Below are 144,179 nucleotides of genomic sequence, written 5' to 3'. Positions count from 1 at the left end.
TTTAATGAGGCTAACACACAGCTTTCGCTGTTTGTGGAACTTTCCATATAAGTTCTTCTAAATTCTAACATAAGCCTGCACTTATGTTCTTTCTATATATGAAGGTGAAGAACTGGTGAGAGGGTGACTTCTAAGGTCACTTCCAGGGTCTATTCATTTACAGTTTTCACCTGGTTGCTTGGGGCTGGTTCTAAGAGAGGGGAGGGAGAGGAACACAAAGACTCCACCGCCCTCATTCACGAAAACCACTCATTCTCCACCACTGTTTTCTCCAGTTACTACTATGACTGGAGAATCTCCAGCACGTCCATCTGCAGTTTATTATATCCTGTCTGTTGTGGACCTGCCTGTTAGTGTCCCCCCCAAATTCATGCCGAAATCCAAACCTTAAGGTGGAGGTGCCGGGAGGCGGCATCTTTGAGAGGTGACTGGCCACAAAGGTAGGATTAGGGCCCTTATATGAAAAAGCAAGAGAGGAAGATTGTTCCTACCACTTTCTGTATACACATGACCATATGTTTACCAGTTCATCTCACAGCATGAGCCCGGGAGAGTGGGGCCTAAAAATGAGGCAGACTAAAGTCTCCTGCAGTAGTCAACTTTATTCAGAGCATCCGACAACTTATGCTCTGAGGGCTAGGAAGAGTCACCCAAGTACAGTATACAATCACGAGGACAAGCCACACGTGGCAAAACAGGTTTTTGCACTAGAGGCATATGAATAGAAGCTTACGTAAACTCGCTCTTATCTGCTACACCTGGGAAGAGCACAAACCCACATTCCATGAAAAATTCTGTGTTTTGAAGAAACTGAGGTCGGTCACAAGACTCTTATCTTGTATTCTTGGAGTTTTCTCACAAGCACTCAGAATTCTCACATGACTCCATTCTTGGACCTGTGTTCCAACGCCTGTATGAATTAATTTTACAAACAACCATGCTTCATTATGACATTTTCGTACACATATATAATGCTTTGATGATGTTCGCCCTACCGTGCCCCTCTAACTGGCCTCCTTCTCCCCCCAAAACAGCTTCCTTCCTATTTACATGTCTTTTGTTATTGTTGTTGTTGTCATTGTTGTTGCTAAGTCCAGCTTAGTCATATGAGAGAAAACATGTAATTTTTTTCTTTCTGAATCGGGCTTATTTTGCTTAACACGATGTTCTCCAGTTTATTCACTTTCCTGCAAATGGTGTACTTTCATTCTTCCTTATGGTGGACTAAAACTGCATTGTGCACCTAGAGCACATTTTCTTTATCCCTTCATGTGCTGATGGGCACCAGGCCGACTCCTATCTTGGCTGTTGTGAACAGTGCTGCAATAAACATGGGTGTGTAGCCATCTCTGTTGTTTGCTCACTTTGATTTCTTTCGGCATATACCCAAGCACGGGTATTTGCTCCCTCTCTCTGTGCTGTGTAGTTGGCATTCTCAAAACAAAACAACCCTCAGCAGACACTGGGCTGGCGACCTCTCCGCTTGTGTGAACTTCCCAGCGTACGGGTTATTTTGCTATTGTGACCTGTGTTGAGATGGAACGTGGTAGTGAGATGGTTGTGTGCCTATACTTAATGATGCCAAAGGACCTTTGCAATTGTGGGTAGAGGGCGGTCTAGGGGAGAATGGCTCAGCAGCCCAGATTGTCAAGCCGGGACTTTAAAGTCAAGTCTCCTGGTGCCTCTGAAAGGAAAGAAAAAGCTGCCAAGTGTCTTCTTAGAGAGTTATAACCAGAACAGCTGGTAAACACGTGGGCGGTAACCCCATCGTGACCAGAGCCCCAACGGAAGGGAACGAGTTATTGAACACTAAGGAAAAGACAATTCCTGCCAAGCTGAGAGCCCGTGTTTATGTTCTAGTGTTTTTGGGGAGGCGGAGAAGAGGGGAAATTGGCCATTTAGCTGGATACATTGCTAATCCAAGTGTTGAAAAGGGGCTCAGGTCCTAATGGTAAAACATGAGAAGGAAGCAATCTTTTGAAGTCAGAATTGCTGAGCAAAGGGAACTAGAACGTAGAAGATTTAGAAAATTCTCACCCTCCCCACCCTGTGAGAACTGAGAAAGCAGGCTCATGGGAAGTCAGTCATCTCCGTGTGTGGCCAACCAACAAAAGCCTAAGTTCTGTGGATATTTGTGTGACGGTGAGCTGTGCAACCTGAACAGAATGCCACCAGTGTGAAGAGAAGGGGGAAGGAGAGGGCCAAAATAAAGAATGGCTGTCATGCGAGGTGTGGTAGTTTATTCCTGCAATCCTAGAACTTGGAAGGCTGAGGCAGGAAGATAGTTCAAAGTCATCCTGGGTTACATAGTATAATAAGCCCTGTCTCAAAAAAGGCACATTTCTGATCCCTAACTTGTGAGGTGGAGGCAGGAAAATTGTTGCACGTTTGAGGTGGGCCTGGTCTATCTTGTAAGCTTCAGATCAGCCAGGGCTACAAAGCAAGACATGGTCTCAAAAAAGAAATCAAAGGAGGAGAAGGAGAAGGTTGGAAAGGAGGAAGAGAGAGAGAAAGTGGAAGAAGGCATCAGTTTTATTGGTGAGATCATGGAGCTATTGGAAGGCAGAAATGCACTATTTTCAGAGTGTGGGGGTTCAAGCCCTCCTTACTAAAACTTCAGGCGCAGAACCTCAGCTTTGTGGGCTGCAGTTGAGAGACTGCAATTCCAGCTGATTTAGGAGATTGGAATGATACCCCAGTAGGCAGGATCAATGGAGAAGACAGTGACTTCAACCGCTGCATCTCGGTCACACCAAGACCAAGGAAAAACAAGGGGAAAGAGAGGGTTTACCTGTGTCTGTTTAAAAGATTAATCTGAGCAAGCACTCAAGAGGCAGCAGTGAGATGGTCCTGCCTGCTTCACATTGACTGTCTTTACAACAAACAGAAAGGACCAAGGGCTTGACCCAGAGGTTGTACGTACCACGTCTGCCTAAACTGCAGTGGCCAGCGCCTCATCCGGAGTGTATCCGATCTCTGTGTGGTCATGTGTCTAGCAAAAACTATCTTCTACAAGAAGGGGGAAGTGATGTCACAGGCACAGCAAGCAGACTCAGCCTGCCTCAGATTGAGACAGTGGGTTACTAGGGAGTAGCCATCAAGCAGACTCAGAGAAAAAGCAGCAGCAGGAGGTGGGACCTCCGGAAAGTAAGAACGGCCTCAGGCCACCTGCTGGCACCAGGTGCTTGGCTCCATGATCTCCAGCAGCTTTCCTTCCTCAGCTTACAGTAACCTGGCATAAGCCAGTCCCAGCAGCCTTGACATCAAAGAGCACTGAGGTACACACCCAGAACACTTGCTCCTGGTGGACTGGGGCGTACACTTTTCTCTTCCATTCCTGACACCGGGTGAAGGCCTAGGGAGCAGCGCCCATGCTCAGGAGGTAAATATTGGTTTGACTTACTGTGCTGCTTCCTGTTGCAGCTGGATGCACTTATTATCTGTCTCCGTTGTTTCTGCAGATTATAGAAGGGAGGTTTCAGATCGCCTCAGAAAAACAGTCTTGAGGACTTCAGGGAACCTCTCAGTTCAGAACTTGAAGAGGAAAATAGTAACAGTTTTAGCCCAGCCCTTCCTTGAAACCTGTCAGCACTCAAAGAGCAGGGGCCGTCAGCAGCAGCGGTAATGCAAACAAACCACACTGTTATGAGAACCAGAAGGGCTACGGAGGGCTGGAGGGCTCAGTTCCCTCCAGAGCAGACAAATGCTCGCAGACCTATGAGTGACATACCAAAACGATCAGATCACCCTCGAAAGAATATGCTCATGCCCAGATTTAAAGAGCCTTGCATGAAGCTGTTTATTTTCTTTTTTCCAGTGTTTTACATTTAACCAGCTGGAGAGAAGTACCATTTTGGGCATGGGTAGCGCGTGGCTATAATCCCCAGGCTGGAGCAGGTCAGCCTGAGCTCCATGGTGAGTTCTCAAAAAAAGTACCATTTTATTAAACTTTTGTAAAACGAAGGTTTACACCTGCAACTGGCACATTGGATACAAAGCAACATCGCCCAAAAACGCATGGTTTGTTGATTCTCTTCCACAGAGGAGAAAGCGGGGGTTTCAGAGGCTTCCCTAACAAGGGCTTCTACGCTTCAGGATTCATGTTCAACCAAAGAAGTTCACAAGTCTGCTTGGCATAAGGAAGGTATTCAACTAATTCTTGTTGCTTGAGTATATTTCAAACAGATGCAGAAATGACAGAACATTCATAGCCCAACACTTCGGCACAGAACTCACACAACATACAGGATTGCATATACAATTTCCCTTCGCTTATGTACAAAAGCAAGCCAAGCCTGTGCAGCAGAGCTGGGGGTCTAGCCCAGTGGTGTGACTTGGTTAGCACACCTGATGCCCTAGGTCCAGTCCCTAGCTAGCAGAGTGAAAACTAAACAAAAGAAAGAACTCCAGACAAACCAGGCGGTTGTCTGAGCCAGGTGGTGTGCACCTATAATCCCAGGAGGTCAGCTATGAAGCCAGTGTGGTCTACATATGAGGTCCAGGCCAGCCAGGGCTACATTGTGAGACCCTGTCTCAAGGAACAGTCTATTGAGGAGGGGGCAGAAGCAGAAAGCTTTTAGTGTATAATAACCTCAGTGATTTAAATGATAGCGCTGCTACTTTCTGTTTCAGTGTGGATAAGGCGGTTAAATGCTAAGGTCCTGAAGGCTCTTGATGACTTTATCATTTTAGAGAAAGCTCACCGGTGACAGAACGGCTATTTGGTGGCATTTGTAGCCTTTATTCATTTAGGGATAGAGCTGGGGATGGAACTTTGTGGTAGAGCACTTACTTAGCATACATAAGACCCAGGGATTTGATTCCCTGATCCCTAGCACCCCCCAACACACACACCTAAAAAATATTTTGTTTTCAGACCCTATTTTTTTTTTTTTTATGAAAACCTGTTTATTTATCCACATTAAATTAGATAATGTGGTGTTTTTCCCTGGAAACATGCTTTCAGAGGTGACAAGTTTAGCATTTCGTGGAGAGGTTCCAGGGCACACATGCAATCCCAGTCAGGATGGGGACTCACTACAAGGAGACAAATGTCTACGCAGCAATGAGAAAGAGAATGGAGGGTGAGCCCTGGGCAAACCTGATACGTGTGCTGTCCCAAGAGGGCCAGGCGCAAAGGAAACCTCAGGCATGGACTTCTCCATGTGGGAACTGTTTGAAATGTTATCACCCAGGAAACTCACTAGAGACCCAACATCCAAGCTTTATTGAGGGGCACAGTCACATAGGCAACATCCTCTTGGCATGGGCACCAATTTGAGACTCCCAGGCAGAAAGCAGGTGTTCAGGCTAAACCATATTGTTTGCATAGTTTAGGCACAGCCAGCTTCTTATCACCAAGGGCGGGAAGGAACCCCAACAAAATTGGAATTCTCAGGCACCAGCAGAGAGGCAACCTTGCAGGCCAGCCTGTCACATGGAGGCATCTAGGGCCTCTTTGCTAATGTCTTTCTGCATGCATACCATCAGGAGAGCTTCTCACCAGAACAGTAAGCTTGAAGGGTTTTTCTTTTATTTGGTATTTGCACACAGTAGCCAAGCAGTTTCCTCTTTGATTTTGTTGTTGTTGTTGTTGTTGTTGTTGTTCCCCACCCCCGTAATGTGATATCTGGTCCTTTTTACTTATATTGTAATTCATATTTATGGATTCTTCATCCTATGCCAGGATACTCTTTAAATGATTTAAATTTGACAAGAAACAAGTCTTGTGTCCTTTCCCTCGTTTTATAGATGAGACTATTTAGACACAGCTAGAGCGCCGTGGAAGTTTGTTCAAAATCTCACTGCTAGAAGCCAGGCATTGTGGTGCACTCCTTTAATCTCAGTACTTGGGGGACAGAGGCAAGCAGATCTCTGTGAATTCTATGCCAGCCTGGTCTCATAGTTCCTGGACAGCCAGAGCTATATAGTAAGACCTTGTTTCACAATAAACAACAAACAACAAACAAAACAAACAACCCCACCTGCCACCGATTTCACAGCTAGGGCCTGCAGAAATGGCTTGGTGGTTAAGATCATTTATTGCTCTTGAATAGGACTGGGATTTGGGTCCCAGTACTCCGATGGGGACTCAAAATTGTTTATAACTCCAGTCCCAAGGGATCCCACATCATCTTTGCTTTTTCTAGCATCAGATACACCCCTGATGCATATATATGTGTATATATATATGCAACTATATGATATATATCACATATGATATATATACATACACATATCACTCATGCACACAAATAATAAAATTAATACATCTTTAAAAAAAATCTCAACAACTAATTGGCAGTGCTTAGGGCTGAACCAGGAGGTACCAACTGTACATTTGGGGCTCTGAAGGCCCAGGATGACACCTTGAGTAATGGGATCCTTGACTGCTTTCTCTTTAGGAGTGTGTCACCAGCTCTTCTGGAGCCACCTTCAAACTCTTGGCCAGTGTACTGACTTTGAAACCTCTGCTGAAATGGGCTTTGTGGAGTCGGGCTGAGGACCTGTCCTGAATGGATTGACCATGCCATTGGTATTGGCTGGAGTTCCCATATCTCAGAACAGAGCCAATACAGTATTGGCTTTATTGGATCGGCTTACGCAATAGAAGACTGAGTAGCCCTGCAATGGCCCCCTGCAGGCTAGTAAGATAGACAATCTGGTAGCCAGTCTGAGAAACCTAAGAAGTAGGAGACACAACAATGCAGTCCCAATCCAAGGCTGAAGGCATCAAAGCTTCCTGCAGAGTTGTCAGTGTGAGTGTTCATTGAGAGGATGAAGAAGCTCGAGGCTGTTGTCCAGGACAATAGCAGCGACATGAGCACAGTGGCTCAGAACGGAGCTGTGTGTACTGGCTGGCTTCATCTCCTTCCACCTTTATCCCATCTGGGCCCCCAGCCCCTTGGATGGCACTACCCACATTCAGGATCTATTTCTACTCCTCACCCCTCTGAATGCCAATCCTCTCTGAAAATGCTCTCATAGGCACACCCAGAAGTATGCGTTGCTGGACTCCTGGGCATCTCTCAATGCAGTCAAGTTGACAATCAAGATCAACATCATACCGTCTATTTAGCAAATGAAACCATGCTAGCTAGCTCTTTCTACTTAAAAAAAAAAATTAAAAACATCTTCTGAACTTAAAGCAAAGGGCCATGAGTAATCAAATGTGTATGAGGCCTGCCTGCCTGGATTTCCCTCATCCTTCTGAAGCTTAACATCTTCCTCAGTCAAGCCCAGACAGTGCTGTCATAAGGCAGGCACAGCCAAACAGATGGGTTTGTCTGCCAGAAAGTCAGGCTGGGGACTCCAGTGCCATCTGAAAAACAAAGTCTGCCTCAGAGACTTGACAGTGGGCATGGGTAAGCCCACATCTGGTTGTGAAGGGAGAGAAGAGGGGAGTTTAGACAGAGAAGAATGGAGAAGCAAGAGGCTGCCAGGAAATTGTAGTTGAAGGTATTCCAGAAAGTATGGAATTTAAAAGGATGGGGAGGACGGTTTCTGCTTTGGAACTGACTGTCTCTAGTGTCTATTCTGGGATGATAGTAATAACGCATCTGTGTGATGTTTTTACACACAGACATCCATGGTACGCATGTACGCATGTGCACGCGCGTGTGCACACACACACACACACACACACACACACATTTATATCAGTTGACACCGTTTTCACAGACAGCCTGGGAAGGAAGACAGATCTGTGTGATTATGGCTGTTTTGTCGATGAAACAGGGGCACAGGATAAGGTTGCTTCTTTTACCTCAGGACCAAGTAGCTCATTCTCTTTTCATCTTGGACAGTGCTTCACAGGCTTCAGTGTGCAGACAGCCACCGTTGGGACCAGCAGGTGCAGTAGATCCGGAGTGGAGTCAGGATTGGTTTCTAACATGCTTCCAGTTATAGGAAAGCTGAGTGCAGAATGCTTTAGAGACTGTTCCTGCCTTCCTGTGGTTGGCCCTGCTTTTTACTCTATGATGATGTGGAAATGGACGCAGATAACCGTGCTATGTATTATTGACTTCCAGTGACACAGGTAAGGAGTTAATGAAATACTCTATTTATGATAGGCTTGTGATGAGTTTGCACAATCGGCTAATCTAGGCACTTTGTTCTGAGTATGTTTAAGGCAGGCAAGGCTAAGCTCTGATGTTTGGTAGGCAAGGCGTTGTATTAGTTACTTTTCTGTTGCTGTGACAAAATCCCATGATCCAAAGCACTTGTGGAAGAAACTGTGTATTTTGGCTTATGGTTCCCGAGGAAAAGAGCCGCCCCCCCACCATGGCCGGGAAGTACTGGAGGAGTGGAGCAAGTGGTAGGCAAGCTGAGAGTTCAAATTCCAACCGCAAGCAGGAAGAGCAGAGAGAACCGGAAGCCAACGAGGCTATGGACTCCCAAAGCCCACACCCAGTGGCATACTTCCTTCAGCAAGACTACACTTCCTAAACCTCCTGAAACACCACTGACAACTGGGGACCCGAGACTTTGGAGGACATTTCTTACTCAAACCACCACAGATGTTTTAAATGAATTTTCATTTTGTAACTTACCATGGGCCATCAGAGCACAGCCCCACTCTAAGTCCGGAGCCTCTTCACATTTAAATCTTCTTCTCCTTCTTCTTCTAGATTTATTTATGTTTTTAAATTTTTGTGTGTTTTGCCTGCATGTATATCTGTGCACCTCGTGTCTTTCATTTGTTTGGGGCATTCTTGTGTTGATTTTCCCCAGGTATACTTCAGCTGTGGATCAGCTGGGCTCGAATGACCTACAAGGTTTCACACACAGAGCTGAGGTCTGGTGCTGTCTATTTAGTCTGAAGTACTTCAGATGTCATCGTTCTTCAATATTTGTCCCAAAGATTTTTATGCTGCTGACTGATCTTCTCCCCCATGGCTTGCTCAGCCTGCTTTCCTATAGAACCCAGGACTCCCAGCCCAGGGATGGCACCACCCACAATGGACTAGGCCCTCCCCCATCAATCACTAATTAAGAAAATGCCCTACAGGCTTGCCTATAACCTATTTTTCAGTTGAGGTTCCCTCCTTTCAGATAACTCTAGTTCGTGTGTCAAGTTGACGAAAGATCAGCCAGCACAATCCCCCCAGGAGCTGGAGTTAGGATGATTGTAATCTCCTGATGTGGGTGCTGGGAACCAAATCAGCCCCCATGCAGAGCGGTATACTTTCTTTGTAAAAAGGATCTCTCTCTCTTCCTCCCCCTTCCTTTCTCCCTCTTCCTCTCTCTCTCCCTCCCTCCCTCTCTCTCTCTCTCTCTCTCTCTCGCTCTTTCTCACTTACATCTGTACAAGCTCATGTTTGCACAGAAGTCAGAGGAAGGAATTGCGTGTCTTGCTCTATCACTCTCCCACAGAACTTGGAGCTAAGGGAGTCAAGCTTTAGCAATCTTCCTGTTTCCCTCTCCACCAGCTCTGGGTTACACATGCAACCACAACCAACTTTTTTTTTTTTTTTTTTTTTAATGTATGTGCTGGGGATTTGAACTCAGGTCCTTATGATTGGACAAGTGTTCATACCCATGAAGCCATTTCCCTATCCCCTGTCCCACAAAATTTTTATAGTCACTAAACCACCAGCAGCTTGGAATTAGCAATGAAAGGAAGCTTGTGCACCTCAAAAAGGAGTAAATGCTATAAATCAGGCCTTATCTCTTACTGAAGTAACATTTGCCGGCATGGCACTGTTTATCATCTGTGTGTGCTTTGCAGAGCTTTGCCTGATGTGGATGCTTGCTTTGTGTGTGTCCATAAAACCAAGTCTTCAATTAGGCAGGGTTATAAACGGTGCAGGAGGCTTATTGTCAGAAACAGCAAAAAATATTGTAAAACTAGGAGACTGTAGATCCAAGATAGCTGAGCTTTGATGTGGGATATCCTAGAATTAACACACATGCATGCAAGCATGCACACACACACACACACACACACACACACCATATATTGCAAACAGCACCAGAAGGTCTGATAATTTAAGCTGGCATGGCTTCTGGATGCAGAGTGTCAGACTGGCTTGAATACTTGATTACATACTTCGGTCCTCGAATGCAAAAGGAGCAATCACCTTCCCTCTCCCCGGGAATATTCTAGAAAGCCGCAGTGTTGGAACTGAGGGAGAAGGGTCTGGAGCAGTGGTCGCTCAGCCACACATGCTTCCTCACCGATGTCCGGGTTCTTGTTTTGCTTTGCCCCTTCCTGCAACTGAATTTATTGCTGTGCCTTCTGGCATTGATTAGACCCGCTATTTTGTTCTTTTGCTCCGAAGTTGTTTGGGTTTTCCCCAGATTGCCATCCTAGGAACAGAGCAGTGTGGGAGTGGCGTGGGGTGGCTGCTTTCCCAACACAGTTTGCAATGCTCCTTAGCTGAGCTTGCCCAGGGCCTGGTAGTTTATCGGTTAACATCTCACCCCTGCCTCACTGTGTTTCCAGGCTCTTTTGCAGTGAAGGTGACTAACTCTGTCCTTGCCTATTACCTACTGTCCCAGGTAATTTCTTGGCTTCTTCTGATATTTTCTCCCTCCTTTTCTTGGCTGGCAATAAGTCATATCCATTTTTATTTGTGTTGCAAAATGTTGTCTCTTTTGCTGGCTTTCCTTCTTTGCCCATCCTGAAATGTTAGTGTTCCCCAGGGTCTTGTCTTCTGGCCTTTGGCTTTTGTATTTTCTTACTCCCTGGGTGGTCCTGGGCAAGTCAGTCCATCCCCAACTGGTGAAATTTATGACTCTATCCAGACAGGCTTGAATGTGTGTATTTTCCTACCCACTGGGCACCTCTACAGGAATGTCCCCAAAGGCTTTAGATGTCTGGCACATCCTTACCAAACTCATTATCAATTCCCATCAACCTCAATGGATGGGAGTCACGTTACACATCTCCTTCACTCCCCCCTTCTTCTTGTTGAGACAGTTCTCCTGCATAGCCCAGGCTGGCCAGGAACTCTCTGTGTAGCCTAGTCTAGCTCGAACTCACAGTCCTCCTGGGAGTACATGCTTGCAGCACCGTGCCGGTTTCTTTCTCTCTTTCCAACAAATCCAGTCGTTCTGTGTTGCAGTTACTCACCCCCGACAACTCATTTCTTTTGACTCTATGGGCTGGCTGAGCACTGGTTTATTAGTTTTTCACAGGCTCATTCATACTCAAGCAAGTATTGAGTTGGGCTAGGATGTCCAGATGCCCTGGCCACTGACAAAGGCTCTGTAAAAAGAGCTTCAGTTCTCCATGTGGTGGCTCATCCTTCGGTAGGCCAGACTGGCTGTCTTACACTGAATCCTCAGGGCATCTTTCCAAGTCATCAAAAGTAGAAGGCACCAGGTTTACTTAACCTCAGCTTTAGAACACATAGGTGACACCTGCTGCAACTTACTTTTTACTTAAATTAATTAATTCAATTTATTTAACCCAGGTTAGCCTCAAATTTGCTATGTAGCTGAAGATGACCCGGAACTTCTGGTTCCCCTGCTTCTACCTCTAGAGTGATGGGCCACAGTTCTGTGCAGCCATGTGTGGTTTATACATGCTGAGGATCCAAACCAAGGCTTTGTTCATGCTAAGCAAGCACGGTAGCAACTGAACTACATCCCTGGCCATGGTTTTGATTTATCTGTCAAGCTAAATTACAAGATCAGTTCAAACTTGTAGGAAAATGGACTCCATGCCAAAATGGAGAAGCAGTGTGGTCATTTGGCAAAGAAGTACAGGTATCATACCTACAAATAAACGGGGACTGGAGGGATTGATTGGTGGTAAGCACATTGCGACATTGCCATGTCAGGGCCTATGGAGCTTGTTCTCTGTCAAGGCCTGTTACGATCTGAGAGCTCTGTTTTAGGGTGAGAACTCTGGTAGTGTGGCCTGCATGGTGCATAGTTGGTCTCTTTAGAAGTAGGCAGCCCAGTGAGGCATTTGCTCAGGAAGGCCAGGCAAGAAGGCAGAGGGCTTGGAGCAGGTGAGAGGTGTGGGAGGCTCATGGAAGGGTGAACACAAGCCGTTTCTGTAGCAGAGTTCGGAGAGTCGTGTCTAATACATGCCTAGTTCCAGTACAGGCAGCAGAGAGAGAGATGTACTCAGCTAACTGCAAAACACCATTTAGCAGCCCAGGATTCGTCCAACAAGGAATTTCTTTCTTTCCCTTTTCTCTCTTGTTTGTTTTGACATACAACTTTTTGTTTTGTTTTGTCTTGTAATCCTGAGTGGCCTGGAACTAACTCACTACATAGCAGAGGCTGGCCTGGTACTCACAGTATCCTCCTTACTTCAGCCTCCTAAATGCTGGGGCCTTAGGTGTGTGTTACTATCCCCTGAAAGCATTTCAAATCTTTTAAGGAAAAAAAAACCAAGTTGGAAAAGAAAAAAGTTATAATGAACTGTTGCAGGATATTTGATCCCATTGTGAACTCCCAAAACTGTAAAACCCTGTTTCTTGTTTGATGTGGTTGAGCCCTATCACACACCTTTAATCCAAGAGCTTTCAGTACATCAGGCTGAATAAAGTTAACCTAGGCCAAGAGGAGGAGCAAGAAACCAGCTGACAGGGATTTAGAGAGGAGGAAGAAGTTTTTACCAGGACAGTAATAGAGAGACTGGTTACAGAGAGAGAACTCAGGTGAAGACCAAACGAGCCAGAAAATGAGAAGGAGCCAGGGGATTAGAGCAGATTGCTGGAGTTAGTTTGAGGCCAAGCAGAGCAATGCAGAGGCTGAGAGAGAAGCCAGGTTGAATAAGTTTACTGGGAGAGAAGTTTGAGCCAGAACAGCTGAGTTGAATCAGCCAGCAGAATTCAGAAGCCTGTCTTTTCCTGTTGGGCTTGAAAGCGAAGGAGGTTGTGAGGTTGGCGATGTCTGTGTGCTCCTGTCACACTGCCGACATTCTAAAAGACTGTGCACAGAGGTATGCACAGCCATGACTACAACGAACGTGTCCCAGAGTTCCTCTTACACGAACCAAGGAATTTTTATTTATTGTATTTTGTGGAGCAGTAAGCAGGGTCTGTCTGTGTAATCCAAACTGGCCTCCAACTTGCTATGCAGGCCAAATGCCTTAGACTGAGATTCCTGTCTCAGCCTAGACTCACAGACCTATCCCACCATGGATAGCCAGGAATTTGCTTTTTGCCTAAGCTAGTTTCAATTGTATTTTCTTCCCATGTAACTTTAAAAGTTTTAAATGAATCAAAATCAACCACAAAGTGAGGTGGTGGCGGCACATGCCTTTAATCCCAGCATTCAGGAGGCAGAGGCAGGAAAATATCTGAGTTCAAGACCAGCCTGGTGTACACAGTGAGTTCCAGGGCAGTCAAGGGCTACACAGAGAAAACAAATAACAAAAAAGAACAACAACAAACCAAAAACCAACCAACCAACCAACCAACCAAACAAACAAACAAACAAATCAACCAGGAGACTGAATGACAGGTCCAGAAGATCCCAGCCTTTTGTTTTCATTATTTCTTCAAACTATTTCCCCAACACTTCTATGAATTCTTCCAAATATTACTGTTGTCATACAAAAAGCTAAGGACTTTTGTTGTTTACACAGTATTTTAATCTGAGTAGAATGAAATCCCCTTACTTTGCCTTAACAAAACAAAACAAAACAAAACAAAAACAGTGTTTTTCTAGTGTCCCCTCTAGCCATGCTCGTTTCTTAACTGAACCGTAAATATTTCTCTCTGCTTTCCTGCTCCTTCTTATTTGCCTACTTTGCAATGGCCTCCTATTCCCCTCTTCCTATTGAAATCACACTCATGTTTACAGGACTGATTCCCATACACTTCTATAAATGTTCACTTAAAAAAAAATCTGAGGACTCAGGCTGGAGAGATGGCTCAGTGGTTAAGAGCACTGTCTGTTTTTCCAGAGGTCCTGAGTTCAATTCCCAGCAACCACATGGTGGCTCACAACCATCTATACCCTCTACTCCCCTCTTCTGGCCTGCAGGTGCACATGCAGATAGAGCACTAATATGCATTAAATAAATAAATAAATAAGTAAATAAATAAATAAATAAATAAAATCTTTTAAAAAACAAAAGAAAAAACCTGACAACTCAAGCCATCTTTTCTCTTCTGAACACCCTGCTTCTAGACCGTGCAGCCTGCTTTCTTCACACATAAGGACATGTCGGCAGCTCGGCAGAGTGGCACACTGCTATAGTCCCAGCAGAGGCAGTTTGAGGGACATCCTGGTCTACAAAGAGTTCAGGACAGCCAAGAGAAACCCTGTCTCAGGGAAAACAAAACAAAACAAACCAACCAACAAAACATGTCAGCTTCTCTATTTACTTAGCTTTCTGTGTTAACTTTGTTTTCCTTGCCACAACTTTACGCCTCTGAAAGACTTAATGGCCTGAAGCCACTCAAGGCCTTAGTCTGTTTGCGCTGCTGTAACACTGCAACACTGCATATTGCTAATAGCAATACCCCAGGCGAGGTAACTTACAGACAAGACAAATTTAGTTGGGTGTGGTGGTGCGTGCCTATCGTCTTGGCTGCTCAGGACGCTGAGGCAGGTGGATCACAAGCCGAAGGCTAGCCTGGGAAGTTTAGTGAGACCGCTGCCACTAAAATAAAATAAAGCAGGAGTGCGTGGCTCAGTGGCAGAACACTTGACAAGATGCACAAGGCTCTTAGGCTTGAGCTCAGTATCACAGAAACAAAAAGAAAAGGAATTTGTTTACTCATAGGTCTGGAGACCTGGTGGGCCAGACTGTGGTACTGACACTTGTGGCAGGTCTTCCTGTGTGGTGTTGATACTTGAGAGGGCAGATGAGTTAACTAAGTCTTCCTGCCCTGTCACAGTAGTGACTGAAAGACAGCAGACGGGAAGAGGGGGCCGAAATGATCACCAACCTGCTCTGCAATCACGACAAAAGCCCACCAGACCCCCCACACAATCTAATACTTCATCATCTAAGACCCAAGCCCCAGGGCTGGAGAGATGGCTAGGTGGTTGAGAGCACTGTTTGCTCTTCTAGAGGACACAGGATTCCTAGCACCAACAGGAAAGGAATTAGAGGCCAATGGAGTAAGACTCCTGAAACACACACACATACATGAAAGTGAATATTTAAGAAGACTGTGTGACTCCTGATGAGACCTAATTGACTAGGACCAGAAGGAAGGAAAAGAAGTCCTCCCCTATCAGTGGACTTGGGGAGGGGCATGCATGCAGAGGGTGGAGGAAGGAAGGGATTGGAATGGGGGGAGGAGGGAGGGAACCACGGGGGGGGGGGATACAAAGTGAGTAAAGTATAATTAATAAAGAAAAATTAAAAAAGAAGAAGAAAAAAAAAAGACTGTGTGAGCTATTGAAGCCTTTCTCTCTCCTGTAGCAAAAGCTGTTTCAGAAACCCATGAAGAACTGACGCTGTGTTCAAACCGAAAAGGCTTCTGCTGGGAGAATTCTCCATAGCCCAGGGTTTGGGAAGACTTCTGTTATTTTCAGATTTTCAACCGATTAGGTGAAGCCGACCCATTTCAAGGTCTTGTTATGTATCCCTTGACGGTCCAGGTACCCACTGCATCGCTCAGACAGGCCTTAACTTGTAGCAAACCCCCAGCCTCTGCACCTGAAGTGCTGAGATTGTACCCTACCAGGCAGGATCTTCAATCTTGAAGGCCACCAGGCCTCTGAGCCTTAAAAAGCAAAACAATCAAAAAACACAACCCACCTTTAAGTTGTAATATGATTATATAATTACCTGTGACAGAGACATGCAAGGATTGAAAACTCATTTGTGCTGTTGGGATGGGCATGTCCAACAGCTCAGTGGTCTGTGTCCCTTGTCCAGTTCCTGAGCATCTCTCCCTGACTGGAGGAGGTGGCTTAGGCAGGAAACCTGTTGCCTTGCTGACTTAGCCAAGAATCTCAGCCAAAGCCAGAGCTCCTTCCTACATTCCCTGTCTACAGGGCAACGCTCCCTCCCTCTCCCCATCCCCCACCCACTTGGTTGGTGTGCTGTAGCTAGACCTTCTTCTGGAGACAGATCCCAGAGGGGGAAAACAGCTGTTTGTAGTGCTCTAGCGCCCCAATATTCCTGAAGCTAGCTGGCTTGCTTGGTCCGAACCATTGTCAACAATGTTGAGCCTATAGCCCACATGCCCCTCAACAGCTGTCCCACCTCAAAGAAGCCTAGAAGGAGACTTCTTGCCCTCAAGTGTATGATGTAGCTCTCGTTCTCCTTATCACACTGGGAAGTTTGTACTGAAGTCTAAAGTCCTTTTTTGTTGGGTTAAAAAAAACCCTGCTCTGGCTAAGCTGCAACCCCAACCTCCAAACTTAGCCGTCCTGGCTCCCAAATTTGACATTCTCCCCCTCACTGGCAGAACCTCAAAGGCTCGGCTGGGGGAGGATGGGATTTCCATTCCTGTTACATAAACAAGGAGGTAAAGGAGGCCTCTGTGCTCCAAAGACTCTGAGCATGAAGGCTAAGCGTTTAAATCGCTTGGCTGGGGTGAAGTGTGAAAAGCTTGCTTTTTCTTGCCCACTGGGTCTGAGCTGCCGGGTGCGGGTGCGTTTTGGGACTTGGGTTTATCACTGTAACTACACCAATTCATGCGCGAGATTTCCCAAAGGCGCTCGCTAGTAAACAACAATAATAGCAGCTCACGTTTCTGCCTGTGCTTCTGGCACTTTATGAGGGGCTTCGGTGGGCATCTGTAATTAGAGGGGATTGCTCTAGTTCTACTGCAGAGAACGCTGAGACACAGCTTTAAAATATACACACACACACTCTGACCGACAGACTCCACAAGAAGCAGAGGAGGCAGGGATGGTTACATCCTGGGCTTTACCTCAGCACCTCATAAGGAAAGTGAAGGAAATCAAACCTCCTTTAAACCTCTGGAGATGTGTGCTGCAAGGGAACCTGGTAAATCCTTCATCAAGTGAAACATAGTTTGTATATAAATTCAGGTTTTATACACACCCACATAGACCTAGTTGTTAGCATGCTTAACAAGAGTTACACTATTTTGATTTGGGAAAGTAAAAGTGTTTCAGGGCAAATTAAAGAGGCCCTTGTTCATGCCTTTGATAGGTATTTCTTGAGTGTGCTTCTGGGATCCCAGTGAGGAAAGAAGCCTCATCCGGTGTGCCATTTTCATCCATTCTTTATGACTCTTGCTTAGAGAGAGACCGTCTATTTTATTAGTGGCAGTAAGCCATGATAAAGAAAAGTATTTTCTTTTCCTCTCATCACTATGATACAAGCTCACTGTAAAGTGAAATGAACAAAAATTATGAGAATATATAAATCACTGTCCAGTATTGCCAGCCTCATAGAAACAACCACAATTATAGGTGAAATTTTTACGCTTTCCATTCTTCATGCAAAGGCAAGAGGAGGGACCGGCTTGTAATCCATCTGGGTTTCAGCCTCCCTTCAGGACCTGGAGAGATTTTTTTTTTTTAGTGGGCGGCTCATAACCTCAGGGCATGCTGACAGTAAACACAGAGCAAAGCTCTGGCCACAGGTCTGAGAAGGCCTTCTTCTCCTTGCTTGGATAATTTATCCACACTAAAAGACACCGAAGATATTTACAGTGAGGATTGCTCTAGAAAATCCAGAGTAATGGCCGCTGGACATATTCAAGGCACCAGAGCAGCCCCATACTAAGTATTCAATAGATGCTTGCTGAATGAATGAAACCTATATTCAGAAACTCAAGACAGCCCCGACATGCGTGCTGGCCTTCGAAGGTTTTCAGATGACCTTAGTCATCTTTTTTTATACGCAGCAAAGTGGGAAAAAACTAAGACTTTCCTGGCTGGCTCTTTTTTTCCTTTTCCTTTCTGTCATTTCAGTTCCTGCTCTCACGTCTGCTGTGCAATCATCCAAGGCCCCGAGACTGTATGGAAAGCCTTCAACTGTAGCACAGGGTGCACGGGGCGTATTAATAACGCCTGTCAACTCAGCCTGAGCTCAGGAATCCCCAGAAGAGCTGGGCAATGGGAGTCCATTTTAAAAATCCTTCCTGGCCAAATAAATAAATAAAGGGGGCAAGGATTTAACAAGGACTGTGATGAAATGCATTTAAGTTAATAAAGATTTTTATTGAGTGTTTACTGTGTGACTATACGCTTCGTGTCTATTAATTCTCTTCATCTTCAGCAAAACAACCCTGTAAAGAAGTTATAGCCATAATCCCCACCTTCCAAATGAAACAACTGAGGCAGGGGAGCAGCTCAGTAGCTTGGCCAGGGTATATGCGAGGCAGGTTTTAAAGCCTCGCCAGCCTGGCACCAGGGCACAAATGTTCAATAACTCAGTCTGCCGTGTCTGCCTTGGAGAGGACTTGATTATCTCTGGCTTGTAGGATGGTAGGCTGTGTTGGGTGTGTTTTCCTCCCATGCTCCTGCATCCCCAAGAACTGAGCGAAAGGTATCTAAAATGCTAACAACATTTTGAACACGTTGTAGGCTTTGTTCTTACTAAATTCATCGCACATTCACTCTTTTAAGACTCAGACTGTATGTACAGCAACCTGTCATCATCCAGCTGGAAAAGAAAGGTGAATAAAACAATTCTATCTGATGGTGCTTCCACTAAGACCCCCCAAATTTTATCCCTCCAGTAATACCCTCAACACACACACACACACACACACATACACACATACACACACACACACACACACAGACTAGAGGTGAGTCTTAGGTAGCGCTACTCAGGGTCCATCCAATGTGAGGTTTTTGTTTTGTTTTTTTGTTTTGTTTTTTGAGGCAGAGTCTATCTTGACCTGAGGTCCACTGATTTATCTAGGCTGGAAGGGCAGTAAGCTCAAGGGCTTGCTTTTGTTCATCTCCCTAGAGCTGTGATTAGAATTGTGTTACCATCATGCTGCCTTTTTTTTTTTTTTTTTTTTCTGTTCGCTTTGTTTTTCTTTAACACGGATTTGGGTTTACTGACTGAGCTGTTGCCCCAACCTTCTGCTGAGCTTTCTAATCACACGTCCTGTCACACTCTTGTTTGTGTGACAAACAGCCATGGGTTTGTACAAATGTCTTAACTTTTCTGTGTAAGTTTTCTTACACAAAAAATAGGGGGTAGTGACGGCCCTCTGCGAGGGTGTCCACTAGGTTGCTGAAAGCATGTGGCACACAGTAAAGATGTCTGGAGGGAGATGAGACAGAGACAAAACATGTGAGCACTTCTTTCCAGTGCAGCCCCAAAAGCCAATAGGATGAGCCATGTCCAGAAATGCTCCAGTCTGTGGGTTGCTGGACTGAGGACTGAACAGAAGGACTGAGCCCTACAGAAGCCATGCTGCTGCTTTTAGCAGTAGTAGCCCTCAAGTCCCTGAACCTCACACAGCCTGCTTCCTCCGGTATATTAAGTTGTGGGTTTCTAGTTATAAGTCCTACTTTAATCAGCCTTCTGGTCTCTGTTCTTCCATAAGGGAGGTAGGTACAGACAGAAAAAGAAACTGGGTTTTCCCACAAATAAGATGAGGTCATTTTTCTTTCCTTTTGGATTCCACTGATTGGTTAAGCACAGAAACCAGTCATCTGCACGCAGACAAGAACCAACAGGTATCAAACAAAAACACAGGGTGTGGGATTTCCTTAAAATTAGAATCACGGGCCCACAAGATGGTTCATCACCAAGCCGACGACCTGAAGTTCAATCTTGGGGAACCCATATGGCAGAAGAAAATAACTGAGTCCTGTAAATTGTTCTCTGAGTTCCTCTGTATACCATATCAACCACGCGTGCGCGCGCGCACACACACACACATACACAAGTAAATAAATCCATGATAAAATTTAAAAATTTTGAATTACATTAAAAAAAAACAAAAAAACAAATGATTGTCTGACCAAGGGAGGAAATGGAAACACAAAAAAATCTGCCCTTTTAAAAAGCTACACTTCTTCACATTTCTAATTATTTTTCTTCTATAACATAAGTGTAACTTTAAATCAGTTCTCAACCTGTGGGTTATAAACCCTTTCGGGGTTGCATATCCGATATCCTGCATATCAGATATTTACATTACGGTTCATAACAGTTGCAAAATTACAGTTAAGAAGTAGCAAAAAATAAATAAACTTATGGTTGGGGTCAACACAACAGGAGGAACTGTATTAAGGGGCCACAGCGTTCGGAAGGTTGGGAGTCACCGCTTTAAATGAAGAAAATGACTTAATGAAGTCAATTTTAGAAACTGGCTCTTGGAGCTGGAGAGATGCTCAGTGGTTAAGAGCACTTGCTGCTCTTGCAGAGGACCCGAATTGAATTCCCAGCAACCACATGGTGGCTCATAACCATCTGGCACTCGTAGGAGATCTGATACCCCCATTTGACCTCCAAGGGCACCAGGCAAGTACATGCAGGCAAGCATTCATACATGCAAAATAAAACCAACTTATTCTTTCTTTCTCTTTCTTTTCTTCTTTCTTTCTTTCTTTCTTTCTTTCTTTCTTTCTTTCTTTCTTTCTTTCTTTCTGACTGGGTTTCTCGGTGTAACAGCCCTGGCTGATCTGAGATGCAATTTGTAGACCAGGCTGGTCTTGAACTCACAGAGATCCACCTGCCTCTGTCTCCTGAGTACTACGGTTAAAAGTGTGCACCACAATGCCCGGCTAAAAATACATATTTTTAAATTGGCTCTGGGCTTGGGGAGGTAGCTCAGTAGATTAAACATTTGTAATACAAGTATGAGACCGAAAGTTTGGATTCCAGAACCCATGTAAAAGCAGGATGAGTATGTGTACATGCTTGTAATCCCAGTGCTCAGTGCTGGGGAGGCAGAGACTGGGAACTGCCAGACTAAGCTGAACTTGGGGGGAAGGGTGAGAGGGTTCAGTGAGAGACCCTGCCTCAGTAAATAGTGGTCAAGGTGAGAACCTCTGCTCTTTACACACATGTACCCATAGACATGCAAACATGAATACAAACACACACACACAGTGGGGGTAAGGGGGTGGCCTTTGGCTGAGAACCAAAAGGCCAAGGCCAAGTTTAACCTCCGCCAATTCTGCTCTTGTTTCCATTTATTCACTGTTAGGCAGGGTTGTTGTTGTTGTTGTTTGTTTGTTTGCTGTGTTATCTGCATTGCAGGAATGGTGAACGTGTTTTAACAGCGCATTCTTTAATGGCGTTGTACTTTAATCTGCAAGGCAACTGTTCTTGCCGCTGCTTTGAATAAGAGGGTGGGAAGGGAGCCTATTCAAGTCAAAACACTTGAATCAGGGCTTTGGGGTTTTGGTGATCAGAAACTTTGTGTTCTGTTGTGCCTTTGGTCCTCTGTCCTCACCTGTGATTGTACCTGCTTGGAATTCCATGTTTTCAGATCTGAGTTACATCTGTTCATGGCGCTCTTTTTGAGAACAGAAAAATATCCAATTGAAATTATTTTTCTCTCTGAACAGAATTAGCTTCTTTGTGTTTTGGCAAACTGCTGCTTCTATGGGCCTGTCTTTTGTTTCAACCCCCAAATTGTTTATTTTATATCTCAAACTTCTATTGCCGTGATTACATCTGATTTATTTTGTGTGTCAGTCTAACCACTAGGCCTATGTCATCACATCGCTTAATTTACAACAGAACATGAATTTGCTGTGCTGGCTCCTTGAGTTAGAAGAAATCTAGTAATTTACAGCTGCCCGCAAGAAAAAAAAAAAGAAAAGGAAAGAAAAAAGAAAAAAGAAAAGAAAAGAAAAAGAAAAAGAAAAAAATCACAGTGAAGAACAATAAATAACAACGAACAATAGCCAAGAGAGGAGGAAGAAGAGAGGAGAGGAGAGGAGGGGAGGGGAGAGGAGGAAAGGGAAGAGAGGGGAGGGGAGAGAGGGCAGGGGAGGGAAGCAGAGAAAGGAGATGGAGACTCCAAGGTAGATATGTTTATTTTGGGGAGGGGGTTGTTTTGGTTTGTTTTTGTTTTTTTGAGTTTTATTTTGGAACAGGGTTTCTCTGTGTAGCCTTGGCTGTCCTGGACTAACTTTGTAGGCCAGGCTGGCCTCAAACTCACAAAGATCCACCTGCCTCTGCCTTCCTAAGTGCTGGGATCAAAGGCGTGTGCCACAGCACCTGGCTGATTTTTTCTTTTTTTTTAAGATTCATTTATTCTTTCTGTATGTGCTTGCATGAGTTTGTATGTACTACATGCATGTGGCCAGAGGAGGCCAGAGAGAGTGTGGGATCCCTGGAACTGAAGTTACTGATAGCTGTGGGATACCATGGGGTGCTGGGAACCAAACCTGGAGCCTCTGCAAGAGCAGTAGGCACAGCCCTGGGCCATCTCTCCAGCCCCAGACAGCTGTTTTGATTTTGGGTTTTTCTTGTTGTTGTTTGTTTGTTCTTTAAAAATCATTACTATTTTTTTTTCTATTGCTTTTTTTTTTTCTTGGACCATCTCCATCTGACAGTATTGAGAACATACCATCCCCTCCTACACCCCAACCCTTCATTCACTCTGCAGTTTTGGAAAAAGGATGATTGAGTAGACACAGGGAAAGGGATAAGGTTTTCTTTTTCATTCAAGCCCCAGTGTTGGGTGGAGCAAGGAAAAAAGATTAAAAAAAAAAAGATTTGTTTATTTATTTTTGTATAAGAGTGCTCTGGTTTCACACACACCAGAAGAGGGAATCTGATTCCATTACAAATGGTTGTGAGCCACCATGTGGTTGCTGGGAATCGAACTCAGCACCTCTGAAACACTAACCAATGTTCTTAGCTGCTGAGCCATCTCTCCAGCCTGAGGAAAAAAAAGATTTAAAAATAAATAAACATTCTCTTAAAAATTCTTTTTGTATCTTTTCTATCTTGGATGGGGGTGTAAGGAAAGGTTTACAGAGAATCTAATGAATGTCTTTCTGGAAAATTCATAGATATACATTAAGTCCCCAAAGCTGTAGATATCTCTGTGGATTCCATTCCAGTTATGGTGGCACATGCCTTTAACCCCAGCACTCGGGAGGCAGACACAGGCGGATCTCCGTGAGTTAGAGGCTAGCCTGGTCTACAGAGCAAGTTGCAGGACAGTCGAGGATACACAGAGAAACCCTGTCTCAAAAAAAAAAAAAAACAAAAAAACAAAACAAAAAAAAAAAAAAAAACAGAACAAGATTCTTTGTCTTCAATGCCAACAAGAAGGGCTTAACATGCTTACCACACACTTGCTGACCATGTGATACAACTGACTCCCAAACACTTGAAGCAAAATCTGTGTGTGCAGTGAAATGATTCATATTTATAGCATAGTACGCTCACCTTAAAAAAGTCAACAGATTTAGTTAAATAAACATTGACTTCAGGCCATTGTACCTGTCTCCAGAACAGGAGGAGGAAAGCAAGGAAATCCTTCCGTTGTAACGGGCTTGTTTCCTTTCCACCGCCGGAAGTTGCTGAGTAATGCTACTTTACATTTGCACCTATATCCTCCAGGTCTTATGCACCCCAGATTCATGCAACAGCCCTCAGACCCTTTAATTATGTGAACATTTATCTACAAAATGTTAAGCAACAGAAGAGACAGATTAATGGGAATTGTTTCCACTGACATCAAGTCAGGTCGTTCACACACAATCATTGATGCTGGGAAGAATTCGGTATATTCTGTGGCTCAAATAGGATCACCCTAGCCTTGTTGGTAGGTGGAGTGTGCGGGCAGCTCACGAAAGACATGTGGCCACTTATCCGATTGTTTTTCTGGGGAGAAATATAAAACCTATTCTGGTTTTTCAAGAATTCCCCCAGGCGTTCTCGCCAAAGGCAGTCTTAAAGGAAGATTTGTTTACACCTATTCTAACAGACAGGGCGCTGCAGGAATAATGTGAAGCGCAGAGAGAGCTCAGACAGCTAAGAGGCACCATGTTAAGACATTACCAAGCCCAGGACTCTACCACATGTTAAGAGGCCCAAGTTCCTTCTTTAACCAGATTATGAATGGGGCTCTTTCTCCATTGAAGAAAGACGGTGTTATTACTCAACACAGTCAGCAAAACATGGATATAAGAGTTTCCTTTAAAGCTATTTTCTTGTTTTCTTTCTCTTGGTTCATTCTTATTTCCCTCCTAAGTCTCATACAACACGCTTTGCTAAACGGTCAGTTCCTGTTTCTCCTGCTTGATTTGATGAAAAGGGCATTTCTGCCATGGGACTGGGACTCTGCCTTGCTTTCCTAAAAAAATAAAAAATCAATTAACCTGTTTTATTTTTTTATTAACTTTGTAAAATTAAAATATAACTATCATTTCCCTTCATTCTTTTTCCTTCCTTCAACTCCAGCCCTCCTGCCCTCCAACTAAAAAACCAAACCAAAACAAACTAAAACAAAAAACTCCTGGCTTTCTCCTCAATTGTTATTGTTAAGCACACACACACATACACACACTATAGTTATATGTATATACACACACATTATCGTATATAGTATATATACATATAGTGTGTGTTCATATATGTACATACATTTATATACAATCTGCTGACTGTTCAGTGTTGCATGTGCATGATTTCAGGGTTCACTCCTTGATACTGGATAACCAATTAGGGGGCTCCTCCACGAGAGACTGTCCCACTCTCAGCAACTCTCAGTTGCCTGTCGTTCTTTGGTTAGCGGTGGGGACCCCTTGAGTTTTCCCTTCCACTAGCATGTCTGTTGATATCCTTGTTCAGGTCTTGTTTAGGTAGCCATATTGCTGGAATGCCATGTAAAGCCTCTGGTCATTCCTAGAAGTCACAGTCTCACAGCAGACTTCCCGGTGCTCTGGTTCTTACATCCTTCCACCGCCTCTTCTTCAATGTTCCCGGAGTCACAGGTGCAGGAGTTGTTTGTAGGTGTCTGGGAACTCCGCAAGTTTTTCTCTGCATTTGTCCAGTTGTAGTTTTCTATAGCAGTCTCTGTCCATTGTTTGTCCCCACCAGCACCATTTGGACTGATGTTAGGGAAAGCCAACAGGAAACTGGTGAGGGGAGGGAGAGAGAACTGGGAGGACTACAGAAGCAATAAGGTAGATCCTTTTTTTTTTTTTTTTTTGCAAATTTCTGATTTCTTGGTTCCAATCTTCAACTCAAGATTCCTCTTTCCTGGACACCAGTCAGTGAGTAAGTGTGTGCTTCTCTGTATGATCGCTTCCTCCTCTGCTCCATCCACTCACGAAATCACTCTATTGTCAGTGATATAATGGTGGACTATCACAGCAGTGTCTTGGACTGTTTTATGCACATTTCTATTTTCTTCCTTTGACTCCTGTGGGCACTTCCTCCCCTACTCCTTAGTACATCGATGAGGTTATAAATCACACTCCATAATGTTTGGCTCATGGGATCAGCAAACGGAAGGAGGGAAGGGGTCAGGAAAAGAGGGATGAAGGAAAGGAGAGAAGGGTCAAGAGAATGAGGGCATTTTTTCTTTTGGAGTTATTAAATCAGGGAGCTATGAACCTGAAGCTCCTGGTGACATAGAATGAAGTTACCCGAAGGAACAGAAACAATTGAGATCTGAGCCTCTGACCTGAACCTACCTGGCTTTGAACTGGATGGACTCCTAGGCTTTGTTGATAGGAATTTAAATTACTTTCGGTTGTGTTTCCATCATATGACCCTTAAGAATTTTGACATAGACACTGTGTGACACAGAACTGGCTTTGCAGATGCTGCTCTGCAGCCGTGCACAGCCCCGCTATGTCCCTCAACATCGCAGCTGATGTCAAACCTTTGGGCTGCATCTCCTTAGAGCTGTTTGTAGACAAAGTTCCAAGGACAGCAGACAACTTCTGTGCTCTGAGCGCTGGGGAGAAATGATTTGGGAAGAAGGGTTCCTCCCTTTGCAGAATTATTCCAGGATTCATGTGCCAGGGTGGTGACTTCATACACCATACTGGCACTGGTCCATTTATGGGGATAAAGTTCAGGATGAGAATTTCATCCTGAAGCATACAGTTCCTGGCATCTTGTCCATGGCAAATGCTAGATCAAACAAACTGTTCCCAGCTTTTTTTTTTTTTTTTTTTAATGTGCACTGCCAAGAGTGAACAGCTGGATGGCAAGCGTGCGGTCTTTAGGAAGGTGAAAGAAGGCATGAGCATGGTGGAAGCCATAGAGCATTGTAGAAACAGGAATGCAAGACCAGCAAGAAGATCACTGTTGCCCGTTGTGGACAACTCTAATTCTTTTGCCTTGTGGGCATCTTCCCCACCAGACCATTCCTTCTGTAGCTCAGGAGAGCACCCTCACCCCATCTGCTCACAGTATCCTGTAATCTCCACTCTCACTGAAGTTCTTTGGATTCCGTATTTTCCTCACTCCCCTCCAAGTCCAGCTGGATTGCAGCTAAGTTTATGATTATGAATAAAATCTAAATAAAAAGAAGAATTTTGACATAAGAACCATATGGCTATTTATCATGAACCCACAAGCATTGCTCTCGGGCCTGGCACATGACCAGTCCACAGGCGCTGCAGAAGCTCAAGTGATGGATGAGTCGTTCAAGCTAAATCTGATGATGCTCTGGTAGAGGGCAAGAATTTCAAGAGTGGGAAAACAGAGTGTCCTACTGTATATATGGCCACAGGGACCATATAGTGTGTGGGTGATACACAGCATGATGGGATACATGGGGACAGGATATAGCGCACTTAAAAAGCAACCTAAAAGGCAGAGTTTCTAAAGGCAGGAACATTTGGGTTTGTGCCTTCCCTGGCTACCCAGTGGCTGTCTAGCTTTAGACATGCCAAGTTATCTAGGTTCTCCATTGAAGAAGGAGACAGAAATAGTGCCTGCCTCACTATCTTAGCAGGGTTGAATGCAAAGCAGTCAGTACGGTGTTATGGGGCACCATGGAGTCAACATGCTGGCGATAACTACTATCAATATTTTGAAGGAGGTACTGTTATGGATTTAATTTTATAAAACCACAGAATTATTAAAAATAATATCCATGAGGTTTTGTGTGAGCGAGAAGGTTTACCTCTCATTTTATGAGTAACATTCAAAACACCATCGGTGCCAGGCATGGTAGCTCGTGCCTGTAATCAGCCCTCAGGATCACTGTCACAGGCTTGAGACTAGAGGCTAGTTGGTCCTACATTGCAAGTTCCAGGCCAGCAAATACAGTAAGACCCTATCTCAAAAAATGAAAACAACAATAACAACAACAATCTGGGGATATAGTTTGTTTGGTAGAGTGCTTTCTTGGTACAGGGGGCCTTGGTTTGGACCCTCGGCACCAAACACTTTAGGCATGATGGTGATACTTGTAATCCCAGCACTCAGCGTACAGTGGCAAGAGTATCTTTACCTACAGATCATCTTTGGCTGTAGAGCAAATTGGAGCCCATTTCTGACATATGAGAGCTTGTTTCAAAGAAGAAATCATTGGTACTTTGTTTGAGTCCTTGTCTGCTTCCCTGACCTGCCTAAGTCTGGGTTCAAATGTAAGAAGCTGAGCTGGAGGTGTGGCTTCCCTAGTGTGTGCCAGGCCTTGTGTTCAATCCCTAGGGAACACATTTGCAAACTCACAAATGCACAAAAGGGGGAGGGTTGGGTCAGTTGGTAGAGATAGAAGAAAGAGAAGTGTTTTACTAAAGCCTTTATGGACATTTGCTGGTAATACAGTCCACTCTCCAACAAAAATCCTCAGTAAAACATCAGCATTGTTATTCAGAGCATTTGGAATCACAGTGGATTTTGGCATGTGACCATGAAGGCCACTGACCTCCAGGTCAGGCACTGGGCTCCAGCAGCCCGATTGTATTTGTGTTGTATCCAGATGAACAAACAAGAGCTCAGGGAAGTCAAAGGATTAGTCCACAGACTTAGTTCAAGAGCACCAACACAGAGGTTCAGTTCTCCCAACTCTGATTTCACAGGCATGAAGGCATTCTTGGTCTTTTCCACACTCGTCCCCCTTATGAAGAGTCAAGAGGTACTTAACAATTTTAATGATAACAACAAAAATTAGTCCTTCATATTTGGTAGTACTTGGGATGGAAGCCAGGGCCCTGCATTGAGGCAAGAACTCTGCCAATTAACTGAATCACTAGACCTTCATAAAGCTTGCTTCAAGACAGGATCTTGCTAAAATTGGCCAGACTGGTCTTGAACTTCAATTCTCCTGCCTCAGTATCCTGAGTATCTGAATTATACCATCAAACCAGCTTCTTTATTATTACTTTTATTTTTTTTTATAAAAATATGTGTGTGTACGTGTATGAGGATGTGTGATGTGTGGTGCCCTGGAGGCCAGAGAGGGCTGGATCCTATGCATCTGGAATCACGGACAGTTGTGAGCTGCTGGACACGGGCAATTGGAACAAAGGTCCTCTGGAAGAGCAGCAGGCACTCTTCATCCCTGAGCCATCCCTCCAGCCCCCATATCAACTTTCTTAGTGTAAAATCTTCTCTGTGGCCATCAATATTCTTCAGTAAAGTGATTTTTGTTTGTTTTAGATAAGGTCTCTCTACATAGCCCTAGCCATCCTGAAACTCACTTTGTAGACCAGGATGGCCTTGAACTCACTGAGATCCATCTGCCTCTGTCTCCCAAATGTTGGGATTAAACATGTGTGCCATCAGGATGTGTGCCTGATGGTTTTGTTTTTGAGATGGAATCTCATGTTGCTCAGGCTTGTCTTCAGCTCTTGGGCTCAAGTAATGCTACTGTTTAAGGAGTGATGGAGACATAGCTGTGCAGCATAGCATCCATTTAAGAAAATGTCTTCTGTGGTACTGGGAGTTGAAGCCAGGACCTTGCACATTCTAAGTAAGCACTCCACCATGAAACTATACCCGAAGCCCTAAGAACATCCTCTCTCTCTCTCTCTCTCTCTCTCTCTCTCTTAGAAAGAGACTCATTATGTGGCTCAGGCTTCCCTTAAATTTAAATTCAGTCTTCCTGCCTCATGGCTGGGATTGTGTGTGTGAGTGAGTGTGTGTGTATGTGTGTGTGAGAGAGACAGAGAGAGAGAGAGAGAGAGAGAGAGTTTATGTGAGTGAATACAAGTACACATGCACATACAACACACTTGCAGATTTCTTCAATTATTTGACACTTTAGCTTTAAATTTTTAATTAATTAATTAATTAATTAATTAATTAATTAGAGACAAGGTCTTGTTATATATCCCTGGTTGGCTTAAAATTGTGTACCAGCACACCTGACGCCATTTTACTTTTTGAGACAAGGTCTCTCCCTGAACCAGGAACTTGTTGGTTTGGCTAGGATGGCTGGATGATGTGCTCCCAGGGTCCTCCTGTCTCTGCCTCTCCTGTGTCAGGGATACAGGCAGGCATTGCTACGCTCAGCTTTTACATAGGCTCTGGAGATCCAAATTCAGAGCCTCATGCTTACGTAACAAGCGCTTTGTCAATAGAGCCATCATAATGTAATTTTGTTAGTGGTGGCGTAATTATAACGTTGCATGCAATAATTTATTAAATATTTCCATTTGGGGGGTTGTTTCCCATTTTTATTATATCGGACATTTAGAGAAATGCTTTAGTGTGCTATTTTACTTCCAAACTGCTAATCTCTCTACATCTGAGTTTCCCACTGTAAATAAAATGCTATTCCTAAGGGTATTGAGAGAATCCAGTGGATCTGCTGTCTGCGAAAGACCAAAAACTGTGCCTGGCATGTAAACAGTCAACTTCGTTTGCTGTGATTATTATTCCTAACTTCAGGTATTTGTGGTTAGTATCCAAAACAAAATTACACTGACTACTTGCCTATTAAGCACATTAAATGGTGCCCTCTAAAAATATTGTAATATTTTGTGTGGCATTTTTTCCCCAGAAATTTGCTTTTCCAAATTACCCATAATTTTCTGGATGTTTCACTATGAATAAGGATTGAACTCCTGCTTGATTAGATGTTATCTCTTTGCCTCAGGCTGTCCTTGGAGGAAAGGCGAGGACTCTCTGCATATCAGAAGTTGTTTCCAGGTGGTAGGGTTTAAATGAAACAAAGGCCTGCTCCTTTGTTTGGTTGGACATTCACCAGGGTTGCCATCTAGCTAAGTCACCTTCTTGAGAGCCGGTGGTTGGACCAGCAGCTGCAGGTCAGAAGTTCAGAACAGAGAGTGAAATCCCAGGATTAACTGTCATACTCTCAAACCAAATATTTCTCTGTTGAGTCAACTTCCCACGGCAATTTTTCCTAGGGGCTTTGCCACCACTGTTGTCTGTCTACCACATTCTGAGCTGGCACCAAGATAAGATGCAGTAGAAAAGCAATTTACCAGGTAGAAGCTGCTTTTCAGGAGGGTCTCCTGGGAGTACCAGAGGTCTGTGGGGAGTGTGGTTTTCTCGTTTGGCAGCACACTGGGAAAGAGTGTGGAATCATAAGAACTGTCTAAGCTCTGGCTGTGACGATAACGAGCTGTGTACCCAAAGCAAATGACTCAAGTTCTTCTTTTACAAAGTTAAAAACTTCTGTTTTAAGGACCATTCATGGAGATAACCTAGAACCCCTACACAGGAGTAGCCCATGGCAGTTCAGTGTCCAAGAGGGTTCCCCAATAATAGGAATAGGGACTATCTCTGACATGAACTCATGGGCTGGCTCTTTGATCACCTTCCCCTGAGGGGGTAGCAGCCTTGCTAGGCCACAGAGGAAGACAATACAGCCCGTCCTGATGAGACCTGATAGACTAGGGTCAGATGGAAGGGGAGAAGGACCTCCCCTATCATTGGACTCGGGGAGGGGCATAGAAGGAGAAGGGAGAATGGGATTGGGAGGGGTTGGGAGAGGGGGGCTACAGCTGGGATACAAAGTGAATAAACTGTAATTAATAAAAAATACAATTAAAAAAAAACTTCTGTTTTGCTTTGTCCTTCAGATTCCTGTTATATTTTTTTTTCAAAAAGAGGTGCCCAAGCATAGTAACTCATGCCTATAATCTCATCATTTCAGAGCTGGAGTACGAGGATCAGGAATTCAAGGGCTAGCCTTAGCTACACAGTGGGTGCAAGGCGGGCCTGTGTTGCATGAGACTGTCTTAAAAACAAAATGGCAAAAAATAAACCATAATACCTCAGTTAGCCCACTGGTGACATTTACACAACCCAGGCAAGGGTTGAACAAACGTTCCTGTTCCCAGCCACCTCCCTTCTCCTTCTGCCTGACCCCATTCCCTATGGTGAGAATTTGCTTGTGCAGTCTCCGTTGCTTAACTTACAAAGTCGACACCATCTACATTTCCCCACTGTGAGCAACTCTGCCCTCTCTGAGACCCAGGCACGGCTCACTTGTATCCATTCTGTGGACAAGAGACCCATGTAAGCCCTTTGAAGTAGGCTGGGACACAAGACAGGATTCTAGGGTCCCAGAGAAGCAGTTCAACTTCAACGAGAGCGGTGGCCATATTCTATGCCCCCGTGGGGAGATGACTGGGGACCTCAGTCGCCTGGCTGTGAGGAGTAAACGAGTCAAGCATATCCAGTGTCTTGTAGTACCTGGCCTGTTGCTAGTACTCAGTGATGAAGGGTGGTAATATTACGATGGTTGGAAGGATCTCAAAGACTATTGATACCATTCAAAACATTCCTTTTCCTTGGGTTTTTCGAAACAGGGTTTCTCTGTATAGCCTTGGCTGTCCTAGAACTCACTCTATAAACCAGAGCAGCCTTAAACACAACTGAGATCTGCCTGACTCTGCCTCTGGAGCGCTGGGAGTCAAGGTGTATGCCATTACCACCCAATCTCAGTTTATTATTATCATTATTTTAATGGTAAGGAAACCCAGACACTGGAAAATGTAAACTGGCCATGGTTAAATCTATGTAGGTGGTAAAGTTGGCACGCGCACACAGGGCCCCACTGGCCAGCTGCCTTCTCTGGTCCACAATGCAGTTGCTGGGGCAGTAGCAGAAGGGATACTTTGAGGTCAACCCGAACTACAGTGTTCCCGGCTCCTAGAGGTGACCTGAGTTATTACCAAGTTTTGCTCCAGTTTAAAGAGCGTGTCTTTAGAGAAAAGGGAGCCTTCAGTGAGAGTTAAAAGCCTCCAGTAAACATCTGGTCAAGCTGACTCTGGAATGCCTCAAATATTTACCGAGCAATGAGAGGTACAGGCCTTAGGCGCGATAAAGAACATGGTGACATTTTGTGGTTAGTAGCAGTCTGCTGGCTAAGAATATCACGTTAGAAAACCAGATCAGGTTTGCAGGCTGGAACTTTTAAACATGAAATAAAAGTGATGCTTAAACGGCCTTTCTTGCTCTCATTTTAAAACCCAGCTTTATTTTTTATTTTGTCTACAATCAAAATGTACTTTCGGTTTGGAAGGATCTGAAGATTTCTTCTGTGACATATACTCATATGCGGGCAGGTCAGGGGGGGAGTGTGTGGGTGTCTGGCATCTGTATTTATGGGCACTCGCCCCAGGCCACAGAGGAAGACTATGAAAGACAGTCTTGATGAGACCTGATAGGCTAGGGTCAGATGGAAGGGTATTCATTTATATATAAACACACTTGATCCTGCGGGTCCATGTGTATGGCTGTGCAAGGACAGCCAGACGTTGGCATCAGATGTCTTCCTTAATCATTCCCCACTCATCAGGACTGAGTCTCTCTCTGAAGCCAGAGGTCACTGGTATCCCTGTCTTTGCCTCCCAACTGCTGGGATTGCAGGCATACCTGCCTAGCTTTTTCACCTATATCGTGGAGATCTGAATTCCGGCCCTCCCTCATGCTTGCATGACCCGTGACTTCTCCACTGAGCCATCTCCCCAGTGCGGCAGTTTTGTCATTCATCATCAGCACCCCCACCTACGGCTCTGTTTCTACAGAGAACTGCAAACATATTTTATGAAAAACCCACAAGTATGCACAGCATCATTACATATAATAGTCCAAAACCAGAAATTACCCATCAGCTATTAAACGGAGAAACAAGATGCCCCAGGTAGAGACATACAATGGAATATTATCCAGCTGATGAAAGGAATGAAATAGGGGCTCAGGAGATGGCTCAATTAAATCTGCTTGCCAGGCAAGAGTCAGGACTAGAGATCTGTCTCCCAGCACCCATGTGATAAATCAGGCATGGCAGCATGTTCTTTTGATACAGTTCAGACCTGGGGAAGCAGAGAAAGGCTGATCTGTGGCGCTCACTGGCCAGCCAGCTAGCCGAATCAATGAGCTCCCAATTCAGTGAAAAAAAAAAAAAATCCTGTCTCAAGAAACATGTCGTTGCCCTGCATGATGGTGCACACTTGTAATCCCAGCACTTGGGGAGGCGGAGGCGGGCAGCTTTCTGTAAGTTCGAGGCCAGCCTGGTCTACAAAGTGAGTTCAGGACAGCCAAAGCCACACGGAGAAACCTTGTCCCCAAAAAACCAAAACCGAACAAAAAAATAATGTGGAAGGTGAATGAGAAAGATAATGAACTTCAAAATCTATATTCACACGTACTTGTGAATATGTGCATACCCTGCACAATAAAACACAACACACACACACACACACACACACATATACACACACACACAACGCTGTATGACATCAGTGAAACTTGAAAATACTATGCTAAGTGAAAGAAGCTAGTTACAAAAGACCAATAAATTCCAAATGAGTCTCCTTATAAATAACCAATTCATAGGTAGAAAGTGGGTTAGTATCATCCAGGAACAGTGGAAGAGTGAAACGGAGAGTAACCCCTAACACGTGTCATGAAAAGGTCTGGAATGTGTAGCGATGGTCGTAAAATGTGAGTGTACTAAAATCCACTGAATTGCATCTGGGTGGATTTTGGGGTACATGAATTATATCTCAGTAAAAACCACGATGGCCAGCATGAAATAACTTGCTCCCGCATCTCAATAAAGTGGCCTCCTTTTATCACACCAGCATAGTCCCTTCTGTCCCCTTGGACCAGTGTGATTGAAGTTGTATTCTAGTTTTCTTTCTTTTTTTGAGACAGGATCTCACTACATAGCCCAGGCTGTCCCGGAACTCACTATATAGGATAAACAGGCTGGCCTCAAACTCACAAAGACCCCATGCCTCTGCCTCCCAAGAGCCGAGGTTAAAGGCGTGCACCATGTTTGGCGTTATCATTTTCAAATTGGCCTTTTGCATCTCACTTTCTCCCTCCCCTCTGAACTGTCTTTTCCTGAGTCTGTGGTCCTTAGCTACTATAAGACAGATGAAGTGACATTTGGACCCAAAGTCCTGACATGCTCGCTCTCTGGAAGAATGAACCCAGTCACACTGTAGAGGAATTCAATGCACAAGGATGGGCAGGCTGCAGGTAGACACTGTGTTGACAGATCTTAGTACAGACTTGAGTCATAGTGCTCCAGGCCTTGGATCTTCCAGCTGAGCCTGCTGAGTCACTCTGAGCCTTTTCATTCTTTTCCTGCTGAAGCTGAGACACCACAGAGCAGAGAGAAACCTTCCCTTCTGTATCCATGTTGATCCACATAGTCTGTGGGCGTCATTAAATGATACTTGTTTTCCACTATTAATTTGTGGGGTAAATCGATATAAAGCAACAGGCAATTAGGACTGGAAGTATAGCTAAGGCATTTGTGTGTGCAAGGCCGTGGTTTCAAGCTTGGCACTGCAAATAAAATAAAAAAGCTAATTGGAAAAATAACTTTCAGAAGAGGCCAGTTTCTCCCAAGTTTGGTTACTTTGGCTTACTAGTAAAAGAGGAAGCAATTTCTTGCCCCCAAGGCAAAAGGAAGATGTATTCCTATACCAGAATAGGAACAGGATTTTTCTTTTCCCCTCCTCACGCTGGCCTCATGTCACAGTGAAAGAAAAACCAGTGGATACTTGGAAATCTTTTAACCATATGCAGATGAATAAGCAAATGGTTGGACTTGAATCCTAATCTCTTTTCCTTTCCTGCAGAGTTGAGATTTTTTTTTCCACTCTAATAAACTTGAGCCTTTGAAACAGAAGTCATGTGTCTCCTACATGACGATTAGCACCGAGAATGTGAAAATGGAGATAGCTGGGAAGTGTGAAGACTTAATTAATACCCAAGCCATTTGCCAGAAAGCAAGAACAATGTTTCTGGCAGGGAAGTATGAACTAAGCTTCTCTGTCTCACTTGGAATCCTCTACTCACAACCCCCACCCTGCCTTAGTCTTTTAAAATATTGATTTTATGTTTAATGACTTTATAAAGAGAACTTTAACAAGTTTTCAGCCTGGCTCCCATGACTGAAACGGGATCATCTTCTATGACATTTCAGAAGGGCTGCTCTCCCCATTTCTGGGACCCCACATGGCTGTACCCACTCAGAATGTACAAACTATGGCTAGAATAAAACTGAAGAAAAGCCAAGCAACAGCAGGAGGGATAGAAGCATCTGGAATGACACTATTGTCTCTTCTTAAAAAGAAGGGAGAGGGAGCTTCATTATTCAAGAAGGGAAGAAAGTCAAGACATCTATGGAAATACCAGATACGGAGTTGGCAGGGAGACAGTGAGGAATCAAACGCCCAAACCGTTCCTTATCCAGTTCCATCCTAGTAGGCAGATTAAAGCAGGTTCAGTTCTCAAACTGATTTTCTCTGAATTATCCAGACCTAAAAGCATGTAGAACATGTGAAAGGGCCTGTGCCATGGTCCACTGACAGCCCAAGCAAACAAGCTGAGCAAATAGAAGCCAGAGGGAGAGAAAGCCTAAACTGTTCTCCTCTTCAGATCGTCCTCTTACTGAAACCCAGGTATCTGTGGGAGAAACGGTGAAAGTTCTGAATCCCAGGTCTGTCACCAGAGTGGGGAAGGAAAGAGAACACTTAGATGACACAGCATTAGCTATGGCCCATCCTGTGGGTAGGCAGTAAGTAAGTGGGGAATTGCTCCAGAGAGAGAATATGTCATGATTTTTTGCATTTTCATACTATGCGTCTTTCCACAATTAAAAGTGCTAAAAGCAGGGAGAAATGGCTCTGCATTTAAGAGTACCTGCTGGTCTTCCAGAGGACCCAGCCCCAGTGCTCAGTACCCAAATGGTGACTCACAACCACCCGTAACGCCAGCTCCAGGAGGTTTCGTACCCTCTTTTGAGTGTACCAGGCATGTATGTGTGCCCATACACCCATCTATATGTGTGGAAAACATTGTGTAAAATTATATGGGTATGACTGGGTGAAACATTCGTACGCATACAAGTTTAAAAATGAATAAATCATTAAACAATTTTAAGTCCTAAATGCAGGGTTGACACAATGGGCAAAGCGATTATACAAGCAACAAAAATAAATAAATGTTAAAAAAAAGAACTTGTACACTCAGGTAGGAATTTGTGTCTTAGATGCTTTTCTATGGCTGTGATAAAACACCATGACCAAGAAGAAAGGGTTTATTTTGGGGGTATGGTTCCAAGAGGGCTAAGTGTTCTGTCACCATCACAGCAGGGAAGCATGGCAGCTGGAGTAACAGCTGAGAGCTCACATCTCAAACTACAAGCAGGAAACAGAGAGAGCGAATTGAAAATAGCATGGGTCATGAGTGACCTCCAAGCCCACCCTCTGGGACACACTTCCTCCAGCAAGGCCATACCCCCCAGCCCACCTCAAGCAGCCACCAGCTGTGGACAAAATATTCACGTGTATGAGACTTACGGGGGACATCTCATTCAAACCAAAACAGGTAACGATGCTGCCACTGCTGCTGCGGTCATATGAACTCCCGGGTCTGAGGACCTGGCCCGTGTGGGTAAAACGGGAGTGCCCACTCTCCTTGTTGTTAGTGATCTTCTGTTGGGGACACTTTTTTTTCCCCCTAAACAGTTGCATCTGAGGTCTGGGACTGTCATCTCCTCTAGGACTAGATCCCTGTCCAAGCATGGGCTTCAATTTGAAAACCTCTCTCCATTTTCCACCTTCATTTCCCAGGTGTCGGAACCATAGGCAAACACTGCCTGGTATGACTTGAGAAGTTGAAAACACATTTTTTTCAAAACAAAATTCTTAAAGAAAAAAAAAGGAGGGGAGGGGGGCAGGGGAGAAGCAGGTTAACATATGTCCTACAACTACAGAAATTGAATTCTGCCAGCAATTACCTGCATGAGCTTAAAGAAGGAGCCAGGGTTCCACACCAGCTGTCAGCCTTGTGAGACTCTGAGCAATTAACAATTAAGCATTATACCAGTGAGCCCTTGTGTTGGTTTGAATGAGAATGCCCCCATAAGCTCACATATTTGAATACTTGGTCCCCCTTGATGGAACTATTTGGAAAGGATTAGGAGGTGTGTCACTGAGGGTGGACTTGGAGACTTTAAAGGACCAGAGCAGGTGTTCTTTCTCTGCTTGCTTTTTGTGGACCAAGATGTGAGCTCTCAGAGGTTCCTGCCACATGCCTTTGCTCTGTCATCATGGACTCTAGCCCTTTGAAACTGTAAGCCCAATTAAATGTTTTCTTTTAGAATTTGCCTTAGTCATGGTGTTCTTTCACAGCAATAGAACAGTAACTGGCACAGACACCAAATAAGTTTTTCAGGCTACTAACTTTATGGCAATGTTCTAGGTAGCATTAAGTGAATTAAGTGAATCCACAAATCAGCAGGCAACTAAGGCTAGTAGAGGAGAACCTCGTTTAGACATCATTTAGAGCAGCAGTTCTCAAGCTGTGGCTCAGAGGCTCTTGAGGTTGTGACATCAGGGACCCATGAGGTCAAAACTGTCTTCACAGAAATCTTGCCTCTTCCCTCTCCCCATTCTTATTATTGCATAGGAGTTTCCAGATACCACCACGATGACATCTGACAAAAACTGGCAAGTGAAACACACATAGAACCTCACTGGGAGGTTTGACAATTTGGTTTCTCTGTGTAGCCTTGGATGTCCTGGACTTTTTAGACCAGCCTGGCCTAGAACTTGAACTGTGATCTGCATGCCTCTGCCTCTCTCAGTGCTGGGATTAAAGGTGGCTCCACCACACTCGGCTGGATTTTGACAGGATTCTAAAGGTAATGAGTGAGACCAAAAAGCTCCAGAGCCTCTGGTCTGGACAGACTATAACCAGAGCAGGCCTGGACCAGGCCTGGATGTATAGGAACTTATATGTTTAATTAATGTCAATATTTTGTTCAGAACTATGGTATAAGTATTGCCAAGTGCAGAACAAGGAGACCAAATTAGAATGTCATATCATCTCTGAAGCAAAACACTATGAATGAAGTTGTTCATCTGATCCTTCCATGGGTGTTTTTGAGCACATGGCCCACCCACGGTCAAAAGGCAGGAAACAGAGTGGTAATATCATTTGTAGAGGCTGCATCACAAGGTTCTCTGGAGAAGCAACTCAAACTGGGCTCTAGGAGACATGAATGACTATGAAGGTGAAATTTAAGCTTGAAAGAGAAGGAAAATGTGTTGGCTATTGTTGGACGATAACTTGCCTATATCTGAAATGAGCTACAATCCAGAAATGGAGGGCACAGCTGTGACCCGGATTGTGAACTGGGAAGACACAAGCTTTTGGTTTGGATCTTGAGATGGAATGACACACACCTTTCATGCAGATCTTGAGTCAGTAAGGCACACCTTTAATCTGGGCTACACCTTCTGCTGGAAGCCTATAGGAGGACAAGGAAGGTTTTGGGTCTTTCTTGTCTGCCTGTCCTCACTTTGCCGGCACATCCATTCCTTCACTGGCAGCCTGATTCTTTGAGACGATTAGCTGGGACCCTGACCCTTGTGGGACTGAGTAACTGCTGGATTCTTAAACTTTCCATTTTCAGTCAGCCACTGTTGGATTAGTTGAATTGCAGCCTGTAAAGTCATTCCAATACATTCTCTCTCTTATATGTGTGTGTGTGTAGTGAGATTTTGTAATTTTGATTTCTCTAAAAAACATAGAAATGTTATAGGAATGGATTTTTGCTTTAATCCCGGGTGTGGGGATAAGAGGCTGTTTCACAGAAGGTGACTATGATTTGGCTTGTGCTCTGCAGGGGCATGGTTTTGCCAGCTGCAGTGTGTGATGTTGCTGGTTGCTGTTGTTGCAGTTTGTCAAGTGGTTGTATGCAAAGAGACAAGAAGAACTTGAATATCCTGATGCAAATTTCAAACTTGCCCCAAGGAACTCAGTGCCCCTAACCAGCAGGAAGTAGTTTAATGATAATGATGCTCCCTTTCCCCTCTGTCGTTCTTTCTCTCCTACCTAGTGTTGAGTGAATACACACACACACACACATTCATTCCATATGTTCTGTGTCTCTAGAGAACCCTGACTAAGAGAGACAGGTGTGTCAACATGGCCTTTCAAATCTCAGCGAAAATATCCTTTTTGAAGCTTTCTAGAGCAGTGAGGCCACAATCCACTCCTTCCTAGCACCCTGCTTATTTCCTTTCTAGTACTGTGTTAAGGTAAATCTGGGATTGGGAAGATAGCCATATAGCCCTGGATTCAAACCTCAGCACTGATTTAAAAAAAAAAAAAAAAAAAAAAAAAAAGCAAAAGGTGTCTGGCAGATGCTAGAGAAAGTTGGGTCAAATTCAGGCTCTGTTACTTTCTAATTACATAACGTTTTGTTTGGTATTTTTGAGATAAGATATGTAGCCCAGGCTACCCTTGCTGTTTCAGACTGCTAAGCGCTGGGGATATAGGTGCAAATCATGTCTGGCTATGTAACAATTAGTGATTTATTTAGGCTCTCTGTGCTCCATTTCCTTAATAAAATGTGTCAATCAAATCAGGAATTTATGTTGAGCTGCATTTAAGTTATGGCCATGGAGGGCCAGGAGTTAGCTCAGTGGCAGAGCACTTACCCAGTACCTGGGAGTGGGTGTGGAGACCCCGGGACAAAAAAGGAATAAGGTAGGGACTATGTCAATGGCAGAATCAACAGATGAATTGAGCAAAAGAGAAACAGTGAAAGCAATACCAGAGAAAGAAGAAGAAAGGATAAGGGGAAGTCCTGGCAGTACTAATTTCTTTCATGGTCAGTGACAGACCCTGCCCCCAAAGAGAAAGGTGGAGCCCTGAGGAAGAAACCCCATGGCAACCTCTGGTACCCATCAGGATCCCCCCTCCCACTCCCATTCTCTTACCTGTCAGGGCTTTAGAGAAAAGAAATGTGCTGGCCCACTCTAAGACACAGAACACATAGTAAGGAGACAGGCTTCCCAATTTTAACTTGCCGAGTCACTTCAGAGTGTAGTATGTTTAAGTTGCTTTTGTAAAAGGAAGCTTGGTCTTCGTAGAGGGACCTCTTGCAATTCGGTGTAAAATCTACAATGTTCTTGTTGTTGACATGGCTCACAGTGCCCTCCGAACAGGAGTGAGCTTCCTGCCATGACTCTGGACATCCTTTTTGAAACAGACCTTCTGACCTAGAAGGCTGCTGAGACCTTTCGGGATAGTTGAACAGTAGATAAAAATCTCCAGGGAAGTAGGTGTGGGCAGGATGTGTGGTTTCCCTGCCTCTCGTCTGAAGGTTGGTTCAGTTCATTTGGCATGCATGGTGTCTTAGACTAAAAAGGTTCATTCCGGAGTGTTCCAAGAGAAACACAAAAGAACAAGCTACCTATTCATCTTCATTTCAAGTTGAAACTAGAACATTCTTCCTCAACGGTATAACAAGGCCCAGTAGGGAAACCGTGTCCCTTACTATAACCCCAAATCAGCCACCTTTGCCAGTGCAACTGGCATCTGTAAGAGGAACATACGTGGGGCATGCACTTGTTTACCGAATAATCTAGAACAAGCAGGGAGACCTGCTAACAAGCGTCTTACCTTGGCTCTGAGTGTGCCCAGCAGACTGAATGCGGGGAAGAATTTCTTAGCTTTCAGTGATACACCACACAGCACAGACTCTTTCCCTGACACAGCAGGCTAGTCACTAGTAGGCGCTGCAAACATCTGGGACATACATACATTTCTGCAGGGGAGGGGGAATACGATGCCTTTTGTATACTTCTCCCTGGTCTGAAACCCCTTGCAATAGGAATCTGTGGGAAGCTGCTGTACAGTATTGATCAATGAGACTGAATGCAGCCACCTTACCCACAGCCACTTAGAAACCAAGTACCCAGAGAGAAGGATTCTAATATGAAAATGTGCACACTGAAAATTTTCACACTGCTGTCACTGAAGAGTATCATTTTCACTCTAGCACAGTGGAAGCTCATTTCATCTCTGACCCTAGTTAAGCTACAGTTACCTAGTGCTCGATATTCTGGGTCAAGAGGGCAGTGTGAAAAGCAAAGCTAGCGCCTGACATTCAAGGACTAAACTCAAAGCAAGTAAGCCATTGGTTGGCTGCCCCAAGGCCACCAACAGTAGAGAAAAAGGTTACTCACTGTCCAAGGTGGCTTCCAGCAAGTGTGCTTGAGCCAAGCCAAAGAAAAGATACTAGTGACAGCTGTGCCTATACCGTTCAATTCAGGGAAGAAGCCTGCTGGGAGAATAGGAAAGCCCACATCAGCCTCAGCATTGCAGGATTTTTTTTGTTTGTTTGTTTTTGTTTTTGTTTTCAGTAATGGATGGGGACTGCTTAGGATCTCACCCATGCCAGGGAAACACTCTATCATGAAGAGATATCTTCTTTATTTGGATAAAAGAATTTTCTAAGTTTCCCAGGCTAGCCTTGAATTTACTCTCTAGTCAAGGTAGGCCTGGAACTTTTCATCTTCTTGCCTCAGCTTCCTGAAAAGCTTCCATTACAGGCTTTCACCAACAGGTCTGGTCAGCCTTACATCACCAATTTTACACCATCCTGGGTAGTCATCACACCTGTTTTTAATACAACCCAGTATCTTTATTAACAGTTTCCATTTCTCTTGGGGAGAGGTTTCCATTTCCTAATTTGCTTGTACATGGATTGCAAGTTGCTATGGTGTATGTATGGAGGTCAGGAGACAACTCAAAAAAATCAGTTCTCTCCTTTTACCACATGGGTCTTGGGGATTGAACTTGTAGTTAAGATAGTGGCAGGCACCTGCTCAGGCATCTTGTTGGCCATTCCTATTTCTTTATCAAATTTATATCATACTAATACAACAGAATATTAAGACCTCAAGATCCAGTTATACCACTCCTAGGCATATATCCAAAAATTGCTCAAGTACACAAGGACATTTGCTCAACCATGTTTGTAGCAGCTTTATTTGTAATAGCCAGAAGCTGGAAACAACCCAGATGCCCCTCAGTTGAGAAATGGATACAGAAATTGTGGTACATCTACAGAGTGGAATATTACTCAGCAATCAAAAACAAGGAAATCATGAAATTTGCAGGCAAATGGTGGGAACTGGAAAAGATCATCCTGAGGTATCCCAGAAGCAGAAAGACAACACAGGGTATATACTCACTCATAAGTGGATATTAGATATGTAATATAAGATAAACATACTAAAATCTGTACACCTAAAGAAACTAATCAAAAAGGAAGACTCTGGCTAAGTAGCTCAATCCCCATTCTGAAAGGCAAAGAGAATGTACATCAGAAGAGGGAGAAAACATACCTCAGAGGGCCTCTGAATGGCTCTACCCTGCAGGGTATCAGAGCAGAAGCTGAGCCTTATAGCCAACTCTGGGTGGAGTGCAGGGAACCTTATGAAAGAATGGGGACATAGTAAGACCTGGAGAGGACAGGAGCTCCACAAGGAGAGCAACAGAACCAAGAAATCTGGGCACAGGGGTCTTTTCTGAGACTGATACTCCAACCAAGGACCACTCATGGAGATAACCTAGAACCCCTGCACAGATGTAGCCCATGGCAATTCAGTGTCCAAGTGGGTTCCATAGTAATGAGAACAGGGACTGTCTCTGACATGAACTGATTGGCCTGCTCTTTGATCACCTCCCCCTGAGTGGGGAGCAGCCTTACCAGGCCACAGAGGAAGACAATGTAGCCACTCCTGATGAGACCTGATAGACTAGGATGAGAAGGAATGAGAGGAGAAACTCCCCTATCAATGGACTTGGCGAGGGACATGGGTGAAGAAGGAGGAAGGAGGGTGGAATTGGGAGGGGAGAAGGGGATACAAAGTGAATAAACTGTAATTGATTAAAAAAAAACCCCTATAAATTCAAGTACTATACATAAATGCCTTTGCAATTTTTTGTGGCTTTGCTAAGGAAGCAGCACTAAGAGTCAGGAGACCAACATTCCTGGCCATTGAGAAACTTCTTTATCACAGACAATGATCTGTTAGGGGCACAGACTGAAGCAGCACCAGCTATATAATCTGTGAAGTCTAAAGTGTAAGTTCCTGTTTAAATTAAGCAAGATGCTTGAAGGTGGAGCTGAGGCAAGTATTCTAACGAGGTGGGAGATCCTTGATTTAATTTCTAGCACCAGAAAGTAGCAACAGCAGCAGCAACAATAAAAACAAATAATAATAGAAATAAAAATTACACACAAAAAATTAAAGCTTGAAGGCAGAATGTGGAAACCCTCCCAAGTATGGCATGGGCCACCTACTCATGAAATCGGTCTCACTCTCAAGCAGGCCTACTCAGGTTTGGATCTGTCTTTGTCATTTCCTAGTCATGTGATCCTGGACGAGTCATCTACAAGACAGGGACAGTAAGAGTCTCTACCTCATGGAATCCTTCCAGGTTGAATTAGGTATTATCTGAAAAGTGCTTAAAATACCTGGTATACAGCAAGCAGTACCTAAATGTTTATGAATACATTTTCTACTAAGCAGGCATAAAAATTTCAAAAAGGGGGCTGGAGAGATGGCTCAGAGGTTAAGAGCACTGACTCCTCTTTCAGAGGACCTGAGTTCAATTCCCAGCAACCACATGGTGGCTCACAACCAGCTATAATGAGATCTGGTGCCCTCTTCTAGAGTGCAGGTGTATACAAAACACCTGTATACATTGTATACATAATAAATAAAACATTGATACATAATAAATAAATCTTTAAAGAAAAAGAAAAAAAAAGAATTTCAAAAAGGTAGAAACAATTACAGCCATTGGAAATAAATTTATTTCCAACGTTTTTTTTTTTTTTTTGTTTTGTTTTGTTTTTTTTTTTTGTTTTAATGTTTGAGAATTTAGATTCCAAACAGATAGAATCATGCTTTTAATACTATGACACTGGTCACCTTTTAATATATTTTAACTGAACAAATTTTAAAATATATCCTGGATACAGGCCAACAACACAATAAGCAAGACTGAAGACTGAAGAAAGACACTTTTTATGGTCAGTGATCTGGAAGTCTGTGTAGTTTACCAAACTGCTCCCTTTATGCTGAGTTAGCTCAGGCTTCCTTTATGCTGAGATAGTTCACTGGGGACATCCTTGCTTCCACGGAAGGACTAAAGCCTGACATGGCTGAACACAACCAAAGGAATGCCTTGTTCTTTATCTCCCCCTCTTTCCTCACTTCCCTGTCCCTAGCTCCTTATGTAGTCCAGGCTGGCCTCAAACTTGCTAGGTAGCCAAGGATACCTGTAAACTCCTGATCCTCCTCCCTCTACTTCCTGAGTGTGGGATACATACTAGAACGACAATACTTCCCCCAAACCTGCCTTATCCTGTTCTTTTCTTTTTATAATGTAGAACACTTGTTTTATTTAAAGCTGTAAAGCAGGAAGTGTTACTAAACATACACACTCTATATTTAGGTCGGAAAAAAAAAAAAAAAACCAACCAAAAACAAAAGAAACAAAAACCCACGGCTACAAGAGTCTAAAGAAAAGCTGCGAGTAGTGTTATATATTTTTATTTAGAAAAATATTTTGGTGTCCAGACATAGCTATTTGGGTGGCACCATGTGCCATGTTTGTCTTTTTTCATTGAATTATTTGCATACTTTAAATTCTTCACCACTAGTAATTCGTTAGGCTTTTGAAAAACTACAATAAAGATGGTACAGTAAATATAAATCTCAAGACTCAGGGTTGCCATTTGTCAAACAATTCGCCCCAGGTACACAGACTTGGGGTACTTCTCCTTAAGAGCTGGCCACTGAACAATAAAGTAATGGGAGAGATGAAACAGAATCTTTCCAGACAGGGATAAAGTTTCCACTCTGCAGATGCTCTCAACGTAGACAATGATCACTTTCTTTATTCCAAGTATCCCAAGGAGCAGGGCAGACACGCAGATGGGAACACATGTTCCTGGTCCATTACACAGCACCTTAAAAAAAAAAAAAAAAAAAAAAAGGCCAAATTAAAATATAGACTAGTGACTTCAGTGGACCATTCTTGGAGGGAGATTTATTAATCCAGTTGAGCCTTTCTTGTTAAGAACACAGATGTGACAGTGTGTACTGAAGGCAATGTACCCACAAGTCATGTGCAGCTTTGATGTCTTGGCTCTCTTGTTTTCCAGCTGTGTGACTTGGGCGAATCACCTCCCTCCCACCCCACTCTTCTCTGTCTCTGTCTCTCTGTGGGGCGTATGCTCACTTAAAGGTGTGCATATAAAGGCCACAGGCTAGAGGTTGACATTGGGAGTCTTCTTTTATTGCTCTCCACTTTATTTTTTTGAGACAGGATTTTTTTTTTTTAAATCCAGGGCTCACCACTTTGGTTAAGTGGCTGGCTTGCCCTGGAGTCCTGTATCTGTCTTGTTCCACTCAGAAATGCAGGGCTGCAGATTCCTGTGGCTTCTATGTAGGTACTGCGGATCCAAACTCAGGTCTTCATGCTGTGGAGCAGGCACTTACCTACTAAGCCATCTCTCCAGCTCCACCTCCTAACACAGTGGTTAGTGATTACTCAGTACTAACTGTATGGAGGATTTCTACCCTTCTCCAAACCTTACGAACCTTCAGTGTCTCACACTACAGATAAAACAAAAGCAGACAAATTCCTAAGATCCATCAGTTTTCTTTCTTCTACTTATATAAGTAGAAAGAAATCTTCCAATGACCATGATGTAGTATCTCTTGGGGCTCCAGCCTGACAAACAGGACAAACAGACCACGTGAATAAAGGGGTTTTTGTTTGTTTGGTTTTGGTTTTTCCCCCTTAACATAACTGAATTTGTGCTTGTAATACAGGAGAACTTTAGTATTTCTGGGATTCTGCTAATATTTACAGAAAGCCACCAATTTTAGTGGTCTTTGAAGAAATGGGAAGAATCTTATTTCATTGACTTATTAGTAAGATAATTTATTACTATTTAAGAGGGAAAGTGTTATATGAAGTATCTTTCTCATATGCTCATATTGACTGAATTAGAAAAACCCAATAAATCATTTTACTCCACAACTACAAAACAGGAGGCTTGTAGTTGTCTACACATGCCTAGCAGTATGTACAATGTCACGTGATCCTTCCAAACCCAAATCCATGAAGCATCAGACTCTTCCAGTGGGATGGGTCTTCAGACACAGGGTTGAGCTTCTTTGCACACAGGGACTCTCACACAGATGAGCAGCCTGCCATGGGCAAACATGGCAAAGGTTGCAAGAGTTAGATAAAAATCATCTTGCCTAGCTCCATCCTTCCTGCACGTATGAGCATTTAGACACTACTCACAGAGCTCTGCTCTGCCTATTCTCAGATGGGATCCATCTTTTTCGTAGCTTTCTGATGTGTTCTTCCTATAACTTAAATGGGTTGTCCTTCATGGAGAATTTTTCACTTAGGCTACCTCTTAGGTTAGCAGTGACTAAGCGGCACCAGAGTCCAGCCTTTTATCTCCATTAGCTTAAGAGACCCTCAAAACAGTATACTGCAAACAACACAGGCCAGAGCTGGGGTGGAAGAGACACATAGGCTGCGGGCAGACCAAGATGGGCAACTGCAGTGGACCTCATCACCACTATTAGCGACTCACCGTGGCCACAGGCCACTCGGAACATTTAAAGCTATACACATCTAAGTGTAACACATGTAGAATGCTTTAAATATGCTTTAAATATTACTCATAGTGTAATATGAGGGGAGTTTAACTATCCTTTCTTGTAGATAAGAAGTCAATTCGCTTGATCTCAGGGCTAGGGAGTAGAGAGGTTAAATGGCTTCAGGCTACGGTTTTTTTCGTTTATCTTCCTAACTTAAAAACACGAAACGAGGCTAAGTGATTTGCAGGCCCCACGACCCCAGTTTTCCTCTTGTTTGATACCTATAAACTCACTCTGACTCCTTTCCCAGTGTTGGAGTGCCCACCTCCCAGTTGTGGGGCCAGCCCTGGGCATCACAGGGTGGCCAGCTGGATCCTTGGCCTCTGTCCACAAGATTCCTGTAGTCAAGACAACCAAGAAGGACCCCAAGCACTGCCACGTCTGTCTAGGTAACAGCTTCTGTATTAAAATATATCTAATCCTTGGATTGTTTTCCTCAATCTTAAAACTAAAGTTACAGCTTGCTGGAATTTGAGTGGCACAAAACATTCTTTTAAAAAAAGATATAGCCACATGTGTTCACTTCAACGTCTAGCTGACTCTTTATATGAGCGATATACGAATGTAAATGAGCAGATGCTGGTGAGAGATGACTAAACAAGCTGCCATAGACAGGAATGAGAGGCTGGTGAAAGTGGAAACCACAGTGTTTTGTTTGTTTCTCGACAGTCCGTATTGCCGTACGCCAAAGCGCCTTACCGTAAAAGTACAGGTATAGAAAAACTACAAAATCATGAATCAACAAGTTGGAGGGAAGCATGATACAGCCTGTGAAAGGCCCTGGCTTTGATGTCCAGCCCGGGGTAAGGGGGGTAAAGGGAAATTGGGGGGAGGGAAGGCACAATAGTCTCCAGGAAAATCACTTTTAATTAAACTGATTTTAATTCTAGCATCAGCCTAGAATTTTTTTTTTTTTTTACAATGTGGATTATGACTTTATTATTCTAAGAAGCATTCCAGAGAGACTTATTCCACGCATTGAAGAAAAAAAAAAAAAAAAAGCCAGCAAGAAGCTTTGTGTTAAACAAGTTTAATGCAATGACTGAAAACACAAATCCTCAGTGTGTGCTGTATCCCTGGCCTGGCTGTCTCTTGGCTTACTTCAAAGGCAATCTACAGTCTGCAACTGAACAGAGTTGCCTACAAGGAAGAGGAGGCAGGAGCAAGGGCTAAGGAAAGAAAGTGACTTTTCTCTGCTCCCCTCTGGACTGTCCACCTGAGCTTGAATGCTTGAATGTGGTTGGCTAATAGCTGTCACCAATAGGCTTTCTTTTTTTTTTTTTTCTTTTCCTTTCTTTTTTTTTTTAAGTTTTATTTTTCTCATTAGTTACATTTTGTTAATTCTGTATCCCAGCTGTATCCTTCCTTCCCTCCCCAGTCCCACCCTCCCTCCCTCATCTCCTCCCTGCCCCTTTCCAAGTCCACTGATAGGGGAGGACCTCCTCCCCTTTCATATGACTACGTTTTGTCAGGTATTTTCAGGACTGGCTGCAAAGTCCTCCTCTGTGGTCTAACAGTACTGCTCCTCCCTTGGGAGGTGGGAGGTCAAAGAGCCAGTCATTGAGTTCCTGTTAGAAATAGTCCTTGTTCCCTTTACTATGGGAAACCAATTGATTACTGAGCTATCACCAGTCACATCCGAGCAGAGGTTCTAGGTTTTATCCTCTTATGGTCTTTGGTTAAGTGTCCATCTCAGAAAAGACCCTGTGCCCAGATATGTTTGGTCCTTGTGGAGTTCCTATCCTTTCCACATCAAACTCCCCTTCTTTCGTATGATTCCCTGCACTCTGCCGAAATGGGACCTCATGAAACTGAAAAGCTTCTGCAAAGCAAAGGACACCGTCATCAAAACAAAACGACTGCCCACAGATTGGGAAAGAATCTTCACCAACCCTTTATCTGACAGAGGGCTAATATCAAGTATATACAAAGAACTAAAGAAGCTGAAAAGCAACAAACCAAGTAATCCAATTAAAAAATGGGGAGCAGAGCTAAACAGAGAATTCTCTGTAGAGGAATATAGAATGGCAGAGAAACACTTAAATGCTCAACATCATTAGCCATCAGGGAAATGCAAATCAAAACAACCCTGAGATTTCACCTTACACCCATCAGAATGGCCAAGATGAAAAACTCAAGTGACAACACATGCCGGAGAGGTTGTGGAGAAAGGGGAACCCTCCTCCATTGCTGGTGGGAATGTAAACTGGTACAACCACTTTGGAAGTCAATCTGGCGCTTTCTCAGACAACTAGGAATAGTGCTTCCTCAAGACCCAGCTATACCACTGCTAGGCATATACCCAAAATTTGCTCAAGTACATAATAAGGACATCTGCTCAACCATGTTTGTAGCAGCTTTATTTGTAATAGCCAGAACCTGGAAACAACCCAGATGTCCATCAATGGAGGAATGGGTATAGAAATTGTGGTATTTTTACACAATGGAATACTACTCAGCAATCAAAAAGGAGGAAATCATGAAATTTGCAGGCAAATGGTGGGATCTAGAAAAGATCATTCTGAGTGAAGTATCCCAGAAGGAGAAAGACAAACATGGAATATACTCGCTTATATAGACCTAAAAGATATGATAAACATAATGAAATCTATACACCTAAAGAAGATAATCAAGAAAGTGGACATGGGGTATGATGATCAATCCTCATTTAGAAAGACAAATGGGATATGCATTGAATGTATGACAGGAGTCTACCGCAGAAGGCATCTGAAAGACTCTACCTAGCAGTGTATCAAAGTAGATACTAAGACTCATAACCAATAGGCTTTTCATTTTCTTTCACACAATATATTTTGATCATGGTCATCCCTTCCCCTAAGACCTCCCAGACACTCTCCCTACTCACCCAACTTTGTTCTTTCTCTCTCTTTAAAAACAAAAAAAACAAACAACCCCCCCCAAAAAAAACAAAAACCAGAAACAAAAACTTCCCACAAAAATGAATCTCAAAGCAAACTAGCAAACGATAAAACAAACAACAAACAAAAAAGCCAAAACAAAGCAAAAATTTTACAAAAATACCATTGTGTAAGCAGCCTACATCTGCTTACCAGTCTATCCTCTGCTCTCAACTTAAGTATTTGAATGACTCTCCATCCAGCTATAAGGAAGGGACATGTGAATGCAGTCTGACCAGAGCACTGAATTCTTCTGCCAAATCCTTCTGGTTCAAGAGCACTGACAAGCAGAATCCGCCAGACTGGGGCATCTGAGGGGCCTGCTGACTGAGTGTGCCTTTTTCCTTTCCTTTTCTTTTCCCTTCTTCCCTTCCCTTCCTTTCCCTTCTCTTCTCTTCCCTTTTCTCCCTTCCCCCCTCCTTTTCCTTCCATCTTCCCTTCTTTTTTTTTTTTTTTTTTGAGATAGGGTGTTGTTATATAGAACTTATTTTGAGGCCCGGGGTAGCCTCAAATCCATGAGTTACTATGCTGCTGTTATGGGTGAGCTCCACCATGCCTGGTTGGAATAGTCAGTGCTTTCTTTACTGTTCTGGAAGCCACGTTGGGGTGAACTTGGGATTTGACATCTAGTTTGCTGTCATGTTGGGAACCTGAGAATAAAATCACTGCAAAGGCAAGCAGAGCTGAGAGATAAAGACAGGCCATAATCCTTTTGAAAACAAAGGTTAAGATCCATGAATCCAGCATGGTGCGGTGGGGCATGGCTATAATCCCAGCACTCAGAGAGACAGAGGCAGGCAGATCTCTGTGAGTTCAAGGCTAGCCTGGTCTACAAAGTCCAGGACAGCAAAGGCTACACAGAGAAACTCTGTCTGGAAAAACAAAAAAACGGAGTGGGGGCGGGGAGAGAAAAAGATCCATGAATCCAGCTGTGCCTGGAGGGAACCTGATCTTTCCCTAGACTTGCTAGGAATGTGAGGGGATACATTCTACCTTTGCTTAAGCCAGTTTCAATCAAAATTCCTGTCACTGGCAATTAAAAAAAAATTCTAATTGGCCTAATCCTTTATTTTGTCTAACTTTCTAACTAGCCTCTGACTATTGGCAGTGCCAGGCTGTAGGTGTTCCATGTGTAACTGGTGGATGTATTACCATGTCAATACGCCGTGGAAGCAGAGAGTCTGAGGGATGCACAAAAGGTAACACACGCCATGGGTCTAGAAAACAGAGAGGCCAGCCCACTATACACACAGCCATGACGGTAGATGCGCCGGTTAAGGACCAAGAGCAATCTCAACAGGCGTGCTGTTCTGTACATTTGAGTCATACAGGTCAAGTCTCGCTGGCTGAAACATAGCACCTGCATGTATGAAAAGACACCCTTAAGTTCATCAATTTGACCTTAACTCCCAGCCCAGCAGGGGTCCCCTCTCAACACTGAACCTGGAGTTTTGGGGTTCTGTGTTGGTCACAGGCCCGCCATATGCAGTTGAGGCTAATCCAGGACAGGGCATATGAAGGTGAGACTGAGAGACTGCAAAGGCTTCACTCTTGGAAGACGGGACAGCGAAGCAGAACCTGTGAGGATTGCCTCACACTCACTTTCAGAATTTACTTGGTTTTATTTTATGTGCGTTGGAGTTTTGCCTCCATGTATGTCAGAATGAGGGTGTCAGATCCCCTGGAATTGGAGGTACAGACAGTTATGAACTGCCATGTAGGTGCTGGGAATTGAACCCGGGTCCTCAGGGTTAAGAGCCAGTGCTCTTAACCACTGAGCCATCTCTTCAAACCCAAAAGTCTCTTGCTGGTAAAGGAGGATAATAGAGAGATGTCAAAAGCTGTGGGGACACAGATGCAGGGGAAGATTCTGTTGCATTCCTAGAGGCAAGGATAGAGCCAGAGAACTGGAGCCCTCTGTCAAAACTTGAGCTATCGTAGGCAGGAGGCAATTGGAGGTCACAGGCTCTGTCAAATTCTGTTCCACTATGCAGAAAGCTGGGCAGGGAGGTGGGGGGCAGATGTGCTTATGTGGATTCTGAAATCAGCAGACACAGGAAGAAGCTCAACTACAGCGTAACAGGAAGCGACATTGGTCACCATGTTAAGAATGGCTGCAGGGGCCAGGTGTGGTGGCTCAGGCTGAGGCAGGCATAGCATATCCCTGTAAGTTCAAAGCCAGCCTAGCCTACATAGCAAGTTCCAGGACAGCCAGGGCTATATAGTGAGGCCCTGTTTCAACCAACCAACCAACCAACCAACCAACCAACCAACCAACCAACCAACCAACCAACCGATAAAGTTGTATCTTGTTTCTAAAATCTGATTCTGGTAGCAGGCCAAGTTCATTTCTCACACCACAGGAGACGACCCCTTTCTAGGCCCCTTTTACCATTGCTATATAGGCCAGTAAGTTGGCCTGATGTCTGCTTCCATCTGACCAGGATTCAGAAGTACAAAGGAACAAGGTTGGAGGAGAATCTGTTCTAGTGGCAAAGGTGCCACTGGCAGAGGCCAGCACTCATTGTCAGTGTACCAGCCATAGCATCTACTGTCCAGCAGCAGTAGCAGGAAGTGTCCTCAGCAAGCAGCCCAGTGACCATGGGGCTTGGGGCATGGCCCTACCTGCTCAGCTCCAGCTTCACCCCTCTGTTTTCTGTGGCTGTTTCACTAAGTTCCTGACAATTTTAGAGTTCTCAGTAGCATTTCCCGAAATTCTTTTTGTACAGTCAGCCAGGATGGATGGTGCTTTGCTAACTGGTCTGAAAGGAAAAAGGACTATGAGAACGGCAAACGCAGAGTCAAAGCACCAAAACACATTGTAATATTTGGGGTTTCCTCAGGCAGGAGAAGGAAGAAATACCAATGAGACCTCATTGTTAAAAGAGATGTAGCGAGTGTCCCAGGAGTGCAGAGAAAATAAGCAAAAGGCCTTTACAGGAGATGAGAAAGGTAAAAGCAGTCTCACGGATATAGCAGAAAACTGAAACAGATGCATCTGAGATAGTCAGGGAGGAAAAAAGATATCGCTGTAGGGCAGAAGGTCTGGACAAGTGAGCGGCCTGGAAGGCTGGGGAGGAGACTGGGAAGGGCAGCACTGAGTATGCACCATCAGTGATGCAGACAAGCAGGCAGGAAAGGGATGTGTAGCAGACGGGGTGACATATGGATTTGGCTTACATTATGGAAGGTTGTATTTCCTCTCTTTTACATGTAGTCATCTGAGTGATAACAGTTAGACAGAAATACCTAAATATCAGGACCAATGTGAAATAACCAAATAAATCCTAAATACTTGACTCAGTTTACTAACCTCAACGTGTCTTCCAGGTTTGCTGCTAACAGACTGTCCATCGTCACTGTGTTCACTAGACCCCCTATCCGTGCAGAAGTAACCTCCCCACCTGCTTCTGCACTTGACATCTGCTGCTCCACTGCAGCCCATCCCACTACTTTTATTTCTGTTTTGTAATTCATATTTGTTGATCTCTAAAAGTGGAATTGGACAGACAAAGGAGAAACGAAGCAGTGGTTCTAGTTAAAGCCAACCAAATGTCCTAACTGTCGCCCCTTGGTCAATTTTCTATATCTCTTCACACAGACATAATATCTACGTCCTTTCCATGTCAAAAGGGAAGCAAGTCACAAACTTTATCTAAGCTGCTGTACCAATGCTTTGAAGGTATTGGCTCCTCAGCTGATCACGTGCATGTTTTAGTAGGCAATTCAAAAGCACCGTTCACAATTTTACCAGGTTACTGGGAAAAACAGGAAACTTCAGGCCTGTGGGATCTTGCCCAGTTGTTACGTTCTAAAACTGATAACCCATCACTGATTACTCCTGCTCAGACAGAATTCCCTATTCACCGTGTATTCACTTAGTCCATTAAGGGGCTGAATGACAGCCATAAAAAAGGAGGAAATCCTCTAATTTGTGGCAACATGGATGGAACTGGAGGATGTTATGATAAATGATATAAACCAGGTACAGAAAGACAAATACTGCATATTCTCAGTCATGTGTGAAAGCTAAGAAAGTTGATCACATGGAAGCAGAGGTCACTAGGGACTGAGAGAGAGCAGGCAGAGAGTGGGCAATGTGTAACAAAACACAGCTGTATGGGGGAGGGCAGTTCTGAGGGAAAACAGCACAAAAGAATAACAACAGGCGATAACAATTATATGCTTCAAAATAACTACAGGAGAGTATGATTTCTCATTTTCCAGCATACGATAATTATAATAGTCATTACGCGCTGTATATCAAGTTACAATGTTATACTACGTGAAGAAGTAAAAATATCATATATCTAATTGTTTCGAAGGAGTAAAAATATCATATATCTAATTGTTTCAAGAGGACGTCGAATAATATCGTGCTTACAGGCTAGGGTTTGCCAATTATGCTGAGCTGGATTGGCTGCTGAATGGCAATGTGACCTGGGACAATATCTTTACCTATTCCATGTCTCAATTTCTCCATTTACAGATTCTCCCATTCAAGTGATAGTTTATTAAGCAAAGGCAACACGACAGGTTCTCTGGCATTCAGGATGCATATATCAGTGAACCAAAGTCCTGTTCTCACAGGTAGACAAGAAGTAAAAAGATACACACGTGGGACTGGAGGTCATGAGCATGATGACAACATCACCAGATCTAAGGCTATCCTGTTTGGACATCTCATACTTGCTGAAGGCTGTTTTTTCACTTGTAAGTTCAAAGTAGGCAAAGGAGTTGAGAGCCTGTCAGTGCCCACACTAAGTTAGTTTTTAATTTCCTGCAATTGCTGAGCCAAGTACAAGAATGAAATAGACTTAGAATAAACACGCCAAGCTATACCATCAGCCGGTGATGAGCACAGCTCTGGGCCTCCTGCTTCTGCTATCAGTTAAGGAAACACAATCTTGTCTTTTTCCTATTTTCTGCACAAATGGACCAACCAAAAGGACAGCTTCCTTCCTTTTCAATCTTCTTAGTTTTCATTGTACTTTCAACCCACTGAAACATTTTCAACAAGTTCTTTAAAACCTATGGAGCCAGTGTTTGCCCTTATTAGGTAGGACTTTTTGATGCACAGCCAGCCAGAGCTGGAGGTGGCCATATAGAGCACCCACTCTGCTAGGTAGAGCCTAACATAATTATGCATTCTAATGTAATTATGCATCTTGCAAAATAATAGTAGTTCTTCTTTACCTGTGGAATATGATCTATCCTGAGCTGATATTTCATGCCATGAGTATACCAAACCTTACAGAGACTATGTTTTCCTGCACATATCCATGAAGAAGCTTAATTTATAATCAAGGCATAATATGGGATTACCAGTAACCAATGATAAAATAGAATAACTATAAAGACGGATGGGAAAGGGAGCTTGCCTTTTCTGAGGAACAGGCAAGGGAGGAATGGGAAAGGAGAGAGGGTGGGACTGGGAGGGGAGGAGGGATGGAGCTACAGCCAGAATGCAGAGTGAACAAAAAATAAATACATTAATAAAAAAAACTATAAAGATATACTGCAGATTTTAGCAACCTCAGCATATTATTTTTTTCCCCTTTTTAAAATCAAGAACTTTTACCCTTTCATTTACAGGAAGAACTTCATGGTTTTTCTTTGGCATATTCCAATTGCCAACATTACTACTCTTGAGCTTTAAGGTCATTCATTTTTGAGTAAAATAAGGGTTACATGAACATAAGCACAGTGATCCTGTAACTGTCACTGTGATAACAAAGAAGGCTTCTGAGTGACTAATGTAGGTGTAGTATCCATAGAGTGGGTATGTATGCTGGACAAGGGAAAGATTCATGTCCTAGGAGGACAGAGAAGAAAAGACCAGAAACTGAGCAATTTAAACTTACAAATCCTGTACTTTTAGAATTTTCCATTTAATATTTTCAGACTGCAGCTTACCGTGAGCAATTGAAACTGCAAAAAGTAAGACCTTGGATGAAGGGGTGCTACTGAATCTCATTTAAATCTTACCATGCTCTGTGAGGTTATTTTCATGTTGACTGAGAAATTCATGGAAATGTACACAACCACACAGCTTTTCGGTGAGTTAGGCAAGACTCACAACCAAGACATGAAGGCGAGTTCTGGGCTTGTCTCCCCCTCACACTGGCCTGCCTTAGGCCTGTCAATCAAATCCCAAGTTAGCTAGGAACAAAGGTTTAACTAAAGGTGAAAATCTCACAACTGTTATGAAAGTGTTAGAGTTTGGCTAGGGAAATGGGTAGTAGACTGGAGCACGCTATGGAGTGAGATGGACTGGTTGACTGGCTACTTTCACACAGTTGTAACAAACTATCTGCACAACAACTGAAAGGAGGAAGGATTTATTTTCCTCAGGGTTTCAAAGGGTCCACTCCATCAAGCAGAAAAGATATATTCCAAAGTAGAGCACTGCCCAGAAGCAGAGAAAAAGGGAACAAATAGGGGTTGGAGCAGACACTCCTCTCACAGACAAATACAGAGGTATACACTGGCAGGCCCCCGGGTATCTCCCAATCCAAGCCAGCGGACAGTCAAATCAACCACAACAAAGAGTAAAGCCTTCTGCAGATAGAATAACATAACGGTTAACATTTGTACATGCATTCATGTTTTGCTTGCTTCACACATATATGTCTGTGTGAAGGCGTTACAGACAGTTGTGAGCTGCCATGTAGGTGCTGGGAATTGAACCCAGGTCCCCTAGAAGAACATTCAGTGCTCTTAACAGCTGAGCCATCTCTCCATCCCCGAATGGTTACCATTTTTTAAAAAGAAAAGGGAATAACCTTTCTCAACAAGAAGAACTGGCTTGAATTCAAAATAATTATACAACTCCTAGCTTCTGTTGAGGTCCTCTCAGAAGCCGGTACATGATCTCTTCCCCATGATGCTTGCTCTATTTTTCTTTAATTCCTATGCATTAAATTTATATCTTGATGAGATGAAAAATCAGCCTATGGTTTTCTTTAAATATTTTATGTGAAAACTAATTCTGTACTTAAAAATAAGCTTGAAAATTTTTATAGATGAATATCAGATTCCTTAATTCTAAGACAAAAGGATACATAAGAAAACCAGTGACACTCTGTGTCTGAGAGAGTGAGTGAAAGAGAGAAAGAGAGAGATAGTTGAAGATGAAGAAACAGACAAAATGGAATCTGACAGACTGAGTTTTTACATCAGTATGTAAATTTTACAATGATGAATTTTACATCAGTAGCTGTGCTGTTCTGACTCAGACAACTTTGTTTCTCTATGTAGCCCTGGCTATCCTGGAATTCACTCTGTGGACCAGACTGGCCTTGAACTCAGAGATCCACCTGCCTCTTTCATCTTGACTGAACTGCTACAATCTTGTAAAGAACATGTGCTTTACTCTCTGTGTGTTCATGTTCTCCAAACTGCTTTCTTCTCAAGTTGCCCATGAATTTTCCAGCACCCAAGCCACGGTGCACTGATGCAACAAGAGCTTAGCAGAGTAACAGAGTTTCTCTCTGTTACTGACCTCACGCTTATCTGAATGATGCTGTTTGCCCAGCCACACTAATGACTTCTTCCTGCTGCAGATTTAAATTAGGATCTGAGGGACTCAGTGAGTTGATCTCTGCCCTACTCCACTGAAACCACCAAATAGAAAAACAAATCTAGCTGGGTGGTCGTGGCACAGACCTTTGATCCCAGCACTGGGGAGGCAGAAGCAAGCAGATCTCTGAGTTCAAGGCCAGTCTGGTCTGCAGAGTGAGTTCCAGGACAGCCAGGGATACACAGAGAAACAAACAAATAAACAAACAAATGGAATTCTATGCTGTGAGTGGTTCTGAGATCTCCAAACTATATTAATCCAGGGATTCTTATTTAAATGTAGTGTCTCTCTAAATTGTGATCCCTGAGTCTAATGTAAAATGTGGACTCTCTCTAAATTGGAAGCCCTGAGTCTAAGGCCAGGAATATGCGTGTTCAGCCAACGCTGAAATGGATTTGGTGTACATTAGCACTTGGAAATTTCTACTCTACTACAAGAGACACTGCAGGTAGGCAGTTGTCAGGTGTGGCACTGAAGCCTACATTCACTTTTGTAAGAGGGTCTCTGTGTGCTAAAGGGAAAGTAGCAAGAGAAGGAAAGGTGGTGAGTTAATCACTTTCCTATTGCTGTGACCAAGGCAACTTACAGAAGAAAGGGTTTACCCAAAAAGTAGAGTCCATCATGGCAGGCAATCACGGCAGCAGGTGGCAGATATGGTAGTAGAAATAGCTGAGAGCTTACATCCTGAGCCACAAATGGGAAGCAGGAGAGCTAACTCAAATGACCTAAGTCTGTAAGGACTCAAAACCTGCCCCCAAGGACATATTTACTCTTGCAAAGTGACACCCCCTAAGCCTCCCCAAACAGCTCAGTGTAGTTCCTGGTGTCCTATTCCATCTCTTCTAAGAGCATGAGGGAGTGGTTTGCTGCCCACGCTTGGCACCACAGCCCTGGACTTTGGGGATGCGATGGCTATGTGGGCAGGGCCTCACTGAATTGGGGCACTCAGTCTATCAGGAGAACAGAACGAGGCCCTGTCGGAACAGACTTTAAGGGCATGGGCAGCAGATTTAAATGAATCCAACAAACAATTTGGGAAAGAATTTGCCTGACCAAAAGCCAAAGTTTCTTTAAAAAGAGATTCCCAGGCACTGTGAGAAACCTCCAGGGTTCCTAATTCAAATACAGCGTTCCTTGTCTCTTGAAACATTTCTGCTTGGTGTGTATCTGGAGTGTTGAGATGCTAGGGAACAAAGGGGTGGGAACACATTGGAGCCAATTGCCTAGTGCCTGGCTCGGCCACTTCCCACCTGTGTGGTGTGGGGCAGTTATTTCACTTCTCTCTACCTGCTCTCTCACATGTAAGGTGTTGAGTCAGGCAGCGCCTCTCTTGTTGGGACACTGTGAAGATTAACTGGGAAAAGCCTGAAAGCTTTCAAGGCTGCCAGTCCCACGCACACAGTCTGTGCCATTAGTTTCTCTGTTTGCAGCTGCCTCACAGCTACCAAAAGACGGGCCTGCAATCCTGCGGAAGAGAAGCCTGCACACAGCTGTTCTCTCCAGCTCTACAGTGCCTTTTTTGATTGAATGAATGTTCCCTCCTCTCTGCAGGCCAGCCGAGGGCACTGCTGGGCCGCAGTCCAGGCGTCTTCCGCTGGGCAGTGGCTTCTCAGGTTCTCTTTAAGCAGCTTGTAAGGAAAAAAGGAGGTGGAGATAATGATAATAAAAAAAGAACCCCTGTTTTGTGTGGTTCAGCTAAGACGGCCACTAATGTACACCCTGCTACTTACTGGTAGGACTTCTCAGGGTAGGACTTAAAAGTCCACTATGAGTTTTAGACAGCCCACTAGGGTGTAAAATGGAATGATCTTAACCAGGATTAAATCACACTTTCTGAGTGTGACAGAGTGTTTCCAGGGAGAGTTAGTGCCATGCAGCCTTCGGTCCACTTACCCATTGTTTTTCAAGACTCCAGCCTCCACTGCTATCCAACCCCATTCAGCCTTCCTGGCAGCCCACCATGGTGTGAGGTTTTGAAACTGAGAGCTGGGTCTGAAAACAGAAACAGGCTCCCTCTGAGTGCAGGAAGCGACGGCAGTGGGAAGGCTTGTGAAAGGGAACAGAAGCGAGGCACTCAGATGTGCAACAGACACAAACGTTAAATTCAACGTTAACTCTCTAGTCAGTGTGTTAAACGCTGTAACTCGAACTACCACCAGCCCATCACTTTCACTGTTTCACTTCTACATCTTATGGAATTTTTGCAGGAGCAGAAGAAGGCCAGCATGGCTGAACCACTGGACTACTTGAGTTTGTATTTTGTCTCTACTACCTAGCCATCAAACTTTGGGCTAAGTTAAGTTTCTTTCCACGCTACACCTTTCTTATTTACAAGACGGGGTTAAGAATGGCAGGAAAGTAGCTCATGGAATTGTATTGAAAGTAGCTCATGCATGAATTAAAATGTGTTTAGTATCATAGTGGTATCTGGCAGGTTTCTTGGCACTAGGGCCTGGGTGAGTCAGCCTTCAGGGAACTCAACGTAGACACGTGCTTCTTTGCACAAAATAGGTCACCAAAGTTTCAAGGGATGTTGTGGAGAAACAGCTCACTCTGGAGGTGCTGGCCAGTTTAACATCACAAGACCTCAGCAAAAGCAAAGGCTTTGTACAGTGAGCGTCTTCACGAATGTGAACAGAGAGCTTCTGTAACAAGCCATTAGCTAAACAGTCTATGCCCCATTCCTGACAGTATTTAAAAACTGAAATGGGGGCTGGGGAGATGGCTCAGTTGGTGAAGTGCTTGCCTCACGAGCTTGAGGACCTGAGTTCGTTTCCTCAGGACCCACAATAACCACTATGTGTGGCAGTGCACACCTGCAATTTAGCGTTGGGAATGGGGGTCGGAGAGGAGGGGCTCGCTGGAGCCCACAGGCCAGGCCTGGAACAGAAACCCTTTTAAACACTAGACAGGAAGGATTTAAGAGGAATGAGCAACACCAATCTTTTAAGCACGGAGACAGGAAAGAGCTTAAAGAAATGGTACTGACCCTTCTAAAGCCACAAAATCAGCTGACCCCTTTTTCTGCCCTAGGAAACAGCACCCACTATCCTTTCCTCGATCACTGCTTTTTCTAATAACATCCTATCAAATTAAACCACAAGACAGCCCATCCCAGAGACTCAATTCCTTCCATCCTAGGCAACTTTTAAAGCAAAAGAAGACAGTTAAAACAGAACAAGCAAAATCGACATCAGTTCACAAAATAAAACATGTTTGGCTTAGCATCCGATGAGGTATGTGGTTTTGTTACAATTTTTTTTTAAAAAAGTAAAATGAGACTTCAAGTACTTTCCTTGAATATTTAGCTATAATTATGAAGGAAACAGCAGTTTGTTATATGCTGGTATTCTTGAAAGCATGTGGCCCCCAAGTACCCCCCCCAATGACTTGTTTTAATTATATCCCCCCCTTCTGCTTCTCCACTGGCAAATGAGTGTGGGGCATGTGGGCAGCTTCACCCTGCCCGGGAGTCTCTGTGGTCTGTCTTCTGGCCAGGCCCCTCTCTCCTCAGCTGCAATAGTCCCTCCTGGGTTGGATCCTCTGCGGTGGTGACATTGAGCCTGCGGGAACAGGGGCCCTGGCAGCCAAGTCATTTGAAGTCATACGTTAATAGCTGTCCTACCTAAAATCATTTTCCCCTTTCCCTTTTACACCCAAACCCTCCTGATTCTACTCTGAAAGTCTGTCCAATCTGGCGTTGCTCCTGATTTCTAATGGCCCAGCCTAATATGGCTCAGCTTGTCTCTCCTCTCACCCAATTAAAACAGGCCTCCCACCATCTTCCCATCTCTCCATCATGTTCATTTTTCATTTCTCTCAAATGCAAATATGCTCATGTCATCATTTATGTTCAGTGGCTTCTGGCTGTCCAAATGACCTGGATGAAAAGTCCTTTCCTAAAACTCATGTACTCTGCTGATCTACATGGCTGCAGTTTCAAGGCTCACCTGTACCTGCTGCTCTGAATGACTGCAGTTTCAAGGCTCTCCTGGATTATTTTCTCTTAATAGAGAAACCACACATGTTTTGTTCCAGGTAATGTAATGACGCCAAATCTGAGAAATAAACAGATCCATGCTGCTGTAAGCGAAGCCTGCCTGTGGGCATGCATATAGATGGTAACTACTCACTACTCAGGCACAACCAGTTTCATAATTCTAAAGTATCTCCCAGTGCCTTCTTTGTCCAAAGTAGTGAGGTCTGAAGCACACAGACTGGATTAGCAACAATTTAGCCAGGATGAGTTAATTCAAGTATTACATATTGGAAATCAAAAGCTTTAGTTCCAGGACTCCCAGATTAAAGAAACAAAACAAAAACAGGAGAAGGAGAAAAGTGACCAAATTAGAAGCTGAGGAGGAGAGAATAAAGATATATACTATGCTTAGTGAGTGGCAATTCTAGCTCAGCTGGTTTCCGAACGAAGGACACCTCTCCAACACTATAAAAAGTGCTCTTTATAATAGTACCTCACTTTGATTGTTGGAGGGCTGTGCACCTGTATTTCCCAGGTGACGGGACTGGAATTGTTCACTATGGCAACCAGTGGTCAAGTACAAAGCTCAGCTCCTGTTTCAGTAGAGCAAAAAGGATTCCCAGATCTAAGGAGGAGACGGTATGAACAGCAGCATTTCTTAGTCTTCCCCTCTGTTGCCCACACTGGGGTGAGGCGGGTGGGGGAGCCGCCCTGATGAGTGAGTTTAGAGCAGACTGAGGCTGCTCAGGTTGGCCAGCCCATAGTGTGTTCATCTTATTTCTATTATTATTATTATTATTACTGTTTTTCAATACAGGGTTTCTCTGGGTAGCCTTGTCTGTCTTGGGCTCAATTTATAGACCAGGCTGGTCTCGAACTGACAGAGATCCGCTTGCCTCTGCCTCCGTGAGTGCTGGGATTACAGGTTTGCACCACCGCACCTGGCTAATTTTTATTTATTTATTTTACATTGAGCGTGTCTGTCTGTCTTTAACACACATCTACCCTCTACACTTGACCAGAGTGTGAATAGAGAACAGATAGCTCTACCATCTAATTTAGGAATGGGCCTGCAGTAGCTAGCTATACATGAAAGCTGTATCCTCCATTCTGGCTCTATGTGTCAGCTGATACAGCTAATAATTTGATTTCTGCATTCTATTTCTGTAATTCTTTCCCCCCCCAGGGCTGGTGATCAAGCCCAGGACCTTGTGTGTGTCATGCAAGCTCCCTACTACTTGAGCAGCATCTCCACTCTTTTATCTTATTTCTGAAGTCACTGTGAACACAGGAGGGGAAGTCAGAGGACTAACAGCCTCCCTAGAGAGCTAGCAAGACGCAAATATACATATTCACTAAGTATTTGTTAAATGAAAAAATAAACTTGTCCAAGGTCACATGGCTAATAAGTAACAAATGTAGGGACTTGAATCCATGTGTGATGGAAAAGTTCCTGATTTTCTAAAATTCCACTTCAATGGTTTTTGTATGAGTTCTATTTCTGGGCTTCAAATTGGCTGCCAGGAAACTAGAAACACTGGCGGACCCAGGCATTAACTACCTTGAAAACACGCACGTGCGGAAGACCTTTGCTGCTGATCTATACCCATGACAGTGGAGAAGGATGAGGTCAACATGTCTGTTTGCTGTTGGCAACTTTGTGCCAACACAGCCTGCCCTCTGCAGGAACACGAGTGGTACCAGAAGCTGTGAATAAGCAGTTAAATGACCCAGCAGCAGCATGCGAGAAAAAGGCATGCAGCAGAGCATGAAGACAGATGAGCAAAATGGGTGAGGCGAGGGACTGAGCACTAGGAGGGGCAGAGGCCCAGGAGGGTCGGGGTGTGGGGAGGAGGCAACAGAAATAAGAAGAAACATAAAAATCCTAGAAGACAAAAGGCAAAAGGGGGGGGGGGGAGCGCTCGCGTGCACATGAGCGCACGCACACACGCACACACACAGAACCAGATACGAGAATAGCAGTCAACTGCTTGCAAGGAAAATAGCCACAAAACGATTGTCTCTTTCATGTCAAAGTGATGACAGTGACCTTTCTCCTCAACCCAAAAATGTGTCAGATGTTGTTGTTTGGAATCCCAGCATTCAGGAGGCTGAGCAGGGGGATCGTTAAGTTCTAGACTAGCCTGGGCTACACAGGGGGATCCTGTCTCAAAAAGCAAAGCAAAAGAAACTAAAACTAAACAAATACACAAAAAGATGAGTTCTAGATGGGCTGGATAACAACACACCAGTTGAAAACAGAGGAGGCAACAGGCAAGATTCTTTTCACAGGCAAAAGTGGAAGTTAGAGCATTGAAGGTACCTCCTCCACTAGCAGCCCCTGCCTGGCATGCACAGAAGGGCCTGTTTGGCTGTGAACTCAGCAGGACTCAAACTCACTGAGCTAATGCAGTTTCTTTGAAAGACTAGCTGGTAGAACTCAGGACTGTGTATTCACAAATATCGTATAAAAACAGGGTTGTCTTTGCCTTACAAGCAGTTTTTCTGCCCCGTTTAAAGACTCAGCTTAGCTGCCGCCTTCCCCCAACCCCAAGTGGTGAACAAAGAATTCTCTGACATACTGCACCCACCGCAGATGAAAGCGCTTAAGTGTGAGTGAAAGCAACAATGTTGGGAGTGACATTTACTAGCTGAAAACAGTGAAATCAGAGCGGTCCAGTTCACGGAGATTAAATGTCAGGATTTCAATGTTTAGCTGAGCATTAACTATGGAAGTTAAAAAAAAAATGGAGGATTCAGTTTTCTATTGTAAACAGCACTTCAGAAACCAAAAAGAAAGACTTTAAAAGCAGGGAAGTAACTGACCTAGAGTGGGGAGGGATGTATAGATTGTTCCTCATTGTTCCTCAAGTGCACCAGTGACACGGGTGGGTGGTGTCCTCGGTCCTTTACCATCACAACGGGAGGAGGTGACTTTCCCCACCCTGTACACTTAGCAAGGTGTCAGTCAACACCCAAAACACAGATGCTTCAAGGCACAGAATTTTCCATACTGGGCATGAACTTCAACGGTCTTTGTTTGTTTGTTTGTTTGTTTTTTATTATTCTTTTAGAATGAGTACTTTTTAATGTCCAACCAAAGTTAGAGAAGAAAATGGATCGCCACTGTCCCTCAAGCATATTTTTCCCATGGATGTATTTACTTATGACATAAGTGGTTAGAGTTTCTAAATATAACATCCATTTTGTGTTGGGGGTAGGGAAAGAGAGAAAGAGAGAGAATATCTCAAAACCAGACAGTATCAGCAGTCAGTCCTTCCTTCCTAAGCAGCCAGTAAGCACCGAGTCTATTTTGCTTGCTGTGGGCATGGGCGCATACTCAGCTACTGACCCTGGATAACGTTTCAAGCCATTGCTTTAAACTTTGAAGTTTTATATTTAATCCTCAATATCTTTATGAGCTGGTTAATATTATTCCCATTTTGCAGATAAGAAGGCTGGGGCTCCAGAGGAGATTAAAGTCTTTACCTAAGACCACAGGACTGGTGGGTCTTAAATCAAGTCGGATCCAAGCTCCAGCCACTGACTCCAGAGCCCTAGTGGTTAACCCTTAGTTCAGAAATTCGAAGTCTAACTGAGATCACAGGCAAATGAAGAAACGAAGTGCCGAGACAAGGACATGGGCAGATACACTGACTAACTCAGGTCCAGGCGGGCCTCAGTAAGTCTTGATGACAGAGGGGAGTCTCTCTGGTGTGAGAAGGCAGCACTTCATTCCCCCAGTCACGGGAAACTGTGTGTATCATTGAGTATTTACCACATCCCTGAACGGTCAGCATTTGCTGTGCGTAAGAAACAGTCTGGAAACTGAGCTATATGGATGTAAAGCCAGCCCAGTGAAGGTGAAATGGCAGGGAAATGAGGCCAGAATCAGGGAGGGTTCCTAAGCATAAATGAGGTGGTCTGGTGACCTGGTAGACGTGGTGAGGTCAGCAAATCTACATCTGCCGAGAATAAAAACTGTGAGGCTGGGCATGGTGGGGCATACTTTCGTAGTAGGCAGAGGCTGATAGATAGCTCTGTGAGTTTGAGGCCAGCCTGGTCTATATCGTGACCATTCCTGGCCAGCCAAGGTTACACAGAAAGACCCTGCCTTCCAAAAAACTGGGTAGAGGGAGTTGATTATAATGGTTCCTATATTATAAAGGTATGTTTGATCTTATTTACAATAATCTGAAATCCACAGTCCAAAATCACAATTTCTTTTGCATCAATGTAAAATGAATGTCATAAACCTTAAGAAGGCTAATCAGGTAGAAAGATCAGTGGTCATGGGAGAGCTTGGAAGGCCCATGGAAATACGCCAAGAGCAGGAGCCAACTGATGGCCTCTGTCAGCTAACTCCAGACCACAGCTTAGCATGAGGGTCATCTTAGCATTTCCCCCGCCATGGCCCTTGCTCAGGGGACCCCAAAGGACAGAACATGATTCACCCCGCTGGAGGTGTCTAGTCAATCTTCTCTCTTCAGGCTAAATCTCCTTACTTCCTCCAACTGTTTCTCATATAACTTGGCTTCATATTCCTTCACCATCTGGGTCATTTACTGAACAAGTTCCACTTTGTCAATGGTCCTTTAAAAGTGTGGTACCAGAACCAAATGTGGTTTCCAGAGCAGAAATACATAACTGTATTTCCTAGTGCTCCGAGGAGCAAAATGTTCCTCCTCCACGGGGCAGGATGAAAGAGGACAGGAAGGAGGGAGAGGAGGAAGAGGGAAAGGAGGCAGAGGAAGGGACAAGCTATTTAATCACTGCATTTCAGTATTGAAAGATTTCTTTTTATTAAAAAAAAAAGAACAACAACAAATTCCACTTGAATTTGAGTTTTGTTTTATTTTTTGGAGACAGGGTTTCTTTGGATAGCCCTGGCTGTAAACCGGGCTGGCCTCTAACTCAGAGATCCACCTGGCTTTGCCTCCCAAGTGCTAGAACTAAAGGCATGCACACCACCATCACCTAGATGAGTTAAAATTTTAATTACATTTATTTATTTAGTGTGTTTGTGTGGTGTGTGTTGGGGGCGAGTGGTGTGGGCATAGGCTGCAGAGTACATATGGTGGTCAGAGGACAACTTGCAGGACCTAGCTCTTTCTTTCCTGGAGACTGAAGTCAGGTTGTCAGGCTTAGTGGCAAATGCCTTAACCTGCCGAGCTGTTTTTCAGGCCCTCCATTTTAATTCCTAATACTTAGGACTAGATGGCTGATCTCAAAGAATCTTTTCCCTTATTTTTGTTTTAAGGGTTGGTCTGGCTAAAAAAATAACAATTTTTCCCCATTCATTCATTCATTCATTCATTCATTCATTCATTCCTGTTTCTGTGTTGGGTGTGCCTGCCTGCCATGACTCTGCAGTGTGGCGGTCACAGAACAACCTGCAGGAACTGAACTTAGACCGTCAGGCTTCATTAGGATGTGCAGCAAGTAATTTTACCCAGAGTTCTCTCACCACTCCTGTTATTTTCTGATAGCATTTACTTGCTAGTATCTGATGTCAATTTCCCACTAAAATGTTTTTATGAAGATAGACTCTGTCCTGACCAAGTTCTACGTCAGTCTAACTGATAGAGAGACACCACCCATCCAGGGACAGCCTCCTAGACTCTTTGTTCAAGTCAGGCCCAGAACTCAGCTCAGACTGGAACTTAATCACCTCGCAGAATCTTGGCATGAATTTCACAACTTCTCTATGGTGTAAAGCTGAAGTTTAGTTACCTTTATTACTGAGTCACAGAGACACCAAATGATAATCATGATAAAGCTGCATTTTGGCTCAAAAATGCAAAAAAAGAGATTATAGGAATTGTCTACTAGTGAATTCAGGACATCTACAATGGTTAAAAGTCCTTTTTACATGACTTAAAGAGAAGAAGCTACTGTATCTGGTCTTCCTATTAGCTAGCTTCCTATTAGCTGCTTATGATTATGGAAAATACCACAGGAATGACTTAGTTCTTTTTTGTCATTCTTAAATTCTACAAAAAGAGAGAGAGAGAGTTCTTGACTGGAAAGACAAAAATGTATCAGAATATCACTCCATATTTAGTAAAAAGTTTCAGAAATTTGGAAGCCAAACATTGAATTCCAACAGTCCCTAGCAGCAATAATCAAGCAAAGCTCCTCCCTATATAAACAAGCGCCTGAATAGGGACAGAAGGAACTGTCCCGACCATGACTCTATCAAGTGTGCTGACCTAGTCACACTGCAGTGAGAAAGAGAGCAACAGAGTAGCCTAGTAAGGAAACCTGCAGTGGACAGATTCCACCAGCTCAAATCCCCCATGTCAGAGCCTTCGGGGAGTGACTTCATCCAGGGCAGCACTCTCCCCAATGAGGCTAATGCCTGTATGAAAGAGGTCCCAGAAATGCCCAACTCTCCTTCCACTCTAAGCGACAGAACTGTCTCTAAGAAGGAAGGAGCAACAGACAGCAAGCTGGCCGTGGCTGTGACACTGGGCCTCCTAGCCTCTAGAGCCTTGGGGAACACATTTCTTTTGTTAAGCAGCCAGTTTATGACATTTCCTAGAGTAGCCTGACGAGACATAGGCCTTTCCATATAAAATGGGATTAAGATCCTTCTTATTTCTTATATCATTAACTAAATTTGTTGGTATTTTAATATTCACCAGGCCTCTTGTCTAGCCATTAATAAGGCCCTAGGTTTGGTCTCCATCATCGCAAAACAAAAACAAAGAACAAAGTTTAACAACATTTAATTACTATATTGCCACACGAACTTTAATTTGGATCTTTGGATGAATGTCACAGTAACCTGAAGTCTCATTTGGGAAAATTATAGCATCCAGCTGTCAGAAATAGAGTTGAGAACTAAACTTTCTAGAACTCCCTTACAGTCATTTTGCTTTACTAGTGCAAGCTACTACAGTGGTATTATAGTGGAACTAGTAAGACTTTTGTTGCTTATTAAGTACCAATTAGTTTTTCATATTTGTTTCTCAGAAATAAAAATGCCTCTTTTGATAGGCACAAAGGCGGAGTCAGCATTAAGACAGGTTTGGATGTAGGCCCTAATCAGGTAACACTGAGGTTAGTCACTGTGGTGGTTTGAATAGGAATGACCCCATAGACTCATGTGTTTGAATGCTTGGCCCTTGGGAAGTGGCACTATCAGGAGGTGTGGCTTTGTTGGAGGAAGTATGTCGCTATGGAGGCTGGCTAAGCCTAGTGTGACATACACAATCTCCTGCTGCCTTTGGATCAAGACAGAGAATTCACAACTCCTCCTCTAGCACCATGTCTGCCTGGACACTGCCATGCTTCTTGCCACGATGATAATATATCTCTGAAACTGTAAGCGAGCTTCAGTGAAATGTTTTCCTTTATAAGAGCTGCTTGGTCATGGTGTCTCTTTACAGTAATAAAACTCTACGACAGTCTCATATTCTGTTTTCATATTTGGGAGCCTTATCCTGAGAACATGCATGCCCCAGGATCAGAGGGGTCTGCTCTAAATAACCCTCCTTTGGTAGAATTTTCTAGTGTATTACTTTGGAATCAATACACCAAACACTTGTAAAGTTGAAAGGGCCTTAAAAATCAAAGGTTGGATTGCCTTGCTTGTATTTACTCTGTTAGTAAAGAAAAAAAGAAATCCACAAGAATGTTCTTGTTTTTTAAAAATATTAGAATTACTATACATGTCTAAACATAGAACTGTCTTGATTTTCCATGACAGGGTAGAGAACAAGCCATATTTAAACCCAACCAAAAGCTATTGTTTATCCACAATTTATCCCAAGCCTCCATTAAAAAAAATTACCTGGTATTCAAAATAAAATAGCCAGAATCTGGATATTTATAGTGTTTTGCCAGCAACTAAAACAACACCCGGCATCTGCCCTGGCTCTGAAGACAAAGGAAGCCAATTATGATTTCAGAGTCCCCAAGCTGATTTATTGGTCTGGTAAAAAGGAGACTCCAACTCAGATATTTTACTGTTCTCAGGTCTCCAATGAGATGAAATGTTTTAGCATGTATTTTTAGTTATGGGTTATTTTTATTTTATTAGCACTGTCTTTAAATCACTTCCTTTCCAAAATTTCCAAATTTACAATTCTCACTGGACTTTCGGTGCTTCATTCTGACGAAAGGGTCTTCAGTTTACCCTTTACCAGCTTTACTGTTCTGTAGTCAGATCGTTCTCAGAAATACAAAGCAGATGATTGTGGAACAAGTTCTAATTATTCCCCCAGAGACTGCAGGTATTTGGGAGGTCTGTCTGTCCATTGCTTGGCTATGAAACAGGCTTCCTCTTCTGGTTCCTGGGCTGTTTCTGACCTAAAGTGACCTAAAGAGCTATTTGTTTCACGGCTTCAAAGTGCATTTGCTCCCCGTGTCTTCAGGACTATTCTATCCAACATTCTGAAGTTTAACTCCTTCAGCCTGGGATGATGGGATGGCAGCCCATTAACTCGCTCTCACCTCTAGGAGCTGAGCCTGAAAGCACACCAAAGAATCACACTGATACTTCAGAGCAGTACAGCCCACTTTCAACCCAAACCACTCCTCTTTCTGAGCCTTAGACTTGGGTTCACGCCTGCATGCTAGATTACAAATGCTTCTTAATCTAACTGTACGTTATCTCCATCTTTCACAGTAGCCAGCTTTACATAAGCTCACAGCAGTTACTCAATACAAAATAAAAACAAATTTGAAAATCATTAATTTTTTTGTGATGTGCTTAAATTTACAAATAATTTAGAAATAAATAACTTTAAAAGATAGTAATCCATGGCAGTTTAGTGTCTAAGTGGGTTCCATAGTAATGGGAAGAGGGACTGCCTCTGACACAATCTGATAGGCCTGCTCTTTGATCACCTTCCCCTGAGGGGAGAGCGGTCTTACCAGGCCACAGAAGATGACAATGCAGTCACTCCTGATGTGATCTGACAACTAAGATCAGAAGGAAGGAGAGAAGGACCTCCCCTATCAGTGGACTTGGGGAGGGGCATGCATGAAGAAGGGGGAGGGACGGTAGGATCGGGAGGAGAGGAGGGAGGGGCTTATGGGGGGATACAAAGTGAATAAAGTGTAAGAAAAAATAATAATAAAAAAATGAAGGAAAAAAAAGATAGTTCTAATATATAGGTTTTATGATTAGAAAGCAATTCCGCTTGATAGTTTCAGGACATCTGAAGAAGTGGAAATGATTCAATGCTAGCATTTTACAATTAAGCAGGCATTCTGGTGGACAGGGAGACCGAAGGCTTGACTACACTTCCTAGCTCTCTTCAATCTGAAGAGTGCATCACATGGTTTTAAGTTTGCGTGACACTGAGTAGAGCCACAAGCGCCTGGCTAACAAGGCCACACACATCCATCTAGAGAAGTGGTTCTCAACCTTCCTAATTCGGCTACCCTTTACTACAGTTCCTCATGCTGTGGCCATCCCCAATCATAAAATTATTTCTGTTGCTACTTTGTAGCTGTAATTTTGCTGTTATGGGGTGTACTGTAAATATATGATAGGCAGGATATCTGATATGTGACCCTTGTGAAAGGGTCATTTGGTTTCACAAATGGGGTTGTGACCCACAGGTTGAGAACTGCTGATCTAGTGGGAACAGAGGAAGCGATCCAGGAAGCAGACCACAGGTCCCCTGAAAGCCTCTTGTGAGCCAGGAGGGACGGGCTGAGGCGGGTGGGCGCTTGGTTACCAGTCACTGAGGAGTCGGTTCTAAGCCAGATGAGAAGGGGCCCATCTCCTCCCAGGACACTAAGCAGCATCTCCTCAATGCACTGTTAAATCTCAACTGTGTCAGGATGAATTCCTTAGGTCCTTCTGACATTCACTGTCCTGTAAACAGGTATGATGCTTCATCTCAATTGTTATCTAAGATCTAAAGTCATCTGCAAGAGGTGGCCTGGGGAAGATCTTCCTCGGTTGATGGCTGACGCCCACAATGGGTAGGAATCGCCACTCCTTGGACTGCACGTTGAACTGAAGTCAAGAAAGAGAAAGTGAGCTCGGATTCTGACGGTCCCTGCCTACAGCAAAGGTGTGGGCAGCATGGGGACACTGGCCTCAATTCTCACTTTGTTTCTTCATTGTGAAATTGTTGTTGTTGTTGTTTGTTTTTCAAGACAGGGTTTCTCTGTGTAGCCCAGGCTGGCCTCTGCCTCTGAATATTGGGACTAAAGGTAAGAGATTTAAGATTCTCAATTATTCTAAACCTTGGTGTTCCTCTATGTAAAATGAGCAGTAAAAGGCGTATCTATATCACAGAACTCTGCTTTCCACTCTTCCTCCTGACTACAGATGCCTCCAGCTGTCTTGCACCACCATAATAGACCATCCCTGTACCTCCAACTGTGAGCCAAATTCACCCTTCCTTTTCAAGCTGCTTTTGTCAGGGTGTTTTATCACAGCTCCGGAAAGAGCAACTAAGGCCATGAATAGATTATGATGGGGAATGGAGATGCTAGAGATTCCTTAGCTGTCTGCTGCGGGACTCGCTTGCTGCCCTGCCACTTCGAGAAAAAGAGCTGCCAATCAAATAGCTGGCTGGACTGTCCTTACGCAGGCCCCAGTCACCTGCTATACGCTAGGACACCCTGGGGAAACTCCATGACAACCACAGCTGAACATTTCAGCTCCTGATTGCAGGGCCTCAGCCGGAGCTGTTGGAAACGGTTCATACCCGGCTTTTTGCTCTCACAAGTCTCAATGCCTGTGACTGGTACTAAGAGGCAAGACAGTGACTGGCTTGAATAAATGCTTACGACTGGACCAAACACCTCTTTCTTGGGCTGTTTCTTGGGCTGCACAAGATTACTTAGTGAGCCAACTGGGACACATCCTCCCGTGCTGCTCCTGCTAGTGCTGCGCCATCAGTCCCAATACAAGAGGCCAGTGCTCACTGCCGAACTACTTTAAGAGTGCAGGTTGGGCTGGGGTCTCAGTTAGGGTTTCTACTGCAGTGAAGAGACACCATGATCATGGCAACTCTTGAGCGCTTGTTTGGAGGGCCTAGCAGGAAGCGCAGCTCCTCTTGCACCCTTGACTGAAGATGGGTCCTCCTCCACTCCAGGAAGGTCAACCTCTTCAACTGAGTGTGCAGCTTTGGGAGGGACGCACATGGAGTGGTGGGGACACTCACCGAGCCAAGCAGATCAGCGGAATCAGGCCTGCAATCAGTGAGGTGACAGACGTCGTAGCTGGGTCACTCTCACATCCAGATCATTACAACACTTAGAAAGGAAAACATTTCACGGGGGCTGGCTTACAGTTCAGAGGTTTAGTCCATGATCATCAGGGCAGAAAGCATGGCCTTATGCAGGCTGATGAGGTGCTGCTAAAGAAGTAGCTGAGAGTTCTATGTCTGGATCCAATGAGCCACTTGGTGTACTTCCTCCAAGAAGGCAACACCTACTCCAACAAGGCCATACCTCCAAAAATGCTACTTACTCTCTATGAGCCTATGGGGACCATTTTCATTCAAACCACCATAGCTGGTAGGGAGAAAGGAAAGGTAGTAGATGACAGTAGAGGTTGTGGACAAACAACAGAAGTTTGTTTGTTTTGTTTTGAAATACAATTTTATTTATTATTTATACAGCATTCTGCCTGCACACCAGAAGAGGGCACCAGAGCTCACTAGAGATGGTTGTGAGCCACCATGTTGTTGCTGGGAATTAAACTCAGGCCCTTGGGAAGAACAGCCAGTGCTCTTAATCTCTAAGCCATCTCTCCAGCCCCTTAATTTTTTGTTGTTTGAAGTTTGGTGTCAACAGGTGGAACTGTGGAACACAGCAACTAGGGTAGAGGAATTTGAATCCAGCACACCTTTAATCGCTCTGGCTGGAATGCAAACATACTTTTAGTATACACCTTTACTCCCAAACAATGAAAGTAAGGCTAGTTGATAAAAGGGAGTTGGATGTTTGAAAGTGATGTCTAAATGAGAGGCAAAGTGATGAATCATACAAAGATTTGACAGAATAGGATATACCCAACTCTCAAGAGAACAGAAAGAGAGGTGACTTAAAACAGAGTAAGTAGCACGAGCTGGGCACGGTGGTGAATGCCTGTAATCCCAGCACTCAAGGATGCAGAGGCAGGTGGATCTCTGAGTTCAAGGTCAGTCTGGTCTACAAAGCAAGTCCAGGACAGCCAGGGCTGTTATGTTTTTGTTTTTTTTTTTTTTTTTTTTAAAAAAATAGGTAGACTGGTAGTGAGAGGTTTGAAAACTTAGAGTTACTTCCTGGGACTGGGGCAAAATCACAGTCCTTTCAGAGCAGAGGTCCAGCAGCAGCCCTCTACCCAGATTAACCTTAGAGTGTGACTAGGGTCATGTAGGCCCTAAGAAAAGCCATGGAATGTGTTAACTCCCCCACCTCCTTGCTATAGCCTAACCTGCACATACAGGGGTGGGGTGGGGTGGGGTGGTCAGGTGTCCCCCAGGTAGCCAGACCTAACCGTTTGCAGTTTTGGCACCTAAAAACAAACCAATCATTTTAAAGGTCAGCTCCCCTAGAAACCCTTTCAGCCAATCCTGTAATGCCAAGACCTACACTTCCCTGCTTGCGTTTTGATCCCTTAAAAACCCTGTTCCCCGGAGTTGGGGTCGCTTGCCCCTTTGTTCTTGTAAGGTCAGCCACCCAGCTCGAGTTTGTAATAAAGAACCCTCATGTGTTTTACATCAGACTCAAAGCCTGTCAGTCATTTGGGGACTTGCAATCTGGGTATTTCAGTAACTAGGAAGGTAGGTAGGTTGATAGGTGGATGGATGGATGGGTAGAGAGAGGAGGAGGGAGAGTTGAATCAGTTCAGTTAGTATAGTTGGTGCAGTACAGTTGCGTTCAGTTGAGCTCATGAGTTCAACTGAGCTCATGCAGTGCAGATCAGCAGAGGCAGTTGAAGCCAGAGAATGAGAAAGAGCCAAAAGATTAAAACAAATTGCTAGAGTAAGTTTGAGGCCAAGCAGAGCAATTCGGTGAGAAACAGAGAGAAGCCAGATTGAATCAGTCAGCTTGGAGCGGAGTTTGAGTCGGAACAGCTAAGTTGAACCAGCCAGCCAGAGTTTAGAAAGGAGTAGAAAGGGCGAGATATTCAGCCTCCAAGACAACAACTATATCTGGTGAATAAAGTATACTTTTACAAATCAGCTGTCTGAAAAAGCAGCTGGACAGTTCAAAATATGGCTGGTGAAGGAAGATGAGTGTCGAATGTGAGGAGACAACAAGAGAATGTGAAGATCTGAGACTGAAGAAAGATAGAAGACCATAAAAAAGTCAGAGAAGAGAAACTAAGGTCCCAGTTACTGGAAGAGTTAGAGAGCTGTCAGCATCTTCAAAGCCAAGGGTCTCAGACCGTGAGCCGAGAGCTGTAACACTTAGTGCTATTAAAGGCTCAAAACTATTTCCTAGGACCACACAGAACTGGACACTCAAGATGCTAATGGCCCTGATAATGGAGGCCTGAGAATATTCTAACACTAGAGAGCACCATGAGATGCTGCTCCCACCTGACACCTGCTGCTGCCTCTGACCAAGCACTGAGGAAAATGAGAGCCACAGACCAGCACTAAAGACTTTTTCCTTGTCTATCCAGAATTTCCATTTGGGCAGAAGACAAGAGATTCAGCCAAGAAAATGCTCACAGTGAAAGAACTCTCTAAGTGCCCAGCGCAGTGTTAACCTCCATGATAGTGGGGGGAGGGGCAAGGGAGAACAGTAAATCCAAAGTACCACAGCACGCTCACACAGTGGAGTCAGAGAACAATTAACTACAAAGTTGTAAGGTCAAGTGCTCACAAAAGGAAAAGCTGGGATGTCACATTTCAGAAAAAGCAAGAACACAAGGACCTAGATGGAACCTAAAAGTCTGTGGGTTAAGCACAGGCTGATGAGTCTGAGAAGAGCAGGTGTGGAAGGCCAGTCTTGAATGGTTGCCCAGGAGGAGAGAGCTAAGGTTCATGGGTAAATCCTGACCCAATGTGTTTGGAAGGGTTGGAATCTGTGATGAAAACACAACCAGAAGGCCCAGAAAGAAAGAAGAGAAGCAAATAATTCTTGTTTGTTATCATGCCTAAAGGGCTCACTGTACCATGAAAATCACTACTGGGCACTGTGCACACATTCCTTGGTAAGAATTTAGAAATATTTATTTGATTTCTAACTAATGACAAAGACCAAAAGGTAGAAGGGGACCCAGGAACTACCACAGAGGCTTCTAATCAATGTATAGTTATAATCATAAAAGACTAGAAAATGGAATTATGGTTCCTATTCTATCAACAAGAGAAGACAAGTCTGTGGATATGAACTAGCTCACCTAAGATTGCTTAAATATTAGAATGGTGGGCGTACCTACAGTTTGAACCTTAGTGTGCATATGGCCCCAGCCCATTTCCACTCTATTCCATATAGAGAACATATATTTGATATATGCCCTTGCAGAGGGCAGAGACCAACAATCACTCATTCAGATGAGGTCTAGGGCCGAGCCTGCAGGTTGGAGAGAAAACTGATTTTTAATCTCTGATTTGCTTTTAGCTCTAAGACTCTGGGCAAGGCACCTACTATTTACTCGTTAAGAAAAGGACGGGTTTAGAGTACCACTAAGGTGCCATTTGTACACGTTTATGAGTCCAACTGTACAAGTGGAATCCACATAGGGATTAACTTATGACTGAAGGGAAATATGAGGACACATGCCGAGTTTCATATCTAGAAACTGAACAAGACATAAGCAACCCAATGTATATTAATTCTTCCCAACGGCGGTAACATCCGTGAGCCTTTTAAGAAGGGTTCTGTGATGAAAGGGCTGTCTGGCAACAGCAAAATAAGCCCCCAGGCTTTACTAATTGGCATTTAGTTCCCTGTAACATCTCCCAGGCTCCCAAGCACTCCTTTGTATTGGTACTGTCTTTAAGGCCTTCAAAAAGGGGCTTCAGGAATGGATTCTGCCCCATTTCAGCAAGGGAATCAACAAAGTGAGACAACCTGAGGTAAAAGACACCAGGAAAATAATGCCAGGGAGGGAGGATAGGAAGGAATATTAGACTATCGCAGGTACTCAGCTGCTCTGGCTGATCTGTGTCTTGCAGTTTTTAGCTCCTCAAATTTGTCAGTGGGAGCCAGAAATAGGGGCTCTTTCCTGGTGAGAAATACCTAGAGTTCAGGCATTAACTATACGAAACAGAGAGAAGATGCCCGTGCTCTGTGGCTGAGAAAAGAGAAAGAAGCCTTGAATGAGTACTGGTTTTGGAAATGAAAAGGAACTTGCTGTAACAAACAAAACAACGGCACTGAGAAGGCCTTGTCCACCTCCTATTGAACCAGGCTCTTATCTAATACCTATGACATGTACAGTTTTTTTTTTTAAATCAGTATCTATATGCTTCCCCCAGTCAACAGCTAGAAAGCCTTAGAACATTGTTATCCAATATTATGAACCTGAGGATCTGATGGAGAAGAAAATAATAAAAACAAAACAAAACTCAGAAAGATCTGGTGTGTTAGGAAGGGCAACAAGGAAGAGAACTGATGAGAATTAAAGTTAACCCATGCTTGACGGTGCACACCTTTAAGCCCAGCACTTGCAGAGGCAGGTGGATCTCTGTGAGCTTGAGACTACAGTAGTCTAAAATAACAAGTTTCAGGCCTGCCAGGACTATATAGCAAGGCTCTGTCTTAAATTAAGAAAAGGGGTGGTTGTGGAAAAAAAGGAAGAAAAAAAGAAAAAAAGTTGACTTCCCAGAAGTCCTAAGTGGGGGAAGAAAAGAGTTTCTGTAATAGACGCAGATGAAAAGCAACAGATACAAACAGCCCAGAGCACAGGGTCTTTATAAAGGAACAAGATGGGAGAGGATGACCATGGGTGCTGCAACATGCATTCCGATGGGAAGGTGTGAGTGAGGACAGAAGGAGGTGATACAGTCAGGAAGGAAACGGAAGACACGAGGAGACAATTAATGTAGTACAATATGAAGAGACAGCAGAGAGGCCCACCGAGAACGTGTAGAACAGGGCAGGAAAACAATCACGTCTTCAAGCGTGCTCTTTAAGCAAAGTGGGAAGAAGCCCAGAATGAGCCTAGCCATCATTTAAGCAAATCTTTTTTGTTATCTACAATGTCTAAGCAATGAGGAGGTAGGAGAGCTGTGAGGAACAGTGAGTCACTTTGGCAGGAGTGAAGTGGCTTCAAAGCAAGTGCATCTGCCATCTGTGCTCCTATTGTAACCTGTTTCCATCTGAGGAAAAGCTAAGGTTAGAGCAGGTCAGAGATGGTGGCACACATCTTTAACCCTAGCGCTGGGGAGGCAGAGGCAGGCGGAGCCAGCTGGTGTACAGAGTGAGTTTCAGGACAGCCAGAACTACACAGAGAAACCCTGTGCCCCAAAAACAAAAACAAACAAACAAAGGTCAGACAGCCCCGAGTTCCTACATAATAATTCCCAACAAACCTCCTCAGCCTTAGGATGGCATTTTCCACCTCTAAGGAGTACAAACTAGAGGAAGGAAGACTGACTTAAAAGGAAAAGGTAAGGGAGAATCACCAATGAAACCTATGAAAAGGAATTCTAGGTCCAGAAGTCTGTCTCACATAAATCCCCTTTGGTTCTCCATGGAGTGGGAAATACCACCCATCAGCAGCAGCAGACCAGGCTCCCCGCTGGCCCTAACCCCTCACTTGCTCTTCCGCCCCAAATTTCGTATAAAACACTGTATAGTGTAAGCAATTTTGGTGAAAACAGCACCTGGAGCTTTGAATGTGTGTACAAAACTGATTAAAGCACAACACAGCCACCTGTCCTTACAGAAAAGTGATTATTTAGCCCACAAAAGCAAAACTAAACCTCTTCTCACAACTATAAGCTGGAAACATATTTTAAAGAACTGCCTGTGTCAAAGACTTGTGTAAATGGCTTAAATGTAAATTTTAGGAAGACCAAGGAGGCAAGAATGGTCATGTGTTAACAAATGAAACTTGTTGTTCTTTACAATTTACAGACAATTCCACCGCAGGATTTCATTTTTCATGACAGAATATGGAAATGCTGACACTCTAAACATATGAAGCCTATAAATCATGTGTGCTCACATTTCTCAAAAAGTGATCAGCCAGAAGATGTTCTTACACAATTCAAAGATTCTATCCCCAGGGAGCACTTTTTCTGTTCTCCAAGCTGTGCAACCTCAGCTACAGTCCAATGACCCTGTCCTCACTGAACTCCCTCACACCTTAACCAATAATGGCTTACACATCTTTCTATATGAGCCAGGGTGTCTCAGGCGTGAGAGTATCTAACCCTCTTAGCAAAGCTATGGTAAGCACATATTCCTCAGTTCTAACTGACCCAGCGAAGAGATGTGCTATAATTAATGGCCATGTGTCTTAGGGAACATCAAATTATTCCTTGGACCATGGAGAAAAGTCAACACAGAAGTAAGAAACAGCTTGGCAGGGTTGGAGAGCTTGCCTAGTGGTTAAAAACACTTGTTCTTGCAGAGGGTTCAATTCCTTAGCACCTTTGGTAGCTCACAACCATCCGAAACTCCCAGACACTTTTGAGGTGTACATCCATATACATAAAATAAACCTAAAACCAAATAATAACAAAAAGAAGAAACAACTTGCCTCACAACTCCAGTAAAATGCTGTCCTGGTGCAAGTAGAGTCTCAAACTGCATCCAAACTGAGAGCGGTAAGCTTTCACAACTGATTGAATTTCACATGTTTTATAGCATATAATATGCTTATTTATAAAATATACTATATACATAATAATATAACTATAACATATATATATATATCCATCACCATGAGACACCACTGTACTCACACTACAAATGACACAAATCACATTGAAAGTCCAGAAAAGAGACAGAAAAAGAGAGAGAGAAGCCAAGATGGGCACAGTAGCACACACCTGTAATCCCAGCACTCAGGGAGGCAAAGGCAAGCGGACCTCTGCGAGTTCAAGGCCAGCCTGGTCTACAAATCTACAAATCAAGTCCAGGATAGCCAAGGCTACATAGAGACACTCGTCTCGAAAAACCAAAAAAAAAAAAGAAAGAGAGAGAGAATCACCAAATAGCAAGCTATCAAGCTGTGGATGCTAATCTAAAAAGGGTTTTCTTCCAACCGCTTTCATCTTCAACCTTTCTTGATTTTAAGCACATATGAACAGAGCTAATGCTCAATGGACCTTTCAGATGAGAACCATTTTTCTACTCAGTGAGACAGGAAAGTACAAAGGCTGAGAAGAAAAGGGTCTTTGATACCCAGAGGCTGTTGGAAAACACTGTCTGATTTTCAATCTTTTTAAAAAAATTTTTTTAAGATGGAATTTACCATGTAGCCTAGGCTGGCCCAGAATTCATGACCTTCCTGCTTCAGCCTCTAGAGTGATCAGTATAAAAAGCTGAGTGCCACCACACTTAGCTTGTCTTTTTCTTTAAATTGCTCTGACAGAATATCCAACACATCAGAAATTATTATTAAAAAAAAAAAAAAGAAGGGAAAGAAAGAAGGAAAGGAAGGAAGAAAGGAATCTTTAGAGGGACTCCAGGGACTAATTTTGAGGGAGCACAATCTTGCGGTTATGGACGCCCACCATTCTGTCTGTTTTACTCCCCTAGCTGTGTACATCCCTACTCAGCTGCAGCAGATACTTGTGATTTCTCCTCCCTAGCCCCCTTCTAGCCAAAGACTCATCTCTGGCACTAGCTGAACTCCAGCATGCTCTGAGTACCGCAATGGCTTCTCAGGTCAGATACCTGCTGGCTTTACCTTTCCTTAAAGAGCCGTGGTCTACACTCAGATTTGAACAAGTTCCCCCGTTTCCATAGTGGCTCTGGCAACAGCACACACACATGCACACCCACGCACCCCACCACACCCACACATACACCACCACACACGAACACACACACTCCAGAAGCTCCGCTGTATCTGCCGCAGTTATGCGCTCCTGCTCTCTCCTTTCTCTTTAACTACGAGCAAAGGAAGATGCTTAAACTTCTAGGAAAAGAATCACTTTCCTGAATTTAAACTATGTATAAACAAAGCTGATGGCTCACAGGGACCTTTCAGGTGAGAAGCTGCAAAGCTGAACTGCTTCTAACAAACACTTGTGCATTTGAGGCCATAAACTTCCTCTTTACCACACTTTGCTCTCAAGTAGCCACTAGTACTTCCCTCCCTGTCCACAAGGCCAGTTCTCTCCCAAGCTCCTGTCTCTGAGCACACATCGGTTCCTTCTTTGAAAGCAGTTTCACCTCCACCACACTTTCTTTTTAATGTTTTAAAATTTGTGTGTACGTGCACTAGTACACCAACACCTGCTGGAGTTTATGTAACTCTGTGTAAGCAGGTGCTGTGGAGGCCAGAAGAGGGCATCAGACCCTATGGTGATCTGAATAGGAATGGCCCCTTAGACTCATGTGTTTGAAGGCGTGGCCATAGACAGTAGCACTATTAGGTGGTGATGCCATGTTGGAGAAAGTGTATCACTGTGGGCTTTGAGGTCTCCAGCGAGGCACACAGTCTCCTTCTGCTGCTTGCGGGTCAAGATGCAGAACTCTTAGCTACTTCTCCAGCACCACGTCTGCCTGCACTCTGCCATGCTTCCTGCCGTGACGGTAATGGACTAAACCTCTGAAACTGTAAGCCAGCCCCAATTAAATGTTTTCCTTTATAAGAGTTGCCATTGTGGTGTATCGTCATAGCAATGAAATTCTAAGACAAATCCCATGGAAGAGCAGTTTCAGGTGATTGTGAGCTGTCTGGTATGGGCACTGGGAACCCAAGCCAGGCCCTCCGGAAAAGCAGCCGTCTCTCCAGCCGTACACTTCCCTTTGTCTTATCCTTCTACCTAGGTTTGTTTTTCTTCCACTCTGACTTTGTGTTTCTACCATAGCCACCCACCACCCGTAAGAAAATGCACTAGTTTTCCCCTTAAAAGGAAGCGGCACTGCCCAGCCCACCTCTAATATGTGCCTGGTGGGCTAGAAGAGCAAGCAAGAGCTCAGAAAGTGATGCAGGAAAAGCCAGAGGGAGCAAAAATGGTAGATAGCATGCTGGATTCTGCAGAGGAAAGATGCAATGCTTGCCAAGTGGAAAAAGATCAACTTAGAAAGAAAAATTATTTTCAAACTTCACAGTTCTTGAATAGGGAGAGTATGAGAAGTCTAGAGCAATCTCTAATGGGCACCTAACTTGGACCCAGATTTTGTTCTGAGCCCTCTCACAATGTGAGTCAGAAGCTGTATGTTTAAATTAAATACTTCATGTATGGGTAGAAGCAGTTACAGACTGTCACCCGGCCAGTGTGCCAGTGGCATAACCGGTGATGCATATGAAACTGTAGGTTCTAAGGATCCAGATATTTGAAAGGATCTGCATCCCCAATCACTTCTCTCAGTGGACTCTTGTTAGAAACATATGAGTGTCTGTAGGAAGGTTGTGGAACTTAGGCTGCATATGCAAGCAGGGAGAGAGAAATCCTGTTGTCATCTTAATGCATTACAGAGGACTGGGCAGAAGAAGAAAAGGAACTAAAGAAAACTAAACAAACAGTTCTCAAATATGATCTCATTCATCTTGTACACAAAGCAGTAGACAGCGTGACTGAATTGTTTCTGTTTGGATTGGCTTGGAAAATTGTACTCTTTTTAAAGATTTTTATTTATTTTTATTTTCATGTACACTGGTGTTTTGCCTGCATGTATGTCTGTATGAGGGTGTTGGAACTGGAACTCCCTGGAACTGGAGTTACACACAGTTGTGAGCTGCCGTGTGGGTGCTGGGAATTGAACTTGGCTCCTTTGGAAGAACAGCCAGTACTTTTAACCTCTGAGCCATCACTCCAGCCCCCAAATCTTCTTCTTAGTTAGCTTCACTCTAGACAGGCAACTGGCTAAGGCAGACACGCAGAGGGAGGAGCTAAGTAACTTGGACTCTACTTTGTTTTGGTTAAGAACACCCTCCTTCTAATGATGCACTCTATAACCTTTACCTGAACATACTACGCACACATACTCCTGTCTAAACAAGGCACCTTGCCACCCACGACACCCACCTCCATCAGGATACCCACATGCTCCTCTTTGGCCAATGAGATAACTTCCTCTGTTAACAGTGATTAGTTTCCATTCAAATATATTTCCAGTGCATCCAGTACAAAAGAATGAAAAGTCTACCCAGTGCAAACAGGTTGCAGGTGCATGAACAGCAAGGCGTAACTGCATCCTCACGTGACTTTTAAGGAGAATCCCCTATTTGCCATTTTATGCTTATACCTAATTGGGTGTACAAATGCTTAAAATCAGATGCATTATGAGAAGAGAAGATGATAAGACCTAATGTGCCAATCAGAACAGAGAACCATTCTCATTCTCCCCTTAGCAAGCAAACTCCTACTTCTTTTGAAGAGAAAGCCTCAAGCAGTTCCTGGGGCCCTTGAGTACCTTCACTCAGCAGGCCCTGCCAATTGTGATAGTTAGCTCCATTCTAATCTGTTTTACTGATTTGCTTCTGAATAAAGTTTTCCTCATTTTCGATTGTTTGGATAAGAGGCCAAGAACCCGGAGATAGTGTGTCTACATGCTGACCACTGCTAACACTGAGAAAGCTGACCTTTTTCTGGTCTAGTAAGATTCCTTTGAATATGTTAAGGGGTTTTTGATCACTAAAACATAATAAAAGATGAAGGTCATTAAACAAGTAGAATATCAACCAGGCGAGAAGCAATGCTTGCCCATGAGCTCTGGCATCTTGACAAAAAGTTGATTCCTCAGAATGTTTTAAACACATGTTAATTAGTAGGGCAATAATATTTTTACATGCTACCCAAACAGTGATAATCTTGGTGCCACTGAGCTTGTAGCTCTCCCCAGAAAACACCTAATTAAAAAAAAAAAAAATCATAGCGTTCTTCTTATGCACAATAACCCTCTGTGCACGTCAGCAACTTGTTATGGCCACAGACTTAGACTTGAATGTCTAAGTGAAATAATGGCCTTCTTTCATTTAAAACATGAATGTCGGGTAATCAATACATCTACGTTTGTCATAGTAAATCAAGTCCCAGGCAAAGAAGTAGAACATTAGGCTCAGATGATCTATTTCTTTCCGATTTGTCATATACTGAAAACGTAAAACGTTTTTCACTTGATTAAAAGTTAAATTATGTTTTATATTTGCATGTAAAATTCTTTCCTTGAGGCCTTCATTTGACAGTGGCCAGGCTGGAGTGAAGCCAGCCAGTCCTCAAACACAGCCAGCCATGGCAGGCCTGAGACACACCAGCGGGAGCGGGTGTCTTTGTTTTGGGTCTGACTCACATCATCCAACCTTCATTCATTTGAAGTCACCCCACAAGTATGAAAGCATTTTGCTAGGAAGAGACCATGGGAAACTCAAGTGCACTTGCCCTTTTCCCTCAAGAACTGCACAGATCTTGGCCCCTCTCTAACACAAGCAGTCTTTTAATGACCAGCAACCTTGAGCATTGAACTTTTCCACTCCTGTGTTTGAAACAAACCAATTCTCTTTGAGAGTATTATTTCCCAGAGAATATGACTCAAATGTTCCTACTTTTAGGAAAAACTAAAGATGAAATAATGAAAGGAATATTTGGGCTTTGAGATACAAAACCGTGAACTCACGGGGATTTTAATATGGGATCAATATGTGCATCACACTAGGAGGACAGAGGAGATTAGAAAAGGCTAAGTAGGATCTACGGGGATGTTTAAAAGGGCCATAAAGTAAGGGTGCTCCTTTCAGCACAGAACCATTAGAAAATCAGCAAACACAGAACAACTCAATGGTGTCGCCAACCAGCGCAGCGATTCCATATATCAACAGATAGAACACATTCCTTTTCAAGAATCCATGGACTAGCCATGCAATTCTATTTTAGATCCTATAGCAAACCTTAAAAATTTAAAAACAGAGCAATTCCCTGACCATGATGGAGTGGAGCTAGACATCAGAAGGACAGCAGGCAGAAAGATCATGGCAAAAATGATGTACAATGAAACAGACACTGTAAAAGTCAATATGGAGGGTTCTCAAATACTAAAATAGATCTACTACAAGATCCAGATCATCCCCGGGTCTCTATGCGAAGGAATGTATGTCTGGATGCCAGAGAAATACATGCACATTGTGTTCATTGCTGCATGATTCACATGATAGACAATTGTATACTTCACCAGATAAATGGATAAAGAAAATGTAATAGATAGAGACACAATGGAGTTTTATTCTGTGGTGAATTAAATTGAGGCACAGAGGGGCATGCCTGCCAAATGTCCCACCACCCACAAGGCATATTTAGGAGGCAGAAGCAGGAGGACCAGAAGTTCAAGGTCATTTTCCACTACATAGAAGGTTTGAGGCTGGCCTGTGCTACGGTCCATCTTACAACTCATCTTAAAAAAAATAAATAAATAAATTATGTCATTTTCAAGAAAAGGAGAGAAACTGTCATTATCATGCTAAGCAAAATAAGCACTGCAGAAAGACAAGTATGTGGACTATATATTAAATCCTTACGTGCATATAGATGCGTCTGTATACATGTATGGCATGAAAGTAGAAGGGATACTGCAGGAGGAGAGAAAGGGCCTAAAGGGAGTGGGAGGGGAGAAAGAAAATGGGGAAAAACTCTCCTGTTTTCCCTCATGCGGAATTTAAGTACACACATACGACATGAACGAACAAAGTGGATCACGATGGGGAGGAAGGTTGCATGAGAATAGCAAAGGACTGTGAACAGGGAAGACTAATACAGACGTGATGCAGATGTAACAGTGAGACTCGTTACTTTGTAAGTTAATGTAAAAAATGTTTTCTAAAGAAGAGAACTGGAACATACATCTCAGAACTGTTTTTGTCATTACAAACTGGAAATTTTCAACTTGTTTAATTTTCCAAGACAATTTGTAAAATTCTCTAACTATCCTACCTTAAAAATTCTTTTGTGTGTGTGTGTGCATTTCATGTGGAGGTCACAGGTCAGTGCAATCTGCTGCACTCTGCCTCCCCACCTACCCCTGGTGCAGTGCTGGGGTTTAGACATGTGTGCCTGGCTTTTCTGTGAGTGCTGGGACTCCAAACCCAGGTTCTCACCCTGGTGCAGCAGGCCCTTTCCTACCCCCACCATCTTAGTTTCAATGAAGCGGAACCAGAAGCTCCCCAATACTGCAAAACTGGCTAGCCAATGAGCTCTAGGGGTCTGCCCCTTTCTGTCTCAGCACCATGTGGGCTTACAGACACATGCCATTCCTGGCTTTTACATGGGTGCAGGGATCTGAACTGCGGTCTTAACGATTGTGGAACAAGCCGTTTACTGATTAAGCCGTCTCCCCGCCCACCCCCATTAATGATCTTTATTTTATTGAGATTTATTTTACTTTCTCACATTGCCTGGACTAGCCCTGAATTAGAGTCAAGTGGTCCTCCCACCTCCGTCTCCTGAGGAGCGGGGTGGTATGTGTTACGTGCCTGGCTCCTTAAGCTTTTCAATTTATGTCCATTCTTAAACTTATATTTTAACAAATATATCTGATAGCTAATTTCAAATTCTGTACTATTATTTCATTGGGGCAAAGTTAACTCTACTTTGAAAACAGACACTTACCTGGGTTATAACATAAGATGAGATGGCTCACTCTATTTATTTTGGAGAGGTGGGATGTTTAAGAGACCCGGAAAGTAACTTACCGAGCTGGGGAGACAGCTCAGTCAGTACAGTGCCTGCACCACAAGCAGGAGGCATGTCTGATTCTCAGAACCCTTTTTTTAAAAAATCGGGGTGCGGCAATAATTCTAGTCCTGGAGGGGCAGAGCTAGGAGGTCTCTGCAAATCACTAGCAGCTGGACTCGCCTATTTAGTGAGCTATAGGCCAGGGAAAGACACTGTCTCAAAGAAAAAAATAAGTAGAGAGCATCCACCATCATGTGGGCGCTGGGAACAGAGCCTCAGGAAGAGAAACCAAATGCTCTCACCTGCCAAGCCGTCTCTCCAACCTGTTAAGCCATCCCCTTTACTTGGTGACCACCTGGCTGCTGTTCAAACTATTCCAAAACATATACCTAGGGATCTTCCAAATTTGATTTTAAATGAAGTTCTTAAATTATAGCAGTAAACACATTATCTTTGTTATAATTTAAAAAGTCAAATCCAAAGGATAAAGTGAAATCAGCCATGAAATGGCATATATGTTTATTTCTCAATTTGTAAAGACATCCAGTTCATTGGCATTGCGTACACACAGTATAGGAGTGAATTCTGATTCCTACACGAAGCAAGAAAAGATGATCTGCTTTGCAGTTAACTTTAGAGTCTGGCAACACATTATACTCGAAAAACTTGCAAATTACAGGTATTAAATAACATAAAATTAAGATTTTCCTATAAGCCAGCTTTTTACAAGCAATTTTGTAGCATTTATGAACCTTTGGAGTAATTAAGAAGGAAATGGAGAGGCTAGCTAACACAATCCTTTCTGTTTTAAGGTGAATAAGGCCTGGAAGAGAACTGAATGAAATAAAGTAAGAGGCAAATTGGGCCAGGGACCAAGTGTCCCACCACCCACAAGGTATACCACCAGAGCATCAGGCATACTTGGAGCTAAATCATACAACAAATGCCTAGCATTCCTGAGGAGCTGGGCTCAATCCCCAGCATTGCAATAGCAAACAAAGCCCAGGCCAGGGAGTCCCTAGGCTCTTTTGCATCCACAACAGACATTACCCATCACTTTATCATTTCCTTCTGAGTTCTGACGCTGCTGCACTCAAGCTGGCCGAGTAATAGAAGAGTGAATTAAACATGGGTAATGCTGAGAAGAGCAGAGAGGTTTTTGTTCCAAAGTGCACTCAATGCCACACTGTGGAAAATGGCGGTAAGCAAAAGACTAGAGCAAATCATGGAGACCTGTTTGGGAGGAAGACACATCAGAAGTCTCTTACACAAATGGCAGTAACAACACAGCCATCACTTGGAGGGAGGATACAATGGCATACTTGGAGAATCCAGAAAAGGACATCTGTGGAACAAAAGTCATCTTTGCTAGGGCTAAGAAAGGCTGCTCAGCAGTAACAGCAATGTTCTGTTTATTAGTGCAAATTCCTTGTGGCTTTTGATATGTACTAGGATTTAACTCATGAACCAGAATCTAGAGTATAAAAGGTAACAGAAAATTTTTGCTGGCCAATCAGTCCTGATTTAAATAAAAATTAGATTATAGTAAAGTGAATATGACCTTTTGTTTATTTGTTGTTTGCTTGTTTGTCTGTTGTTTGAGACAGGGTCTTTAATAATTTCTGGCTGTCCTAGAACTTGATATATAGACCAGCTTGCCTTGAACTCACAGAGATCCTCCTGCTTCTGCTTTCCAAGTGCTGGAATATAAAGATGTGCACTACTATGCCCAGCCCAATACTTTTTTTTTTTTAAACAGCAATTTCAGTTTAGCAAATCGTATCACTATTTCTCCCTTTTAAAGCTATGACTGCGGGGATAGATGGGGGTCTCGGCAGGTAAAAGCCCAGCTGCCCTTGGAGATGTTGAGTCCAGTTTCCAGGATCCACATGGGGGCTCACAACCGCCTGATGCCCTCTTCTGGTGTGCAGACAAAACACCCATACACAGAACTTCATTGATTAATTATTTTTTCAGAAGATATGATTGGACTTAATCAGCAATGCCCAATTTTTCACAAAGATGAGGAATGACACCTGAAATCTACTGAAGAATGGTGTTCTTTCAATTAAACTCAGTTTACTTTTCTGTGTATGGGTGTTTTGCACCAAGTCTGTGCACTCTGTGCGTGCCTGGTGTCCGAAGAGGCCCAAAGAGCGCATCAGATCCCCTGGATCTGGAGTTCAGGTGGTGTGAGCCACTATGTGCATGCAGGGAATCAACCTTAGGTTCTCTGGAAAGCAGTAAGAGCTCTAACCACTGAACCATCTCTCCAGCTCCAAAGAACGGCTTTACACTTAGATTTACATAATTGGTTTTTAAGTATGTTTTCATGCTGGGAAAAATCCTCTTTTTTGTCAGAACAAAGCAAGACTCACCCGTGTTTCAATTTTACTCATCAGCCTGTTGTAGGTAATGGTTAAAGACAAGGAAGCAGGTGTCTATACTGTTCTTGACTGAGCCAATTTAATCAGGATTCCCTGTTACCTAATGATGTTGCTTCTAACTTACTAAAAAGCACTGCAGTGTGGCTTATGTATAATGTCAAGTAAGTAATACTCAAAATAAATAAAATAAAATGATCCTTTTCCCCTTCCACTTATCACATGAGTTTAAAATAAATTAAGCATTAAAATCCAACAGTAATCTTTTAGAAGCATATTTGACTACTACATCCTAAACAATGTAGTTGTTGATCATTTGTAAGACTTATTTTGACAAAAATTTGAGCGGGTTGGGGAGATGGCTCAGTGGTTAAGGGCACTGGCTGCTCTTGCAGAGGATCTGATCAGTTCCCAGCACCCACATGGTAGCTAATGACCCTCTGTAACTTCAGTCCCGGGATCCGACATATCTTCTGGCTTATGGGGCACCAGACATGTACATGGTACACAGATACACACATGGGCAAAACACCCATCCACATAAAAGCAAAATAAAACTTTCTGGAACAGAAATATGTATAAAATTAATCTATGGTGGTATATATCAGAAAACAATAGCGATTTCTTGGGGGATTTTGGGGTGACTGGAAGAGGCCAGAGAAAACACTCTGACATCATGGGAAGTTTCTATGTCTTATTAGGGATGTGGTCAAATTATACACTTAAGAGTTGTACATTTTATGGTATGTAAACGCTATTTTAAAAAACTCATAGAGAACTATTCACATAAAAAACAAAGGGTTTTAAACTGCTCTCCAAAATGAGGGTTTGACCTAAAATCTAGTTGATGAAGGGCAACTAATAGAGAACTTTCTAAACCACTGTAGCTAAACACATTTGGCTCAACTATTCATGATAATAAGACAGACCCTGCCAGGAGTCCTATATCTAGGAATCAAGTGAACAGTTTCCTTTCAGGCTACAGCAGTTAGTGGATTCTGTCTACAGGAAGAGGCATAATTTACGAGCCAGGTACAGCGCCGTGGTACTGCCACTGATCTGCACATTTGCAGCTTACACTGCAATTTTACCACAAAGACAGCAGGACAGTGCAAGACTTTTACAGACATGGAGAACGTAGTGATTCAAGCATGGATTTAGCATTTGTCTTCCTATTTTCTATACTCCTTTCCTAGGAAAACTTGAATATAGATGAAATTCTGACTGCCACATACCATATTTGGTAAAACGTCTTAGCAAATACGAAAAAGCGATTGAAAAAGAATCAACTATTTGCTGGCTGACTCCCACATGGTGTTGGTTAGGGACCACAGTGAACAGCCATAGCATTAGTTAAAGACATTGTTGGCATTTATCACTCTCAGAAAGGACTAGAACAAGCTCTGAGTTCAAACTGTATCTAGGAAGGCAAACTTCTCACCTCTTTCAGCAATGTCCATATAAGCTATACATTTTAGCTAACCTCTAAAAAGCCCCGGCTCACTGAGAAATGGCAGCTATTGACTAAAACAACAGAACTGATTATCAGTGGACAAGCCGTAAGAAAGTCACTTTCCCGGTCCTAAGAGACAGGCTTACATACCAAATCCGGCCTTTTTCGGTAAATCAGGGGGAAGGAGAACCACATGGACTGCAAGGTGGTGAAGATTGAGGAAAGCCAGGACTGATGGACCTCCCGACTTCTTGGAATTCGGTAAAGGTGGGGTGGGTACTAGAAGGAAACAGCAGAGATGAAAATAAACTAATAGCTAATAATTTAGACAGTTAATGCCTGTGTTCTTATTCATTTTTAATTTTCATCTTAACTACTTTAAAAGTAAGAATTGCAAAGCTTATTTCATACTTCATCTAACCTTACATCATTGGATTATGGTGAAGAGGGTCCTAAATGCAATTTAAAAAACAAAGTCCATTTTGGCAATAAGTTGGAAGACATTTTCCATAAAATATATTACAGGCTGAGTGAAACACGCTGATAACATACAAAGAGATCTAATAAATCAATATATAAAGCAACCTTACATCTAGATAGTCAGAGGAGATGGACAGAAAATTTCAAATAGAAGAAATACAAAGAGCCAACAAACATGAGCTAGTTAACAATGAAGCACAGGAAAAGACAGTAATTCTTCAAGCATGTGTTGAATGAACCACAGTTACAGACAGCCAGTGTTGCTCAGGATACAGGGAAGTAGACACGTACATTCCCTGTATGCATACGCAAGTTACAGCTTTTGGGCAGTGGGCAGTGGTTAATGGAGCCTGGTGATCATGCAAAGGTGAGAGACTCTGCAAAGTCGTCTGTCCACTGACCGCCACACGTACAAGTGCGCCCACACACCTCTAAACTAAAATCAAAATGTAATGTCTTAAGCTGTCGTTGGGCCTGTTGGGTGAAGCTGCGGTATTAAATTGTGAACGTACTCCAGTGACGGTGCAGGCCAGAGGTGTGTAATCCAGTAGTGCCCAGTTCTGAAAGAGCGTCCTCACTCGCGGAGGCAGAACCCATGCGCAGGGAGCAGTGACCAGAACTAAGAAGTGAACTTGTACACTTGCCTCACTCACAGAAATTATGAACTGAAAAAACAGTAAGTCTAGCAAAAACAGAGCCAAAATCCCTTCTCTTGGACAGAAACAAAAGGCATGAACAGTAGGACCTACCAGGAGTTTGCTGCATGGAAATGAAGATTTATGTTAGAACTGGCAGAAATGCATGGAGGGCGGGGCAGCCCCCCCCCCCCCCCCCCCCCCCCCCCCCCCCCCCTAGACCCCTCATTCCATATTCCCATAGCAATTCCTTCATTCCAAATGTTTCTGATACGCTGTGGCTCAAGTCATCGCCATCTTTCACCTTGGCTGCTGCTACTAACGGTCTCTTAACTGTTTTCTTCCCTTCTTTTATCCTGCTATAATTTATTCTCTATAGAATCACCAAGACTCATCTTTTTGATAATGTAAAGCAGATCCTTTCGTTTCCCTGCTTGAAACCATCCACAGACTTTCCTGCACATGGGATGAAGTCCAAGCTCCTTGTAGTTGCTCCCAGGCTCCCAAATTATCTGGTACCAGTCTGTCTCTAATTCCTGCTTGCCAGCTCAATGGGCCACAGTTTGTGTTACACTTCCTGAAGACCTCCTCTGCTCCATCTCACCCTGTCAGCCCTGTCCCAGTCTCACAGTCAGCTTTGTCCTTCAGATCAGTCCTCAACTGAACATTATCTGTTTAGAGGTCACACGGCGTCCCTCTGCCAATGCTCTGCTTTGCAATTATCAGTACCAACTTAACTTGTTGAGTTAGGTATTTGATTTTCTGCCTCTCTTGCCAGAATGCAAACTCAGAGAATTTTATGTTTCCATCGCTGTAATACTAGGGGCCAGTCTGGTGTCTTTCATATTTTAATCTCAAACATTTGCCACGTTATTGCAGGACCTTTTTCTAGGGAGACATAAACATACATCATCTAACTCAGATAGAATGCCAATGACAGATGGAAGAAATTATCCCACTCAAGTGTAGTTTGGAGAACTGATGAGTTTAACTGAGGCACTTATAGTAGTCCAGGTGAGAGGCTATCTACAGTAGCACTGGGCAACATATCTGAAAAAAAATCTCCCCACCTTCTTCTATGTCCTTAGAGAAGGGGGAGGGAGCCTCATACTTCTAGTGTGTCCTGCCTCAAGAGCCCTTTCCTCCCCTCTAAGACCTAATGTTAATAGCCCCTATCTTGTGCAGGTCTCCTGTGGATAATTACAGCTGCTGAGAGTTCAAGAGGACAATGGCCATGTTGTGTCCAGAGGACAGTGTTCTACCGTGCCCACAGAAAAACTATCATTATAGTTTCTAGATGTTCAGTCTGTGGTCTATGCTTAAGATGATGAGGCAGATGACGTTGGCTCTTCATGATCTCAGGGCTGGAGAGACCAACAAATCAAAACTCCCTTCACATTTGAGGAATCTATACTCTCTCAAGGTGACAGTGTCAGAACCTAGACCCAGGCTTTCCACATGTTCTGATACATGTGGAGAAGCCCTTTGTATGGGTGTTTCTCAGATCCCTGTGCCTTGCTGAAGAGACTTTAAAAAACACCTTCTTCATACTTTAGAAACTATGCCACCTTCATAGGGAGGTTACTCTTTGCCTCTATTGATCCAGCAGTGTACAGCCTGACCAGTTTCTTTTTCTTTGTGCGTGTGTGTTTTAAATTCTTTTTCCTCCTCTGCCTCCTTTTTTTTTTGTTTTTGTTTTTGTTTTCGTTTTCGAGACAGGGTTTCTTTGTGTAATAGCCCTTGCTGTCCTGACAAGGTAGACCAGGCTGGCCTCAAACTCAGAGATCCACTTGCCTCAGCCTACTGAGTCCTGGGACTAACGGTGTGCACCGTTTCTTTGTTTTTCTACTCACTTTATATTTATATACTGATGGCCAAAAGCCCATGAATCCTGCTCTCTCCGGCTCTGTGAGAACTACACTCCTTCTCTGTCCTCTGTGTCAGTTCTACACTATAGGTTGAGTTTACCAGTGACATGTCCCACCCTCAGACCTCTAAGGCTTGGGTGGGGGGAGGGAGATGAAGAATAAGAACCCAGGACCACTAGGTGCTGTGGCACACACCTGTAATCCCAGCACTTGGGGAGATAGAGGCTGGTAATCTCTGTGAGTCTGTGAGTTTGAGGACAGCCTGGTCTACAAAGCTAGCCCAGGACAGCCAAGGCTACACAGAGAAACCCTGTCTTGAAAAAAACCACCACCACCACCACCAAAAGAATAAAGGACCTTGAAAAATCTTCAGACTTTGTTGACTTTCAGGTCCCCAGTTTCTTCAAGAAAGTGCTGCAATTTTGGTATTGCTCCAGGCTGGCGGACAGCTGGGCTATAGGTATCTGAGAAAGGAAGAACTTAGTTGTTTCGTTTCTTTCCATGCAGTTGGCTGTGTACATCCCAAATATGGATACGCTTTGAAATATAATCCACTCACTTCTACACTGTCAGCCAAGGAAGTGAGGCTTGTTCTCTTTCTTTACTGTACAGGAACAAAGCATACATCAGCAAAACATTGTATCTGAGCCTCCTAACCAAGGGCAGCACTCTCCGGAGCCTCACATGGCTCTCCACCCATCCCAACTAACATATGATCAAATGTGAGTGGCAAGGCAGACAGGAAACACTGAAGTGTAAAATCTTCAAGTGGAGAAGTGGATTTTTTTCAGGCTTCTAGTTTGTCTGAAATGATGTGAAACACAGAGTTATATACTAATGGTATATGACTACTTTTAACAGTCACAGTATGTTCCAGAATTACATCACTGCCAAAAACCACAAACAGATCTGGCTTCAGATTTGTGAAAGCTAACTAGAAGTTTACAGTGATTTAGATGGAAAATAATTCCACCAAAGAATCCAGATGGCATCATAAACCACATCAGAGCAGACCGAGCGGCTATGAAGTCATTTCTTCATGTTACCACACACTGAAATGTACAACACGCTTGCTATTTAATGGATGCCACACTATTGCAAAACCCTAGAAACAAGATGATTGCTGAAATGTCCAAATTCCATTCAACTAAGCATGCTTCCAGCTTTCTTTCATAATTTTTAGACATAATGTCCTCTCTCTTCATGTATCTAAATGAATGTATATATAAATATACAAGATGGTTGTACCAATTATTTTAAAGTTAAGATAATCACAATTTGTCAGAAAACAATTTCCATATACTTGTTCTTCAAATGCTTGGCAGATGTTTATCTCGCGGGAACTGAGGTGTCGCAGAGTGGTGTGAATGAACCTCTAGCAAAGCAGCTGGAGCCTTCCTCTAATCTGTGTGAAACTGTCGCGGCTCTTCAGCCAGGTTCCACGACCTCCCTACCAGGTGCAGGCCTGTTTACCCGTGCAGTCCTGGCTGGCCTGGCACTTGCTGTGCAGCCAAAACGAGCCTTGAACTTGAGGTGACTTTCCTGTCTAAGTGTCCCAAGCACTGGAATCATGGGCTCCCCCATACCCAGCTTCTCTAGCCTGACTAGTTAGGAGTCCATCTTTCCTTGAGAAGCTCCTTCTTGCCTAGGAAAAGAAAGTATTTTTGTTTGTTTGTTCTTTCAGAAACAGTTACTGAATTATGACCCGAAGACCCTGAAGCCTTCTATGGTGAGCGGCTGTCAACCCTGCAACTTTTTGGCCTCTTCTTTTGACAATATCCAATCTCAGTTATCCTCAACCACACAGAGTATTTATTTCTAATATATGTTGGATGGTTTAACCACTCATTCTGAAACCAAAATGACCATAATTTCCTCATATAAAAAAGTGGCCACTCCTGACTCCCATGGTGGGCTACAAGAGATGAGAATGTAACTCAACAAGAGGCCCTGAGGCAGATGTTTGCTATGGCTTTTGGGAAACTGAGGCTTCCTGTCTCTATCCATAAACTGTAAGAGACTTACCCTCTCCTCAAACAATCAGTACAAACTCTGAAGCTCGCGTTTGCTCCCTTAACACCAAGACTTCTGGCAGCACGTGAGGAGTCACGTGCAACTGCAAAAGACAGAGCCAGGAGACTTCACTGTCCATCACAGTGATTTCCCTGGGCAGCTGCAGTGAGTCTTGCCAGGGGCAAGATTTTTTTCCCCCTCTTTTTTAAGTTGCCAAGTTCCTCTTATTCTCTTTGTTGTATAAACAACTGTTTATGACCTGTACTTATTATTATGAGTGTAGATTCATTCACTCATCATCCATCAAACAAGTAATAAGTACTTACCAGAGGGCAAGAACTGAGGATGGATAAGACACTGAGAGGAAACTTATTACAGTCCTGAAGGGAAATTCATGGAAACAATTGCAAATCAAAAGACAAGTACAGTATGAGATATAATTATCATGTTAGTCAGCAAGTAATAAACAATTAACTATATCTTCATAACTCAGGTTTTCTGCAGGGAATGTACGATCTGGCTCACGATGGAAATAAAATTTATGAAGGGTCCTGAGGCAGAGGAGGTGCCACGCTCACACCAGAGTCTAAGAGAACAGGGAGTATGTGGGGAGCTATATTTTGACACAGAGGTAACAAGACAGAAAGCAGGAGACTTGGGGCCAGAGAGATGTTTTAAAGGCAGGCTAAAGGCTACATACTTGAATCTAAAGGAATGAGATACTGACTGTTAAAAGGGTATCTGTGATCAGATCTGCATTCAGGAAATACCATGCTGACAAGCAGGAGGAAAAGCAGATGTGGGAAGGACTAGAGGAGGGAAAGCTAGGATGCATGCATATCTCTGGGTAATGATGCTGTCAGTTAAGGTGGAGGAATGAAGAGAGTAAACTATGGGAGGAGGGGCTTAGTGGTAGGGAGCTTTCCAGTTCTCAGCTGGAGCAATGGTATTGCCATACCCTAAGAAGAGAATGCAGAAAGGGAAAAGAAGTTGAGGGCATATCCTGTACTCACTGTGGTCTACCTATTTGTTTGTTTACAGTAGTACTTTATTGTAGTCATTGTGGAAAGCTTCAGGAATGCCAGGCAAAGACCTCGCCATTGAGTTTTATCTACAGCACTTTCCTAAAGTGTGTGTGTGTGTGTGTGTGTGTGTGTGTGTGCATGTGCATACTCTGAAGCCAGAGTAGGATGGTGTCTTCACCTACCACTCTCCGTGTTACTGCCTAAAACAGTCTCTCACTGAGTCAGATGCTCACAGTTTTCACTAGGCTGGTTGGACAGCGAGCTTTCAGGATCTACCTGCCTTTGCTGCCCCCTCCCCAGTGCTGGCATTACAAGCATGCAGAGTCATGGCAGCTTTTCACACAGGTGCTGGGGATTTGAGCTCAGGTCTTATGACCACAGAGCAAGAACCCTTGCCCACTGAGCAATCTTCTCAGCCGCTTTTGCTTTTTTTGGAGACAGGATCTCAAGGGCAACTCAGGATGGCCTTGAACTTGCTCCACAGTGCAGACAGCTTGTCCTACCTCAGCTTCCCAGGTAGCTGGGATTATAGGTCCTTGCCATGAGGACCAGCTGCAGTGTGGTTTTGAACATAATTCTGTGAGTCAGTGAAATCCTCCAGATACAAACTCTGTCAGTGTTAGAAAACATCTATTCTGGGGGTTGCCAAGATGGCTCAGAGGATAAAATGGGATGGCAAGACGGCTCAGAAGGTAAAGGCACTGTGTGTCAAGCCCAATCCCCAGGACCCACACATTTCCTGCAAGCTGTCCTCTGACCTCTACGCACGTGTCCATCCACATATCTATACACTCACAGAACAAAAGAAACACAGAAGCACACACTTCTTAGGTGGAAATGGGGCAGGACAAGGCTCTGTTTCTGGAACAAGGGCAACGGGCTGACCCAGCAGGTGGGTGTATCAAGCACTGGTGATGCCGGATGCCAAGATTCAGAACCTGGGCTCTGGGCACACACACTGGCCACCTTGGAGAGGCATGGCTCAGAGAGGCAGCCTCACTTATTGCTGATGCATCAGCCTAGAGGCAGCTGTGCGATTTTGACTAGCTGGGGATCCCTGACCCTAGCCAGGCCTCCTTGCTTCATGAAGAAGACAGAGGCCTAGAGAGGTTGATTTGCCCAAGAAGACAGAACCCAATCTGAAATGAGTAGCTCTCCTCCCTCAGTCAGCTAGCATGAAGTGAGCACCAGCCAGGCACCTGCAGGATGTGTGAACACTCTCTGTGCTTGCTGTTTCCTGTCCACTTCCCGGCAGACGTATACCGATCCCCAGCCCATTGTGCCTAAACCAGAAGTGAATAACCTCATAGCCTTGCTACTTGGAGATATGAGAATTATGCAATCCCTCGTGTGACTATGACTACCAGGCTTCAGAAGTACTTCCTGGGCCTAATAGCTATGGAAAGAGCATCTAAGTGTTCAAAGGAAGGAGAGAGGAAGTCCCCCAGTAAGCTCCACATTGATTTATAGCAAAAAAGAAAAAAAAAGAAAAGAAATTGTAAGGCTGGGTATGGTAGTAAATAATATTTGGTAATAAATACATATTTTCTAGCCCAGATAAATTGCTCATTTCATCTAACTTCATTCTGAATTGAGGTATTTGAGTTTTTCTGGGTTGAAATATTTTATTTTTATATGGAGCTGGATGTAATTAAAGTTTATTAGAATGAGAAGTGCACACACACACACATTATTTACACTATAAGAACAGAACTGCACCTGGGCTTGGTGGCACACACCTTTGGACCTAGCACTTTGGAAGCAGAGGAAAGCGGATCTTTATGAGTTCAAGGCCAGTACAAAGCAAGTTCCAGGACCGCCAGGGCTATCTCAAAAAAGCCCAAGAAAACAAACAAACATAACAGAACTGCAATAAACCACCAGTAGTAAGGTAAAGTTTACACTGAAGTGAAACCCCATATGCATTCATGTAGTTTACAGCCTTCTTTTTTAGAACTGCTTGGATACTGTTGACAGTAGATACCAAATGCATTAAAGTCAAAGTCTCAGGAAGATGAGCAGTCTTAGTTATCTATGAAGATAACACCCCAACTTGTGAAAAGGTGTGTGTGTGTGTATGTGTGTGGTGTTTGTTTTAGAGGAGCCGTTTGATGTATCTTATAACCATCAAACTTCCAGTCAAGCCAAAAAATTCAAAGAAAAAAAAAAAACAGCAAGAATACCCAAACTTCTTTGTTCTCCCTCTCTCTCCCCTCCTCTCTCTCTTTAAAATGTCAGTAAGTATGTTACAGTTTGCATTATTTTAGTAAATAAATACTCCATGAGAATGAGTAGTTACTTCCGTTGGCACTTCTCTGTCCTGAACACTGTCTGGATCTGTGCTGGCTTTCTTCCTGTTTGGTCTTGTTTTGTTTTTCTGGAAGTTTTTGGTATCTTCTCTTTGTCATTAAATTTGAAACCTTAGATGGCTTACCTTGTTGTGGCTACAGTATGACTGGACTGGTTACAGTCCTTTTACTTTGAAGGTCATGTCCTTCTAGGTCTGGGGATTTTTTTTCTAGGCCATCCTTTTGTTTGGAACTTTTCTCCTGTTTCTGTGCCTTTTCTGGGTTACCCTTCAATCTGCAGTTTGATTACCTAATGTGATTCCTCTGTTTTTCAATATTTTAAATAGTTTATAGCAGAATATTCAGCATGACTGTCCAGTGCTCTGTGGATTTTTTTCATCCTTGCAATAAAAAAATTAATAACGATAAAAAAAAAAAACTCTGAGTTTTCAAAAAAAAAAAAAAATCACATCTTATTCCTGAGGACATGATAGCCTCATTTCTCTGAAAATAACTGTTTTCTTTTAAACTTCCCGAACCTCTCCCTTTTCTTCAAAATTCCTTTTGCTGATTGCTGGTTTGGGTTCTTATGTGACAGGCATTCCTTGTGGGTCTGACAGTCAGTGGCTATCAGCTCAAACCAGTGATTTTCAAGCAGAGGAGAGGGAAGTCTCCCCCCTTGACCACTGGACCACTCAGCAAGGACTGGAGCCACTCAGTGCTCTCATGGCTGGTGGGTGTGCATGGGTGGGAGGTATCATTCTTTGGCATCTGGTGGAAAAGGCCAGGGTGGCTGCTAAGCACTATGTAATACACAGAATATTCTCCCATGGCAAAGATTTATGAGGCCCCTATGTCAACAGCCAGGACATGCCTAGTTCATGTTCATGAATGAAATGGTAGGGTATGAAGGTAATGAAGGGTAAAAAACAAACAGGACCTATGTGTTAGGTACTGTAGTTTTGTTCTGTTAGGCAAACTACTGTCTTCAAAATTAATCTTTGACTCCGTGCCTGGAAGATATAAACGGGGCATTCAAGGAAGCGATGTGGAAAGAGCAGCATGGTATGGATAGGGGACAGGGAAGGGATCTGTTCTTCTGAAGCCCATTTTCTAGGTACTATTTCACCATCACACCTCAGGGGTTACAGCTCTGCTCTTCTACCTGTCTAAAGTGGAGAGTTTGCGAGCACAGCTGCTTCCTATGAAGGCTTCACGCAGCTGCGGGGCAGCACAGGCTTCAGAGACAACTGATGCCTGTGCTGTCTTTTAGTTACTAACACTGTCTGTTCAGTGGTGTTCTTGTTATCGTGCATGCATGTGTGTAGATCTAAGGACAACCCGGGGTGTCTTCCTCAAATTATCTACCTTATCACTGAGACAGGGCCTCTCACTGAACCTGGCTGGCTGACCAGTGAGCTCTAAGGAGCCACCCATCTCTGCACAGCCAGCACAGATCACAGGCGTGTGCTGCACCGCCCAGCTTTTTATGTGGGTGCTGGGGATCCAAACTCAGGTCCTTACGCTTACAAAGCAGGCACTTTACTTTACACACGTGCATGCGCGCACACACACACACACACACACACACACACACACACACTGACAGCCACCCCCCATGCCCATCATCAGCTGCCTGTTAAGGTTTCTATTATCATGCTTTCCTCTCCAGCTGAATGAAAAGCTCCTCGAGGCAGAACTTGTATTTCCTTATATTCCTCACAAAAGTCAGTGACAAATTTGAATGTGAAACTTCTCAATTAGCAGCTGCTCGTTGTGACCTCACATGTACCTGCTTCCCAATGGTACTGGGGGCACGGTGGAGACAGGAGGATAGCTCAGGCTTGCTGGCTGCTAGCCTGGCACTCCCATGCACATCCCCTAGACACACACAAGAGAGATTTGAGTGGGAGAAGGCAAAGCTTCAAGTAGACCTGCTCTACTATCTCAAAAAAAAAAAAAAATCAGAAATAAACTGACATAAATATAATGGTAGTGCAGCAAGTGGCCTTCAAGAAAGACTTGTTTTTCTGTCATGCTGGGGCCTGAATGTAAGTCCTTGTGCATCTACATGATCATGCTGCCACTAAACTACGAATGCTCCCAGCCCTGTGAAGAGCGTGCAGAATACAAACTTCCTGCAGGTGGAGAGGTGACTCTGGAGCTATGGAAAGTATTTCCTAACTCAAGAAAGGGCAATTTTAAAAAGAAGAAAAGGCAATACCTAACAGAGATGCACGATGTTAATAAAAAAGAAAGAAGAGGAGGACAAAGAGGACCAAGAGGAGGAAGAGGAAAAGGAGGATCAGGAGGTGGAGAGTCTCCTGTCTAGCTCTGGCAAGATCAGTCTGTAATACACACTAGTAACCATGGGCCATTCTGAAAGTCTCCAGAGCTAGCGCAGAGTCAACAGCTCAATGTACTGTAGTGTGCTTCCACCTGGTGGCAGGATGAGGAAATGGCACCAAACGTGGCTGTCTAGAGTGCAGAGGAAAGTAAAATAGAAATTCTTCACCAACACACTGGAGGGACTCCCTGGGAACATTTTCCAAGCTTGTTTGGACATTTTCCAAGGGTCCTTTTCGGGGAGGAAAACAAAAGGAATGAATGGATTGACGAAAGAGAACAAAGGATTTAAAAGATGAGCAGAGGCCAGGGGAGTAAGGAGAGAGCAAGCAAATGGGTAGGGCTCAGGAAAGCTTTGCCTGAATGCAAGAAGCATCTGCAAAACACCAAGTCTTTCAGCAGCACACGAGTCAGACACAACTGATGTCTGTGCTGTCTTTTAGTCACTAACACTGTTCAGTGGTGCTCTTGTTATCGTGTGTGTGTTTGTGTGTGTGTGTGTGTGTGTGTGTGTGTATGTGTGGGGGTAGATCTAAGGACAAGCTTCACCATCAAATGGTGGAGACTGCTGGCTAAGTCTGGGTGATATGAAACACTATAACGACACTTAGAGACAGAAATGTTCCTGTTCCTCTCCCAGACTCCCCAGAGTGTGATGGCAAAGCGACAGTATTCTTTACACATACGCATGCACACACATATACGTTTTTTTTTTCTTTTTCTTAAAAACTTACTTTGTGTTATGTGTATCAGTGTTCTGTGTGTGAGCCATGTTCACACTTGGTGCCCATGGGTTCAGAAGCCAGGGTTCTATCCTCTGAAATTGGGAATTACAGACAGTTATAAGACACCAAGTGGATACTGGGAACTGAACCTGAGTCCTCTGCAAGAGCAGCAAGTGCTCTTAGCCACTGAGCCATCTGTCCAGGCTAACAACAGTATTCTTTTTTGTTTGTTTGTTTGTTTTTTAAGGACAAGGTTTCCCTGTGTAGCCTTGGCTGTCCTGGACTTGCTTTGTAGCTCAGGCTGGCCTTGAACCCACAGAGATCCGCCTGCCTCTGCCTCCCCAAGTGCTGGGATTACAGGTGTGTGGCACCCCACCTAACTGCCCAGATTAGAAGCTCCCAAGTCATGCCTGACTCTTACCCATCTTCCATTCTCTCTGTTCCCGGGAGCTGGACTCTGCCCACTCCACCACCATCTAGGAATATCACACGGTGGCTTTTGTGATGTGCCTTGTACCTGAAACACCCCTCTCAGTGTCCTCATCTTCTCCAGGCCCCAGGGAGCAACTGAATTCGTTTTCCTGCTCATCCCCATGTAATCTCCACAGAGACTTAACTTTTGAAGAGTTTCCCAGTCATCTCAGCCACTGTGTCCTGTATTAGTGTCTTCTCAACTGCAGTTGAGCATGGTCCATGACAGCAGGAGAGGGCTTGGGTTGATTCAGTTAACTGGTGGATCTAAACTAACTGTAACAACATGTGTCAAAAGGAGTGAATGTTTATAACGGAATAAAGTATTCTAAAATACAAGAGTTTTGCCAGGTGATGTGGCAGTGCTTGCCTTTAATTTAAGGAGGCAGAGGAAGGTGGATCTCTGTGAGTTCAAGGTCAGCCTGGTCTACACAGGGAAATCTAGGACAGCCAGAGTTACATAATAAAGAGAGCCTGTCTCAAAACAAACAAACAAACAAACAAACAAACAAACAAACAAAAACCCAAAAGAATTTTGATTGCTATTATGTTAAATGGGTGTGTTGTGTATGTAAATATATCAATTTAAACAGCAAGCATATACCTTAACATTTATTTATATCACATTTAATATCTCTTGGTAAGATTTCACTCTTATGCCCACATTATTTCTTCTTATTAAGGTCTATCACCAGTGTTTAATATGGTGCCTGGTTATTTTCTCCGAGTTAATGCTAGCATGGGAAACAGCCAAAGAGGCCTTACATTACCCAGATTGTGCCTAAAACTTGCACTACTTGATGAACCTTTCAGCATTTTTTGTTGTTGTTGCTAGATATAATTACTTACATAATATAATACAAGATTTGATTTGTCCTGTCTCAGTATTTATACTTATTATTTCATTTTAGGTAAAAGAATAAAAACAAATAGTGGTATGATTAATGGCAGATATTTTTATTCTGCTTTTGCTTTTAAACAGTGCCTCTAATGGACATTGGCTTTTGGTTTCAACTATACTTTTTTATATTAAGGAAATCACTGAAAGCATTAGGATATTGAATAATTGGGGCAATGAAGAGTTTTAGGAAGCTAAATATGGACATGAATGTGATACAAAGCTGACTAGAGTCCAGAAACTGCAGCAAGTGTGGGATTTGCGCCTAAGTTTTTGAGGTGGCTCAGCGGTTAAGAGCACTGGCTGGTTGCTCTTACAGAGGTCCTGAGTTCAATTCCCAGTAACTACATGGTGGTGGCTCATGACCTCTATAAAGGGATCTGATGCCCTCTTCTGGCATGCAGGTGTACATACATACAGAGAACTCATACACTAAATAAGTTAAACAAACATAAGGAAGGAAGGAAGGAAGGAAGGAAGGAAGGAAGGAAGGAAGGAAGGAAGGAAGGAAGGAAGGAAGGAAGGAAGGAAAGAAAGAAAGAAAGAAAGAAAGAAAGAAAGAAGAAAGTTTTCTCTGAGTCTTAGCTTAAGCAGACTTATCTACAGTCATGAATAGAGGCCTGGGTTTCACCAAGAATAGATCAATGTGAGTTTGGGATATCCGTTACCTTGGTCTCTGCCCTACGTATTTATTGTTAGGAAATACAACTGGGGAGAGGGCAGGCCCATGCCAAGGTGTGCTCTCTGAGAAATTACGTCATGCAACAGATCTGATATAAGGAGATTTGTGGGGGGAAAAAGAGAGGAGTAAGGACCTGAAGAAGGGGTAGTGACAGTGAGTGAGCCATGAGGGCAGAGAGAGAGGAACAGAGAGGGAGAGAAAGGAAGAACCTAAGACAGAGAGAAAGAGAGAGAGAAGAGAGGCTGGGGAAGAGATGGGGGAGGAGGGGAAAGGAGGAAAGCAGGGGATTGGAGAGAGGAACCACAGGAACAGAGAGCGCAGGGGGGGGGCATCAGGCAGTCCTTCTATCTGGCTGCACACACCTGTCGCACCTGTCTGTGACAGCAAGTGATGACATGAACAATTGCTAGGAACCTGAGGGAAGGCCAGCATAACTGCCTTCAAGCCAGCATTTATACTCTTTCACAATCCCTCTGGAGTTTCAACAATCTGCCAGAATGCAATGGGTGGGAAGGGTTAACAGGCCATTTTGTGTCAGCACACTGTTCAACTTAGCCTTCTAATCATAACACCCTTGATTAGTTCAGAAAACCAGGACAGGCATAAGAATGCTTGCAGAGTATGCATCTATGTTCACTGCAGTAATGAGGGAAAAACTTAAAGCAATAATTAAAAAAATGGCACAGGACTAGAGAGATGGCTTAGTGGTTAAGAGCATTTGCTGCTCTTCTAAAGGACATGTGTTAAATTTCCAGCACCCACGTGGCAGCTATCTGTAACCTTAGTTCAGGGGATCTGATACCCTCACAAAGACTTCCATACAGGCAAAACACCTATGGCACATAAAATAAAAATTAAATAAAGTTAAAAAGAGAATAAATAAAAGAATGGCACATTGCTAGGTATGGTGGTGTACAGGCAAATCTCTGGTCTACAGAGTGAGTTCCAGAACAGCCAGGGTTTCACAGGAAAACCCAGTTTCAGGAAAACAAAACAAAACATTAAAAAAAAAAACAAAAAACCAACATCAGTAATATAGATTATTAGGCAATTGGCAAAAAGCACAAGGTGGAATTATGTGTACTAACACAGAAAACCAGCCTGTGGGAAAAAAGCTGAAGACGATATACGGGTTTAGATTTAGAAACTAGTCCCCAGCTGCTCCTAAAACCCCTCAACAGTCTATACGACTGCATGTACTAATCCTTGGTCATACATATGCACACATGAACAGGAAGAAACCCGCACTGGCGGGACCCCCAGTGCCCACGGATTTACGCTCAATCTGTACTGTTTAAACTTTCCTGACTAAGAAACAAACAAAAGGGAATAAAAGGTGCAAAGAACAGAAGAAAGGAAAGAAAGAAAACTAACCAGTGTCAGAGTTGGTTCTGGAATCTATGCAACGAAGAATCGCTTTGAGGATCCTTATCACAGTATTTTGTCTAGAATCAACACTCAAGTTTTCAAAATGAATCAACAATCACCCTTTCTGGGAGAAACCCAAAGGCCAGTTACAGACCGTGGGAAAACTCAAAGAAATAAAGGTTGGAGCCACTTTTTAACCTTTCAAATCTGTTTTCAAGGACTTCGACTGTTTTGTGTGTGTGTTTTTTTTTTTTTTGGACTTCGACAGTTTTATGTGTGAATTTCTCATTCTACGACTTGAAATGCAGTTTAGAAATAATTTGTTCCAGTGTCACAGTGCCTTCCCTTTAGTCCTTTAGTCCTATGATCCGAAGGGACCAACTCATGATCTGACAGAAGTTACTAGGAGTAATGCTGGTTGTCAAGGGAGGCACTTAGGAAAACAAAGGCTCCCATTCAGAAGTAAATACAAGGATGAACCAAATCACAGAGTGCAAAGCCCTGGGCCTTCTTTCCTTCCAGGGCTGGCTGGGGTTAGGGGTGGCAGGGTAGGGAGGGTAGTGTGTGTGTAGGGGGGTCAGCTGCCTTGCTGAAGCCCACCTCTGAATGCTGGTTTCCAGGAGAAAGCTCTGGTGGGAATCACTATTCAGCTCCATGCAGCTCTAGGAATGGGCTCCCCAGAACGGTCACTAAGCATGGTGGCTGAAGGCATCTCTTCCATTCCTCTTCATTTAGAACTAATCCCAATGGAGACTACTTGTTCTTTAGAATTTTCAGGATATTTTTTCACACACTCAATTTCACAAGCAAATGGTCCTTACTTGGGGGTGAGGAGGGGGTCTAAGTTCACTGCTTCTCAGTTCTGTAGTCTAGGCTACTGTCAAGGGGGCGTTTCTCATAAAGGTAGTGAAATGAATCAAAGAAGCAGAAGTTGACTAATACAGCCAGATAGTAAACTGATAATACTCATCTCTCTTTGCTTCTGTGTTATAAACACAGTGAACTAAGCATCTAAAACTTAATACTAAAAAAATAAAATAAAATAAAATAAAATAAAAAAAATTCCAGGGCTGAAGAGATGGTTAAGCGGTCTTTCTGCTCTTCCAGAGCCAGATTCAGTCCCCAGCACTGAACAACTATAGCACATACACATGCCCATTCACATACACACATACACACATACAAAGTAATTATTTCTTACAATCTAAATAAAAGAAATAAAGAAGTTGGAAGAAGGTTTCTTTTACTACTTAAATAATAAAGTTATATTTTCAAATTTTAAAACTCAAAATATGTTGCATCTATCATAAATAAGTTGGCAAAGATACTTTTCTACAAAGTGGTAAAAACATTTAAAAATCCGTTGAATTTTGCTAAAATTTTATTTATTTTGTGTTTTTTTTCTTCTTCCTCTTTTTCTTCTTCTTCTTGTTCTCCTGTTTTGAGTTAGAGTCTCTTTACAATCCATGTTGGCTTGAACTCTCTGCACAGACCAGGCTACCCTTGAACTCACAGCAATTCACCTGCCTCAGTTTCCCAAGTGATAGGATTATAGATATGACCCACCAGGTCAGGCACCATAAAAATTCTGTACAAGAATAAGTCATAACCAAAGAGAACATTCTCATATAACTTTGTTAACTCTAAGGAATTAAAATGGGTGTTGCGTCTTTGGGTTTCTGGGAAATTCTTGACTTTTGCAAGAGCAAGCCTGCATTATAGATGTGGGTTTGGGCTTCTCACCAGCACCAACTGTGAATGCACATTGATTACCATCACTGAAGTGCTTGCAGAGGAAGGAGTAAGACAGCACAGTCAAACAGGGCAGTTACTGCCTCAGAATGCCTACTGCCTCCAGGAGAGCTGTCCATGATGATGACAACCTTTCCTGCCTCAGTCTACTGCCTTCACAGGAGCTGCCCACAATGGCAGGACCTTCTCTTTAGTCTGTCAGCTAATCATCCTGCATGGGAAGGCTTTCCTGCCATAAACGCTTTGTGAAGTTTGTAAACTTTATAATCTCTCAGGGCATAAAAGTGGCCAGACCCGTCTGTGGATGCTCCAGACCTCTGTAATCTCCAGCCCCCCAGTAGGACTCATCCCAGATTATGCCAATTTGAGGTGAAAAATCTGGACAAAACCCCACCAATTTCTCGGAGCAGAACTGACCAATCCCTGAGCTTCCCACTAAAACCCATCAATCCCTGAACAGGAAAACATACTCTAGAAAGCTCCATTCCCTAATAAATCCTATACAAAGGCTGTGTCTGCTCAGTTCCCTGCTGTCTTCTCCTGGGAGCAGAGGAAGCTACTCCTGGACTTGTTTCTCCTCTCCTGGATTCATCCCTCCAATAAACCTCTTTTAAGAGATTTACTGCCTGGTGTGACTCTCTAATCAGAAGAAGCAACAAAGGGAAGAAAGAAGAAGCAAAGAAGGAATGGAACTTGGGCTCCTAAACTCCTCAGGGGTTGGGGTAATCCTCTGGAAGCTGCAATGTCTCCCCTGAGGAAGCCTCCTCTCAGAGCTGTGTGGTTCCTGAGCTCCCGTTTCTCAGCATGCTCTTCCTATGGGACACTGTCCCACCTCAGAGCTGGGATACCTTCCCAGATCTCAGAGTTGCGGGTTACCCTTCTCAGGATATCCTTCCACCCAAGTACCAGGAAGGCCAACAACAACAATAATAATATACTCTAACTGAGGAGGAAGAAAAAGGGATATCTCCTTGCTCCCAACAAGAAGGAAAGAAAAGGGATCTATGATGCTGAGGTTTGGAGAAGGCACAGGCACACCAGGAACCTAGAGCAGGGGCTGTAGCACACTGAAGGTCCTGGCAAGAGATGCTTGCAGAGAACCAGTAAACTGACGGCCGGCACTTCCACAATGAGCCCCCATACATACGGTACCTGGGGCCTAGTTCTGAGTCCTCTTCTGGATAATCAAGTGCAGTTTCTTGTTGTCACTGCAGTAGTCTATACAAAGATGACTCCAAAGTTTACACTCCAGATCACACTTACCAATCCAACTATGTCAAATACGTCTTAAACTGATACATGTAATTTAATTCAAATAAAATTGTCAACACAGGCTTGATAATCATGTCAAAGAGGATGATGATGATGATGATATGTAAGAAAGGAAGAAAAACTCAACAGTTCTGAAAAAAAATAACTAATGGGATTTAGTACTAGCTTAGTAAGAACAAACAAATCGGTAAATAGAGAGCTATAAGCCACACTTTATAGTTTTGTTTTGCTTTGCTTTGTTTGATACATGGTCTCTCATCGATGTAGCTCTGGCTGTCCTGGAATTCACTATATAAACCAGGCTGGCCTTGAACTTACAGAGATATCCCTGGGCCTGGTCTGGGCTTTTGAAAGCCTTGAAGCCGGTTCCAGGGACACACCTCCTCCAACAAGGACACCCCTCCTAATCCTTTTCAAACAGTTCCACTGACTGGGAACCAATCATTCAAACATATGAGCTTTTGAGGACCATTCTCATTCAAACTACAAAAAATGGAGTAAAAACAAAACAATGAACTAAAGAAAATATCATTTGAGTACAACTCTTGACTAAATCCTACGGATAACTATAATTTTGGAGGGAAAAAACATAAACATTAAAATCTAAACCTTCTGTCCATCATAAAACAGGTAAAGAATAAGGAGGAAGAAACAGACTTAGAATCTTTTTTATTTACCTATATGCACCTATATATGTATGATATATGAAAAAAGATTTCATTCACAATGGGAAAATGTTGGCTGAGAATGTACTCCAGTTGACAGAGTGCCTGCCTCAACTATTTGATCCCCATAATTCTATAAAACTGGACATGGTGGTTTGCAATTGTATTTCTAGCACTGGGAAAATATAGGCAAGGAGGATCAGAAGTTCAAGGCCATCTTCAGCTATATGACCAGTCCAAGGCCGGCCTGGAATACAGAAACCCTGATTCTAAACTAACAACCAACCAACCAATTAAGCAACAACAACAACAGCTAAATGAAAAGAAATTACAAGAAAATAGACCTACACCAAAGAAAGATGATTAAGAGTTCACTGAATAAAAATAAATAAATAAATGAATGAATTAAAAAAACAAACAAACAGAAAACAGGCATATAATGACGAACTAGTTAAATTTAGAAATCTTATGGAACAGAATCAAATGGATATGAAACATATTTTCTGGAATTCTAACTTCTTGAAGAGAGTAAAATTGTATTTATAGACTTCTGTGAGAAAAAAAGTGACAAAAGAATTAGAATTATATGCCAAACCAAAGAATGCTTGGAGTATAATGTCACAACAAAGATTCTCAGACTTGGAAAGACCCTGAGGGTACATTACCCTTCCTAAAACACACACTGATGGAAATACCTGGACCAGAGAGAAGGGCAGTGTACGAGGTACAGCAGTGGGCCAAATGTACACAGCTGTTGATATCGAGGGCTGCTTTTTCTCCTCCAGCACTGAGGACTGAACACAGGGGCCTGAGCGTGTGAGGCACTCCATCACTCACCTATATTCCCAGTTCACTGTGAGGTTTAGTTACATTAAAACAAAGGTAATTAGATATCCAGAGTGCTCGCCCTGGAAAATCTACTGTGGACTCTTTTTTTCTTCCTTTCTTCCCATATTCAACATTTCATGACTCTCCCCCTAGCTGTTTGTCCTTTTCCCAGAGAATTCCGTTAAGTTCAACTACTTATCCATGAGCGTTTTCAGTGATATTAACTTAATAAGTATTAACTTGGAGAGTTTAATTGTTGTAATCTTTTGGTTAACTCTTCCAAGAAATCTTTGTTGTTTTGAGATTGCTTCTTTTGCAAAGCAAACTATCCCTGTTTAATTAACAGACTCTCCCCTGAATTTTAATGATAATGTGAAGTAAAAAAACAAAACAAAACAAAACAAAAAACATGCTGTCCTTTTATATTAACTTTTGGTAGAAGTCTCTGCTTTGAATTATGATTCTATTCATAATGTCTGACCATGTCTCATTTTCAGCTTATAATTATAACCAGAAGTCTAGACTGGCATCATGTAATGACTTTCTGCATGTTCTCTTTTCTCCTGGGATGCCAGCCTCAGGTACCTAATGAGTATTAGAAATGTGGCTAGACTTGGTGGTGCACTCCCGTCACCCCAGCACTCAGGGGGGCAGAGGCAGGTGGATCCCTGTGAGTTTGAGGCCAGCTTGGTCTACAAAGTAAGTTCAGGACAACCAAGGCTACACAGAGAAACCCTGTCTCAAAAAAAAAACAAAACCCAAAAACAAAACAAAAAACAAACAAACAAACAAAAAAAAGAAATGTGGCTAGTGCAACTGCAGGACCAACTTGACAATTCCATTTCTTTTAATCAATTTAAATAGAGATGTGAAAAGCCACATGTGGCAGATGGCTACTGTACTGTACAGTCTAGTTCTGATTCTTCTGTGTTCATGATGTGCTCTTGCAGCAAATGTGTGGTCACCACTGCGCTTTTTAGCCAGATCCTTCCTTCTCCTGTCTATTGAGCTCCAAGGGAGAGAAAAAAAAGATGGCTGTTGGGGAGACAGCTGTGTAGTAACTCCTAAACTGTACTGTGGGATAAGGCCAGTGGGTAGAAACTTCGCTTCAGCAAGCCTTGATAGAAAGGTATCTGTCTGTACTTGGCTCTCTCACCCTCTACACTGCCCTACAGGCACCAGCACACAGACATAAGGAGAGATGGAGGGTTGGGGAGGTATGCAAGAGAATGGTACCCAGGACCAACCCACAAAGGGCAACTCTTTCCTGCATCTTTTTCCCCGCCCTGGATTCAAGAGTAGAGATTCTCTCAGAATGAGACATCATTGTTCCTAACAGTGGTTGCAGTGTCCCAGCAGGAAATTAAGTGACAGAGGAAAGGTGTCAAGTAGATATACTTGTTCCTTGCTGTGGTCCACTTTGATGGCTAAAATGATGAGGGCATTTAAAAACAGCTCAAAATTCAACAACTGGTGCCCTCATAGGACAGGTAGATAAAGATAGAAAGGCCACAGCAGCAGAGACTGGAGAGATGCAGCTACAACCAACGCCCGCCGTGGGTAGGGGGTTAGGGCTGCCAGCAAACACCGGAAGCCAGGAACCCGCAAGAAGGGTACCTTTCCTAGAGGCTTCTGAGGAGTCATGACGCTGTGACACCTTGACTTCAGACTTCCAGAACTGCGAGAAAATCCCTGAGTTCGAGCTGCCTAGTTTACGGCGCCTTACTACTGTGATAGCAGTTCTGGAAAGTCAATGAGCACAGTATTGCTCCCTGAAACAGAAATGGCCGCGGCAGCTGTTCTCACACACAGGAAAAGTACCACACTCTGTCCTATGGCTGAATGAAAGCGTACAGATTCATATCCTGGTCTCATCTGAGGTAGATTTTGCAAGAGTACACTTTAACAGCATCTTAGCTTGGGGGCATGGTTATAAGGTACAACAACCTTTTAAAAATGCTAGTGTTTGTGGGAGTCTGTGGTGGAGGTAGAGACTCAAGGGAGAAGGGGAAGGGTTCCATTACTGAATCTTAATTTCCAACCAAGAGAAGACCCATGCAACCTGAGCCAACGGGATACTGCGGCGTCCCAGAGCCACGAAGACCACACTCACCACCTAGTTACTCATTTTACTACTGTTTGTGATCTTTAGTCTTTTGACTAAAAGTGGCCTTTATCAACTATTGAGAAGACAAGCCACTGGCTCCCCCAATTTTCTCCTGTGCAAAGCGCTTGCCCTAAAGAGAGATGGATTTTTATTCTCTGCGTCTGCAAGTGCAAAAATCCCAAACTCTGATGGCCTGAATTTTATCTGTTCTCCTCTGTTGAGCTCCCTGATACAGCCCCTATGGCTGGATAATTTCCACAGAAAAAGATGGAAGGTCACACAAGGAGCAACTCTTCTTCCATAAAGAAGTGACTTCACCTTTTTCACATCACTAAATTTTGCTTAAAATGCTAAAATAGGCTAGGCCGTAGTGGCACAAACCTTTGATCTCAGCACTTAGGAAGCAGAGGCAGGTGGATCTCTGAGTTTGAGGCCAGCCTGATCTATAGAGTGGGTTCCAGGCCAGGGCTACACAGAGAAAACCTGTCTCAAAAAGAAAAAGGAAAAAAAAAAAAAAAAAAAAAAAGAAAGGAAAAAAAAAACTACAAAAAGCTAAAATAAAGTCATAAATGGCAGATACAGAAATAATTATAACAGTGAATACAAATGTGATTTGAAGAAGTGATAACAGATTATAAATAAGTTAAATATAACACATTAATAGAGAACTTCAATGGAGATCCAAGAAGTATATTACTGAATGCTTTAAATATGTAACTACAAATCAAAACAATTTTCACAATTGAAATTCAATGAAAAATTGTTTTCTCTAAAACAATAATATGTATGAGAATAGAGCCGCTTCTAATTTGAAGATTTATTTTAAAGAAATCCTTGTCTTCTGTTGGTAAAGGATACTTAATCCTCTTCCAGTATAATTTTATTGCCTGTTGTGGGCAGGGTACTGAAATACCATGGAATTATTTTCAGAGATGATATATTTGATGTACAACTTGCAACTTACAGAAATGATCACACACCTCATTAGTAGAGTCTCTCTTGGCCCGAGCACGTTCAAAAGAATGAATTTTCTTGGCACTCATCTCATCAGACTCAGCAATGACATAATACCTGGGCGAGTAAGCACGGGACAAGCTTCCAACCAGCCTCAAGATCTCAGTGGTATGTCCACCTAGAAACAAACACAATACGACCAAGGGTTAATAGCACAATGGGGAGGAGCCATTGGAGAGGGAGCTTAGTGGCTAAGGGCTCTTCCTGTTCTTGTGTCTCACACCCATTTTCAGGTAACCCCAGTTCTAGGAAACCTGACCTTTCTTTGCCCTCCACAGGCACCAGGCATCCACATGGTACACATACATATACACAAGCAATTCACTCGTACACATAAAAAAATCTAAGAAAAGAAGGGAGAGGAAATGCAATGAGGACTGGAAAGATGGCTCAATGCTTAAAGATGGTGTACTTCTCTTGTAGAGGACCCAAATTCAGTCCTTGGCACCTGCATTGGGCAACTCAGCTTCAGGAAATCTGATGCTTCTATGGTCACTGGCACACACATGCTAACACTCCTCCCACACACACACTATAAACATAATTAAAATTAAAATATAAGCTGGGTGATGGTAGCACATACCCTCAATCCCCAGCACTCGGAAGGTAGAGACAGGCAGATTTCTGAGTTTGAGGCCAGCCAGGTGTACAAAGAGAGTTCTAAGACAGCCAGGGTTACACAGAGAACCTGTCTCAGAAAAAAACAAACAACCCACAAATAAATATATAAATAACAAAGACACAAAACACACAACCTATTCCCTTATATAAGTACTGCTTTTATATAGATGATAATAAATGCATTAAAAACAGCATTATCACTAAAAAAATGAGATGGTACATGGAAGTATAAGACACTTTGATTTTTAGGAAATCAAGAAAGCTGGAGAGGAAAGGGCAAGATACACACACACTTATAAAGAGAATGCAAGTCCGGGGACGGGGAAAGCCACTAAAATGGGATGACAAAGGGCTATGAAAAAGCAATGCCCTCAAAATAAGAATGACCCTAGAAAAGCTAAGAAGACGAAATATAAAAATGACAGCTGGGAAGACCTTTAGTCAGAGGCAGGATCATTAAGAGCATGGGACAGTGAGATGCGGGCTGTTTTCATGGGGCAAAGGAAACACTGGGTGAAGTGAGGTCAGGCAAGCAGGACGAAGACCAGACAAGGCGCTTTCTGTGTGGAGAAGCAATTTAATGAGCTCTGACATTAGGGTGTGAGCTTGCTGAAGGAAAAGTGTTAGCTACTGCCTCAGGTTCTAACAGAGGTCTCAACACAGAGGTCTTCAACTGCTACCAGTTCTACCAAAGGAGTCTATGTTCCGTTTCTTAAATTTTGCAATCAAAAAAAACATTAACACTTTCTTCTCAAAATCATAACTTTAAAAAGCAACTACAGCCAGGTGTGGTGGCACATGCCTTTAATCAGCACTCAGGAGGCAAACATAGGTGAATCTCTGCAAATTTGAGGCCAGCCTGGTCTACAGAGTGAGTTCCAGGACAGCCAGGCTACACAGAGAAACCCAGTCTCAAATAAACAAAACAATTACGGCGGGGCTGGAGAGATGATGATTCAGCAGTTGAGAGTTCTCCCTGCTCTTGCAGAGGATTGGAGTTCAGCTCTCAGCATTAACATGGGGTAACTCACAACAGCCTACAACTCCAGCTCCAGAAGATATGACACCTCCCACGCCACCCTCCACACACACACACACATACACATTAATAAAACGAAAGAAAAAGAAATCTATTATTTAAAAATCAATTACAGCTGGGCATGATGGTGCATAGCTTTAATCCCAACGCTCCGGGAGGCAGAGGCAGGCAGAGGCAGGCGGATCTCTGAGTTCGAGGCCAGCCTAATCTACAAAGTGAGTCCAGGAAAGCCAAGGCTACCCAGAGAAACCCTGTCTCAAAACAAAACAAAACAAAACAAAACAAAACATCAATTACAGTCATCCCTTTAGTACCTGTGGGATACAGGGTTCTGGGTTCCCCACTGAATCCAAAATCTCCAGGTGCTCAAGTTCTTTACAAATAAATAGTGTCATTTCTATAAATAACCTACACATTTCCTCCTACACATTTTCTTGCTTATTTAATATACTATAAATGCTAGTTAAACAATTAGTATACCGTAGTATTGAAGGAATACTATAGTGTTGAAAAATCTGTGTATCTTCATTACAAATGCATTCTTTCTCAAGTGTTTTGGATCTGAGGATGCAAAACCCACTTCTAGGAAAGAGGCCAACTGCCCCTACCCTGTAGTTTCTTTCAGGAGAACTATCATGACTACAAGGAAAGACTATCTACCTCTAACATCTGAGCTACCCAACCAAACTCCTTATCAGTTGTGTTTCCATTTTATTTCACAAGCTCCTGGGGTCAGCCAGGCCAATCCCTTCACTGTTTGCTTCAGTCTTCCTATTTGTTACATCCTCCTTGCCTCTGGTTATGCTGCCTTTCTTACTTAGAAAGCTCCTTCAGACCATCTCCTTTTGTTCCAAAAATGTGGTTTTACTCACACATGAACACATAGAAAGACAATTATACGAAGTATGTCGGGTTTTCCTCATCCGATACTCTAATGAGAGAAAGACTGTTTTCCCAGGTTCTAGAGTGAATTAGGGAGGATGGGGGTATAGCTGCAGTGTGAACTTCAGGAAGTAGAATCAAATGTTTACTTTATAACTTGCAACCCTTCTTCTTGCTTTATACGCATTTTAGTATTTTTATCTTGGGCCTTGAAAAAGGATTGGACCAAGTAGTTTCCCATCCCTGTCCCCACAAATGGAACAATTAATGATAAAACCTAGTATCCACAATGAAATGGGAGCTTCATAAAACTTGCTGTAATAGTTCCTGTTTGTTTGTTTGTTTGTTTGGTTGGTTGGTTTTTAATGGTTTCTCGGTGTAGCCTTGGCTGCCCTGGACTTGTTTTGTATACCAGGCTGGCCTCAAACTCACAGAGATCCCCCTGCGTCTGCCTCCCGAAGTGCTGGGATTAAAGGCCCACCTTGCCCAGCCTCCCTTCCATTTTTTTAAAGGGAACACTCACTGAACGCACTCACTGCAAATTTAACCTGGCTACTAAGTAAAGTCACTAAAATGATTTACCCGGTAACTAAATAAAGTCATTAAATGATGGACTCTGTCCCTGAGGTTCCATTTCACTCTTTTATTATCTTAGGGGAGGGCAGTGGTTAGGAGCACTTACTGCTCCTCCAGAGAACCTCAGTTTCATTCCCAGTACCTACTTTAAGCTACTCAAAACTACATGTAACTGAAGTTCCAGGGAATCTGATTACCTTTTCTGGCCTCTGTAGGCACGCATGCACATATATATCACTCAAACACACGTGTACATAAATAAAAAAAATATCTTTTTTAAAATAAGAGGGATAAAGTCATTTTAGTAGATGGGTATCTATACGAACATGCAGATATACTCAAATGAAAAACAAATCTTTAAAAGAGAAACATACTGGAGATCATTATTAACTGATAAAATACAATTCCATAGACCTTAAAACACGCCCGGCATCCAATAACTTCTTTATTTTTTTTTAATGTTTAAATGTGTATTTATTGTGTATGAAGGTTTTGTTTGCATTTATACCTGTGTACCATTTGTGTGCCTGGAGACCAAGGAACTTAGAAGAGGATGGAGGATCCTGCCATGCTCTGCACAGCTCCTGACCTAACTGGGTAGTGAGGGAATAAAGAAAAGACAGACATGCAGACACATATACAGAATGGCTGGGATTGCGTGGTCTGGGCTCTCTGATGAAGAAACCGCAGGACCCTAGAAGCTCACAGTGTTTACTCTATACGGCTGAACAGGAAAGCAGGGATATTACAAGGAAACAGGGTTGTTATATACAGTTGGACAAGGAGGCAAGCTTAGCTCTGTAGGAGCAGCCTCTGTAGGGGAGCAGTCTTTTTCAGGGCACGATCGTATCAACAATATTCATCCACTCAGGACTCCACTCAGTCCCTACAGGATCCCTGGGAATTATAGACGCCTGTGAGCCACCATGTGGGTGCTGGAACTCAAACTCTGGTCCTCTGCGAGAACAAAGACTCTTCACTGCTGAGCTATCTCTCCTGCCGTCCAATCACTTCTTTCCTGCCATCTTGCTCCAAGCCACTCTCTCACATAAATTATGAATACAGCTTTATATAGATCACATCCCCACTTCCTCTCCCTTTTCTTCTTGAAGCTATTTTCAACGCTACATCCAGTATGTTCCTTCTAAAAATAACTGATAAATATTTTACTTCTGTTCAAAAAGTCCCCAGTGACTTTGCATCACACTTGAAAAAACTTGGTACTTCTTATATAATTAATACGAGATTTTAGTCCTTCTCTGTGTGGCAACTACTCATTTGTTTCATCTCCTGTTAGCTTTCCTATTTCGTGCACCACAGTATCTCTGCCCTTTTCCTAGTGCTTCTGTGGCAAGTGAGACTTGTTTTGTTTTTTTCTATTTTCAGTTTTTGTTTTTCCCAGAGCTCAGGGTAGTGTCCGGCCTTTCAAAATATAAGTAAGGAAGGAATTATAATTGCATGTAAGTTTGGCATATTTGCTTATATCATAAATATTATTTGTGTGTGTGTATGTAGTCATTTCACATAATATTTTAGTCAATGATAGTATACTTGACTGGTGACAAGAGATTAAATGGGAACTGAACAATCCTTATTGTCTAGTGACACGACTACCATCATAACATAGCCCAAGGTATTCTATGTTTGTAGGGCTTTATAAACAAATTTATTGTGCTGCCTATCTTATAGAAAAGTACAACATACACTATTATATACAGTGCATAACACCTGATAATGATAATATACAACTACATTACTGGTTTATGTATTTTTATTAGCGTGTTCTATTTTTAAAAGTTTACTGTAAAACTGTTTGTCCTTAAAAGAATTTACTGTGTCTCTTGGCTGCATCACGTCCTGTTAGGTTTGATTTATTTTTGTTTTACTGCTCCTGGAGCAACAGGCTATATCATATGTATTCCAGATAGCATTGATGTATAGGATCGGCTGTCACCTTGGTTGTGTAAGTAAAGTCGAGTAGTGCTTGACTATACACTGGTCAAAACTGTTCATTTAAAATTTTAAGTTTTACTTTTTACACAGCTAGTTAGACAGTTTATTGCTCGCACCCCGTCACTCTGAAGGGACTGTTCTACAAAGTGTCCACTTCTTTTTATCTTCAAAGACTTCGCAGATTTATAAGTGCAACAGCTCTGTCTCGTTCACGTTTCTTAAATACAAAAGGCCTAGATTAATAACGCACGGCAGCAAAGAGGGCAACTGTGTATCGACATCAAAAGGCCTCAGCGTACTCCGTCGCTAATTATTTGTTAGAAAGCTGTACACTACAGAGAGGCTTAATTACAGACAAGTAGTAAGGACTTAACTTGTCTTAATGACAAGGCGGCTGGGTGGCGTCAGCTAACCAGCATTTTTCCCTGGCTGGGGTGACCAGTTCCGGAAACGCAGGGAAACTACAAATCTCAGCGTGCACCGCTCCTAAAGGCGCTAAGAAAGCCATAGAGAGTCGCGGTGCACTCTGGGGTTTGCAGTCCCGGACACAGCCCATCGGCCTCCGAATACTTACCGGATCCGGCAACTATCAAGACTCTGAGAGACTCTCGGGGAGTGACGTGAAGGGGTCGAAGCACTTGCCATAGTCGTACCGCCAGCAATATCGCCACGGATACCGCTGCAGCAGCTAGAATCAGAACGCTCACCATTCAAAGGGGCGGTGCATGCGTAGTATTTCCGGAGCCAGTGGTCAAAGTTTACGAGCTGGCAGCTAAACAGCAAACGCGAAGGCTTGCCCCTCTCTTTGGGAGGAGCTTGTCTGCGCTGGGCGGAGCTTGGAGTTGGGCGGTCAAAGTTCAGAAGTGTGCTCCGATTGGGTAACGCAAAGCGACACGTCTTCGTGTCTCGGTGGGCGGAGCTTGTCTGTGGTGGGCGGAGCTAGTTGCAGTTGCCTGAAGCCTGGCCGCATGGGAAGGTTATGACCGTCCTTACCAGGTTTTGTGTCGCAGTTGTGTTGGCCTAAACTGAAATTGGAAAGTTAAGTGCTGGAGAAGTTTGATTTCCGCCAGTGACGAGGTCAGGCTATGTATACCGTGATGCGGGTATACTAATACCCGCATTAGTAACTGCCCCAGCCCTGCCAGCTTTAGACTGAGGCTCAAGGGATCACTTCCTTTTTTCTTCCTACAAAACACACAGAACTGAATTTTCTTCAACCAGTCAGAAGCATGCCCTTAAGGGGAAACCATTCAAATTTGCCCTTTCCCAACATTTCATGTTTTTACTTTTCTAGACAATTTCACAGCTCTTAAACTATGACCAGATCCTTAAAACTATGTCATATTCCTGAAAGAGGCGGAAGCTCCTTGGCTTCAGGTAGCAAGAGAGGAAGTCATAGTCCTGCAGCTAATAGTTAACTTTATATAAAGTATTCCTGGTTACTCTTCCCGCTGTCCACTGAAATGATGGGCTGCTAATGCCCTCTCCAACCCTAGTTGTGCATGCGTTGTGTTTACCTAGCCTAAGGGAGTTACAGCAAAATAAAACCTCTTGACACCATATTTTATTTTCCTTCAGGTTAGATAGGTTAGGCATACGGATGAATAGGCAAGTCCAGAAAGGTGCTACAGCTTGAAATAGTGTCAGGTCTAGAATTAAAAACCAGAAATCCTAATTCCTGCTGCCTAAGAATGCTACAGCATATATTCCTTTGTTAAATTCAATTTTGATTGATTATCATATTTACCTGGAGTCTAGGATGCTTTTGGAAGTGATACAGAAGTTTCAGGAAGGCTCCCTATGATCTTATAAAACCAGGTATGTTGTTCCTGAGTCAGCAGGTAGGCTTGGGAGATTTCCTGACTGTATCTTTATCTTGTCAAGGTCACAACACTTTGCCTGTGGGCTCTTTCATCCATCCCTTTTAACCTCATTCTTTACAATCGGGTCCTAAATAGATGTTATTCTTTGCATTGCAAATAGAGAAATAGATCACACAAAAGTTAATTTGCCTATGGTTACCTCTGTGATGAAAACCCATTGTTGTCGACTTAGAGTCAGTGTCAACTTTGGATGCAATAAGAATGCCATAGATTTAGACTTATATCAAATGGCTCAGGTGCTGGTTCCAGAGGTCCCAGCTTCAACTCCTAGCACCCACATGGTAGCTTACAACCCCTGCCACTCCGGTTCTAGGGGATCTGATACCCTCCTTCCAACCTCTGCAGGCACACACGTGGTGCCCAGGAATAATTCAGGCAAAATGCTCATAAAAACAAAACAAACCCTTAAAAATAAAAGGCAGAGACGCAATTGAAGACAATGTTGACCTCTGACCTCCTCACATGCTCACATGTGCACTCCTGATTATATACACACGTGAATACCCACAAATGAAAAGAGTGGCTCAGGAATGTTTCAAAGTGTTGTTTTCTTCCACCACCTTCTCTGCTGTTCTCCAAAATGGCTTCATGCTTAAAAGAGGATATGAGTGGGAAGACATGGAGTTGTATACCTTAGTTATGTTGTCGTCAGGTCTGTATTAAGGGAAATACATCTTTTCCAAATCCCTCATGGGAGACTTTCTTTCACTCACTTAAGCTGCATTTATATCACCCGTACACAAAAGGAAACAGATCCTTAAGCCGGTGGAGACAGGAATGGAAGGAGACATAAAATTCTGATACGGTATGTGGTCATTGTATGGAGGGTAGGTACAGAGAGAAGCTAAAGGAGAAGGGGTTGTTTTCATAGGCAGTTGTGCTGTTTGGATTGCTGTGAAGATATGTGTTTGTAAGCTGACACCTGTGCAGAAGATGGCAGGCATATACGCTAATTGCATGGCTCCAGGCCCCACGCTCCAGAGCAAGGAAGACTTACTATGGAAAGAATACTATTACACTTCCGTTTCCTCACCCTCCCGTCGCCTCATTACTACAACTCCTATAACTGTGGAAAGTGGAAAAAAAAAATCTAGTTTGACCACAGCTAGGAGAAGTGGACTTTGATAGAATGTGTTGAATATAATCAAGAGGTCAGTAGGCTATCATGGGCTAACTGGGGAAGTTAAGGCTGAGCCAAAAGAAATAGCAACAAGAGTTTTCCTGAGGTGAGTCAAACTGACACATTGATAACAGTTGGTGCTCCAGGAAAGCACAGAAAACATCAGGGTTGGACAAAATGAGTAACATGTGATTCACACCACCCAATGAATTTGTCTTGGGAATGATTATTCTTCAATATGTTCACTGCAGTTTCTTGAGATAGTCTTGGTAGTTCATACACTTGATACCAGCACTTGGGAGGTAGGTAGGGAAAAGAGGATAATGAATTCGAAGTCACTCTCAGTACATGTAAGGTCCATGTGGGCTGCATGAAACTGCTTCTCAAAAATACAGAAAAAAATTATTTCCTATAAACATACTAAAATCTATCATCCTAAAGAAGCTAAACAACAAGGAGGAACCTAAGGAAGATGCTTAATCCTCATTCAGAAGGGCAAACAGGATAGACATCAGAAGTAGAAGACAAGAAACAGGACAGGACCTTGACACAGAGGACCTCAGAAAGACTACCCACCAGCGTATGGAAGCAGATGCTGAGACTGATAGCCAAACTTTGGGCAGAGTGCCAGAATCTTTATGGAAGTAGAGGGGATAGAAAGACCTGGAGGGGACAGGAGCTCCACAAGAAGAGCACAGAACCAAAAAATCTGTGCCCAGAAGGGCCTACAGAGACTGATATTCCAACCAAGCACCATAAATGGAGAGGACCTAGACCCCCCTGTTCAAAGGAAGCCCATAGACTGCTCAGTTTCCAAGTGGGCTCCCTAGTAAGGGGTACAGGGTCTGTCTCTGACATGAACTCAGTGCCTGGCTCTTTGATCACCTCCCCCTGGGGGGTGCAGCTTTGCCAGGCCACAGAGGAAGATGATGCAGCCAGCCTTGATGAGACCTGATAAGCTAGGGTCAAATAGAAGGGAAGAAAGTCCTCCCCTATCAGGGGACTAGAGAAAGGGCATAGAGGGAGAAGAAAGAGGGTTGGTAGGAATGGGAGGAGAACAAGGAAGGGGCTGCAAAGGGGATACAAAGTGAAAAAAATTGAAATAAATAAATAAATAGATAAATAAATAAATAAATAAATGGCATAAATAAATAAAATAGTCACCGCAAAAAAAATTTCCTAAAGCTTCTATAGCAAATATTTATTATTCAGACATATTTTCGAGTTTTTTTTGTTTTTTTTTTTTTTTTTTTTTACAAAGTTGGATTTTTTTTTCACTTTTCTATAGGATTACATGTGTCCATTTAGTCACCATATTTATTAGGCATCCACGAAGGGCTGCAAACTGTTGTAGCAGGGTATGCCATATAAGCAGGACAGTGGACCATGGACCGGAGTACATGCCAGGATGTAGCCAAGGATAGATTTGAAATATATTTTATGTATGAAACTAATAAAATGAATGGATTAGATATTGAAGATGAAAAAAAGAACCAGGGTAACAGCAGATTTTTTTTCTTTGTTTCAAACTTTGTGAGATGGAGGCTTCAGAGTTGGCTCACTGCTCCTGAGGAGGATCAGGGTTCTGTTACCAGCACCCCTATCCAGCCGTTCACAACTGTGTATGTAGCCGCAGCCCCAGGGGATCTGGTGCCTTCTTCTGGCCTGCACAAGAACCTACACACTGGGCACAGTGGCGTACTCCTATAATCCCAGCACTCTGGGAGGCAGAGGCAGGAAGATCGCTGTGAGTTTGAGGACAGCCTGGTCTACAAAGCAAGTCGAGGACAGCCAAAGCTAGAGGACAGCCAAAGCTACAGAGAGAAACCCTCCCTCAAACTCCAACCTCCCCCCCCCCAAAAAAAAGAACCTACACACAAGCATGTACACTAACAAACACAAATAATTTTTTTTTTAAATTAAGAAACCATATTTTTAAAACCCAGGTGAGATGGTGTCATCTAACGGGAGAAAAAGCTTTTGTGGGTGGAGGAAGGTGGAAGAGAATGAAAAATAAGTGGGTTTTTTTTTTTTTTTTTTTTTTGAGTTTAGTTCCAATAGCCTGTTAAGACACCCAAGTACTTACCTGAAATAGGCAGTTTTATGTACAAATCTGAAGCTTGGGTCAGATTGGAGGTATAAATTTAGGGCTCTAATGATGCCTTGTAAACTGTGGAGCTGGCAAGGTCACTGGAGAGTTTAGGTCAGTCCTGTCCAGTACCACTGCCTGTGATGATAGAATTATCTGTATCTGTGTTATACACTTTTTACATGTGCCCATTGAGCACTTGAAATGCTGCTAGTGCAATTGAAGTGACTTTTAATTTTGTCTCGTGTTATTTTAAATTTAAACAGATACAGTTGGCTGGTTGTGTTAGTTGATTCTCTCATGGCTGTGGCAAAATGCCTGATAAATACTACCCAAGGAAGGAAGAGGTTATTCTGGCTTGCTTGCCTGAGGGTAGAGTCCGTTATGGTAGGAAAAGCAGGAAAAGCATGGCAATAGGAGTGTGAGGTCCTGTGCCACTTGCAATCAAGAACCAGAGAGAGATCCTTGCTAGTTCTCACCTTGCTTTCTCTGGTTTATCCAGTTTGGGACTAAGTCCTTGGAATGGTGGCCCCTACAGTCCAGGTGAATCCACAGACACAAGCTTGTGCCTTAGGGGAGTCTAGGTGCTGTGAGGCTGACAACCAATTCTCACACTAGTGGACCCTGTATTGGATAGCACAGGATAGAGTCTGGGGTTGCTGCCTCTTAGAGAAGGAGAAGAGGGTGAGCAATTCAAAGAAATGGAGATGGAAAACTCCTGGTGGGGGGGAGGAGGGGTGAAGAAGAAGAATCAGGAAAGACTGGTGTAGTGGTTTGAATGAGAAATGGTTCCCCATAGTCTCAGGCATTTGAACACTTGCTCCCCAGTTGGTGCCCTCCAAGGCTTAGGTGATATGGCTTTGCTGGAGGAAGTCTTACCACTGTGGATGGTCCTGGAGAGTAAAAGGCCTCTCCTATTTGCGGTTGCTGTTTCTGCCTCACGCTTGCTAGTTGTGAACGCTTGGCTTCCTGTTCCTGGGGCCATGCCCGCTTAATGCTGCTGTGCCTTTCTGCTGTGAGGAACTCTTATCCCTCTGGACCATAAGCCCAAATAAACACTTCTTTCTGTAAGTCAACTTGGTCTTGGTGTTTTATCACAGCAAGAGAAAAGTTAACAAATGCAACAGGCCACAGAAATCAAGAGAAGGAAATGATGAGCCGGTAGCCAGCCCTATATGAGTCACTGATAGGTAAGTAGGTCAGGTACTTGGAACTTGTCAGTCACCGGGAATCTAAACAAAGGCAGAATTCCATGGCTTCATAGATGCTGTAAAGCACTTGTGAATGAGCGGGAGCGAGACTGAAAAATGGAGAAAATCAGTCCTTTTAGGCACTTCCAATTTTTCCTAAATGGGAAATGTTCATATTGGATAAAAGATGAAGAATTTGGAATTGAGGAGATGTATTTTTCCTTTTTTGAGGATCAAAGGCAGGGCCTTGCAAATGTTAGGTAAGCCCTTTACCCCAGAAATGTCCCCCCTTGCCCCAGGAAATTAGTTTTAAAATGAGAATTTAACATATTTGCTATTAGGGAGCTGCAGTAGAGGAATCATGCCACAGGAATGTGACGACAGGAACAAATTTCCTCAGAAAATGAAATAGATTTGAATTTCAAAGCCAAGTCAAGAAGGTGGGCTTTTAGAGGAGGGCTGGGCCTTACCGTGATACCCAGTCAGAGAGCTGAGATGGAGATGAAGATTCCCGGAAGTCTATGGAACTGCTGTTGAGTGGGTGAGAGCTTGAAGACAGGGTGGATGGGTTTACCGAGGAGGAGGTCTGAAGAAAGAAGGTACATGGCAATAATCTTAGGTAACCAGCACAGTTACCAGGAGCAAGGGAATTAAAAACACTGTTGAAGCTGGGGTTGGTGGGCTTCTCTGCCTGTGAGTACAGCATTTGGGAGGAGGAAGCTGGAGGCTCAGGAGTTAGAGACCCTGTCCCAAGAACAAAAACAAACAGAAGCCATTGAAAGCTTGTGATAAAAACATAGGAGAAAGCAATCAACATAATTTTACATGTTTTTCCTCACTGGAAATGGCAGATAATTGTCTTTAAGCAGAATTGGTTTTGACAGGTAAACAACACAGAGAGAAGGTACTTTCCAAGGGAACTAGGTCTGAGGAATTTTCTTTGGACACAGTAAAAAGTGAAGACAGACAAGTGGGGGGGAGGGGAAGGGATGAAGAGTGAAGGAGAGGGGAAAAGCAGTGGATTAGAAGGTTGGAGAGTTGGGCTGAGGCTCAGTTGGTAGAGCACATACATATCTCGCCTGAAGCCCTAGGGTTTATTTCCCAGCACCACATAAAACTGGGTTTGGTGCATTCCTGTAATCACTAGTAATGACTAGGCCAGTCTTGAATATGGAAGATCTTGTCTCAAAAAAAGAAAGAAAGGAAAAAGAACAAAGGAAAAAAAAAGATTAAGATTGAACACAAATTGTGTCGTTACTGGTGGTAGTATTTAGGGCATGACTATGAGAATGGATGAAAGATTAAAGGCCTGCCCTATCACTGGCCTGCTTAAATGGAGCTAATAGGAATGTGTCATCAATACACAGGGTAGTAGACCAGGCTCAGAGATCTGCCTGCCTCTGCCTCCCAAGTGCTAGGATTAAAGGCGTGTACCACCACTGCTCAGTTTTTGTCCTCTCCTTAAAGCCTGTTTGAATGAATGTAATAGGAGTGTATGTATCATCAATGCATAGGGTAGTACAAAAATATAAGAACTTCAAAGGAAATAGAGTTTTTGAAAGGAGGAGTTTGGAGGCTGCAATAGGGAGCAAGAGATTTGTCTTCCCCACCTATGAGGTTGGGCGAACTATGGTGTCTATACGAGAGGCATTCTAAGAAAACGTGGGAGAGCAAAGTCTTGGCTTAAGCAGTGATGGCAAAAACATGTTATAAGACGAGACATCCACAAGTCACGTATCAAGAAAGGCAGGAGGAACAGGGTAAGGGTTTAGAGAGTGAGGAATGAGGGCTGAATCAAACTGGAGGATTTAAAAGAACTATGGAGATAAGAATCAACGGTGTAGATAATTTGGGAGCCTCCTGGGTGTTAAAGTGACTGGGAATACGCGTAGGCTCACTCTTTTGGTCCAAATCTACTAACATTTATTATATGGTGTTCACGAGGCGAGGCTCTAGGGATAATGCAGTAACAGCTGACACCAAGCAATGACTTAACAATAAGCCTGTGTGTGTAGAGCACCAACCTTTTGGCAGGGTCTCCTAGAGAGAAGCCACCAACTCAAGGGCTGCCAGGGCGTAGGGACTTGTAGAAACCTGGGCATTTAGAGCCCTTTCCACCAGAGCAGCCACCAGTCCTACTAAAGATTGAAAATAATGGACAAGAAGACTGAAACTTTCTTGTAAGATCCAAGAAGATCACCTCCATCAGCATTTGTCTATCTATGACAAGGTAGGATAAAGAGGGAAACTGTCTGGGTTGGAGACAGAACTGGGGCCACGTGACCACCAGAACTAGTGGTTGTAATTCTTACCATTAAAGGTCTTCAGAAGGTTAGTGATAGAAATCGCCCCAGCACAACTCAGGTACTCCCACAGACGAGACTTTTTTCTAAGAATATACGCTAAGGTCTGTTTGAGTCATAACTATTTGCCTGCCTAAAGCCGCTACTCTAGGCCTCCCTGAGTGCTAACCCTTAGATACAAAAGCAACTATGCAATACTTATAATAATCATCACTTGCTGTGTGCTGAGCAGTTAGAACATGAATTATCTGATTCTCATCAAAATAGTATGAGGCAGAAACCATTAGGATCCTCCTTTTACAAACGAGAACACTGAATTACAGAAAGGTCATGCCGTTTTCCCATGGGTTACAGAGCCAAGAGTCCATAAATCCAGGCTCAATCCTCGGTCTAAATCTGTGTTCTGCATTTTTTTGTCACAGGTAAGCTATTGTAGTTTACAAGTTACTACGCTATAAATTAAGCAGAGCAAGACAGAAGCATGCTTTTATTTGCTATCCCTGACTTTTCACTTATAAAATTTAAAAAGAATAGATCTATTTTTTGAAGCAGGGTGTCACGTAGCTCAGGTTGGCCCTGAACTTAGTACGTAGCCGAGGATGGCCTTGAATTTCTGATCTTCTTGCCTTCACCTACCTAGTGCTGGGATTACAGCTGTGTGATACGGACCAGAGTCAGGCCCTTGTGTATGCTAGGTAAACTTCTGCTAACTGAGCCTCATCCAGAAAAAGGTGGTTTTATTTCTAAGCACCATTTTAACATTTCAGTAAAGAATTACTTTTTGAAGCCAGGTATGGTAGTATATATATCCTGGCACTTAGGAGGCTGAGACAGGAGGATCATCATGAATTAGAGACTGTCTTATGTTATAGAGAGTCTATCTCAAAATAACAAAAATATGCAACAGAAGTCTGATAGAACACGCTTATAATCCCAACACGTGGGAGTTGGAAGCAGGGAGATCAGGGGCTCTAGACTCCCTTGGACTACATAAGACCCTGTTTTAAAAACACTACCACTACCACCACCAACAACAACAATAAACCAGAAAAACAACAACCACAAAGCACAAACACATTTCTAGGCTATCATGGAAAATAAACCACAACATTTTTTAAAATGATAATCTTAAATCACAAGCATGACTTTTAACTTTCCACATTATCAGATTTATAGGTTTTGATTAATACATACATTAAAAAAGTTTTTTTTTCTTTTTTCCCACTCAACACTCCTTATCTTTGTAATTTATTGAACTGACTTTAACTCCTCAATCCTCCATTCATCACAAAACCTCTCCCTGCATCCCCAGGGAGTCCTTTCCTCTTTCTTATTTATACTGGCCCCCTATCCCCTTTTTTTCTTTAAAAAATAATCCTTTCTGCTGCCTCAGAGCTTCTTGTCATTAGTAGGGACATCAATTTATTCCTATTGGACTAATTATTAACCCATAACTTTAATGCAAAAAAAAAACAAAACCACATAGTATACTTTCTGTGAAATCTGTGCGTATACGTAATCCACAATACTAAGCATGTTGTCACCTCCTTCAGCTACCTCCTCTAGCTGTCCTATGAACGTAAATAGATAAAATCATCCCTCTCATTTTGGGAGGAAACAGGGACTTTATCATGCTAAATGAATACTGTTGGTGCCATGATTTGATTTCCTGTGTTTGTGTTGTGGCCATCTAGTGGCTTCAGAATACAGTGATAGTTGGGGAAGCTACTTAATCTAGAAAATATTTTACAGAAAAGAAAAGGGGATCAGAAAATGGAATCTTCAGAGGTGCTGCTTAAAGGTCAGTGTTATTCTCTCTTGGGACTTTTGTGTAAATAATCAGTGCATACACTTAAAAACACGGCTGGAGCTTAGCGCTTTTTAATTGCGCATTTGTGACTGCGCGAGCGTTCAGGTGTGTGTGTTGTACGTATGTGTGCGTGTGTGCTCCCCTGTGGCACACACGTGAAGGCCAGAAGACGGCGTTGGGCAGCCTCTTCCTCAGTTTCAGCCTTCTTCCTGCACGCAGGCCTCTGTCTCCTTGAACCTGGAGCTTACAGTTTTTGGCCAGGCTGAGAGTCAGCAAGCCCCAGCGACTGCACTGCCTCTGCCTGCTACAGCGCTGGGGTTACAGGCATGTGGGACAATGCCTGGCTTGTTATGTGGGTGCTAGGATCTGAGCTCAGGTCTCCACCTTCTCACCCCCTTTAATCTGCTTGCTTTTCAGCACGAACATGACATGTTTAATGTGCTATTCGTCATTTATCAACACCAGATGCCCTGTCCATTTTGAATCCCTTCTCATTTTTTTCTATTTTAATTTTATTTTACATCCTGAATGCAGTTTGCCCTCCCTCCTCTCCTCCAAGTTTCTCCCTGCCCCCATCTTTCCCCACCCAATTCTCTGTTTCTCTTCAGAAAAGGGCCAGCCTAGATGGATATCAACCAGCCATGGCATATCAAGTTGCAGTAAGACTAGGCACCTTCTGTTCTATTAAGGCTGGACGAGGCAGCCCAATAGAGGGACAGACAACAGAATCAGAGACAGCTCCTGCTCCCACTGTTAGAAGTCCCACAAGGAGACCAAGCTACACAACTATAACGTTTTCTTGTGGTGTCCTTGACCTATCCTTAATTTTTTAATGAAAACAAGCTTGTTAAAAAAAAAAAATAACAAAAAAAAAACTTTAGATGACAACTATTTTCCGACATGAAGATTGTCTCCTCCTCTACACTAGTAGAGCCCTCAGGTGGGCTCTTTTGATTATGTTTGCTTTGAGTAAATTGGCCCTAGGAAATGAACCTAGGAAAGCAGTTTAACAGTTTGTAATACTTGCTGCATGTCTGCTAATGGTACCTCTATTTTAACTAAAAATTTGGAAGTCCCATTCCCTTTCCTCCATCAGTTTTGTCCTTTTCTCGTCTTCTTAATCTCGACCCAGGGACTATCAACTAACTATGTCCTTACTCTCAGCCAGGAAAACACTGTGAAATCTTTCTCATTAAAAAATAAAGACAAGATCGATAACTCTGTACCTTGGCCTGTCTGGCTCAGCTTGGCTTCCATAACCTTCACAGCCCAACCATTTAGAAATGGCACCGCTGTTTTTTTACCGACAGCCTTCTCCCTGAGATGGAGTGTTTTTCTACTCCCGAGTCTATTTTTATGCAGTCAGTCTATGTCATGGGATGGAGGCTGAGCACAGAGCAAAGTTGTACAGCAAATGTTAGCTGTGGTTGTCCTGAACAAAAGGTCTGCAGTGATTGGTTGATTGACACTGGGTCGCCCATGTATTCCAGTCTGGTGAAGTCACCGCCCTTCCGCCTCAGCCTGCTAAGCACTGAAAGCATAGGCAGACATGACCACCCTTGGCCCTTCAGCAAGCTTTCAAAGGGAGCCAATGGAGCCACTCAAGAGAAAGACCTTCCAAATGAAGAGCGCCAAACATTCCCTATACTTCCCTCTAAGTTTCCTCTCTAGGCTTGCACTTCTTCTTTCTAAACTTTTCAGTCTGTGGACTCATCTCTTTTCTTCAAAAGTATTCAACCATTTTCTATCAAAAGCTTTCAGCTTTTACATATTCCGTATCATAATGGCACAGACATCATGAACGTGCCAATGTCATCTGAGTAAATATTTGATGGTTGGGAGTTCCAAAGGGCAATGGGGTCAAGTCCTATGAATAAGATTAAAGGCGAGTCTCGTAAAAGTGGTTCAATCCTGCTCTACCTAGAACATGGGTACACATTGCGATAAGAATTTGCTTTCTGCAAAGACTAAATCTATTTATTTTTCTACAAAATACTTTCCAAATTCACCCCCACCCCCTTTTTGTAACCGTGGACACTTAAACCAGCTCATGTGTTCTATAACATTCACTTTTTCCTGCTTGGTAATTTACACCATAGATTTTTGAACCCAAGATGTTGCCTTCCCAGTGGCAGCAGATCTCAGTCATTTCTGTCATTGTAGTTCATTTCTGATAGCTTCCACAAGCTTAGCCAGAGAGACTCTTTCTTCTAAGTTAACCTATGTGAAAGCAACAATAGTGAATATCTTCCTGGGGACCAGCCAACCCAGTCTGGCCTCCTCCTTGATGATGTAGTAGAGGACCCCCATCTTGCAATATAAGGCCTTCAGGAAGAGCACCAGCTCAGTTGGGTCTGTGTTGTGGCTGATCATCTCCAGCTGTTCCTTATTGTTCTCCACCAGAGTAGTGACTGTATTGACCCCTGCTCAAAGGACAGGTGGTCCCTTAGTGGAGTCAGCCCCATGCTAGCAGTGTTCTTCTCAGCATGAGCCAACAATCTTTGCTTCTTCTCCTGCTTTGTCTCTGGCCTGTAGCTGTGGGCCAGCTTAAGCAGCTGGGTAGGTCTTTGCTCGTCCAGGGCCTGGGTGAACTGGTTAATGACAGGAGGCACTCTGAGCCGCTTATAGAGGATGGACCTTTACTGTTGCAGCCTGATGTAGCAGGGCCATTTGATGACGCAAGTGAGGTCTCTTTTGGGCTGGATGTCCTGTCCAATGCCAGAGTTCTTAGGCCTTTTTTAAAGAGGGGACTCATCACCTTTTTGGCCCCCATGCTTCTTCACAGTGCTGGAGAGGTGGGGACCTCCTCCTTCTCCTTGGCCTTCTTCTTTTTGGGCATTTCTCTTTTTTAATTTTATTTTTCCTTAAAAGATATTCGGGGTGTTTTGTAGAAGAACAAGAGATTCCTACTTTTGTTGTCAAATGAACAAACAAACAAAACCAAAAACAATTTTGAGAATTTCATACAGTGTGTTTTGATCATTTCTACCTCTCCCCCTACTCCTCCTCCATAGTTCTAGCTCACCCTACTTTGTGTCCTTTCTTTGCCACTTTGAAAAAAAAATAGCATGAATTTTAATCAGAATTAGACTCAATGTGTCTTCTCTTAGGGTGTTTGACAAGCAGGTAGCCATGAATCCAGTTGAACCTGCCTGGCCTTGATAAGTCTTACTGTCACTGGCTTGTTCACTTGTTACATCACCCCTACTTTGGTAGGGTTTTCCCTCTATACCAATGATGAAGGCAATTCTGGTCTTTGTTGATTTCTGCACTCTGCGTGGATCCTCTGAGTCTGTAGGAAATAAGCCATTTATCTTTTGCAGCAGTGGCAGATGACCTGTAAGAATTTAGGTGGGGTCTAATTTCTGGAGGCCACAGAGTCTCATTCAACTGCCACCTCCAAGAGAAATGTGGCACTTTAAATACTCTCTTCATGGGAAAAGAACTATGGGGATACAGGCAATAGAGGGTTAGCAATTTACTTTTATTACAAATGGACAAGACCAGGAAAACAGGCACGGCTTAGGACATTGTTCATCTGGGCTCTAGTTTCTGTGAGATGAGTTTAATACTTACTAGTTAAGGGAGTTTGGTCAAGGAGATCAAAAGGAGCAGTGTTCTTTTTAGGGGCAGATCTAGTTAAGTAGATAAGTGAATCTTGTTCAGAATCTCTTCCAGTGAAGAGAGAATGTAGGCACTAGTTTTAAAACTCTACTTTATTTGGGGGTCCTGATCCCTCTAGGTAGGAGAGAAAGGCTTCCTTCCATCCCTCTAGGTAGGAGAGAAAGGCTAGAGGGGGAAAGGACTCAGTTCTCATTACTTCTTCCAGCTGGGTGGCATCTTCAGGCTCTTTTGGGGGTGATACCAAGCTCAGTTGTCAGAATATCCAGCAGTCCAGGTAACCAGCAAGCCAGCAAACACAGCAGATAGTCCTCCATCCATTTCTAAGCTGGCGTGCCTTCTCACTCTGGGCTCTCGTGTTTATACCCCTCAAAGTCCTCAGAATTCAGCTGACTCCAGCTAGCAAACACCATGTCCCAATCACCTGTGGGCAAGCTAAAGGACAAACTGAAATCCCACACTTGAGGTTAAAACAGAAACATGTTTATATAACAGAACTGAGTTTTTTGAAGAAACCAAAACTTCCATTACAAGAGAAGGGAAACAGGAAAGATCAGAGAGACACTGAATCTGGGGTATCTTCTTAGGTCTTTTAGCATGTCCAAGTGATAGTCTTTAAGATGGAAAAAAAAAAAGCAATACAATAAAACACTTAAAAGTACTGTATTTTAAAGTATTAAATATTATTTCTCATTTTTAAAGTCAAGTTTTTAATTTTGATTGCTTCTATTCCTATTTTACTGTGGCATATTGGGTTGGGACTGAGGACCAAGTAATTTTCTTTCTGTTTATAGGTCCTTGTAAGTGTTGCTGGCTAGTTTTACGTCAATTTGACATAAGCTAGAGTTATCTGAAAGTCGGAACCCTCCACCAGATCTGGCTGTGTCCTGGTTAGGATTTCTGTTGCTGTGATGAAACACCGTGAGCAAAGCAACTTGGGGAGGAAAAGGTTTATTAGGCTCATGCGTCCTCATCAGCATTTATCACTGATGAAAGTCGGGACGAGAATTCAAACGGGAGGAACCTGGAGGCAGCTGTTGCCAGTGGACCTGGAGGAGTGCTGCTTACTTCTCATGGCTTGCTTAGCCTGCTTTCTTATGGAACACAGGATGACCAGCCCAGGGAAGGCACCATCCACAATGAACTGAGTCCTCCCCCCATCAATCACTAATTAAGAAAATGTTCTACACAGGCTTGGTTACAGCCCAATCTCATGGAGGCATTCTCTTAATTGAGGTTCCCTCCTCTTAGATGACTTCAGTTTGTGTAAAGTTAACATAACACTAGCCAGCACAGGCTATAAGGCAGTTTTAAATTAGTGATTGATAGGGGGAGGTCCCAGCCCGCTGTGGGTGGTGCCATCCTTAGGCTGGTGGTCCTGGGCTCTATAAAAAGGAAGCCATGAGGAGCAAGCCAGTAAGCAGCGCTCATCAGCTCTTGCCTCCAGGTTCCTGCCCTGTTTGCATTCCTATCCTGAATTCCCTCAGTGATGGACTGTTACCTGTAAGTGTAAGTTGAAATAAATCCTTTCCTCCCCAAGTGGCTTTGGTCATGGTGTTCCAATCATAGGAATGGGAACTGTATCTAAGACAGTAAGTCGTCTTATCTGTATATACAGATAATTCTACACATGCCCAGAAATACTTAACCTTGAGCTGGCTGCAGAAAGTGGATTAGAACCACAAACATTCTCCCTTGGAGACAAAGGGGTGAAATATGTGAAAGAACCAATATTGATTGGTCCAAGATACTGACTGGATCTTTTTGTTAGCTTTTACCATCAGTTATGAGAATTCTGTGGGAATATGCATCTGTTTATTTTAAAAACCTACATTCTCTATGAAGACAGTTACTGAATGCATATACCTCAGTATGTCTCTCTTTTATGTTCTAGATCATATTGTAGATACTGGACTTACCAGGCAGACCTCAACTATAACACGTCCCAAACAGATTATTTCCTGCCTCCAAAACTGTATACCCCTCCTGTGGTAGGTTTCAAATAAGTGGCCACAAACTCTGTCCATCCCTCTCCATATTTCCCGTTGCAAATGGCTTTTCTTTTTATTAAGAAGTAGAATTCAAGTTTCCACCTCCTCATATCTAGGTTGCCCAGTAGGCTGCTGGGCAATACAGCAAAAGTGATAGTATGGAAATTAGGGGCTAGACCTTTAGTGACTTTGTTCCCATTCTTTTGGAAAGCTCCTGCCAGCATGGGGGCGGGGGGAGAGAACAACAACAACAAAAAACTTGGATGAGCCTGTCCAGGTTCCTATTCGGTGACATAGAAAAAAAAAATGCCCAACTGATACCAGCAGCAGCTATCAGAAAGGCTAGGTAGCAGAAGTTTCCTGGCCCAGTGGATTCTTTGTTCCACAACTATTAAAAACTTCAAGATGGTGAGAACAAAATAACATTGGCTCTCCAGAGAAGGGACCAGAGCATCTGTACGAACTGGCCCTGATCACCCAAAAGACCCATCTTGGTTCATGAAACCTCCAGTGAGCTCTGAGCTAACTGTCAATACATGGTTGAGTTCATCTGAAAACAGGAAAAAATTGCCAAGTGCAGTCCAATATTGACACACAGAATTGGTAGCTAGCAAATGAAAGTTATTTGAAGCCATTAAATTTGTGATAGTTTATTAGGCAGCAACAAACAATTAACATAAACCTCTTTGTCTCCTCTCAAGGGTTATTAAAGCCCAGGTTGTTCAGTTTAACCACACTTCACTTTATTGAGGGCCTAGGGATGCTCTGTACTGTCATCTGGTCTCTTTGTACCCAGGTGTGTGGACTGTTATTATTTGTGTGACTTGGATCATATTTAAACACTTTAAAAAAATTTGTGATACAGCCTTGGCAGATAGACCTTGAACTGGAGATCCTCCTGCCTCAGCTTCCTCTGTGTTGCAGTTACGGGTGAGCACCATTGGGGAGTCCCCATTTGCTTCTTTGTGCCTGGATTGCCTCATCTGCAAAGTAGAGATAACCTTTTTAAAAAGTGTAGGTCTGTGAAACTTGCAAAGCACTGAGAAGTACTTACCAATACTCTGCTGAATAACCACTGCTGCATGCAACCACACTGTCGATACAGTGCAGGATGAAACTTGCAGCAGACCCGTAAACGACTTCTGTACCCAGAAAGGTGGGAGTGGATGTGGCCCTCCGTACTATGAAGGAGTGAGAGGTAGCAGGGCCCTAGAGACAGTCAGACTTCTCTTCCTTTGTCTCTGATGCATGCTGCATCTTCCAGTATTGGCTTTGTCAGTGTAAAGTGAGAGTAACGAAGAGAAGCCTGTGTGGTATTATCGTGAGGGTTGAATGAAGACTGAGTGAGGACTAAACGAAGCCCCGGAGCGGAGCATAGAATATGCCTACAGTAGGATATCTAAAGTGGGAGTGTTTATCAGAAGTGCAAGCCAAGGTCACTCAAAGGAAAATGGCCAAATGTGCTTTGTATTGGTCGCAGTATCGGGCAGTGTCAGGATGCGAGCTTTGCTAAGCCTGCCTGAAAACCACAACAGCCAGCAGCAGCTGGTCCTGCAAGGATTGTGGTTAAAAAGAAGGAGACCAAGCAGTCCTAGTTTGTTATTTGCCACCAAGCTCCCAGGAGCCCCTTCCATCTTCACCTTCAGGATACTGCCTGCTAATTACTCCTTTTTAAATAATATTTATTTATTATTTTATTTACTTAAGGTATATGCGTGCTCTATCTGCATGTACACCTTCATGCCAAAAGAGGTCATCAGACCCCCGTATAGGTGGCTGTGAACCACCATGTGGTGGCTGGGAATTGAACTAAGAACCTCTGGAAGGGCAGACGGTGCTCCTAACTTCTGAGCCATCTCTCCAACCCCTACTTTCTTACTCTTAAGCAAAATAATCCCTGTGTCTTTTGAGTGCTCGGGAGTACAGCAGTGGTCTCAAAGAGATTCAGCTTAACAGGAGATTCATCCCGGCCATCTCAGCGGATTGAGAAGAGTCACTGAAGGCTTCCTGGGGGAAGTCAGGTATAATGTGGGACATTACATATGGACAAATGGCATCAACTCAGCTGTGGGTGGGTGAGTGAGGGAGAGATGGTGGGGAGTGTGGCTGATGAGAAAAAAAAAATCTTGGCTGGGCATGGTGGCACATGCCTTTACTCGGGAGGCAGAGGCAGGTGGATCTCTGGGATCTCTGTGAGTTTGAGGCCAGCCTGGTCCATGTGAGTCCAGGACAGCCAGGGATATTACACAGAGAAATCCTGTCTCAAGAAACAGAGAGAGAGAGAAAGGAGAGAAATGTAAAGCTTCCAAAGCAATATTTACAATTGTGTAGAAGTAAGAGAAAACTTGGAACTTGGGGATGAAAAATGAGTTAAGGTTGGAAAGGAGGCTAATGGAAGTAATTTGTTTATTCAGTTAAGAAATTTGACTTTTATCCTAAGGGCAGTCAATGGGAAATCATTTAGTATCTAAACTGAAGAGTGACATTTAGAAATAGCACTTCCTGACTTCAAAGTGAGGAACAAGAGCTTGCCATCTGTTATTGTAAATAAAGTTTTATTGGCAACCATACATATTTAATTGTATTGTCTTTTAGGTCTTAGATGTGCAGCTGAGTAACTGACCATCCGGCCCACAAATCCTGACCTATTTACTATCTGGCCCCTTTAAGAATATTTGTTGAGTTTAGACACTGTTAATGTAACTTGGGGGAAAATAATGATAGCTAACTAGCTTTGGGAAAGAGACTGAAGGGATTTTGTAAAGTTGGTCTGAAGAATTAATCCCACAACTCCAGTGATATTTTAAAAATATTCTGTCAATTTTCCAGACATCTTATTTTCCGCTTTACCTTGGGGACTCCGCTCCTACAACATGAGAATAAAGGGACCAAGGTTATAGTTGTAATGTAAACAACTGAGGGAAGGTTGTATTGTAAATGAGAGAGAAAGGCCAGGGGCCAAGCATGGTGGTTCATGTCTTTAATCTCAGCCTTCAGAAATCGAGGCCATCCTGGTCTACACAGTGAGTTCTAGGGTGGAGTTGCACAGTGAGACCCTGTTTAAAGAAGAAAAGGTAGATATCGGGACAGAAACCAGAGGGATTAAATTGTACACTCTTTCTAAAAGAGCGTATCTTAATATGTGTGTGTGTGTGTGTGTGTGTGTGTGACATACAGTTAGTTACAGGATAGATTTGGTAAACTGCACCTTTAATATGACATTCATACTATCTGCTTGTGGTTCTGAAACTTTGCTGTTTAACACGATTGACTTACAGTGTCTAAACAAATCAAACATAGCACTGGTTTAATTTTTAAATGACCCAAGTACAACACCACCAGTAAGTGTATTTATTTAATATGTCCTTCCTTCAAGGAGACCAAAGCTGGGTCTTGGCATATTTATATTACAATAGTTACAGCAATAAACATGTTAACACAACCCTGTAATTTACTGAGTGCCTACCAGATCTAAAATATAGCATCAGACACTAACCTAAGTTCTTCAGTCCCTATAATACTGATTACTACAGTTACTTATGGATTACTGTGACTCCAAGGATTCTCTTTTCCAAGGTCATGACCATGTCAATTGATCTGTCTTTAACACTCTTCATCTCAATGAGCCATGCCCTTGCTGCCTCATGGCAGGTTGCCTTCCTTCCTCTTTCTCAGTCTTTGATCTTCGATCTCTTCATTCTGCTGCTTAAAACCCTCCACTGCCTTCTCATCTCCCTAGCAGAGGCCACATAATTTAGTGTGGCATAGTAGTGCATTTTTCATAATCTCTTGTGTCCTTACTGGTCTTGGCTTCTGTGGCTGTTTCTATAAGTGCATATTGTATATTCCTACTTCTGGGGGCTCTTGGGGACATGCCGGGTCCCTCTATGCATCTATGGATTTACATGTTCCTTCTTTTTCTGGAGACCTCTTCCTTCACATCTGCCTGGGCTTTGGGCTAAAATTCCAAGTTCCAACCAGTCTCTCCTGTGAGATCTAAGCTCTCAACGTTTTGATTGTCCTACTGGGAAATGGGTTTTTGAAAGACGTGGGGCTTTCCCACCCACTGCTTGGTCTATGGAGTAATTTTTAAGACGTTTACAAATAAACATTTTTTATGGTGTTTTCTGACACATTGTGAGGACTCAGAATAAACAGTCATTATTCAGCTCCTGTGCAATTAGATAAGACTCACATGTCTTATTCTAGCACAGTAATTTTGAGCACAGTGTACTTCCTTAGTGATGCTCTGGTCATCCTTTCAGGTTCAACACAAACTGTTTTGAGGTTTTTTTCTTCTTCTTATTATTATTTGTGTGTGTGTGTGCGTGTGTGTGTGTGCGTGTGTGTGTGTGTTCTCATGTGTGCAGGGGTAGGTGAAGGTGCTGTTGCGAGTCTTCTGCAGTCATTCTACACCTTAGTCACTGAGGCACTCAGGTTGTTGACATAACTAATTTTAACTAGCCAGCTTGCTCTGGGCGCCTCTTCTCTGCCTCCAGAGAAGTCTGCCAGGCCCATCGCTGCATGTACATTGGTACCAGGGAGTCAAGCTCTGGTCTTCGTGCTTGCACAGTAAGTGCTTTGCTCACTGAGCCAACTTTCCAGCCTCTTCTGCTATAAACATTCTACACGTTTAATCCACGCTTGTCTGTTTTCTCTAAGTTCTCATCTCTTCCGCTGGCCTGTACTAGTGTAAATTGGTATTTAATACACATGGTCTGATGGGCTGAGTGGATATACTCATGAATGGACAAAAATTAGCCTCACAGGACTTATAATGAATGATAGTATGCCCAGCAGTATTGGTTTGATACGGCAGTGTTTGCTGAGTCTAGTTTGCTTTACACGTTTCTTTCTCTTTCACAGCAGTGAGACTTGAACCTAAGGCCTCACACATGCTAGGCAAGTGCTCTACTGTAGAACTACATCCAGGCTCTATAATTTTTATTTTGAGACTGGATCACACAATGTTACCCAGGAAGGTGGTCTTGAACTCTTTCTAAAACACAGCCTGGAACTTGTGATTCTTCTTCTGTTTCAGTGTCCGAAACAGCTGAGAGCCTGCGCTGCCAGGCCCGGGTTCTTTTCTAAAACTGTTGGTGCTCATTGATTCATTTAATACTCATTTAATGTTCATTTAGTTCTCACAGTAACTCAGTTAGGTCTTATCCACATGAAATCTGTTTTTAAAATCTATACAAGATTATTATCACTACTTTTCAGCTAACGTACCTGAGTAAGGACAACAGCATACTTTTAAGTCACACTGCTCATGAGAGCTGTAAAAATTGGCATTGTCGCACTTTAAAGTCAGAGGACAAGCTGCAGGAGTTGGCTTTCTCCTCCTACCTCATGGGTCCCAGGGATTGAACTCAGGCCATTAGTCGTAGCAGCAAGGACCCTTACTTACTGAGCCCTAACAGGCTATATATATATATATATATTTTTTTTTTTTTTCACAAGATTCTAGTTATTTTTGTCACAGATGGTTTGAAAAACATAGCTTGGAGCATCTATCTTTTTGATACCAGTTTCCTACTAAGAAAAATAAAATACGTGTGTAAAACAATTTGTAAACTTGTTGAAACTCTTAAAGGAGAGAACAGGAGGAGGGAGGCTACGGAGATGAGAAGAGGGATTTATTGAAATGACTTGTAGTTGGATTCAGGTGGAATGAGTTGAGGACTGAGATGGACACGGAGGATACGGTTGTAGAGCTAAGTCTGATAGGCAAGGTAGCCCTGAGTTCAATCCCCTGCACTGCATTAACTAGATCTGGTTCCCTATGGCTGTAATCCCAGCACTTGGTAGGTGGAGGGAGGTGAATCAGAAGTGCAAGGTCACCCTCAACTCTATAGTGAGTCTGAGGACAGCATGCATACTCATTAGAGGACAATTTGCGGGAGTCAGTTCTCTCCTCAGGGGTTCCAGGGATCTAACTTAGGTTGTCAGGCTTAGCAGCAAGGGCCTTTACCCACTTTGCCATCTCTCTTTCACTGGCCCCCAAATATTGAAGTTTTGGAGTTGGATGACTAGAGGCATGATCATTCCAAAACAGAGAAAGATAGAGAATGAAGAGTATGGTTTACCACCATGCCACCCTGAATGCACGCCTGATCCTGGAAGCTCAGCATCATCGGGCCTGGTTACTATGTTACTATGTGGAAGGATGGAGAGTATGGAGAAGAGAGACAATGCAGTGTACATTTTACTACATCGATCTGGGAAAACAGTAGCATACCAGGAATGTAGATCTGGGGCTCCGGAGAGTTTTCAATGACTATTGTACGGTGGAATTGCTATCGGGAATTGCTATCTAGGAGCACGGGGAGACAGCAAGGACAGATTAAGGTAAAGATGAGATAAAGTTAGCATTGGGTGAGGTCATCACCTACATTAGGAGAAATGAACTGAGGGAGAGGTTAATTGCAAAATAGAGAGCTAAGTGTCAAAGAAGGAAAACAGATTTTCTTGATTTCTAGGTGTCATCTAAGCTTTAACATGAAAAGCCAAGGGCTTAGGGATTGCAGCAAGAGCTTACTGAGAGCTGAAGGCGGATCAAGTAGATCACTTTGTGCCTGTGTACATGTATGTGTGTAGGTGTGCATATGCATATGGAATCAGAGGTCATGCCACACTGGTTGTCTACTGTTCTCTGCCTCACTTTTTTTTTTTTTTTTTTTTTTTTTTTTTTTTTTTTTTTTTTTTTTTTGTTTTTTTTTTTTTTTTTTTTTTTTTTTTTTTTTTTTTTTTTTTTTTTTGAGACAGGGTCTCTTATTGAAGCAAGTGCTTGCCATTTTGGTTAAAATAGATGGCCAGTGAACCTCTGCGATCTTCCTGCCTCCCCTTCCCCCTGACGTGGCAGCTGTGCCAGCACATGAAGCATTTTCAGTGTGAGTGCTGGCCAGAGATAGATGAAAGGGTAATCAATGTAGAGAATAAAATAGACATGATAATACACTACTACTGAGAATTCACGAAGAAGAAGAAGAAAGAGAAGAAGAGAAGAATATTCAAGGATATAAAAGAAAAAAAATTGTAGATAAGATGAAAATCTCCCAGTGTTCAACATAATCATTGAAACAAAAAAAGACACATTATTGGGAAGTTTCAGACTTTCTTTCTATTGTATTGTTTTTTAATTATTCATTATATATCCCTCAATTCCTCCCAGTCCCACCCTTCCTCCTTCTTCCCCCCATCCCCTTCCCCTAGTCCACTGAAAGGGGGAAATTCTCCTCCTCTGCCATCTGCCCATAGTTTATCAAGTTTCATCAAGACTGCCTAGATCTTCTTCCTCTGTAGTCTGGCAAAGCAGCATTGCCAGGGGCAAATGGTCAAAGAGCAGGCAACTGAGTTTATGACAGAGGCAGCCCCTGCTCCCTTTATTAGGGAACCCCCATGGAGACTGAGCTGCCCATGGGCTACATCTGAGCAGGAGGTCTATGTCCTCTCCATGCATAGTCCTTGATTGGTGTATCAGTCTCTGCAGGGTCCCCAGGGCTCAGATTTTTTTAGCTTTGTTGGTCTCCCTGGGGGGCTCCTGTTCCCCTGCCCCTGCTGTGTCTTTCTATCTCCCCCTTCTTCCATAAGACTCCCTGTGCTCTACCTAAAGTTTGACTGTGAGTCTTAGCATCTGCTTCGATCCCCTGTTGAGGTTTCAGACTTTCAAGCATAAAATTTTAGTAAGAAAAAGAAGTCAGATAGAGAAGTGTATGAACTGTGGAGACATCAGCTGTTTCAACACCACAGGGAGAATAGGAAAAAAGATATTTTCCAGACTGTGTGCGTTCTGTGTACCCCTCTGAAGATGGTCAAAATGACATATTTGCGTGCTGGAAGATGTTACTGATGGGTATTTGATGCATATGTTAAAAAAAATTGGATAGCATTTAGGTTGGATACATGTTCTAAAAAAAAAAAAAAAAAAGCAACACCAGGGGGAAACATTGAAGAAAAAAGTTGTCACTCATGCTATGGACCTGGCAATGCATTCTGTTTACCTGTCAGGATGAGTAAACCCTAATTACTGTTTATTGAGTGTGATGAGGCTAATTTGGGAGTAAGGGCAGGGCAGGTGTTGGGGAATGGGTGGCAATGATGTTGTGGGAAAGAGCTAGAACCTCAAACACTGTGACAAGATGCCAGCCAACAGTGTCTAGAGTTGAAAACCAAGAAGCAGTGTAAGAACAGTATTAGAAAACAGGGAACGCACAGCAGGGCTTGAGGAATGTGGCTGAGGATAGGTGGGAAGTGGGAGGCCATGGCTTTTACTTGAAGCTTTAAGAACTATTTAAAATTTTCACACACACACACACACACACACACACACACACACACACAAATGTGAACAAAAACAGTACACATATATTCAGGGAGAAAAAAATAAAACACATAATGTAAGCAAAAAGGACTCAAGAGTTACCCAGAATGTCACCCCCACAGGGATAATGTTTCTCAGTATCCTAAAATACAGATGAAAGTAATTTTAAATAAATACTCATAACATCTGGCAAAAATATTCTTGATATACTAAAAATCCTAGAGTAGTTACTCATTGCTGTTACTAACTGAACCAGCCCCCCAGCCCCCCTTCCTTGGGTCCCTCCTCCTACGCCCCACTCCCGTGCTGTAGATGAATCCAGGGCCTTGCACATCCCAGGCAAGGGCTTTGCCTCTGAGCCACCATTCCCAGCTCTAGCCAAAACTTTCTGATCTGAATGTGCGGTGTCATCCAGGGACCATCTCTCTAAACAGCAAGACGAGAACTTGAGGCAGTTTTTTCCTGAGCTACCTTGTTAAAGACAGAGCAGTTTTCAGCCTCAGTTTTATAATCAGTTCTATTTAGAAGTGTAAAGAATGTTTTTGGGAAATCATGCATCGGGGAAATCTGCAGCATCTAAAGGAATATATATGTATATATATATATTTTTTCCTTTTTCTTTTTAAGAATTGATGAATACCAGCACTTTAGGAGGCAGAGGCAGGCGAACGGCTGTGAGTTCAAGGCCAGCTTGGTCTACAAAGCAACTCCATGACAGCCAAGGCTACACAGAGAAACTCTATGTGTGTGTATGTGTGTGTGTTGGGGGGAGGGGTAACTAGGATTTAAAGGTGAATATTTGAAATGAACTGTCTAAAGAAATTAAATTGCATAAAATTTTCAGGAAATACAAAGTTAATATATTCTCTCCCAAAGTCACTTAAAAAAAATAGTTTAAAAGTCTTCACATTCAAGCTGGGTGTGTATTATGGTGGATTTTGCATGAATTTAGATGACAGCCCAGGCTAGCTGAGACTGTTTCAAAAAGTGGAGGGTGGAGAAGAGGGGGAGAAAAATAAGTTTGGAGGTTCAGCGAGCATTTCCTGAGCTCTTTTCAGATCTTGGTCTTTGTCTTTGATATAATCACGACAACAGTCTGGCGGTTTGGTGATGTATCCATAGAGGTTTAACAGGAAGGAATAGTGTATAGTCTAACATGAAGGCGTATATGTGTTTCGGTAGGTTTGCTTGCCTTGTTTGGTTACTGCTGTTGGAGTCGGAGAATCACAGATGCCAAGGCAATGACGGTGCATTCAGCAGGGGAGAACAGAGCAACTGACTGCCAACAGTGATAGGCTAGGAGGGTGCCCGCAGAAGACAGAGCCCTGAGATAGCGCCGTGAAGTTTGTCCCTTCCGGACCAACCTTACAGATATCTGCATATAACCGCCACACGCCCTCGGAGTGAAGAGATAGCTACATGAGTATATGAAGCAGGCATGGAGCAAAGCAAAACAGTCAAGGGCCATGCAGGTTGTGAAATACCTATGACGAAACAGGTGTGGCCACAGCGCTGCTGTCCTTGGAATGCTCTGAAGCTCTTGGATGGAATAGTAAGGACTATTCCGCATGGTCTTCCTGGTTGTGTTTCTGACCTGGTAGCCGATGGAAGTTTTCTATGTAGCTCTGCCAAGATTGGGGGCCTTCAGACATAACTGAAGTGTTGTTCCATTTATATAGATGAAGGAGTGAGCTTTGGTGAGGTCAGTTAGCTGAAGACAGCCCTGCTGAAGAGAACTCTGGGTTCTAATAAATGGGATCTCGGTTCTCTGGCTCTCTGTTGAATACAAATGCAGATGTGGTGTGAGATTGTGTGGCACTTTCTGGCCCAAGTCTGCAGCAGACCTGTCTCTCTGTGTGTACATATTAGGTCAAATATGTAGGCTTTATTGGTAGGTTTTTCTCACAAACAACTGCCCTATATCATTAATGGTGGAATTTCCAAATGATTCATTTAGAATTTACCTCTTTTCAAAAAACAGGACTTGTAACTGCTTTTTTGCAAATTTACACAGCTTATCTGTACCTCTGCATTATTTTCTTTTATTCCGTCAGGTTGACACAGCAGGTCAGAAAGACTTGGCAATTTGGGATACTCACCCAGTATATATACACAAACAGTCCAAGACCTTTTAAAACACCCTGGCCGCAGAGAGAGTCCCGGATGTAGATGGATTGGGCATGCTAGGCAGGAGCTACACTCTCTGACTACTTGAGGTCCTTCAAGGGTGTTCTCCAGGGTTTTGGGAAGAGGCTGCTCTGAGACATCACGCCTCTTCCACACATGTGCCTCCTACCCGGTTTGGCACGCACCTGCAGACTAAAACCAGAATGGGGCGGAGCTCGACTTTGGCCGTAGCAGACGTGGCAGAAAAGAAAGAAAAAAAAAAAAATAGAAAGAAAGAAAACAAACCAGCGGTTGCCCTTTCATCCCCTTTCCGATAAGCAAGCCATGCCGATCACTTGCACGGCACTTAGGCATAGAGTGCAGAATTCGCCGGTGGAAAGGGTTTTGGTTACGTGGCGAGCCGGGACGCTGACCGCTGCGGGGGCGGGCTCACACCCTT

At 43.3% G+C, this 144,179-nt stretch overlaps 2 protein-coding genes and 1 long non-coding RNA gene across 6 annotated transcripts in view; 1 reads left to right on the top strand and 2 right to left on the bottom strand.

Annotated features, from left to right (window-relative positions):
• Positions 1-584: 584 nt before the first annotated feature.
• Positions 585-3,442, bottom strand: LOC129692060 (uncharacterized). 2 transcript variants are annotated; one of them, XR_008722613.1, is made up of 2 exons: positions 3,404-3,442; positions 585-910 (listed from the first exon to the last, which is right to left on the bottom strand). It is a non-coding gene; the product is annotated as an uncharacterized LOC129692060 (long non-coding RNA). The 2 variants fall into 2 exon arrangements; XR_008722612.1 differs by lacking the exon at positions 3,404-3,442 and adding an exon at positions 2,924-3,052.
• Positions 3,443-44,600: 41,158 nt separating this feature from the next.
• On the bottom strand, positions 44,601-118,096 carry Alg14 (ALG14 UDP-N-acetylglucosaminyltransferase subunit). Of its 3 annotated transcripts, XM_055628317.1 has the most exons (5): positions 117,858-118,096; positions 112,179-112,330; positions 89,926-90,054; positions 59,146-59,244; positions 44,959-45,035 (listed from the first exon to the last, which is right to left on the bottom strand). In XM_055628317.1, exons 1-4 carry the CDS (start codon positions 117,991-117,993, stop codon positions 59,191-59,193), a joined length of 471 nt encoding a protein of 156 aa, XP_055484292.1. In that variant the 5' UTR covers positions 117,994-118,096; the 3' UTR covers positions 44,959-45,035; positions 59,146-59,190. The 3 variants fall into 3 exon arrangements, with proteins under 3 accessions (XP_055484290.1, XP_055484291.1, XP_055484292.1); XM_055628315.1 differs by lacking the exon at positions 59,146-59,244 and having other exon boundaries at positions 44,601-45,035; XM_055628316.1 differs by lacking the exons at positions 59,146-59,244; positions 89,926-90,054 and having other exon boundaries at positions 44,601-45,035.
• A 25,926-nt stretch (positions 118,097-144,022) lies between these two features.
• Positions 144,023-144,179, top strand: part of Tlcd4 (TLC domain containing 4) — a 61,720-nt gene continuing 61,563 nt past the window's right edge. Inside the window, exon 1 of the mRNA XM_055628134.1 lies at positions 144,023-144,179. This exon is cut by the window's right edge and continues 15 nt beyond it. The gene's annotated coding sequence lies outside the window, so the exon portion shown is untranslated.

The sequence above is a fragment of the Psammomys obesus genome, unplaced genomic scaffold (genome assembly GCF_907164565.1).
Source record: "Psammomys obesus unplaced genomic scaffold, mPsaObe1.curated_primary_1811, whole genome shotgun sequence".
Classification (NCBI taxonomy): domain Eukaryota; kingdom Metazoa; phylum Chordata; class Mammalia; order Rodentia; family Muridae; genus Psammomys; species Psammomys obesus.
The sequence above is the reverse complement of the archived record's forward strand: the minus strand, read 5'-3'. Positions and strand labels throughout refer to the sequence as shown.

Coding starts and splice junctions, on each gene's coding strand:
- Alg14 (XM_055628315.1), bottom strand. CDS start 117,993: ATGGTGAGCGTTCTGATTCTAGCTGCTGCAGCGGTATCCGTGGCGATA. Junction 90,055..112,178: donor AGAGAGACTCTACTAATGAG/GTGTGTGATCAT, acceptor GTTTCCTTCTAG/TACCCACCCCACCTTTACCG. Junction 45,036..89,925: donor ACCGAAAAAGGCCGGATTTG/GTATGTAAGCCT, acceptor TTTTTTTTTAAG/GTGCTGTGTAATGGACCAGG.